The 144,179-nt window shown below is 42.2% G+C and overlaps 2 protein-coding genes across 5 annotated transcripts; both read right to left on the reverse strand.

Moving 5' to 3' along the window:
* Positions 1 to 51,001: 51,001 nt before the first annotated feature.
* Positions 51,002 to 92,412, reverse strand: LOC308145382 (supervillin-like). Of its 4 annotated transcripts, XM_080516795.1 has the most exons (30): positions 90,807 to 90,838; positions 90,431 to 90,498; positions 80,133 to 80,616; positions 76,358 to 76,392; positions 72,542 to 72,603; positions 68,996 to 69,093; positions 68,088 to 68,187; positions 65,914 to 66,470; positions 65,482 to 65,617; positions 60,640 to 60,787; positions 60,159 to 60,236; positions 59,871 to 59,957; positions 59,482 to 59,665; positions 59,192 to 59,364; positions 58,832 to 58,987; positions 58,574 to 58,710; positions 58,293 to 58,440; positions 58,016 to 58,161; positions 57,716 to 57,891; positions 57,302 to 57,437; positions 56,713 to 57,013; positions 56,287 to 56,441; positions 56,096 to 56,198; positions 55,050 to 55,257; positions 54,848 to 54,975; positions 54,599 to 54,754; positions 54,226 to 54,369; positions 53,101 to 53,213; positions 52,444 to 52,599; positions 51,002 to 52,286 (listed from the first exon to the last, which is right to left on the reverse strand). In XM_080516795.1, exons 3-30 carry the CDS (start codon positions 80,510 to 80,512, stop codon positions 52,200 to 52,202), a joined length of 4,488 nt encoding a protein of 1,495 aa, XP_080372921.1. In that variant the 5' UTR covers positions 80,513 to 80,616; positions 90,431 to 90,498; positions 90,807 to 90,838; the 3' UTR covers positions 51,002 to 52,199. The 4 variants fall into 4 exon arrangements, with proteins under 4 accessions (XP_080372921.1, XP_080372920.1, XP_080372922.1 ...); XM_080516794.1 differs by lacking the exons at positions 90,431 to 90,498; positions 90,807 to 90,838 and adding an exon at positions 92,316 to 92,412; XM_080516796.1 differs by lacking the exons at positions 90,431 to 90,498; positions 90,807 to 90,838 and adding an exon at positions 84,861 to 84,894.
* A 2,703-nt stretch (positions 92,413 to 95,115) lies between these two features.
* Positions 95,116 to 100,267, reverse strand: LOC308145898 (glycylpeptide N-tetradecanoyltransferase 1-like; the record flags this gene model as incomplete). The annotated part of the gene is made up of 12 exons (XM_080517489.1): positions 95,116 to 95,250; positions 95,458 to 95,595; positions 95,743 to 95,910; positions 96,042 to 96,212; positions 96,837 to 96,945; positions 97,175 to 97,345; positions 97,465 to 97,581; positions 98,803 to 98,894; positions 99,011 to 99,129; positions 99,743 to 99,887; positions 100,054 to 100,159; positions 100,251 to 100,267. 12 exons carry the CDS (start codon positions 100,265 to 100,267, stop codon positions 95,227 to 95,229), a joined length of 1,377 nt encoding a protein of 458 aa, XP_080373615.1. The 3' UTR covers positions 95,116 to 95,226.
* Between the last annotated feature and the right edge of the window lie 43,912 nt (positions 100,268 to 144,179).

Below are 144,179 nucleotides of genomic sequence, written 5' to 3' on the forward strand. Positions count from 1 at the left end.
TGTTGTCAGAAAGAATAAACCTGCTGAGCAATCAGATGCTGCTGATTGTAAAGCTGAGCTTCGCCTGGAAGCTGCTTCAGATCTGTCATGCTGAAGATCCACGTTGAGCCTTTCCTTTTAGTTTAATTCAATATGGTACATTTTAAATACTAATAAAAGCAATCGGTTCAATAATTGACCAAGCTTCAACTGAATCTGAAAAATTGATGATGTAGTATTATTTACTTGGGAAGAGGAGGTGGGATTTAATAGAGCGTTCTCATTATTATTCCTCTTCAGGCTTGTGAACTTTTTTTTCTCCTCTCACTTTATGTTGTTATGTAACCTTTGTTTTTATCCCACGTATGATAATTCTGTGTTTTTTAACGTGTTTGAAAGAAATCACTAAATGAACTACAGCTAAACTCGGTAGAGCTCAGGCTTTCGCTGACGCCACGCTTCTTTGCAGAACCGAGTTAGCATCGCAAGCGTGATAGCTGTTAGCACAAATTGATGCTAACGAGCCCGTCAGGTTTGAAACACTGAGCAGGGAGTGTCTCCATGGCAACAGACGCTGCTCTCATTTGATCTCCTCCATGAGGTACCTCTCCCATCCCCTTTGTGTGTTTTTTTTTTTTTTTTGCCGTTTTTGGGGATTTATTCAGAAACGCTTAGCTGTTAACTTTCAAAATGTCGCTTCAAGCCACTCGCTCTAACCACGGCCAGCGGCGGGACTACAAAGTGGGACTGGACATTATATCCTCAACTGGTCCTGGAGGGCTACTGTCCTGCATATTTTCAACATTTTGTCGCCACAACACGCATGAATGAATTTGATAGATCTGTCAACATGAAGCTCTGCAGGATGACATTTATTACTGTTGCCCTTTTGCACCAGCGTTACCTGCCTCAGTTCTATCGATCTAAGTCGGGGTCTATAGGAGCGCTGAAGGCCTCCCCAGCAGCCCTGCACAAGGTTACTAATAACTCACACATACAGTTCCTCTTCTAACATGTGTTTGCCTTGTGGAGGAAAGCCAGAGATAACTGTTTGCAGGCTATGGGAGAACATGCGAACTCAACAATAAAAGATCCCTTTGCTTTGCAGGTTTAAACCTGGAATACTCGTGTGGTTAATTCTGGTTATGATACAAGGCTGACTTGAGACACTTTGAATATTATAAAATAACACATTTAATTCTCATATAAATATTATAGAATAAATCACAATCTTTCAACTGAAATGTGGCACGTTCTACTATGGGCGCAAATTAGTTTCCACCGATGAATATCACTAACAATTCTCAAGGAGAATTATTCAAGGATAGAGTTTTCATTTGACGGAATAATAAGATTTATGTAAAAATACGCAGCTGTGTGAAAAGAAGGTTTCTATCACAGTTACGAGTCTCTGAACAGCAGCATGATTGATGTGACTATAAAAAAGTCTGTTTACCACTTGAAAGTCCTTTTCCTTTTCTCACATCTGTGTTTTACAGCAGCTTGACTCGGCGTCTCAACGGTCAAAACTTGTGTTTGCATGACACCGCGGAGGCCGGTGTGTGTGTGCAGAGCGTGACTCTGTATGTCTGCACGTCTGTCCTGTGCACAGGGACGCCCAGCAAGACGCCGCGAGGAGGAGAACGGCGTTCAGATCACACATCCACACTGACCAGATGCTCATGCATAGTCAATGACTGTGAAAATGTGTTGCTTCTCCCGCGCCGCCGTTGGCTTCAAGAGTGAATTGAGAGATCCTCTGTGAGGATTCGGCTCAGGAATACTTTGACCCGCTGATATGGGTGCAGTCATTTTTTTTTTTATACACGGCGTCTATGAAGAAATCCAGTGAAGAGACCATTATACTCTGAACCCGTGTGGAGTGGGACTTTCTCTAAATGTCGCTCGAGCTACAAAACACTTCAGCTCAACGAAAGTCCATTTGACCAACCAGGCTGCGATTTCTACCCCGGAAAAACTTGTTGCATCCATAAGCAACGTTTTAATAATGCAAAAATCCTTATAAATAAAGGGGCCACTTTTACCACATTGCACTAAATGAATAAATAAATAAATAACACACATAGTTACTGTATCTTCAGTTCATTTGTGACATTTCATAAATACAAAGTAAAACTGTTCATACATTTCAAGCTGTTTCAGCTTTTGTAGCCCTTTATGGCTGCTTTAGTGGTTCGACCATATTTAGACATTTCAAGTGGGTCCATCCGTTTTAGTAGCTGTTTTAGTCATTTTAAATGTTTGACTTCATTTAGATTTTTCATGACATTTCTTCAGTTTTTCGTTTTTATCTTCTTTACTCGTGTTTTAAGCTGTTTTCCACATTTCTAGCATTTTGTTCTCCAATCTCTCTCAACCCTCTAAACCTGGCCTCCAAAGCTTTATCTTCATACGGCTCCAGCTCAGCTAATCATGCTAATTCTGGTCATTCTTCGTGAAATTCCACTTCACCTTGACGACCTCAAGCTCATTTTTTGGTGTCTGTCTATATGAATGTCCATGTACTCCTCTTGTTAATGTTTGTATTGTATCATTCTCTGCATGCATGTGCATGTTGATTTCATGACAAAAACAAATCACAGCACCCACTAGTGGCCCAACATGAAAACGACATCATTTTCAGCATTTCTGCTGCCGTGGCAACGCAAATCTAGTTTCAAAACAGTACTGAAAACACAAAAACAAGGTGTTTTCACTTGAAAAGTTATATAAATGGGACCTGAGTTCAGGGTCGATGGGTAGAAGCTAGCAGCTCTGTTTCACTTTCAAACAAACAAAAAAAAAAGCAGCTTTGTTTGAACATAAAGAAAGGTCACAGATTATTCAACATTTTACATTCAAATTTGAAACTGTCTCACAGAGGACACTTGATGTTTTATTCATCAGAAACTGTCCACATGGTAATGAGAAAATCAACCACGTTTTAAAACATTTCCCTTCGATGGCCACGAGGCCTCATTTATTCGCGGTGGCATCTGTGTGTGTGCCCACGGGCTCGCTCAGGGCAGCACAGGTAAACAGTGCAGAGCGCTCTCCAATAGAATCTCAATTGGCTTTCTTTTTCTTTACTTTCTCCATGAGCCAATGTACATCACTTCAAGCACCTTTTATTGCTGTGGTTTCTTTTCAATTAAGATTCCACATGGAGGAATGTTCGATTTACTTCAAGTAACTCCATAAAGTCAACATCCTCATCTTGACAAATTACTAACTTCAAGATCTTTGACCTCCATTAGAAAAACTGTATATATTACAAGCTACAGAGGGGAAATCTGTGATCAAAGTTAAACTTGCTTTAAGGATGTATTTACAAGTGTAAATCATGCCCATTCATATCTTATAATGTACTAACTTTTATTTTGAAGTTTAATTTTGTATCCCTGTTTTGATACAATGTACTGAAAAAGGCAGAAATCTGATGATGAAAGGTGAATTGACAGACATTAACATTTAAAAACCTTGAGGACATGATGGGTTACCCTAGCAACAACAGCTACCTGAGCAACAGGTTACCCTAGTAACAACAAAGGTTATCTGAGTCACAGGTTACAGTAGCAACAACAGCCACCTCAGCAATATATTACGAATATTTCCCCCTCCATGTTAAAAAAAAAAAAAACCTTTGTTTCCACAGACCCACATATGAACATGGTTCACGTTACTATGAGCATCCAGACCTGTAGGGGGCAGTGTAACAAGAAGCATGAAGCCATGCAACCCAGTCGCACAGCAGTTAGGAAAATGGTCATGAAACTTAATCTATTGATTCGTGTTCAGTGACACGTTTTGACCCTTTTTTTTTTTTTCTTCATATCACACATAATGAGCGTGTTAACCATTACACGCCTGAGGCCACATTTACACATTACCCGGGTTTTTACAAAAACAGATATTTCCCCCTCTATGTAAAATAAATAAATAAATAAAAATCTTCATTGACACGGTCCACCTGGTTCAGCGCTACTGTGAGCATCCAAACCTGTAGGGGGCAGTGTAGCAAAAAGCATGACGCCATGGTAGCCAATCAGAATCCACAACAATGTGGAGACTGCAGCCGCATTTATGTGTAAATGCAAAACCCAAATGCAGAGAAATATCGTCACTTTTGTAAATACCCTGGTACTTGTGAACTGGGTGTCGTGGCACACGTTCTGTAGCTTGTCTTCTTTTGTGATTCTGACTCTGTCTCTTGTTTCAGGTCATGTCTGACCGCTGCTCCCTGCCCTGATGCCTTTCAGCTGTGGCTGAGTGTGTGATTGTCTTCACCTGGTGGCTGTGCTACAAATTGGGCGTCTCTTTGTGTGTTCAGGTTCTTGGTTTGTCTGTGTGCCTGGTCTTTTCGACCCACATTTACACAAGTGTTATCAAGTGATGACGCAGCAATTTTGTGTTCTTGTTTCAGAAAAGTTTCATGTTTTACACGTTGTGAAATTGTGTGTTTGCCAGGCTCCGAGTTGGTGCTGTTGGTTAGTTTTGGAATGAAAACAACACGCAGATACGTGCAGACACTATTAACAATTGGAGGACACTGACATTTGTATGGACAGACAACAAAGTTGAATTGTTATTACAGTGACTCTAAACTATAGAACAACCAAGTCACAGGAAAATGTGAACTGTGGATGAATTTATTTTTAATCCTGTTTGGGGTCATTGTGGCCAGAGGTTTAATGTTTTTATCCAAGCAATGAATGATCCTAACAGAACACACTTTGTCCTGATGAGAACAGACCAGCTGATCGAAGGCCTTCGCAGCATCTTAACACAAAACAACTGTTATTGTGGGTTTTTTTTCCCCTGATATGTTAATGAAACTAAAAAGTTAACACATATCATCTGAAGCTCATGTGTCACTTAAATGAATCCTGTCTGATCTTGGTGAATTATTGAGTGGCTGTTTCTAATCTAATGATTTTTAAATCAGTGTTGACAGTAGCCGGGGGGCTGAGTGGAGACTTTATTGGGTTTAATAGAAGGGCGATTGAGTCTGTATTCATGAGGGTGGGGATGAGGGAGGAATGTGGAAAAGTGGTGGTAAAATATTCCAGAATGTAAAAGATGGATGTGAAAGATGTGTCTGCTTGTTGTTTTGTCCATTGAGGATGTGAGTTTACCTCGCAATGCTGCTTGGACCTAAGAGCGATGGTGAGATTGTTTTCCAGGAAGGTTGCTCGCTCGCTTTCAATTAGGATTGAGTTGTAATCTTGATCTTCTGGAGTCCACGCATTCAACGGTTTCTCATCGATAGCAAGGTAGAAACCTGATGGTGGATTGTGTTTTCAAGGCTGAGGCAGGAGAGTGAAGAAAATAATCTGTCAGGAAGAAGATTGATGCATGGAAGAGAAATATCTCCCAACTCCAACTCAAACCATTCATCTGCTGTTTTATTATTTCCGCCAAGTTTGTTAGTTAAGAGTCGAGCTGGAGCTGCCCATTGTGGGGTTGATGACGTGTTGAAGTGTAAAGCTATTATCATCTTTGGAGAATGAAACGAATTTGTGGGGAAAAAAGCTGAATCGTCACTATTTGGACCACAGATGCCAACGAGAATGCTTACATATGTTGTTAATTGAAGCATTGCCTATAATAAATCCTCCATCTGGATGTATGGATGTATTACAGATAAGGGGAGGCATTCTATTAGAATTGAAACGCTTCTTAATTTCCTTACAATTTGTGAGATCATTAATTATTTTAGTCCGTTTAGTTTGCGTATGGAAGCCTGGAAGACTCCACATGGTCAGTTTGAGTGTTTGCATCAGGTCATGTTAGTTATATTTGTCCCGCTCTTTCTCTGTTGAACTGTCTGCTAGTATATGATGTAAATGCAGGATATGGAGTGGTACTTGATGGGATGGTAGTAGTAGTACAGGTAGCAATGTTACTGGAGTTGTACATTAAATGAAGCGAGGATGAAATGTGTGACAAATGGAACAAAACAAAAGTACAGAAAACAGAAAAACTATATCATAGAAAATCTGTCCATCGATATACGACTTGCTCAAGGATGCTTGTTTGTTGTTTTTCCATTTTTCTTTGAGGAATGGATACGGAATCCACTGACCTTTTATTTATTTCTTGAGGGAATTTACCATTAAATCCATATAGGATTGATTTAAACCCCCTTCCTTTGCTTCAGACCAGCTCCTCATGAGTGCTCAGATTCAGTGGTCATTGTTCTGTTTTCACAGAAACACAGACTGTCGTGCACATGTGCACTACAGTCACAGTCCGTAATAATAATCGACGATAATAATGTTGGTTTTTAGAGTGTTTGTTCTGCTCTCTCATTTGAAATGTACATTTACAACACGGTCTTACAAGTCATATTTTATTAACACACTGGGAGGGGAGCTGGCGTGTTCACGCTCTCTTGTTCTCTGCATGCATATATCAGTGATTGTTTTACACTAAAACACAGCACTAAATAGTGGCACGCAAGCTATATTTTTTTAGTTTTTTTGCTGGAGTTTCTATACAGCAGTCGTTCAGAGGGTTCAGAGAGTCATGAATTAACCTCAAATGCATGTTTTCCAAAGAAAACCCTTGCTCACACGAGGAGACAATGCAGAACAATCAGAGGATAATCTTACTGTGTGTAGATAAACCCATCATGGGGTTCACACCTGGCATTAACATGCGTTTCAGGTGATCAGATCACATGTAGCCCTAAAGATAATTGAACTCAGGCTCCAAAGTGCTTTCACTCAAAACCCTTCCAGAGGCAGTCAGAGACATCTCTGGCTTTATAGTGTAAAAAGTAATGCGTCCGGGAAAATGGCCCAGCAGCGAAATACGTCGTATATAAATATTGTTTTCCATTTCTGACGTCTTTTGTTCTTAGCTCGCTGCAATAAAACCAAGCCCAGTCTGTGTTTAGGGGCAGAATAACCCTTTGCCCTTTGACCTTTTAGCAGAAGTTGACTCAAAATGCACGATCGTACGCTCAGTCTGGGTTGAAACCCATGTTTCCAGGTGCAAACGGGCCCATTCATCAGCCGCTCAACTCGCCATGAACATCAGTCCATCTGCAGAATCTGTCAAGTAAACGATACACCGGGGAAAAGTGGGAATTTGCCTTCATGTATCAAAAGCAGCAGGTCTGTGCGTGTCGCAGGTCGAGCCTGATTGAAATGTGTTCAGGGGGGGGGGGGGCTCACCATGCGCCCACCTTATTACCCACCCTGTCACTCCATTACACAGCCACAGAATCTGATTACATCCCTTCCTGGCAGTTAATTGGGTTTCCCCACCAAGACTTTTTGGAACCCTTCTGAATTACAGTCCTCCCACTGTGAATACTAAATCGCTCAGCGCACATTAGCGGGTGCTGCAGCTCGGTGAGCGAGCGGGCCCTGCCTCGAATGAGTAATTGTCTTCGCCGTGGCTCTCTTGGCTTCAAACGGGAGGGACGTGGAAGACTTTCAAGTGGGGGAGTCGGCGAAGCAGACGGAATCATTTACTGTTATGGTCAAAATCGCGACAAGACAGAAAATTCATGAGCGTGTTTGACTCCCTCGTGAAAAGCGCGCCCGTCCAATAAATATTTGATTGATCTTTTTGAGAAGCGAGAGGCAAAGCTTTGGAGAAGTTCGTTCGTTTTCGGCTTGAATGTGCGACTCCCTCTGGTTTCCGATGAGCGCGAGACAAAAAAGGTGACCTGAATTTTTCACATGTGCCGCGATGCCCGAGAGCCATCTTCCAGGAGTTCAGACGTATGAGTTGCGGCTGCTTCCTCCGTGACTCGGGGATTCGGAGATGATCGTCCTTTTGTCTGCTTCTGATCTGCGCAAAGCTCGCCGACTCATTTTAATCACGCTTCATGTTGTTCTCCTCTCAATCAAGTAAAGCGGGACTCTATTCTCTTCAGTCCCGACGAGGCCGACGGTCGGTGACAATGGTTTCAATGCTCTTTTCACTGTTTGATATTTGAAAACAAATGAAGCTCCTCAGCCAAGAAACACTTAAACCTTTGATCTATCAAAAGGCCTTGCATTGCAGTCCTCATCACATTAATTGATCTTTTTCCCTCTGGATTACCTAAGTAACACATTCAGAAAATACCATGTGGGATAATTTAGTAATCTTCAAAGAGAGGCTTGAGAAGGAGGACTTGCTCATGTCCCAGAAAATTTGCATATTTTCAGACTATTTGCATATTTTCTGGGACACGAACGTGTCTCAGCTCCTCGTCTTTGATTTCCATCCTCCTCACAAGTTTTGGATAGGAGAGTTTTGTCTCGACTGTGACTCATTAGATAACGCTTAATCATTGTTTGGTTTTTTTTTCTATGGCTACTGTAAGACACACAAACATCCAAAGACCCAACAGAAGCACAGGCAGTCTCTTCTCAAACTCGTCTGAATTCCCCTCAGATCTCAAGGTTGACTTGCTCACAGCACGTTGCAGTAAACAATCTGTACACGGTCAGCTTTTGTTCAGGTGCATCCTATCAAATTATACTTCCTGCAACAAACAAACAAATGTGATTACTGGAGCCCACACTCTCTTCGGTGGCATTGCGCTGACGGCTGATTGAGCAGTGGATGTCTCATGTTTGACAAATGATCAAACTTTCATCATCCAGCTGCTGGGAAACATTCCCCATTAAAGATAAAACAAGACGGAGATGGTTGGAGATGTCACTAAGTGCTTCTTCAAGGAACGGAACTGCAACAAATAACATGTACGTCTCGACCTCCAGCGACTTCTTTATTTTTTTTAAAGCATCAAAAATTCATGTGAAGTAACAAAAAATAGTCTGTGGTTTTCATGTAATGTACATTCCTCCGCCGCAGGCATGTCAGGCATGTCGTTCTGAAGCGCCAAATGTCATGTTTCACATGCGTTCATTTTGAGTTCGTATTAATAAACCAACAGGGACAGTGAAGGACTGGCATTAAATCTCGAGCTCAGATTCAGCAACATTACAACTTTATTTAACTTTTCACAACAAAAGTACAGCTTCTCAGAAATACCTCATCACACAATCCTATTGAAAATTAGTTGCTGTGCATAAAAGAAAAAAATATATATAAAAGAAATTGGAACAAAAATGCTTCTCCCGCCTTATCTAAACGTAATCTGCACAAATTAAAATTAGACATTTCAAGAAAATAGGAATTTTAAATATTATAAGGTTAATAACTAAAATTTTGACAAATAAAACATATATAACATATAATACAAATAAATATTGCAACTTTATCTGCAAAAAATTGTCTTTTCAAACCATCCAGACACTTTAGTTGCCCCCTAGTGGCCAAAGTAAATATGACAGAAGCAACAAGGAAACGTTGGAAAGGTTGAGAACAGAACGTGAGAGCGCCACATTAGCAGGTGTTTTAAAGATGGTTGGATCTTTACTGTTCATATTCCAGTCAAGTAACTCTATCCCACAGCGAACCAAATAGTTTTAGTCAAATCACTGTAATGACGGAGGTCAATATCACTATGTTAACCCAGGAGGTCTGTTACTGCTCTCTTCTATCCATCCATCTTTTACTATCCTCTCCCACTTCCTCCTGTTCAGGCCCATCCTGGACAGGAACATGTATCTTAAAATGTGAACCATAGATCAATTAAAAAGAACTGGAAATAATCAGATATTCATAATTTGCAGAAGCATACAATGTCCATTTCATTCTGCTCAGTTGAAATGTCTTAAAATGTCAGAATAAATTGATTATATCTTGTAATGCTTGAATTTTTCCTTGATTTAATGCACATGGACACAGAAGGTGACCGACTGCATCTGACAGACGTTTAAAATGACGCACACTGTCTATGAAGGACGTTTGCATTCATGAATATGGAAAATCTGCTACGTGTACCAGATTGTGGGGAAAAAACTGGGAGGAATATGTGCGAACAGATTCATTTACAATGTGAAATGTGATATGGAATGTTTGAAAATATTTGCAGTGTTTATGATCATTTCCATTTGGATTATGTTTGAAACGGATGTGAAAAGTGGCTCAGCCTTCAGCTGCGATGTTTGTTATCAGTTATTTCCTCCCGACATCTATTCAACAAGTCCTAATATATATTCCATGTTGTGGTCTTGCAATCTTTTTAGAATCTCTTCTGTTGCTCCTCTTATCTGAAACTTAATTTTGGAGTTTATTAACATGAACCCAAACATATCATCCGACAATAAGTTATAACATAACCTGCACTGAGCAGGATAATAACAACAGGTGATCAAACAATAACAGGAACACAAAAGCTTCAGGCAGAGATTTAGAGAAACGGTCCCGGGAAACATCCCATAATCCTTTGCGCTGCCCTCCCCGACGGCATTTCCGGCATCACACAACAATCAACTGAACAGAAGAAATTAAATATAATGCAATAGTGTGTGGATCAACTAGCAAATATAAAATATGTACAACTATACAGTCAATAGGAAGTATGTATATATATATACTTGTAATGAAAGCTTTGAATAAAATATAAATATAAAACCTACCATTAAATATCCATGAAACTTAAACATGCAACAACTTACACAGGTGGTACTGCACTTCTTCAGTTAGATAATTTCCAAATATTGACTTTGTCCATTTGTAGGCGTTCACTTCTGACAGGATCCCGAAAGTTTTGGTCCCACATTTCAAAGACTTCAACCCCAAGTGGCCCTTGTTGTCACAGTATACATTTTGACTCGTGTGTTATTTTGAGATTCTAGTGCCGCTTCTCGTTTCAGGCGCCTTTGATTCTCGCCCATGTGTCTGATCGCTGCTACCTGCACTGATGTGTTTCACCTGAGTGCGAGTGTGTGAGTGTGTGATTCATATATATATATATATATAAGTTTTTCATCCAAGGTCAAATAATAAATTGAGCAGCTTGATAAGACATGTTTCCATAGCAGCTCAGTTAAGAGTTGCAGACATGATTTGCAATGACCAAATACGTTTTTTGAAGGTTGTATTTGAAACAACTGCAAATGTTTGACTGCCAAACTGGGAACAGATTTGCCATCAGTCCAACAGAGTAGAAAAAATATAAACAATGTTGTCTTGCACTTTGCCAGTTTGAAGAAGGAAAAAAAAAAAAAAAAAAAGGCAGCTGCGCAAACAGGCTCTCTATGTAGTCTGGCAAACACACACATTATGAAACATTTCCCAAACTAAACTGGCCACAATGTCGGCTTGTCTCACGGGGGAAAGCGATGCAGAGTGAGACGCGAGCCGTGCGAAAGCCGCACATATATCAGGCCCCGAGCTTCATCCATCATGCGACGCTTGCCTGGTTGATTCACAGCCGCCGGGCGAGGGTTAATCACTGTATGGTTTGGGGACAAATTGGTAAGGCAGGGAAGTGAGTCATTCGCAGCGCACACCCTGACCTCTTCTTCCTCCTCTTACTTGACAAGCAGACGATTTGCTTCACAGGGTGATAGCTGGTCGCAGAAATAAAAAAAAAATAATTATCAGATTTTGCTTTTGACTTGGTTGAGGATTCAAGTTAACAGGAGGGGGGGGGGGGTTGACTTAGAAATGTGTGAAAACCAAATATTTCATTATTGCTCTCAGTCAAGAATTTAATAGCTTCAACCTCGGGTCTCCCGCTCGCTCAGTAGTGGCACAGACTTTACTACTTGATTACACTGGCTCCACTATACCAATCAATTGAGAGTAGTTCCAATCAATTTTCTCTGCATTATTTACCCAGTGGGCCCCCGGGGGAATCGCTCAGACAACAGCAATTACAGCATCTCTCGTCCACTACCAGGAGCTACTGCGGGAAAACCGATCGCAAGCTAATATACTGTACGTCTACATGATTCCCACCAGGAATCTATTACTCACGTCTCTCGTTTTTTTTAAAACACATTTTTACAAACCGAATAATAAGCATTCGGAGTAATCATGATAACAAACACAAAAATTGAGTTAATCATATGGCTATTATTCACTATTCCTCCTGTGCAGTGTTGTGCAGTGACCATCTGTGGTTCAGCCGCCAGCTATGGCGGTAGCCAGGCCTGTACTTAAGGGAATGCTAATCGTCTCCAGCTAGTGAGGCAGCCGGCCATCTGTGGTTACAAAGCAGGTTTTAGTGTTTATGTTCCGTTTGCTGCTAATGTGGTTCAATATCCACTGTTAATAACTGTTTTCAATTTGCTATGGCCTGGCTTGGACCTGGCGTTCACATACGCGGACATCGTTTGGGGGGGGGGGGGGGGGGGTCTGGACCACAATAGAAAATTAGTTTGGGGTCTTAGAAAGTTGACTATGAAAGCAATTAAGCAAGGAGTTGAACATCTACAACGTATGGCCTTATATTTAGTCCATATCTGCCGCTGAGACTGTGCCAAGTCTATTACACTGGACTTAATCAAATTTAAAAAGGCATTAAAGCTGCGTCCTCGGGCCAGTTTAAGTGACCTTCTGGAAAAATGTGCCGTGTCTCAGAGCAGCAAGGAGAAGCTCAAGTCGTCTCCACACGTCACAAAATGAGAAAGGTGTATGCTTGATTTGAGAGAGAGAGAGAGAGAGAGAGAGAGAGAGAGAGAGAGAACCATATGTACTCATGTGAGCTTTTAACAAGACAGTTTGGCAGCTTTGATGTTGTTGGTTAAAAAATGTCTTTCTCGTGCATTTGCAGCGACTCCTCCTTCGCCATCTGGCTCTATCGGACTGTGAGGTAATTGTTTCGAAGAGGCAGCTCTGTGTAATTAGCAGAAGCAGACATTGGTTTGGATGAGTTGGATTGTGTAACCATGACCAACAAGGTACAACTTAAAAAAAAAACAACAAACATCTGTGCAATCATCCTGAATGCATGAAAGCAAAACTCGGATTGCGTGTTTGATTTAAGGCAACTGAGGTTATTTGATTTGGACTGAATTGTCTCTCAAAAGTCATGTTATGCATCTTCACAGCAGGCGCTGTATTGTGTTTATCTTTAATACAATCAGAGGCATAAAATGCAAAGAAACGTGCAGTACGGGGGCGTACCGAGTCAAAACTGACTGCATTTCTTTTGAATCGATTTTCTACATAGAGAGGATTTACTCTTTAATTGACTTGGCTCCGATTTTGGTCGGGAAAACTCGCACCTACCTCCTTCTCTCTCATCAGTATTCAAACTGGGTACTTTGTTGTGGAATGCACTCGATAAGACTTGCCACGCTCTAATCTACCATAGACTGGGGGGGGGGGGGCAGGCAGATGAAATTGCTCGTCAGAATTTCATTCCCATGACGAATCGATATCCCTCTAAAAAGTTGGTCGTGGGATTTTCTTCTTTTTTTTCCCTTTTGAACTCTACTGTTAAAAAAAAAAAAAATGCTTAAGAACTATTTTGTTAAAGCTATCGCGCAGGCTGCACAAAGAAAATGAAGTGCTTAATTGCATCAGCCCGAGAGCCAATTCATTCAGCTTACATGATCGCCACTGAAGGCTCCCGTCTGGAAATTCTGCTCAACGCCCAGATAAAGTGTGCAGCCGCTGAATTTACAGGAAGCGATGTGCTTTTAATAAATAATACTCCTCTGCAGAACGCATTATTTTGTGACAATCTAAGCCCCGGCAGTGGAAATGCGCACATTGACGCCACTGATGGGCGCACGAAAATATAACCGCCGGTTTTATAAGGAGGTGAGCGACGAGTGTCTCGCTTCCTATTGGCCTCTATTCTTACTCTATCTTCCTGCAGAGGTAATCCCTCATGTCAGAGCTCAGCGGGCGCGTCGAGGAAATCTGAGAGGGGCTTGGACCCGGGACGTCTGCTGACTGACTTCCTCCCGTGGAGCCGTTACCTATGATTGGCACGTGTGTCACCGACAATGTGACACGCGTGTCAGTCAGAGGCGCAGGAACGCCTCGCCTCGGCTGCATTTCACCTTCTGAGAATGAGTCTCGTGACAAGACGCTTTCATTCCTCGGGTGACGGCGGCGCGGCGCTCGAGCCCAAGGCCAAAAATGGAAACGAGACGATGTCGACGGTTCAACGCTTCAGTGAAAATAAGGTTACGTGATCGCATTCAAGCAAAAGTGATCGGACTTAACGACGCTGCCGTGGATCCTCGGTTTGCCTCGGACTGTAGGTTACATTCATTTTCATTAACGGCGGACAAATTGTGTTTACGGGGATTTAATCACATTGTGTGTACTGGGCAGGTCTGTGGTTTCTTCTTCAACCTTGTGCTCTATCAGTTGGGGGGGATTTTTTATTTTTTTTTCAGATTAGATTACTTCATTGATTTGATTATTCAGATTTAATCCACAGAGTAACCACGAAGAAAGCGTCACACTCGCTAAGCTCATTGAGAGCGTCCTTGATTTGGTCAGGTAACCCGCCTCACGCGCACAACATCAGCATGAACGTGACGGAAACCTCACCAGCACTTACTATACACAGCCCAGAATGAAAAGACACACAATATAGACTTTCCCCATCACATATTTATGACATTTACGTTTTCATAATTCATGCCAATTCTTTTTTTTTTTTTTTTAATTGTACTTGCCTGCCTTGAATTATATTTTAATAATTGATTACACCAAGAATCACCATCAAATATAAATCAGAGGAAGATTATTAAAACACACTAACAGTGAAGTGCTTGTTAAAAAGCTCAGACGCAGCAGCGAAGATCCGCGTACGTTTTCGTGAGTCGGATGATTGGATTGTTGTTTATTTCTTTGTCCTCAAAGGATTTTACCTTGAGTCTGTTCTTATTGTGGAAATGTTCTCAAATACAGCACAACGACAGGATTTTGTTTACGTCAAGAAGACCTTGTTCTTGTTCCTGGCATGACTATACCGTTGAACTATACATTTTAATCTCTCTGGTGCAGATTTTATGGGGTTGGATTTTGAAGAAATGTTCCCCGTGCTTCTCGAAGGTGAATGCAAATGCTGAACAGTCCGATTCATGCATACGTTTTGTAAAATTGCATACTCCAGAAAATGAATTGAGCTTTTGGTTTCCGTGGGTTTTGCATGTGAAGTCACAGGCAAACAAGAGAATTCAAATGGTGGACGATCTGTTTAAGGCTTGATCACTTGGAGTGATGGTACAAGATGAAATGTACCACGGGAGCTGTATGAGGAGGATATTCAGACACTGGGGCATTACAAGAAGCAATTCTGAATTTGAAAGAGACAAAAAAGAAAAATGCAGTATGGGTTTAGAGCCATGATGGAACAACACACAAAAAAACCTATCAGAGAATAAAGTTGTCTTGCAACATCTTAATAATAACCAACACAAGCATTTTCAGATGTAATAAATTAGTAATTGCATGTTTTACAATAATCAATAGTCAATAATCACGTGCAGTAAATGAATAGTGTGTGTTATCTTGCTGTCTCAGGCAACGTGCCTCAATAGTAGATCAGCTTGTAATACTACAAAATCAATATTTAATGTGAATTCACAAACTAAATACAGACCATAAGCTTGTATCATATCTATGTGTAACAAATGATTTTTTTTCATTTAAAAAAAGTATAATCACTTTACTAGACCAGATGTACAACATTTTGGATATAAAATACGACTATTATCTGGAATCTATAACTGTTCTCTTCATCTGCTACTTCAACCGATGCAAGAAAGTGGGTGAAACCGCGAGGAGTGAAACATTCCCATATTTCTGTTCAAATGTAGGAAGTAGACGTAAAGCAGTCCTGAAAACATTCGGGTGGAGTACAGATACCTGAAACATATTTTATTATTTACAGTAACTATGTACAAATGTTTGTTGATTTTTGCAGACTTTGTTTTAACATTAATAAAGAAAAAAACAAAACAAAACGTCATCGTCTTTCAGATTAATTGGTGAAGAAACTTGGACACATATTCTACGAACAGATAACCAGTGTTAGTCTTTAAATTTGTGTCTCTGCCACAGGTCCATCAAAACGTGATTTAAGTTAGACAAGAACAAGTATTCGATCTGATGGGCGTCGTGGAGGTCGGGATTTTGTCGTTGATAACGGCGAACAGGGACGACACACCGGCTACCTTTGCTAACTGTGCTGCACATGGAGCGAAACACAAAGGTGGCAATTTCCAAAGTTTCACAATCGCCACTGAGCTTTCAAGAGTAAAGAAATCAAACCTATTTTATAGGTATTCTTTGGTAAGTATTCAATACCAGTGTCCCATTTATGATGACAACTACTCTAATATGTACCACTCCAATATGTAGTGTGTCTCTTATTAGTACTGATGGACATATTATGCAATGCTGCTCTTTTAAATGGTTTAGAAGCAAAGTGGAGGCATGTCAGATATGAGCCACTGTGATGCGATTTGGAACCAGGTACTGGCTGCTGTGTATCTGCAGTGTGGAGGTCCTGCTGGCTTCTTCGCTCCTCGGAGCTGTCAATCATCACAACACTCTTCCATCTGTTTGAAAACCCGGTTCAGACCAAGCTGGTCGAAACAAAACACCGATTAACGTCATGCCCTAAGACAACCAAAGATGTTTGGGACATCTTTGAAGGGAGAAAGTATTTCAGAGACAAGAGGTCCTTTGACTCAAACTGCTGCAACTATTGTTGGCTTCACTTTCAGGCAGTTATCATGCTGCTCATCTTTAATGTAAATACGCTGTACGAAGACACATATTTGATTTGATAAAAACCGTAATAACAATCTGGAATGACGTACAACAATCCAACTTGGTCGTCTGTCCAGACGAAGCTCCGTGTACTGCCATTGTTCATGTTTACAGTGTGACGTTCTATTAAAACAAATGACAAATAACAAACAAACATGTGCTCTTATCTTATCATCGACTAGGAAAAAAGACGCTTGAAACGAACTACAAAACAACAAAGCAAACGAACCAAAACCTGCTTTCACTGGACTCTTCTAAAAAGTGGACAAGTGACTTGGAGACATCTGTCTGCAGATGTTTTGGATAGCGGACTTGATTTTAATTCATCGTTCATCATTTCTCCGTATTTTATAAACGTTGCCATGTAAACTAAAAAAACCTTTCCAAAAAAAAATCCGTAAAATTGATGCGTTTTCATTTGAAAAGTTGTCACGTAAATGGGCCCAAGTGAACTCCGGGCTTGATGTGGAGCTTTCTCCATCCTCTCAATGTGCATGTAATGGTTCTCTGAAAACTTTGTCTCTCGTCCACTGTCCAAAGACATACATATTACCGGTTCTCTGAACTCACTGTGACAGTAAATTACAACGTGTGTGATTGTCGGTCTCTCTCTGTGATGGATTGCTCACCGGCCCGAGGCGTACGGGTCAGGGATTAGTTTACCTACGACCCAAAATCTGAAAAATAGATGGTTGGACCAATAGGACTACACATTCAGGAACAACTAGACGTTAAACTAAACTGAAACAAACTTCACAGCTCTTTTTTTTTTTTTTTTTTAATGTGTGTGATTGAGAAAAGTTCTGCTTTAGTGCAAAGATGTAATAGCGGCTTGAAGGCGGGTCAAACAGAGTCGCAACCCGAGGAAAAAAAAATGGGAGTCTGAGGGACTAAATAAATGAAATGAGGTCAGCCTCTGAGGTCAGCCTGCAGCTACGTATCTCAAGAAATTCAAAGAGTTCCCCCACCGTCTGCAGGTACTTTATATCACGCTGACTTATTCAAGCTCTGATCTCCAAGGTCAACCCAGATCAACTGAGCACACGGGGTTTTAATGATGTCGCTCCGATCTTGGAGGCACCGAGGGAATCCAATCCGACTGAATTACAAACGCTTTCTTCTGGTTTGTGCCTCTTCTCAAATCCTCTGCTCTCACGTCTGCACGTTCTGCTGTGTCACTTATCTGCAAACTAAACTTTCATCGACTTTCAACGCCGTCATCCTATATTTCTATTATGTGCAGAAACAGAATCAGCCCAGTGGTTAACTTTCTTTTGTTTTTTTTTTTCCTGATTTCCCAGGGTGTTTCTCCGCCGTCTCATTTCCAAAACAGAACCTTTTTATTTATTTTTTTTTATAAATAAAACTGCAGCACTCATAGTGTCCGGGGACGTTTTATGAATATTGCCTGAGGCGATTTTGTGCCTCAGTTGACCTTCGAGAGGTGCTCGCGTAGCACATTTCTGTTATTGTTCCAAATAAATTCTCCTGGTTCAGCTAAAAGAATGAAAGGTCGCGCTTCTCAGCCCCCAGGCCTGCAGACAGTTGGTGGTTTTTGTCCACTATCCATTTACCCCAGAGCAACGCCGATACGCCGCAGCATGCTAATGGCTTAATCGCGGCGCCGGCGAGCACATAGGCCTCGTGTCACCCCTGAGAAAAACTCCTTCGACAGTGACTCAGAGGATGAGGTGACACGACAGGAGAGGAAAAAATTAATTCCAAAAGCAATTCGGAGAAGATGGAGCTCATATGAGATACACGCAGGCCGTTTACAATAATCCCTTTGTAAAGATTAAAATGTGAGGCATGTTTTCAGTGCATTTAACGGTATTTAAATACATTAATCAAGCAGAAGGAGGAAGATTTGCTCAACAGTTGCTGGACTTTGTCAAATTTACTTCTTGGAAGCCTTGATTATGTGTTATGCTTGAAAAGCAGCCTTCATTTTTTTCATTGTGTTGGTGACTTTTCATAGTAACTCAGACCCCGTTTACAACTTTTTTTTAAAAGTGAAATCTCATTGTTTTTGCATTGTTTCTGTGCACACGGCAAAGTTTTGAAAACAACACCAGTTTACATAGAAACAGCAGGGGGTCTATACTACGACCCGGGATAAACATAGCCAGGGTGTCTCTCTGTTACCTGGGTTGATTAATCCAGACACGCGCAATCCTGTTAAGTATTAGTCAGAAGCAGGTTATTAACTTGGTAGCTCAAAGTCGAAAAATGTCGACTTGTTATTGCGTAACTTCCTGAGGTTATGATATTAATTCAGCAGTTAGTTTCACTTTATTACGGCGCAATCATGAAAGGTGAGAACTTCCTTAGCACTTTTCTTTTAATTTTAATTTTCCATGCAGTTATTTCGAGGCTCGGTTTCCCCCGTGTGAGTGCGTTTTCGTGTTGGAATATTATTTAATCACCATGACGGCACAAGTAGTTGCGCGCTCCTTAAATTCATGCTTCTGCAGTTCTGTCAGGCGTGACCATTGACCTCATTGTTTCAGATCGACCCCCACGGAGCTAAACAGACTTCAAAAAGTTCTTATCTCCTCTCTCCTCTGAGTCGATGCACCAATCAGAATGGGCAGGTCATTTCCCCAGAGATCTGATTGGTCAGGAGGCGGAGCTTTTACACTCGCTGTGATGGTACCCGGAACACGGCCTGCTCTGGAGCGGGTTAAATATTCAGTGAAAGTTGTCGTGGTAATTCATCCCATTAAGGTTCCACCAAGGGAGCGCTTTTCAAAAAGTTTCAACAGAAGTTTAGCGTTTTCACCTGAAACTTTAAACGAGGCCTAGTGCAGCTGTCTCCACTAGTGCACAAGTCCACACCCATTCATTTGGCGAGTCGATGTGCTGTGATTTATTGACGACGTGTCTTCAAACGGACGCAAAGAGAACATGAATAGAAAGGGGGCCCAAGGTATGCAAGAAAGCGCAGCACTTCGAAACATGGCACATGAATATATAAACGCAAACGCATGTGCTTCTGACACAATACTTGGAGCGCAGGACTGAGAGCTCTGTGCTTTTCTGTCTCCCTTCGGGGCCCAAACGTCTGTCCTGAAGCGTCAGGACACAGATGGGTCTCGAGATCTGAAAAAGACAAATACATTTGGTGACTCTTGCACTTGCTGCGAGAGATGTTGTTTAAAAATGCATAAGCCATTAAAGTAAAACACGTTCTTTTGTGCCATTGCCGAGAGCTTACAGTCGCACTCCAGCCCTGCAGGAGATAAAAGAGGATCGCTGGAGCGAATCAGCAGCTGCAGGAGAATTTCAGCTGACAACGGTTTTGTCTCATTCTGTCAAATTGTGTTTGCGAGTCCAGAGTTGTGTTTCTGCAAGGTGGTAAAGTGAAACACAGGTTCAGATGCGTCAGTGCTTTCAGGGGAGAAACAGGTAGACGACAATAAATAGTCAACACAATGCAGTTTGATGAGGCCCGGAACCAAAGAGCTGTAACTTGAAGCTCCAGAAATATCAGCAGGATCGTACAAAAACGCAAAAACATGTTCACCTGAACACACGATCGCTTGTCAAGTTCAGCTTCAATTGAAAATAAAGACTAGATATGATTATTTTTTTGTGACCATCATGTCTGGGATGTACTCTGCCTTTACCTATTGTAACTCTGAAATAGAAGTAGATGACCAATACAATACGAAGAGTAACTAATTAATATATAATGTCAGATTTCTACTGATCTGCCCACCGGCGGCCCAGGCTGGTTTTCCGCCCTGAGAGAATATGATCCAGTTTCACGTCATTATGTAAACAACACGATGAAACACGTCATTTACTCGATAACGATTTCAAGTGAAAATGCAAAACGCGGTTTTGAGTGTCTGTGTTTTGAGTGTTTACGTGACAGTGGTCCTCATGGCCACAAAAAATGCACGTTTTTGAAAACATTTTTCAAAAACATTCTGAACTCACACCGTTTTTAGTGTTTCTGCTATTTCCATGGAAACGGACATTGGGTTTTTTTTAAATGTTGCCATATAAAAGCAAATCTATTCTGAAACAAACGCAAAAGCCATATGTATTCACTTGAAATGTCATGTAAAGGCGGCTCTAGATAATAAAATGTTCTTTTTGTAACTCATCTTGTCTATTTATGCTTGTTTTATTTTTGCTTGTTTTTGTTTTTTCAAAAAGAAGAAGAAATCAACACAGCCGACGCACTGCCATGCTTGATGAGACCGTGTCAGATGTTGCATAGTTAACGTAAAGTTGACATCCTACTTCATTATGTATATTCCCCTACAAAAATTGGATCATAGATTTTAATGTAAAAATGCTCACTGCTAATCAGTTCTATTGTGATTGTAATGCGTGAAGAACTGAGGCATTTACTTTGCTTCATATGAGAGGAAATCACACCAACAACTGCTCATTCTGTTTTGCCACCAGTTTGTTATTGAGCTGAAATCCGGGTGGTGCCCCTTCACATTTTCTTTTCATCTCTTCACTGAGTGTTACTTAATTCATATCAGTATACTGGAGAGGAATTCTGTCTGATGCTCACAGCAATGAAAATGACACTAAAATAAAACTGCAGAGCCGTAAATAATCCACACAGCACCATGCCAACAGTTCTTTGCTGAGGAGAAGCTTCCTGCAGAAATTGTTTACGATGACTCCGGAGGATTATGGAGAGGAACTAGGACACCATTTACAAAGATCCTTGAATGGAGGAGGGGAGCATCCAGTTTGATTTCCTTTCTTAGTTGTATTTCCTCTGCAGGTTGCAGGAATCACCAAAACAAAGCTCATCGGCTATGTGCAGGAGGATGTGACACTCCTTTCTCAGGTTCTTTTTTTAAGTTTTTTTTTTTTTTTAATGAGGCGTGAGAGATTCAGTAATTGCAGGAAATACTGATTGTTTTGGCAATCGCCGATAAAGCCAAGGATGGAAAACAAACAAAGCAATCATCCATATTGTTGTTATTACTGGAAACAAAACACTTTTGTTATTGCAAAGTGAATCTGACTTGAATTACACCTTATGTGCAAGAAAACAGATTTTAAAAGCCGGTATGACCACTGCTATTATTAATTCTTGTTAGTTTTTGCCCATTTATTTGATCTTGTTTTGAATTTGTTTAAAAAATATATGTTATTTGACCCTTTAATTTATTGGAATGACAAACTGCACATCCTGCAGGTCTCAAGCAGTTTACAGGACATTGGGAGTTTTTGGTTATAAAGATGTCAACGTAGTCAAAGTCTTTTCTTAATTGTTTTATTTTATTTCTTTTTTACTTTTGTTTCCCTCAGGGCAGAAACTTAGAATACGTACAGTTTTGGAAAAAAAAAAACAACCCTTGTCATTGAAACCAAGTTTCCTCCTCTTGTCACTTCCAATGATGCAGGTGTTTTTGTTCCGTTTACAAGGAACCGAAGTCGGAGCGTTTTTAAAAAGTTCCACCTTTCAGAGCCATTTTAGCATAAAGTTGCGTTTTCAGTCGCAGCGACCCTCCTTGTGTAAAAAAAAATTACTTGAGCCGCAACACGTGTTTTGTTGTTTATTATCATAACAGCAATAGTACAAAACTCAAAACAGGAACATTTAAACTTGAAGCTTATGGTCAAGTAAGTATTATCCGTCCAGTTCAATTAAATTATTAAATAACAGCAGGACGCTGCCTCTATTCTGCCTTCCCTGATAATAACAGCCATTATTCTTTCTACTCTTCCCTTTATTCATGAGAAGTAAACAGGTACTGCACCTTGTCCGGATGTACAGTATCTCCATGCCTTTTATATTGTTTTTATTTTTTCCCATTTATTTAGAGCACTATTCACATTCAGACTAATTGACTGAATGCTTACCAGTCAACTGAAAGTCATTTATCCAAGCCTTCAACTGTTGAAGTTTCTCAGGCTTCATGGCGCTCCAACATTAACCCCGCGCACCGCGGTCGGTCAAGTGATTCTTTTCCTTTGCCATCACTTCTGTAATTAACAAACGTGAGGGGGCATGCAAGCATTTTCATTGTTCATTCAACGTGCATAGCAGGCAGCATGCATCGTGCGAGAGAAATGCCCATTAAATGTATGTTTTATGCATGAATGTATACCCCGGTGTTATTGTTGGGTTTGACCATCAGCGAGTTTGGCTGCAATGTAACTCCAGCTAAAATCCCACCAGGGGCCATAAATTGGACAGGCTGTCTCTTCCTATGGCTTCATAATGAGGTGAGCGCTGCTAATCTGATTGCAGACAGTTACTCATGTCACTGAGATGAAACTGACACGCCTAAAGCAACCCAAGCTTCTTCTTTTTTGTAATTTTCAGCCTTTTCTTAACACCTTAACAAGGAATGGCACGAGGAAGGTAAATTATAAATTAACACAAGGTGGGGGGTTTTTTTGTTGGGGGGGGGGGGGGATCTTCACAACATGGAAATCTAAATTGTTAAACCTTCAGATTTTTAAGCCAGAAAGACTTCCGATGGAGCATCGCTGATTTTTGCTCTGAGGACATTGAGTCTCTGTGCCGGATGAATCCATCAGTAATTAATTACCGTAAACAGAAGAAGAATCGAGGCTTGTATCTTTCATAAGAGGAATAATCTGAGCGCTGGGCTCGGCCACTTGCACCGCGGGATCCTCAAGTCAGCATGGGTCTGTTCTCGCATGCTGCAATAGTAAACAAACGGCCTTCGTGCATGTATATTTGAGCATGGAGCTGTGCGCTGAAATGCTCATTCATGCAAAACACATACAGTACACACACACACACACACACACACACACACACACACACACACACACACACACACACACACACACACACACACACACACACACACACACACACACACACACACACACACACACACACACACACACACACACACACACACACACACAGGCCTTCCTCCCAGGGGTTGGTGCCTGTCGACCACTGCTCATTCATGTGCACATGAAACGGTACGTTTTCTCCAGGGCACGGTGCACATGCATCGGCTTAAACTCCAAACACATCCACTGCGCACAGACGTGCACCTGATCTCATGCCTCCTTCGAGCCAGAAGCAGTAATGAATGAAACATGAACGTTGCATTGTTCGAGTTAATTTTACTGACGGAATCCGTTCGCAGCTTCTTCCCTGGTTTTCACTGCACCGCTGTAACGTGAAATCCAGCATTTTCATTAATATACAGCCTTGCTGATGTACATTGGGGTTGGGGGGGGGGGGGGGGGGGGGTGGAGTTGGTGAGGAGAAGAGGAAGAAGTCAAGCTAACCTTCACATGCAAGTTCTTCATTCACTGCTGAAATTTGGCTGAAGGAGAGGTGAGGGCTGAAACTGGCACGTGTCGGAATCCCTCTTTCATCCCCTTTAATGTGTGGAACACACACACACACACACACACACACACACACACACACACACACACACACACACACACACACACACACACACACACACACACACACACACACACACACACACACACACACACACACACACACACACACACACACACACACACACACACACACACACACACACCAGATCATTAATAATGTAATGGGTGCCCGGTGTGTCATACATACTGATCGTAGCGGAAGCCTCATAGCATGTGCAGAATCGTTAATATTGCACAGATGAACTACTTCACTATTGTGTGTGTGTGTGGATTCATGGTCTTGTGAGGGTTTCCTTGCAACCTCTCCTCATAACCCCAACTTTAATGATAAAACACACGTCTCAACTCTAACCCGAAGCCAATTACCTCGCATCCTCAACCCTGTCAACACATTCGCAGTCTTTCAATGAGGGAGTTTACTTTAAATGTTTTAAATTCATGTTGGTCCTGACAAATATGGAAATACGAGAGCGCGTGCACACATGCTGAAGCGCACACATACTGATATTCCCTGACCTGTCAGCCAAGGCTACGCACGTCTTCCCTGGTCATGCTTGTCACAACTGCTTAACATTATTTTTCCACACACGTCGGGGCCATTATTGCATGTGTGTGTCATTACATGTTTGCTTTCTTTGTATATTAACAATCCGGAGTGGACATTTTTTTTTATGAACCAAAAAAAGATTAACATTTGCATTTAAAAAATGGTCAAATTTGTAGGTTGTCTCATATTTTCAGTTAAAAACAATGTGAAAATCATGAAAGAGAATTTAGTTAAAGTTTTACCAGCTTGTTATAATCTAATTATACATGTGATACCACTTTATACCACAAGACGGTGTATTGAGCGACTCCTGATTTCGTTCCTGATAGACTTAAAGAAAATTGCAATACATAAATTGTATAACTTGAAATAGTTATAAATTATAACATTTTCTATCATAGCTATGGTGAACAAAATCATCTGAGTTATCACCAATATTATACTTTAAGTAAAATATGATTGAAGGTTGATGATAGAATGAAAAGTCATGAACATTCAGAGTTCAGACTTCGGTCCTCACAAAACACAGGAACCTCTCTTCATCTTACATATTGTGAAGACTGTTGCCAACTTTAGTTCAAGCTGGATTTTATTATACCAGTTAATTCAGGGTGTAATAATGAGACACAGCTTGAAGTCAACGTGAGATCTGACACGGTAAATCACCTTGGATTCCATTAAACCAATGATCATATCATCCGCGATAAAGGGAGTTTTTCCTTTTCAGTCACTTCCTCAAAGCAACGGAACTGAATTGAATTAAAGACTGCGAAATACAAGTCTTGGTTCCCGAACACTGCATTTTGCAATTGTGTCCTTGTAATTAACGCTCTTCCCTCATCGCGAGAATGTCACGGTTGGTGCCGAGATTTTTTTTCTCCAGGAATAGGCCTTGGCGGTGGTTCCGTAGTGGGACAGGAAGCTTGTGTATTTCCCAGCATCCCACGGTATTTTCATGTTTTGTCTCATTCTGTTTCGTTTAGTGCGCGTTCTGTCACAGTTGTTTCACGGTTGCTTTGCATTTTATCACGTCGCACCGCGCTTCGTCGTGGTTCTCACGGCAAAGCTACAGTGTATTGTAGCCGTTTCATCACGTTTAATCACGGTCTGCCATGGCGCACACAGTCTGGGAGGAAGTATATAAAAGCTGGGGAGTTGCATTCGAGTCTGAGCAATCAACGACAGAACACGTTTGACAAATTATGCCACGGAAAGAGAAATCAAGAGGTTGAAGAAGTCGTACCTGCTGGGAGGAGGGCAGCCCCCAGGGGTGTCACCTCCTTTTCGGAGGATCAGAAAGAATTCCTCCGGCAGAATCCGACGCCTTTGTGGAATTCATCAATCTTCATTATTATTTGTGTTGGCAAGCAGGCGTCACTAAAAACCAAGTGGCGTTTCAGTCACTGAAAGATTGGTGCTGAACCCCGATTTCAGCACCAGGGACAGTTCCTGTGCGTTTTCCTTTTTTTTGGCTGCTGTTACTTTTTCCAGGATCTCATTGAAGAGCTCTGGAGGCATCCTCAGATAGCTCGTGACGGATTTGACGTCTTAGGTGCCCCAGCTTTTGCCTCCTGTCGTTTGCACCCCCACGTGGATCATGGATTCTCACCCGCTTTCTTCTTACCAGTTGTGCTCTGGCCTTCCCTCTCTCCAACGTGCTTTAATATGGCCCGGCGTCCGCATTTCATCTGTAGAGAACCTTGAGAGAATGTAAAAAAAAACGTGCCAGACCTTCCTGGTAGGAAAGTGAAGGGTCGTGCTTGCATCCGTGGTAAATGAACCGTAGTGCGCCTTGGAGCTCCGTGACTCAGCAGCCACTTTCCCCTTCACGGTCCATCATGGATGCCGTGACGGACCGTGAGGAAACTTGTCAAGACTTGTCGGGCAAACGGGGCTGCCGGGTCTGCCGGGAACATAATTTAAATCCAGCTTTAACAATTCCTCACAGCGCTCAAGTCAGCGGTTCGACACCTGCTCACCGGGGGGAGCTGTTCTCTGATGGCTCCCATGATGCCGGCATCACAACGCAGGACTGGCAGCCACTTCTGTTAATGCTGGAAGTGGAAGACTCTCGTTCACGCAAACTGTAAGTGGAAGAATAAATAACCTAATTATCTCTTCAAAGCCGGCGGCAACAATGCAGGAGCTGACACTGGAAACCCCCAAAACACAGAGGCAATAATATGGATTTCATATGATGGGATTAACGACAGGCATGGGGAGAACCAACACACACACACACACACGTGCATGCACACAGCTAATTTTCTCATCCCCCCCCCACATCCCCCCCACTGTCTACTTGTCGACATGCAATTAGATAAGCAAGTGGAGGAGGCACTTGACGCCCACGAGCTTCCATTTGGGAGCCGGTTTCATAACTCGACCCTTGCCGGCTCGCTCTGACCAACCTCCGCCGAACAGAGTCCCTCGTGGCTCTTCAACATCGGGAGCCACGTCCCGCACGCCCACTCCAATGTGGCTAATTTCCTCTGCAGTCACGCAAAGTCTAAACCTAATGGAGGTCCCCAGCAAACACCCCACCCACCAGCTCCTCCGTCCGAGCTCAATGAGATTTACTGGCACTCGGCCGAAACCACATTCTGGGGTGGGAGAGTTTAGAAATTGCTTTGAAAATCCAATTCGCTCTCTTCATTCTGTCACGGAGCCAAAAAGTCAGCAGCGTGATGATTTCACTGATGACATTTGGAAATGAGAATTTAATTGAAAACATGTTCTTTAATAAGGTTTTCTTGTAGTCCAGCGGAACAAGTGAAGGATGATTCAGGAGCTGAAAATGAAAAGGCCTTGAGCCTCCTGACCATTAAAAATGTACTCTACACTTCTTCTATTTCTTAAAGTGAAAGAAACAGCTTTTATCTGAGATATCGTTTCAGGATGTTGTTGGTCATTTGTAGGAAGATGTCAGGGCAGCTTCTGACTTTGTTTTCTAATCCATTCCAACCAAACAAAGTGAAGCTCTTTCAGGTGTGGGTGTGAAAAAACACACTTTGGATATAAGCAATGGGGTCCAATGGTGATCAAAAAGAGAGGCTTATGTGTGTAGATTGTTTTTTTGGAATGTGATGGACTGTGGCCCTCAGAATACATCAGAACATGATGACTTTTTTTCTACAGCTTGATGAATTTCTAGGTAATCAAGAGGATCCAAAAGAATCCATTAAAAAAAAACCTATTTGTGAAGCAGACACACCACATGGGTGCAGATTCCTTGAAAAGCTATAAACGAATACAAATAAAAATGACTTTTTTTTTCGTTTCATGAAATGCTTTATCATTTCTCCCCTCAGTCAAGAAATAAAACATCAAAATACCTCAAAATACATTTTTAAATAAGGTGCAAAGTATGTGCCGGCGTCCCCATTTGTTTGACTCGCCCCGCGTCGGCTTTTCTCCTCCTTCAGCGGTGACAGTTTTGCCTCGGGGTATTTAACATGGCACTTCACACAAATGGAGCTCAAGCAAACCCTCAAAACGTCTCAACAGCCGCTGCCGGCGTGACAGAAAGTTTACGGAAACAAGACTCTATTAATGTCGCAAAAATAGACGCTTTCATTCAGATGTGTTCGATATGTCGGTACCATCGGCATGACAACGATCCCAAATAAGCATCTTCAGTCTATAGAGGAACCCCCCCCCCCCCCCCCCCCCACACACACACACACACACACACACACACACACACACACACACTCCCAGGCCCTGATCTCCACATCATGGAGACAGAAGACACTGAGACGGCCTAAATCCACAGGCGATGTGTGACAAGCGCCTCAAGATGCTCAAAAACAACCCACCTGCCAAGCGCTTCGAGAAACGGCGGCGGCAAACTCCTGCTCTCTGCCGTCTATTTAGAATTCCAGCAAACAGATGGTGTTAAGGCGCTCGTCAGGCTGTAATCTCAAGATGTCGTCCCGCCAGGAGATACCGACGGTAGAATCGAAAGTTGAAATGGATTTGTGCCTTCGTTCCCCGACTAGAACTCGCCGCTGCGGTAAGTTAAGAGAGTTTCCTCCTCCTTGGGCGTATCGTTCTGACAAGGACTCTCTCGGTTCGGATCTTTTATGTTTGAAAGATAAAACTTTCTTTTTACTGATTGAAGATGACTTATGCTCGAGTACAGAAGATGTTGAAAGCTACAGCATTTTATTTCCTTTTCGTGTCAGTGGGTCAACAAAGTCGGGATTTTACCAAATATTTGAAGAGTTTTGGGCCACGCTGTACAAGAGGATAGAAAATCAGTGAAACAAACAAACCAAACAAAAAAGCTTGTTTTGGAGACTGTGATATGAAAAACACATATGATTGCGGACCGACTGTCCTGACGGAGCAGCAGGTGATGCTGCCAGCCTCTTCCACAGAGCACTTTACCGACGCAGTCAATTTCACCGTGGCCTCTGCAGCGGTGGAAAACCCACACCAGCACTCTGCCTGCTCACCGCTAATGGACTGCACACCTACAGAGCTGCAGCTGATCCCACCAAGTTTCAATGCGGATGTTTTTGGAGTTTTTTTGTTGTTGTTTTTTGTTCCCACTGCCACACTAAATAAAAAAAAACCCACAAAGTGATATTTTAAATATTCACAACACAGGACACAATTGACTGATTTAATGTGTCTATTAAGCTGCTCCTTTATTAGAAGGGGCCATAGCAAATCATTATGGAAGCATTAAAATCATTTTAACAATGATTGGCCTTTGTCAATTGTACAATTAACAGATTTAAAAAAAAAAAGACTCAGAAAAGTCCCGTGTTTACACGGTAAGAATTTGAAAATGATTTCTATTCACATGGAAACCCTGAAACCTTTAGGAGTTTGTAGTTTTCACGATGGCCCACTTGTGGGTGCTGTTTTTTGTTTGTTTGTTTGTTTTTGTAATGAAACCACACACAAGCAGAGAATGACACACTGTAAACAATAACAATGGTGAGTACGACAGATGTCGAAGTTGGATTAATGATGCGACTGCTTCGTCATTGACCGACGTCACAGATGGGTGCCGGAGGAAGCGGCTCCACGAAAATAAAAGCTGCTCTTTCTTCCTCTTTCTTCTCGTTCTTCTTTCCTTCGTCATGTATCATGTTCTCTCGATTTTATCGGCTCGTATTTAACAACCACTGGAAAATGACTCTACACTGGCTGACCAGCGTTGCCAGATATGGCGCTTATCCCCATAATAATTATATGCAAACAATCAATTATACAAATTCCGTGACGCCGTCTTTTCGGAGAGCCCAGAGCCTCCTTGCTTTCCTGTGCGTCTCTAATGTAAGAGGACTTCAGTGAGCTGTCATGTCTGTCTCACATTCTCATCTTGGTGAAACCCCCTTGACCTCATTGCTCCTCCGGTTTTCACCCGGATCGCGGCTCAAAGGTTTTTCATGCCACTGTCTATTTGCACACTTCATCAGTTGGGAGTCCCCCCCCCCCGCCCCTTCAATCTCATGACGCCATGGTCACGTCTAATCACTAAACCTTCCGTCACATATTTCTTCAGCTTTGCCTTATTGAGTGCGCCGTGTCAAATAAATCACTCAGCTTGTCTTCAAGCCTTCCTGTCATTTCAGCCTCACGTGATTGATGACCCCATAACATCCACCCGTGTATATGTACGTATCTAGCCAGGGATTTTACTGCTAATTAAAAAATGCTACTAACCCCCCCAAGTGGAAATACGGTCAAATGAAGGACACATCTGAAACAAAGCAATGTTGTTGGCGTTGAATCAAAAGCGTACTTTAGAAACACGAATAAGCGTTTTTGAGATTCCCTGCTTCTGCAGCCTTACGACTCATGTCGGTCAAATTCACCCGTTGGGTGATCGGAATCGTTCGACCAGCCGCAGTGTTGGAAAGTTGATCCTCTGCGCTGCGGGACGCGATGCAATGTCTTGACTCAGTTCCCCAAAGGCAAGCAGCTGCACAGTCGCTCCTGAAGTTTATTGCTCTGGCGGTTTAGATCCTTAGCGATGAAGCTGAGTGTGTGTCTGTGTGTGCGTGTGTGTGTGTGTGTGTGTGTGTGTGTGTGTGTGTAAGGGCACCTTGAGGGTCGATGGAGGGCCGCTGCCCTTCCAGAGGCTGACAGAGTCATTTGTCAAACGGGGAAGGCCATGAATTTACCGCACCCGCTGTCTTATCCGCATGTTTAACCCCCTGTGCTCCCCGAAACACACACACACACACACACACACACACACACACACACACACACACACACACACACACACACACACACACACACACACACACACACACACACACACACACACACACACACACACACACACACCACATTGCCTGCCCCCTGCAATATACACAACGGGATCCAGATCTGATGGAATTACAGTGAGACAGAGCGAGAGCGTGAGGTCGGCGGGATAGAGAGTTTATTTAATTACCGGGAGACAGGACGAGGACTGACTGACATCATCTCAATGTTGCCTGTCACCCCCCCCCCCTGAAACTGTTCACTGTCAAGAGCTCCATCTGGCACACACACACACACACACATACACACACACGCACGCACAAATCTGCTTGGACAAACACGTACACTGCACGCTCCCTCACTGAGTCAGTAGTTCAGACAAAAAAGAAAAGAAATGTTCTTTCCTTTCACACATCTCAGCGATTAATCAGCTGCTTCTCCGTCACCATATGGCTCAGTTCCACTGTTCCACGGTTTCACTGTTCATCCATCGAGCCCCAGCTCCTCGCCTCATGTGATCCACTCACATCACACACTGAACCATGAGAGCCCACGGCCTCCATAAACCAAAGGGAAATGCTGAGCAAAGTTTTTTTTTTTTTTGTTTGTTTTTTTTTTTTGGGGGGGGGGGGGGGGGTCCTGTTCCCACAATAAATCTTTATTCAATATTGTGTCTTTAAAAAAAAAAAAAAAATCACATTTTGCTGGCACACAGGTTTTTCTGAAATGACACAGCACACCACACATTGTGTACTCCACTAACTGCAAACCCATCATATTTTTAAAACACACATTTTACAACATAACAAATCCACCACGAACTGCGAAAGACAACAACAACAATTGTCTAAGTCTGTTTCCTTCGAATCCGCACAGACAGGGAGTGACAATCTTTCTCCCCTAGAAGAGAGAAAAGGATACACAGTGAGTTAGAAACCTACAAACCTTGAGAATGGATTAACACAGGAGTTTATTACATAAGATAGAAAAAGTACCGGCCTTTACAAGAATATTCCTGGGTTCTGAAGCATGGCACCACGAGTGGATTTTGCTCAGAACCATGTCAGCAGAGAGCGGCAGAGAGAAAGAGAGAGAGAGAGAGAGAGAGAGAGAGAGAAAGAGAGAGAGATAGAGAGTGTGAGGCTCTGAGAGAGAGTCTGAGAGAGAGAGCGTGCTCGCACCGGAAATGCTGCCTATATTCTTTCTCCCCCTAGTCTCCACCTTCCTGTGGGTAAACTCAGAAGGGGGGCTGTTTGAGGGCTGTTTGAGGGGGGCTATTTGAGGGGGGGGGGCTGTTTTCTTGCCAGTAAGCTTCACACAAACAAAGAGTCGCATTCAACCCCCATTGCATGTCCGCGGTCTTCCACCCCCCGAGGCTTATCTTTAGCTGGGTTTGGTCACTTTTAACACAATCAAAGGTTTACATGCGATAATTTCCATGATTGACATTGAAAAATATAGAAACAAATGAAAATCCCTTTGATTCTCGTATATTTTTCTGTTCCCTATATTATTACAGTGTGTATTATAATCCCAGTGTGTTCTACTGATGGAGCAACAGAGTGTCACAAAATTGTACCAACATTTATTGATCATCTCTATCAAAAACAATGGTTTTTAATGATTTCTTTTGTAGTTGCTGAGGATTAACTTTTGTATGAAACATATACATGCAAACTTAATTTTTTATGAAGAAGACAAAGCCTCAGCCCCCCCAGTGTTTCTGGAACTCCCCCAAATGGGTCATTGGTGTAATTTGAATGTGAAAATTGATATGTATAATGGTACCTCATCGTTTAGTGAATGTACTGTGATACAAAGCTAAAATTAGTGTGTATAACATTTGTCTACATTATGTAGTAGAACATACCTAACTTGTTACTGCTCGCGTCAGGTTACTTGGATAAAGTATTTCTCTTTTATTACAGGAATAATCTGCCTGACTAATGTTGTTTTGACTTGGATTATATCTGTTGCTTATAATCCCAAAATATAAAACACATTATGGAAATTGATGACTCTTATGATCAAACATGTTGTTCCAGCTGAATTCAGTTAATCACAATCTGCTTACCATGAAACAAGCATGTGTTCCATTTCATTCACTCTTGTTCTTTTCTTATCTTCATCATGGTAGTCACATAGGATTTCTCCGTTAAGGGTGTGTGTGAAAGCAGCATTTTAGTTATTAATCTGTAGCGTGGCGAATTTCTATGGATAATTAACATCTATAAAATATGTGACTGTGTAATGATTATATAAATCACCCACACGCTCCCGACAGAGTTCATATCTCTGAACCCCCCCGGCATACTAATTCACGGTACTTAATGGCAATACATGCTGAATTTTTTTTTTTTTAAATACTTTTTTTTTTTTTTTAATGCAGCTGTTAATGTAAAACGAGCGGAAGTGAAGCCCAGTAGGTTCCTGTCACCTGAGCTGCCATCAGCAGTCTGGACCTATGGAGAGAAAAGAAGTCATTAACAAAGACTAGAGAAATCACATGTGACATCGGGAGGGTTTTTTTTGTTTTTTGGGGGGAAAACCAAGCAGTCATTACACCTCTGCCAAACTATTAAATGTAGATATATAATATATATATCTTTTATCACACGTAGTGAATCTGTAGCTACTGTCATGCTCATACCTCAACGTCATTAGAATGAAACAGCGATAATGTTTCTCATGATAATTTATTATGTTATTTATCTAAAAATAGTCACTGGCACGCAGCCCGGCCTGACATTTGGTCACAAGCAGCAAACGGATGGAGAAATTTACATTTTGGCCTCGCGATGACACCGTCGCGAAATGGCACCATCAAAGTCGGTAGGCTTCGTCTCCATGGCAACTGTAAATGGTTACAGACCGCGATTTCTCACATAGTTGAGATGCGGCGAAGACGTCGACAAAGCAAGAATGTCTAAAAAGAACAAGCTCGGCTATGGGTGGGTGTGTGTGTGTGTGTGTGTGTGTACCTTGTTGTCGCCATGGCGTTGTGACTGTGGAGGAACAAATCAGAGTCTTGGAAGAGTAAAGTGAAGCGCATGTGAATTTTTAAAGTCTCTCTCAGTTTACGTGGAAGAAATGTACGTTTTACATGCGTGTGAGTGGACGTTCAATCGTGTGTGTTTGTGTGTGTTCATCTCAGCATATTGTACACCGGACGGGAAGAGAAAACACACACACACGTGTGTGTGTGTTTGTGTGAGAGTGTGTGATGTGTACAGCAAGAGGAGGAGTGACTCTCCCCTGACTGGATCGGTGGCTCACCGCAGGGGAGGAGGTGTCCATGCGAGCTGTCTAGTGAAATCCAGCAGCGAGAGCATTTCACGCATGAGCAGGTGACATTTAATGGACGGGCCTGTGTTTACGCAGATGGAAGATATTACACGTTAGTTAAAGAGCAACGCTGATCTGTATTTATTCTGCACGTGGATGAAATTTCCCCTTGATCGCAAAATGTGATCTGCTGCGCGGGGGTGGATTTCAATCCAGGTTTTGTTTTCGTCATATGTTTGTTGCACTTGAAGCAACACAAAAAACTTTTGTTAAAAGAAGTCAACATGCGTCCCTGATGACTGTTTCTCTTCTTCTTCTTCTTCTTCTTGAAGAAAGAAGCCCTCAGGGTTAATGTTTGCTGATTTGTTAATGCAACTATGTAACGTATACTATTTTGAAAACCGCCTCAACTTCAGCTTCCTGTATTGTCGACCGTCACCCTTCCGCTCTTTCCACTATTCTCTTCTCCACCTGCTTCCATCCTGCCATCACTCTTTTCCGTCACCTCTTTCTTTGTACTCCATCCTTCGCTCTGGATGGTTGAACCCAGGCAGTGGAACTCGTCCGTGCATATTCACCTTCCCATCTGCCGCCATCTCATTTCTACGCGTGTATTTTATTCTCCACAGGAATTCGCTCGTCTCCTCTCCGGTGCTGACCTTCACCCTCTCCAGGTTCTATTCCACCCGCTCTTGTTCTCTCACACACCCATAGAGCATATTAGCAGTATCCATCCAAGACAGTCATCAAACCTTTTTTTAAGTAAAAAATACATATATATGAAAGAATCAAATTAATATATTCTAAGAAGAACTGGAAAAATACTTCATCTGTCAAATGTGTGTCTTCAAAGGGCAAATCTATAAAGAATGACTTCAGGAGAGATAAATACAAAACTAGGGACTGCAGCCAGTGCGCTATATCTTAAGAGGAACAACTGGCAAAGTGATGCTCAGGCTGGATTAGAAATAATAGAGAAACCTTAACCAGCATTCAGTTTGACACAATAAAGACATTTGAAGTCGGTGTTGCTCCCAACATGAAGTTGTTTTTTTTGTCTCGTTACAGACAAATAATTGAGGACATACTTTCAAAATCCCACGCACGCCTTTTTTTTTTTTTTTGTTCTATTTTTATAATTAAGTGATGTCGCATGGGTTTTAATTTGTTTATCTGAGTTGCAGTTTATCTGCAGTTTAGTTGATTCTTCTATTTTTTTTTTTTTTTTTCCTTCTGTTTTTAAATCATATTAGTCATGCTTTGTGGGCCATGAAATGGAGCTCGGCCTGTGTCAAATAAGATGATATGAGATTGTAGATGCTAAAAGAGAAACCTTTTGCAAGATGCAGACGCTCTGTCTCTCGCTTAACACACACACACACACACACACACACACACACACACACACACACACACACACACACACACACACACACACACACACACACACACACACACACACACACACACACACACACACACACCGTGTGCAAACGTCAGAAAAATAATGAGACCAGAAATCCCATGTCTTTGTTACATGTAGAACGTGATGCAGAATTGTCTTCACGCAGGCTCCTGTCCAAAAGTTATTCAACATAAAAAAACAAAACAAAAAAAAACCTCACAAAGCTCAAAAACTAACAAGCTTTGTTCTGTCGTTTATTTTCTACAAAAACCAAAGGCCACACGCAACAAAGACAATGTCAATGTCAAGTTGTCATTTCGTTGTGTGGGGAATTGAAATGTTGTCATCATGTCGACGTTGCCTGGCAACCGGCAGACACTCTTCGCTTCTGGCCAAGAAATAATCTGGCATCTTATCCCCCACCCCCACTTTTTTTCTTGACTTGATTCATCAATACGATAGTCTTTTTTTTTTTTTTTTTGCCAAAAATGTTGGTTGAAATAATGCAATAATTTAGAAATGACTGCAAATGAAATGACTCAGCTGGAGCACAAGCGAGATATCTGAAGCCATAAGTTCCCTGAAGGCTGGACAAACGTTTTGTTCCACTACTTGACATGTTCTTGGAATAATACCAACCTCAATGAAGAACCCGCTAATTAATATGCTTCCAAAACTGAAAGTATGCACCCAATTAGTCAACAACGACACAAAGATACACCGCAAGGCCTTGGCAAAGAAGCTGAACGCTGCGCTTCCACATATCCAACGATCAAAATAGATTTGTTATTCACTGGAGAAAAATATCCAGCCCTTTCCTCAATCATCAGGAGTTGGGTTTATACATGTTTTGGATGTATCTGCATAGTTTGACACAACTTCAACCAAAAGATTAATCTGTTAGCCTTTAAATGAATTCATTACGATATGGACCCAGCATTGATATCTATAGATATCTATTTTCCTCATAATATATTAAACCGCCTGATTCACTTACCTATATTTAAACAATCACCTTGCACCACATCAAAAGGACTTATTTCCAAATTCATATGGAGCCAAAAGATAAGTGTCACGACCTCACAACTGAGAATGGAAATGTTCTATTATGTTTCCCACAGAAGGTGTTTCATCATGGTCGGACACCTCTATATAAAATCATCCAAAACATAATATCTAAGAAATCACACCCTTCTCACTGTGTTGGGATGCGATACATAAATAAATACATTTTCCAGAATCACCGTCACACTTGAGGACAGTCCAGGGACTTACAGGTGAATTGGATGCTGGATTTCGTGTGTGTCCAAGCACAGTGTGTCCTCTGCCTTCCTGATCCACAGCCACCTCCTGGCCTCTGAAGCGGCTTGTGAAGCGGATCTGATGGCCGTTCTCTTTGGCTCCCCGCTTGAGGCCCAGCAGCGTTGAGCTCTTTGCAGAGTGACCGCACTGCAAGTCCTTGGCATCCCACCTCAGGATGTCCACAGCGGGTCCTCCAGCCTGGCCTTTATAGGTGAAGAGCTTTCGCGTATCAATGCAAAAACACTTTGGTAATTAATGTAATTTCCACCTATATCAGAAATCATTGCAAAGTAATCTATAAGTAAGGGGGTAGTTGCATCAGTATATCAATGGCTGCCGTCCTTTTCTGAAAAAGAGGGTATGAATAAAATGTCTGGCATCTTTTCTGTGCTGCTTCCAGTAGATTTCAAGACGATTATACTTCAAACTGACCCTCCAAAATGAATCAGAAAAAATATATATATATATTGACTTTGCTATACTGCAGGCAAAATGTCCAATAGATTGTAATTGGAAGAAAGCTTATTTTTTTATCAAAAAAATTACAATATATGGCAATAAAGACAATGATATTTCTCTTGTAAAAACACATATTAGAGACTATGGAGTCACTGTGCAAAGAACATGAAATTAAAAGAATATTGGAGACAACATGTGAATTCAAGTCTGTAGAGAGGGACAATATATTCTAGCCCATGTATGTTTATATAGAATAGAATAGTAATTAATTGGAATTGCTTACAATTAAAAAACATTATTCACAAGGACTTGCTTCTATCTCCTTACAGCTAATATGTAGGACTTTAAATAAAAGTGAAGAGTTTTCATGCTCCACTTGTGAACGTCCACTTTGTTTTATTATAATTGATGTTTTGCAAATCAGATTCCAACGAGAAAAATTTCTTTTCCTTATTTTAATTTCAAAGATTCAGGCTGCTCATGGTAAAGACTCAGAGTTTTACTCTCGGCATTAAAGCGTTAGAGTACTTTTTTCTAAAATGTCGTCTTGTGAGGAACAACTCACCGTCTGTCACTGTGACGTCGGCCTCATTCACTGATGGCGAAGCTGCAAATGCACATTATACGTGCACGGAACTATAAACTGTGTTTCACCATTTGACGTGACAGACATCGCCATCCAAAACGTATATTTTACACAACTTTATAAGCCTTTCAGATCACAGCTGATCTACAGATTAGGCTTCTTCCCCGGCACATAGAAATGTTGCCGTGGCGACCTCGGGGTCATGCTGACATGGAGTGAGACCACGAGGGAGAAGAACTCATCTGGCTGTAAAAAAGGTTTTGTTCTTAATCCACAGTCGGCAGAGGTCATATTATTTCACAAACATGTCAAAGTATATATATATGTGCCATTGTGGGAAAAACACAGCAGCAGGTGGGAACAGTGGGATCATTTTAGGGGATTTTTTTTCTTCCGCCACTCGTAATGAAGCCTCTGGATAGAAGATGTCTGTAATGGGCTGCACTGAGGTGAGACATGGAAAAAGAAAAAAAAGAAAATGCAGCTGCAGTGAGAATCCTTTCTCCTGCTCCTGAAATTGAGTTTTTCAAAGAAGGAAAGAAAAAAAAAAAAAAGCCAAAGCGGTGGCTAGCAAATTTATTAGAGCAGTCTGAAACAACAGAGGACGCTGTCAAAACGAATGTCCCTGAACATTCGTAGATATTAAATAGCGAGCAAATAATGAAAAATCTCAATCATCCTTTCGACGTCTCACCTTTACATTTGCAACCTCGAAACACAGACAAAAGTGAAAGGTTGCTCACGGGGAGAACTGCACTGTGGAGGAGCAAATAAAAGGAGTTTGCGTTGTATCTGGCTGATAAAACACTTGACGGACACGAAAAGCGAGTCTTTACTTCCAGAACAGTGAGTTTGTGCTCACGAGGATCTGAGCGTCCGGCGGTGTGTCACGTACGCCACAGTACATAAATCCTGTGCGACGGCGCGCCGACACACACCAGGGGGGGGGGAATTGAGTCAAGTTGAGTTCAATACTTCCTGAGGGCCCGTGATCGCTCAGAGAGCTAATGTCAGTCGTGTCAGTTAACACAGTTCACACAACATTCGTCACAATTACAGAGTCCACATCGGTTTTTGGTTTTTTTTGTTTGTTGACAAAGCACAATCCTATTGTTGGGAATTAAATCTGTCGCCCAAGTGGCTTGAGACTTGTGCTTTGTGGAGAGAAATCAGACAGAAATCACAAACAAGGATAAACTATATTAAAGAAATTGTTGAATTAAAACTTAATATTTTAATTCTTAATTACAATGAATGTCATAAAAGTTTAAAAAAATGTGTGCAATCACATTTATTTATGCATTTATTTATGCATTTATATATTTATGTATGTATGCATGTATCTATCTATCTATCTATCTATCTATCTATCTCTCTCTCTCTCTCTCTCTCTCTCTCTCTCTCTCTCTCTATCTATCTATCTATCTATCTATCGCTCTCTCTCTCTCTCTCTCTCTCTCTCTCTCTCTCTCTCTCTCTCTCTCTCTCTCTCTCTCTCTCTCTCTCTCTCTCTCTATCTATCTATCTATCTATCTATCTATCTATCTATCTGGGACATTGCAATAAACACAGATAAAATCAGATGTGTTGCACATAGAGTATATAGCTTTACACTCATTTGCAACTCTCATCCCTGGAAGGGCTTTTCAGAGGAGAAAAGAGGAAACAACAGTACACACATACATAACTAATATCCCTACACACACACACACACAAAATATACACCATTTGATGATGATAAATAGTCACATTATAGCTTATGAAAATATAGTTATGCAACTTATATAATTCTATGTTAAAGTGTGCCCACGCATACTCATCAACATACACACACATACGGTACATACCTCATCGATAAAAAAAAAATGTAGTCTATGTATCGCCTATGTAGTCGGCTGTTGACAAAGGAATACAGGAAGGGTATCACATTTACCTCATACAAAAATGTACAACTAACGAGAGTGTGGCTTAAATGTGACCTCAGGGCTGTGATAAAAGACGACACTTAAAAAATCCTACTGTCTAAAACAGAGGTGTTGTAGTTCAGCGGCTACATACAGTTTCATCTTGAGACCAGTATTATAGCACCATAATGACTAAGAACACATGTACAATTGACATTTTCACAAAACCAAACAATTATTGCGGACAATTACTAAAATGTCAACATAAAGCCAATTTTAATGAAACCTTCTGGTGCCAAATACAGTGAAGTGCAAAAAAAAAAAAAACAAAAAAAAAATGTCTGCAGCTGTTGCATTATGCATTATTTTACAAAGTCACACTGGCAGCATGACTTTGAGGCGAGGTTTATATTTTTCATCTTTCATGGCAGCATCACTGAAATCTCAGTTCTGTCTTTGTTGTGTCTGCTACTCTTAACAAAAAATTGTTTTTAAAAAAGAAATCCATGTTTTCTTTGAAATGTTTACAAGTTGCCTGGTTACTTGATGAGATTGGAGTCGGTTCTCGCCCACAGGCTTTATGCTTGACACCCTGATCCAAAGCCTCCTACAGACTGTGTTTATTACCATATAGTCTATGGAACATATATTTGAAAAGCGGGCATGGTGTTGACATTGGCTGCACTCCACTTAATCAGGTGAAGACCACTGAGATGTTCATTGACCTGTAAGAATAACATGACATAACCCAGGAGTGAAGCAATTTTCCTCCTTTTACATTTAAATTTGTGGCTTGGAAAGACTTTGTATGTGCATAGAAGCAGTGTCTCATTGGGTTTTGTGTTATTACACTTGCCAGCGAAAGTTGGGGCAAAGCTTATGCTTTTATCCCCAAGTATTTATTGACTTATTCATGACCTCCGCCAACAAAAGTTGGGCTAAGAAGGTTACGTTTTCATCCGCATATATTTATTTATTGGTTTGTATGTATGTATTTTACCAGCGTTTCGCAAAAACTACGGATCCAAATTGCACGAAATTTTCAGGGATGGTTTGTCATCATCCAAGGGCTAAACGATTAGATTTTGGGACGTTAAAGGCTCACCGTTTCCGAATAGATCCCAGAAACCTGAGAAAAAAGTTCCCATACACAGCAGATGAGAGAGGCACCTCTTGGAGGAGACCAAAAGAGATCTGAGTCCATTGCCATGGAGACGCTCCCTGCTCAGTGTTTCACACAGTGGTGTTGCTACCTGATGGGCTAGTTAGCATCAATATGAGCTAATGGCTATTATACTAATGATGCTAATGCTTAAAAAATTGGCGAAGGTCTGCGCTCTACCGAGTGTAGCTCTAGTTTGCATTGTATTTTGATTGGTTGGTCATCGGGTTTCTTTTCCTTGTAGGTCTTATTTGTCCACAAATGTCTTTGTACACTTGGAGTAAAAGAAATAATAAAGACTGTTGCCGTGTCAACAATATCACCCCTGAGCTCGACCTACAAATCTTTTAGCTGGGCTGGAAAAAAATAACCTTTTCCACTGTTTGGAGGATTTGGACGTCTCAAGATTCAAACGATGGGACAGAAGAAGAGAGGAAGACGGAAGCTATAAAACAACTGAAGGGAAATCAGAGAAAACCATTGCTGACACTGAAACCCAGCTGAGAAGATGCTGATTGATTTATATTTGGGAATGTTTTCGGGGGATCATGTGTGTGTGTGTGTGTGTGTGTGTGTGTGTGTGTGTCTGTGCTACTGTACATTCAACTCTGTGACTGTAAGTGCTCATGCAGAGAGCAATCACAGGCGAAGGTAAACACAACTCCAAAGTCAATTTCACAGCATCTGTGTGGGAGAAAGAGTGCGTATAAAACCACAGGTGGCGTCAAAGAACTAGATTCCTTTGAAGACAGGGTTTTAGAAAATAAAATGCTATGAGGGAATCATGGAGGAATCTGAAATCTCGGCGATAACTACTGGAACACACACACACACATACACACACACACACACACCCCTCGGGTTCTTCTTTTCATTTACTTCACATTGGAAGCGTCCAGGCCGACCTTACCGTGTCCTTCATGGAGTCTCAGTGTGGTATGAACCCTCTGACCAACCCGTTAACCGCAGACTAATTCCAGAGCCAGTGGAGTGGATATCAGACTGCAGGCTGGTGGGAGGCGCCGCCGCCGCCCATCTTTCCTCAAGTGCTGATTGGATTTTTGAAGAGGTCCGCAGGTATTGAATTTGAAGGGTTTGGATTGAAATGAGACACTCATTTTCTATGTGTGAAAGGTGGTCGCGAAGAAAAAAAAAAAAGAACTGGAGAAACTTTTGCAACCTTTATGACCAAAAGCGATTTTTTTTTTCCCAAAGAGATTTCGCAATTATCCCGAGCCACAAAACACGGAAATTCTTTGAAATAAAAAAAAAAGAAGTAAAAAACAAAGCATTTTTTAAAAAGTTGCTATTCAAACTAAATTTTAGGTTGCATTCAAAAAGTGTGGCACACCAGAGGCAGCTTAGATGTATTTTGTATAAGTTTTTAGTTTTTGTAGGTTTTTATGGATTTTCACACTTGAGATATTTTTATGCAACTTGGCTATTTTAGCTGCTTTAGTTATTTAACTAGTTGCTGTAGAGCAGTTTTAGTTTTCTTCTTCCTTTCCTGCTTGTTTTTTCCTTCGTTCTCCCTTTTCCTATTTTTTCCTCCATTTATTTATTCTCTTTCCTTTTTTCTTTTTTCCTTTCTTTTATTATATTTTTAATTTTTCCTTTACCTATTTTTACAATACAAAAAAATGTATTTTCTGCTATTATATCTTTTTCGCTATTTCTTTCTTTATTTCTTTAGATATTCCAGCTTCCAATAAGATATTCTCTTATTTACCCATTTCTAGTCTAGATTTTGCTTACATTTTAAAATCGTATAATATCCAAAGATTTTATTTACAAATAATTTTGGGTAAATGTTGCAAGTTCCAGACCTCTGGTCTATCATGATGCTGATATTAAGAGAGAACATCTTGAAATACAATAATCAGGAAAATGAGCATAACAACTGGCAATGAGAAATATTTCTAACGTCTAACATCCAGTTACCAGAGATCATACCATAAGTTCACGATTCTCATCACAGTATTTGAGAAATCCTCTCATTTCCTCTGAAGGTCTGGACTTCCAATCGCAGCACATTTTGCACCTCCATTTTCTTTGTTTGTGTCCCTTTGTGCTTATTTCGGTTATTTCCAAAACTCACAGCTTCCATCAAACTCCCGCTCCTCTTCCAATACATCCACCGTTTATATGGCTTCAACACTCAAGACACTGACCAGCAAAGAAAAGTTCCACCAGCCAACAACCACGCGACACCAAAACACTGTAAATTCTGCTCCAATAATATGTATAGTTTATTATTTATTGTCTCTCATTGGGGAAAGTGTCTTTTTAATGTGCTCTTTCATTGATTTGTGGCACACAATTAATTTTGTGCATTTTTTTTTACTGTCTCATTATAGCAGTGGTTCTCAACTATTTTCTGTCATGCCCCCCCTAGAGGACCAAAAAATTTTCAGGCCCCCCCCCCCCGAATTGTACTACCATTGAGAACCTGATAATATTTATTTATTTATCTGTATAAACCACTGTATGAGTTGCTGCACCAGCATTCTGCATACAATCGCCTGATTATCAAAATAAATTAATAAAATGAGCTGGAGGCCCTTTTTTTATCGTTCAAGCATGAATAAAGACACTAATACTGAAAGTTGCGCCTGCCTCACGCCCCCCCTGACACCCCACCACGCCCCCCCAGGGGGGCTCGCCCCACCATTTGAGAAGCACTGCATTATAGTGATTCGGCAACTTTTTAAGGCGGTCATCTGTCCTCCTTTTGCTATTTTGGACAGATTCTCTCGTGATTAAAAAAAGGGAGAACAAAAAACAAGGACTACGGGAAATGTTGGATCCCCCGGGGCATTAAAATGTAATATAAGTTCAGTGATTTTCCAAGGTCTCAGAGTAGCTGCATAACAATTTCTTGGTTGAATTCGAAGATGGATCATTAATTAATAAGATCCAATAATTGGAAGGAGGAGACATTTTTAGAGATTGGGACAAAAATGAGCCGAAAGCGACGAGATGACACATATATAAAACACAAAATAGGCCAAGAAGTAGAGCAGAAGTGGACGTTGGTGAAAAGTGCCCCCTCCACTCTCCGAGAAGAAAAATGAATATGTTCCTGTTAAATTGCTCCCATTGTGTCGTCTTTATTTTGTGCAGAATTCACTGGGGTTGCTTCTTTCCCGTGTGCGAGGAGAGGACGACGGCGCTCACACGATGGCGGCGGTGTCATTTGGACCTTTATCAATTGACATCTTTAACAAGTGGCCATGGGACGGTGCAGTTAAAGCTCCGCCTCCAACCCTGTGGGAAGTATTTATATCTGACACGTTTTAATATCAGATTTTTACTATTATTTATTTACCCGGTGATGAAGAGTGTTGTTGCACTACGAATGTATTTGTTTATTTCTGACCTTCTTCATTGAAAATATGATTGTTAATGCTGAGATTCTTTGTATAATGCTTTTTGACAAAGACGGACATATGATATGGCCAATTAATAAATGTTTACATGTAGAAACAGAGAGAGAGAGTTACTGTTTCATCAAATTACCCCCTTTTTTTTTTTTTTTTACATTGAATCATAGTACTCAAGTTTACAATATATGGTTGTTGATTAGTGCCATTTTTTAAATGTATACATTTCTGGGCAACCACAACTGCAAAACAGATTCTCTATATTAATTGTTTTTCTCCAGTGGAGGGTTTGTGTATTCTGTCAGTCCTACTGCAGGATGCCCGGCTCGGGCTCTGCTGTCCGACGAAAGCTCCGTCGCAGATTTCCCACTGGTGAGGCAGGTGGCGCTAGAGAGCGCGGCCGTTCTCAGCCGCAGCATCGTTCTCTCCTCCTCCACCTGTCGGAGCCTCTCCATCACGGCTCTGTTCTCCACCCCACTGCTCCATTCTCTCTGCAGCTTCCTTTGCCGGCCAGCGAAAAGAAAACACCTGACAGCACGGCTCTGAGGCTCGTTTGAGAGCAGAGAAGCAGCTTTGATGGTGATTTTCTAAAAATAACACCGTGAGATGAAGCAGTAGTATCCAAATAAGGGCTTTGCAGTCATTAGTTGCTGACTCAGCACATGCACAAACGTGGTATTGTGGAGTCGGACGTGCTAATAGAGAAAATGATATATTATAGGTCAGTCAGTGTTAAAGAGGTCATATTATACAGCGATTCAACACTTTCACATGGTCCGAAAATGCTGCTTTCTAAGTTTATTGCTACAAAATCCAGCTTTTCCTTGATTTTCCTCCACTAGAATATTGGCTCATCGGAGCTGCATTCAGAATCTGCTGTGTCTGTGTGAGCTGGACTGGCTCCACCCACACATGCCCATCTATGGGAAGAGGAGGAAGTACTTCCTCTCGTGGTGCCATGTGCCAGAGCAGAGCTGCCTGATTGTGGGAGGAGTCAAAGTGGAGGAGCCTGCCTTGATTGTGATTGGCTAAACCCCTGATGACACTATATAGGGGTTGATTTCTGATTGGCTAGTTGGAGCAACACACTTTTTAAAACCTGGAACAAGCCAAGGAGAGAGAGGACACACTTTCTTCACTTCTGGGCCGTCGTTCCAGTTATGGGGACGATTATTACTGCTGGGAAATGAATTTCACTTAATATGGCCCCTTTGATTAAAAGGTGTTATTGACTCAAGGAAGGAAATGATTCAATAGGAAGCGTAGTACTTTTCTGTTATGGGGAAATAACTGAACATGTTGTTCCCTTTAGGAACAGGACATTTTAACTATTTCTGTGTGTTCATGATGATAAACTTTGCATGTGTCCGTCACAAAGCTCCTCAAGTGTCACACATGGTGAGATCAGGTAGATATAAGCACTGAGCGCAGACACAAACTAGGAAACAATCTATTTAGAAAAGGGAACAAATGAACACGCCTTCCCTCCGCTGAGTTACCGACAATAAGTTCCCTAGCAAACGCAACACGAACCGACAATAGAGTTTGTTTGTTTGTTTGTTTGTTTGCACACACCGTGGCTGTGTAGGTGTTTCATTTCCATCTCTGAAAGCCACTGGGTGTTTTTGATTACGTTTTTTTTTCTTTTCTTTATCCAGCAGAAGCCTCTTTGTTGAACAAATCCGAAAATGTTCCAGTTCTCTCTCACGCAGGGACGTTTTAATGGGCTCTCGTCTTCATTTGCCTTCTTTCTCGCAGTTTGAATGGCGAAGATGAACACGCACGTTTGAATATCCAAACTTGCCTCATTTTCAGAAACATCTTTCGGGAGCTTAAGTCTAATCCCTTCCTCTCCCCAGATTACATTTTTTTTTAGGTGTGCCTCGCCGTCGCCCAAGTACAAAACTTTTGGCATTAGAATATCAAAGCGGCTCACAGAGCGAGTGACGTTCAGTCGTCGTCAAAAGAGAAGCTGAGGCCTTTATGTTCGCAGAGGCGAGACCAAGAGATCCGTGTCCCTGTGACCGAGCCCCTGCTGGGCGCCGCCGTCTGAACCCCCTCCCCACCGGGCGCCGCCAATGATAAACAGGCCGAAATGATGGATGGGAGGGGGGGGGGGGGATCTTTCCATCAATCTGTCAGCCGCAGTTCCTGTCTCATCTGCGGGAAGCTGGACTGATTTTTATCACAGCGGCGGCGGGTCAGTGCAGTTACATGTATGAAGAGACGAAAGAGCGAGGGATGAACTGGTTCTCTCTCTCTCTCTCTCTGTGTGTGTGTGTGTGTGTGTGTGTGTGTGTGTGTGTGTGTGTGTGTGTGTGTGTGTGTGTGTGTGTGTGTGTGTGTGTGTGTGTGTGTGTGTGTGTGTGTGTGTGTGTGTGTGTGTAGTTTCAGAGTGTGCGTTAATGTGAGTTTGAAGATGTTGAGCCGTCCCCATGTGCAGCCTGGAAAACACCCGCTGACAGCAGGAGGAGCAGTAATCCTCATTCAAAATGTGTGTGTGTGTGTGTGTGTGTGTGTGTGTGTGTGTGTGTGTGTGTGTGTGTGTGTGTGTGTGTGTGTGTGTGTGTGTGTGTGTGTGTGTGTGTGTGTGTGTGTGTGTGTGTGTGTGTGTGTGTGTGTGTGTGTGTGTGTGTGTGTGTGTGTGTGTGTTCGCCTCTCGAAAGACTATGAAGATCCCATCTGCGCTCGTCTAACACTGGTCTTTTGCTCGGCACACTTCTTCTTCTTCGACAACAAAAAGGGAAAAGGGAAACAACATCAGTTAAAAAGTTGTTGTTTTACAACCTCCAACAGAGAAATGAACAAATACACACAAGAAACAGTCTCATTTTAAGCTTCTGTTAAATTCTGAAGTTTCGTTTTTAAATATAGCCTCTTCAATTCCCTGCTAATTTTCGGTCTATCAATAATTAGAAGCAAGTGACAGAAACTGAATTTCGACCTTGACAATTCAACAGTTGGCGCTTTTCACTGAGTTTTATCCTCATTGTCTTCAAAAGGGACGACGTGAAAAGTTTACTGATGTACAAAACCCACTGGCAATGTCGTCTTTCCTATTATAAGTAATTGAAGAGCAATGATTGCTAATATAATAACTTCAATAATGAATTTATTTCAAGCTCAGTCGCCTTGATAGTTTTCTTAAACTGTCACTAGAATACTGTCATTTAAGGGTTTGGCATATCTAAAATTAATCAATATAAACTTCAGCTTGCTGTCTAGACATTTTATTTAAGTTTGAGACATCAGAACAAGTTTGACCGACAGCATTTTACGTGAGAACGCATCATTTGTGTGTTTTTGTTTCAGAAAAGTTCCTCGTTGGTTTTGAAAACGAGGTCTGTTTCCATAGAAACACGGAAAATGATGTAGTTTTAATATTGGGCCACCAGAGGGAGGCGTTGTTTATTTGTTAACAATGAAACCACACACGCGAGACGTACACTAACAATGAGAGAAAAATGACATTATAGACAGAAGACTACTACTTCTTCTTCTTCTTCTTCTTCTTCTTCTTCTGGATGTAACTGCAGTTTGCAGCCATAAAGTTGCATTACCGCCATCTACTGGTTCCAGCAACTAAAGCAACTGTCATGTAGTTTTATTCTATTTTATTCTATTAAGTGTTGTTCATGGTTGTAGCGAGTTTCACAATTTTCTGTTGTTTTCATGTTAACAATTTTGCAGTTGAATCTTATTTTTTCTCAGCCAGTTTAAACAATTTATTTGCTGCTTTACCTTTTGAAGGTTTTAGCTACTTTAGCTGAAAAATATTTATTCAAATTACATGTTAGTAGTTTTAGCTACTTTTCAGTTGTTTTATCATTTTAAGCAGATTCGATTATTTCAACTGTTTTAAATCCGTTTTTTGTAGTTTTAGCTAAGTTTAAACTGTTTTTCACCACTTTTATTTCCATTAAACCCTAAATAATCTTTCCACCTTGAATGAAACCTTTTTATGTTATCTATTTAGTTTTTACCAAGGCAATTTCTCTTTGTGTATTTATTCAAGATGAACTTTCGGAGAGGTGCAGTTGTAGAAACGGAACATTTAATCACCTGCAGTGAAAAGCAGCGAGCAGGCGACACACTGCTGAACCTCCTAATTTATGTTTGGTTTGTCCTCGACCTGCCAGAAGAAAGTCCTTTCCATTGAGCGTTTGCTGGGGAACAAAAATCAAACTAAATGTTCCTTTACATGAACGCTGCAGGCAGCCTTCACGTCCAACACGTTTCATTCAAAGATGGGTTTTTTCTTTTAACGGCATTGATTCAAAGTGTGTTCAGTCCCAGATTTATGGGCTGTTGATTGCAAATGGCACAGAAACCTAATGATTCTTAAAGGCAAGCGCTGCAGCGGCTGTATCATGTCGCCCCAATGTATGAAACGTCTCTTTCCAAGGCGAAAGCAGACGATAATCGGAGCGGAGAGAAATGTAGCGAGCAGCAAACTTCCACAACGTGAACTTCGGTCGTTCAAGGTATTTTTATGTGAATCATCGCCGGCTGATCAATGCCCATTGAGATCTGCACATTGTGCAGCTCAGCCTTCTAATCCTGCTCAAGCTCTTTAAGCAGCCTGAGGAGAAATGGCTGAATTTTACCTGCCGGAGGGGGGAAGCAGCAACTGTATTGATCAGAAACATTATCGCCTTCATTTTTACTGTTCGACTTCACCACACACACACACACAAAGGTTATTGCGGGTTTGTTTTTCTTGTTTTTTCCAGTTCAATATTTGCGACTGTGCTTCTAGCGTAAAATGAAATTTTCAAGGCCTTAGATTTCTCACACAAAACAAGTGTTGTGGTTCTTTTCTCTCTACGAGACGAGAGCGAGCCGGGCAGCGCTACGATGTGATTTAGGAAAAACTTTGGAGGATTCGTGTGTCCTCCAACAAAATGAGTTCATCGTTGCTCAGCGCGGCCGTAATAAAGATCTTATCTGTATGAGGTAAGTGGGGCCTGTAAAACGCAGCGTGTTCGCATAAACCCCCGGCTCGAGAACTGGTTGGCTCTTTCTGAGGAAATCAATTCCCTGGGGAACGTTAGGATGTGATGTTTATTCAATCTATTTTTTTTTTTAATTCTTGTGTTATCCTGTTGTTTTTGCAGATTCTGCAAGTCACACAAACACATGATGTTGCTCTTCGTAAGTGTTTGAAAATCAGCTTATAGTAAAGGACTAGAAGGCTGATGAGGACAACTTTGGCACGGTGAAAGCTGAGATCGAAACAAAAGAAAAGATGGTCGACGCGTGCCTGCAATCAAAACGCAGGATAAGAATCTTAAAAACACAACATACAGCGAGCTGAAGTTTGATGGCGTCAGTGGCGGGTACAACTTGTTGACGGGAAGTAACGCCACCTGATTAAATACCACATTTTCCAGGTTATAAGTCAAACTTACACACATATATATGTATATATAAATATGATACATACCATCTGACACCACTAGATGGCAGTGCATGACAACAGTTTGTTTTGTTTCCTTCTTCAGACTGCTGAAACAGTTTGCTGCGTTTTTGTGCTTCCATTCACACGACAACAGCGTTTGTTACCTCTGACGTTCTGAGTTCAACAACGACCCCGACTCACGCAGTCTTTCGATCAGAATCGCAGTTGGAGACTCTCTCACATCCCGGAGACGCCATTCGGCCTCCATCGTGTCCCGTCCTGCAGCCGCCGCTCCTCCTCGGCCTGCATGTCGGCCTCGCAGCGAGCGGCGGCGGCACCTGAGCCTGGAGGCGAAGGGATGCAGCTGATTCATGCTGGCAGGACAGAGTTGATCATAAATAAACAAACCCGGCCGCCCGGTTGCTGTTCCGGGAAGAGGCGACTTTGCCTCCTGCCATCTGCTGTGGAAACTACCTGAGTGTTTTGTGTTCATCGGCTCGGGATACAGAGGAGCAGTGCAGAACTCCTCGCCTCTATCGTTCCATACCTCTGTGTTGATGTGTGAGAGGACAGCGATGAACAGCAGCTGCCGTTTCAAACAAAATCTCTGCACGACTCAGGTGGAACATAACGAGGAGTGAGAGTCGACTCAAGAATGTTTGAGAAACTTCCAACCCTCCCACCCCCCTGCCCTCCAACAAAACTTCCTGTTCACTCACAAGCTTATTGTTATTTGTGTTGAATGCTTCACCTTAAACCAGCTTTAGAGACGGTAAAGACTGGACAGGTGTCGCCCTCTGGCGGTGACACACGAGCATAGCCAACACTTGTATTAATCCACATTGAAACAGAATAATAATAAAAACAGGCTTGTTTCAGGGCTTCTATTCTTCCACCCTGCACTCTTTTATGTGAATATGTGGGGAATCTTACAATCCAAGTCAAGATTACAACTTCTAATCCATGGAGTATATTTAAAACACGATAATCTAAGAATGGTTTAAATAATGTTCCTGACACAGCTAATATTTCTTGAGCTTGATTGAATATTTTTATATTTTCCTCATGATGTATTCATCATGACGTAACAGAACAACCAACAGTGTTTTATCAGCATGCCGAGCCTGCAGACGTTGGCAGGATGGTAGTAAACGTGACATTGAGGGGCAGGGTTGCCAGATTAGACGGTTTACAGCATAAATGCATGACAGAACCAACCCGACTCAAAGACATCTCAACAAGCTTGTTGCTAAAACGATCAAAATACATCCAACCTGGCAACGCTGGAGGTCGTATCTGCTGGAGACATTAATGTGAGCTAATGAATCCCGAATAAAAACGACTCACATTCATCTTTTATTTTTTCTTATTTTATTTAAAAGAGAATACTGAGCATTATGGTCTCCATCCCACATGTGCCAAGAAATAAAAACCTGCTGGCTTCCTGCACTCATGATACAGATCGTATTCGTCACAGAAATGAATACACAATTGTTTACAATATTTTTTTTTTTTTGCTAACAAAACACAAGAGGATTTCTTTTTCCATATGAGTTCATTTCTGGCAGTTAACAGGGTGTTTTGTATGGGACAGGCTATGACAAGGCAGTTTGATACACCAACCATAATGTTTCTCTCTCACACACTTAATACTTTTAGCGTTTCACATTTACACACACACACACACGCACACACGCACACACACACACACACCAATTAGTTTTGGTCCCAAACAACCAGAAAGTGGCCATAACGAGCACACAGGTAAATAAAAACATGCAAACCAGGAAGTATTCAGTACCGAGGTGCACTTAGAAAACTTTTGGAGAGGAGTTTTGAGGGTATTTTGTCACACCAGCCTCTTTTTCACGCCGTCTCACACAACAAACAACAAACACGGTGTGTTTCTGAGATGCTGACAGGAGGAGTCCGACACATTTGTCCTCAAAAAAACCTTGTTGGACACAATCAAACAATCGGGAATTATGATTGAACGCTGCGTTTCGATTTGTTTTGCTTCGTCTTCTCTCGTTTGGCAGCTCCAACAATTTATCAAATTGATTTATTTTCTTTGCGCTTTTTCCATGAAACGCCCCCCCCTGGTCTGACAACCACAGGAGATTTTTGTTTCTTTTGTTTGTTTCTTTTGTCTTTTTTTTATACAGATATTTTTGCACAAGATAACAAAACAACACATTCATTTCAGGTATATTACATATTTATAACATGATGGTAACAAAGGTTTTTACTGTCGCCGGGGGGGGGGGGGGGGGGGTCTTCCCATCAAGGACTAAAACAATTGCACATAATGATTGGCTACAATATTTGAGACAAAGAGGAAATAGAAATAGTAAAAATGGCACTGTTATTAAAACAACAGAGCAACATTGAAACATAATTGTACATTTGCTTCTCCTAAATCCTTCACAGAACGAAGATAGATATTTTTTTTTCCTTGTGATTAAAAAAAAAATGTATAAAAGAAAAGCTACTGAAAATGTTATAAAAGAGCAGATCTGTGTAGAAAATGTATTTTTTTTTTTTTTTTAAACAATCTTTTAAAACAGACCCTTGCTTTTCTTCAAGTTCTTCTGCTTCCAGTTTGGCAGGGCGTTAAACTCCACTCGACTCATCTCCAAAAGTGTCTGCAAAACAATGAATCAACACAACAGACGGTCATTAAAGCAGCACACTGAAGTCTGCTTATCAGTCACACGCCGGATCTCTCAACAGCGATTATTGAAGATTATTGTACTGAAGTGTCGTCAGCTGTTCTGAAGGCTTCGGCTGCCGCCGCCCCACCTTGAAGTCTTTGTCGGAGAGATAATCCTCCAGACGCAGGGGGTCCACTCCTTCGGGCAGAGGCTTCCTGGTTAACTCCTCGATGGAATACTGCTGCTTGCTGAGGTTGGACAGCGCCTCCTTCACCAGCACCACTTTGTTCTTGAAGCCGTCGGCCTGCACAGAAAGTCAAACTTCAAACCTTACTTTAAACTCAAAACGTGCATATTGAATCGACATCTTGTTGGAATCGCCGAGGGAGGTGGTTTAAATGTTTCCAACCGAATCAAAAAGGGTCTCCGTTCTCAACTATTGTACTGAGAAACACCAGGAAGTTGAAAAACCTTCCATGGGAATAAACCAGGGATTTAATAAATTGGCGTTTGGCTCTTAATAGAGAAGTGAAACTATACATCCAGATTTCTTGCAGGTACAATTGAATGTCAATCCGCCATCACGCTGCACACATCTTACTGCAGGGCTGTTGAGGCCACGCCCCCCTGCACGCACTGTGCATTGATTCCTCCATCGCATGCACAGGTCACCTAGAATCATTTTTTGAGCCCAGAGCACAAGACTATGGAAGCTCTGTGCTGAAAGATGTGGGAATATATTTAACAGATTGAACAAATGTATCTAAAATTCCCCGTGGAAATTAAGCGGAAACTTTGGTCGCACCTTTGACGTGACGTTGGGGTCTTTTTCCCAGTACGGGAAAATGTTGGTGAAGGTCAGGGGTTCACAGCCCGCTACGACCAGATAGGCCAGAGGGGGGCGCCGAGGATTCTTCTCTGTAAATCAAATCACAACAAGTTGTGTCAAACATACAGTTTTGAATGGAAAAAAAATTACAAGGGGAAATATTCACATTATATCTTTAGATTGAACAAACTGCTGCTGCTGATCTAATTCCTGGCGGATCGCAGGGTGTCAGTCAGAGAAGCATCAATAAAAACACTGAGATCAATGAGTCGGACTGAAATGATGCCTTTGCTCACAAAGTGACTGTGTTTAAAAAAAAAAAAAAATCAAAGATGATCCCGCCCCTGTAAACAGCTCCTGATCTTGTGCTGTACAAATGTCAAACTTTATCTCACGCTCAGATACCACGGCCTGTTTATTCGCTTTTAATTTGTCCAGGGTGAATGTCGTCCATTACAAGGGTTATTATGCTCTAATTTCATCAGTGCAGCTCATTGTTGAATCAAAATGCGTTAAATGAATAAATAAATACCACGTGATTTATTTTTTTTCCCCCCATTTGGTTTGAGAATCAGTTGAGTCATCTTTTAATTGGGTTTGATTCCAGACCCACATTAATAACTGTGTACAGACTGAGGGTGTTGTAGTGATACATCCCCAGCATGATAAGCGCCAAGCTCTTTTTCTGTGCCCATTTCTTCCCCCCGTAATTCATGCACAAGTCCAAATCATTAGTTTTATGTGTGAAATAAATAAATAAAATGAAAGAAAAAATGTTTTATTTAAAAAAAACAAAAAACAAAAAGAACAACTGCTGGCCTGGCTGCATCACTCAGGCTTTTTACTGGTATTTTCTACTTGCAAAGATGATTTCTACCCCATGGGCACAGGAAGACAAAATAACTTCATATTAATTCACAGAAACTTTTCACTGAATTATTAGTGACTTTGTCACACTTTTAAATCCAATCGGATGATCTTCTGTAATGAACTGCACTCGTCATCCGTGTCTATTTAGTGGCGCAATTGTTTTTTTTCCCCACCCATCAACCACGAAAAACTGACATTTCTATGTGATCTAAACCTGCTGTGACCTCCGACCTTTGCAGTACTGCAGCACCGTCTCCATGGCGCACTTCCTCTCGCTGTCCCAGCGCATCTTCGCGGATCCGGTGCTCTGCGAGTCCTCCGGCTGCCAGCCCTGCCACAGATACACCTCCATACGGTTGTCCAGGAGAAACAGAGCTGGAGAACGAGAGGAGGAGGAGGAGGAGGAGGAGGAGGAGGAGGAGATAAGACAAAGTACAGTTAATGTTCACTGCTATAGCCTTATCATTATAACAATAATAATCTGGATGCGGCTTGTTTGAAGAAACTTTCTATTCTTCTTGTTGAGCGTCTGAGTCGCGTTCCAGACAAACGTTTCAGCAGCTTATTCATCAGAATCCACGCAGCCGTAAGAACAAAGAAACACCTGGCTGTTGAACTGAGTAGAGGTTCTCCTGCAGGAAAGGCATGGCCATCACTCCCTCCGTCACCCGGGCGGGATACAGCCGCTCCTCCCACTCAAACATCCCAGAGCTGGCGCTCAGTCGGAACAGCCGGGGGGTGTAGTTGTACTTCCCTGGATCTACACACACACACACATCATCATCATCATCATCATTCACCGCGTCCTGCAAATACCTTGCCGTGAGGCCTGAAGCATCCGAGGCATTCGCACCTTTCAGCATGCAGTCATAAGCCTTCTTGTCCTGTGGGCCCAGAGCCTTCACGAACTCCGCAGGTTCAGTTCCTTCCTCCACCTCCTCCACCTTCACGCTGCTGCTCAGGCCCAACTCCGAGGGACACCTGAGACACACACAGGAAGCTGTTGGTCGTCCCACACGTCCACCGCGTCCGTCAAGCCGAGCTGCTCCGCTCACCTCTGGCTCAGCTTGTCCACGGCTCGCTTGGCGACCTGCTTGGCGCCGGCCTGCGCTTTGCAGCCGTGCCACAGGTACAGTTGTCCCCTCTGGGCGTTGAGCAGCACCAGGCTGGCGCGAGAGCGCAGGCCGGCCCGCTGGCAGTCCACCTCCACCAGCGAGGCCTCCACCTCGGCCTCCCCGCGGACACAGAACAGCCTCCAGGCTTCTGGAGGGGCGGCGCAGAGTTTAACGTCGAGCGTTGATATAAAGAAATAATGCAGCATTCTGTATCCTGATACCAATTATTACTTCTAATAGTGCCTTCCAGACTTTAGTCATCCTGCATTAAAGGGCTGCAAACTTTATGACCAAGAGAGTCGTTTTAGCACTAAATTAAAATGTATTTTTATTGAATTATCTGGGATGAAGAAAAAAAAAACCAAGATTCATATAAACTTTATACAAAAACTGAGGTTGCATTCATGAAATGTTGCAATTTGGATACATTTTATTTAATATTTTGCTTTTGCATCCATTTTTCCTCTTTTAAAAAATAGATTTTATTCCCAATTTCTTTCATTTCTTTTTAGGTTTAACATATTTATTCGTATTTATTCTATTTGATATATTTCTTTGTAAAGCTTTTGTGTATTTTTCTTCAATTTCTTTGTGAAGCACTGTCTTTAAATGGTGCTCTATAACTACATTTCCTTTGCCTTGCTTTAGCCATTTCAGCAATTTGCATTACTGAGTTTTAGCAATTTATTTAGCACCTTTTTTTTTTTTTTATAACTATTTTCTCTGTTTTTCCTGAGTAGTTCTAGTTATTTGATCTGCTATCTGGATGTTTTTAGTCAGTAGATTAGACCGTTTTTGACAAATGAAAATAAATTGTTTAGTCCTGCAGCATTTTCGGAAAGTTCTATGGAGCCACTGCAGACGAGTGGCTCCAGAAAAGATTTTCTGTAGTAGTGAAGGTAATGACCTCACTCCAAATGGGGAATTCCCAGTTGTGACACAACTGGGAATGCAGAGGATCCCTGGAAACGGTGTCGTTCATTCACCTGTATTTTTGCTGCTGTCTTCTCTGCTGCCCTTATGGATGATCAAACAGCCTTTGAAGAGCTGCAGGAAGCATGGAGGCTCTTTCCCTTGACTCACCAACACCTGAGCGTAGATCAACATAGCAACAAAAATAAAAAACAAACTCACGATCCACAGTACCCAACGTGTTTGCCACGTGGTCGTTACTCACTTGTGAGCCTCTGTGGCTGCCCAGCTCCACCGTCATTAGAGCCGAGGTTCCCTTCTCGCTGACGCTGGAGTGACGGCCCTGCCAGAAGAAACAGGCGGTCCTCTCTCTCCCGGGAGCTCCGGCACTCAGTTCACCAGGTTTCTGCCGCTTGCCCACTGACACAACGCAACAGAACCACAACAGCCCAGAAATAAGTATCCGCTGTTCTTATTTCTCAAAAACACCAAAAGCTGAAGTCTTTCCCAACCTCAGTAAAATTGACCAATTATATTGTTTTTCAATGAAATAATGGGCCCGTCTCACATGTGGTTCAGGTCAATGCAGCACTCCATCACCAGCTCCATAAATCCCCTCTCAGTTTTTCACTCCATTTGAACCTCCCCCCCTCCACAGTTTGACCCTCCAGGCGCCGGAGAACTGCCTCACCCAGCGTGGTGATGGAGTACTTCCAGCGGATGATGTAGGCGTCGCCCTCGTGCAGCTGGCCCAGGCTCTCCTCGGGCAGCTCCTCCTCGCCGTGCTCTCTGATGTGCCAGGCCTCCACGGCGACGGTGGACAGCTCCGCCTGCCGCCTGTCCTCCGTCCGCACCACGCCGTAGCCCCGGTGGACGTCCACGCCCTCCAGGACCGTCTTCACCGGCTCCGGCTCGTTGTCCAGCAGGGCCTTGGCGTCGCACGCCTGCAGCTCCAGCTCCAGCGGCGAGCGTGGGGTGGAGTGGACCGGACTCTGGGCAAGAACAACAGCACTGGATGTGAGGTTTTAACGAGCGTGCTGAGAGATATAGCACATGTAAAAGTAAGGGTAGTTAGCTGGGGTTGGCTCCAGCAACCCTGCACAGGATAAAGCAGTGTAGAAGATGGATGGAGGGAAAACAAAGGGGCTACTGAAGGATCTACTTCAAAGCAAGTTCCCTATAATCCCTTAAAAAAAAAAATAAAAAAAACCCAGAAACGAGCCCCAACAGATTCGTAAAATCAGCAACTGCCAAAACACCATATGTCCGATTTGATTTACCTTAATTTCCTCCTCCTGAGCTGCTTCTTCTTTCTTCCTCTCGGCCCAATCCAGAAACTTCTCTCTGAACAGGGCCGTCTCGTTGTGCTCGGACAGACGGCCGAACAGAGCCCAGCTCGGACGACTCTCCCCCTGCCTGCGTTGCCACACAACAATCCATCAGCCGCAACGGGGAAAACGAAATCCCCAAAACAAGGGGGCGACTGTACAGCTGCACCGGCCCGCACACGCCACTAGAGGCTACAATAACATAGCTGTGATTCGCCCAAAAGCAGGTTGTAAAAAAAAACTAAACAAATACCACAGAAGATGTTCGACATTCAGCGAGAAAACAGCTGTGATATTTCATCTCCCTTTTATTCACACACATTCTTCCACTGTAATGTTGTGACGGAATCAGCGTGGGACACTCACTCAGGCACGTCTTTATTTGTGCAGGAGGCATCCAAAGGGTTAACTCTGCAGCTGCTGTAGTCGTAGCTGCCGCTGTAGAGCTGTTTGCCCAGTTTGACGGCGACTTTCCTGTCACTCAAGGACACGTCCTTCCCAGTCCACACGTACACCTCGCTGCCGAAGTCAAACACCAACACCTGGCGTGGAAGAAAAGACCGCCGATCGACCCCCCACCCGCCGTGAAGCGTGGACATTTAAAAAAAAAAAACAACAACATTTAAAATGGCGTTGGATTGTCTTTGATGCGGTTTCAAAACTTGCCTCTTTGGAGTCGAGCAGGGAAACGCTTGGAATGGACGCCCAGGCGTCTTCGTGTGGAACAAGTTTGTCCCCCTGGAGTCTGTACACGCCGTTGGAGTCCAACACGCCGGTTTCATAAAGCTCGTCCTCCTCGGGCTCCCCCGCCCCTGGAACACACACACACACACACACACACAGAAACGCATTGATAAAGTGGAAGCAGAGTGGAAAATATATCCTTCAGATTAGATAAATGTGTGTTTTTCACTGTATATAATAAAACGGGACGTGTATACACCTCTGTACTTGGCCTTCCCGCCCAGCAGGCTCCAAAACTCTTTGGCCCATCTGCTGTCAGTATTGATGCCCTCCTCCAGCACGGTCACCTGAGGGGCCTTACAGCCCAGGTCCCGCTTCGCCTGAACGAACGCCGCCATCTCCGACGCCTGCACGGGCAGAGAGGGGAGGACGTTTGCTAAATCACACAGCGGAGACGCTTTCAGGCTGCGAAATGACCTCCTCCACAAAGAAGGAATATTTCCTCCACTGGATGGAAGCTTTTTCGAACGCTGCACGCACCTTGGCTTTCTCGATGACGTTGGCGAATTCTCCGCTCCACATAAAGCAGTGCTTCGGTGTAATGAGGAGGAAGCAGTCGCCGCTATTCAGAGAGCGGACTGTGGGCTCCATCAGGCGAACCTGGACGTGCCTCCGACCTGCAGACCAGGACAAGAAGAAAAAAAAAAACCAGCAACAGATTTTTATTATTGGCAAAACATTAGAAATAGAGATTTATACGGAGATACAAACACGTTCAATCCTCCTTCGTGTGCTGACCTTTGATGCGAATGAGCATGAGCTTGTTGTAAGGCAGCGCACTGTTGTTGGTCACAACATCGGTGGATTTCACGCTGCGCAGGCTGACCTTGCGGAAGTTCTCCTTGCTGGCGAGGCCGGCGAGAGCCACGTCGGCCAGATTGGAGTGTTTGGCCACTGGACGGGAAAAGACGAGCACACGATCAGGGTCCCGACATCGAAGTTCGATCAGTGTTTGTATCTGTCGTAGTCTTAAACCTGAGAAGCTACCGACAAAACAAAGAGCCCCCAGTAGGTTCTCACACATGATTTGGTTATAATTTGTCTTTTGGGGGAGGTCTAAATGCCATCTTGATGCAGAATAAGCCTGAGAAGCCTTACTCCTCTCCACCTGGATCCTCTTGGTCTCCACCGTGGCCACGTTAAGCCGCTGTTCAGTGTAAACCTGCCGGATGTCATTGCGGGCAGCCAGAGCCCGCAGAGGGTTCCTGGAGCCTTGGTTCCTTCGGGCCGGGCGCACCGCTCGCTTGTGTTCGGCGACAGCCGACGTGAGCCTACAGACGAAACGATACATGAAGGTGGGATTCATTAGAGCAACCTGCAAAAGAAAAATATTCATTTGGAACATTTCAAACTGTTGCTATGAATTGCTAAAGATGTTTAAGGCTAACTTTGGCGTGTCGGCCTGGATCAGGCTCAGGTCTTCCTCAGTCACAACCACACTGGAGTCCAGCAGCACGGACGCCGGGACGGATTTGTAGAAGTTTCCGAAGGTCTCCTCGTCGTCCAGCGTCATCACTTCCTTCTCCGTCTCTGCCGTCACCTCGATGGTGGAGGTCTTGCTTTTGCTCACGCCTGACGACCCCGAACACGACCCCAGGAAGCAGGAAGGATGGAACAGGAAGTGACACATAGATTATTCTCTCGCTAATCTGACAGTGTTGTGCGTTTGCACCGGCACTACTCTTTGAACCAAGGGAACAAAGACGGATCACGTTAAAAGGTCATTTGGACATTGCGTTGTGTCGTTTCAGCTTTGACGTCGACGCGGACATTTTACCTTTATTGTGGAGTTTGTCAAGGAAGGACTCGAGCTTGTCGAGCCGCTTGTCGCCCTCGACTTTGACGTCAGACCTGCTGGAGATTTCTGACAAGAAGAAATAGATATTCAATTAGTTGTGACCTCCACTCAAGTGTGAGATACAGTTTTAGCATTAACGTAGCCACTGTCAGAACTAGTAAATGGTAGTATTTTAAAAATGAATGAAAATGAAAAACAAAAAAAGCTAAATAACAACTAACTGATATCATCAAGATCCCTGTTTGTTGATGTATCCAGGAACGATACCTTCATGTGGTTTCACAGGTGTGGCGTGAGACTTCTTGAGAGAGTGAATTGGCGATTCTTCCTTTCCGGTGACGAGCCCTGGTAGAGCACAAAAGATGAATGAGGACTGCAATCAAAAGAAATCTCTAAAATATTGAACAGCCTTTCAATTATTCAGAAGCCTGTGCACACCGAGTGCCTGCATACAGAGGATTGGATTTCTGTCTGTGCTGATAATGGGACGCAATTATTGTTTGTCTATATTACATCGAGATGGCTGTTTGATTGTTTTTTTTACTTTTAACTACTCTTAACAAAAATAACAGTGATACAAAGATCTCTCGGATTCCTCCCCTGCCTGCTAAATATGCCTATCTGCTCCAATGCACCTAATCGCCGAGCTCTGCAGGACATTCATAACAGCTGATTGATTCGACTCAGACGTGTCGAAGCAGACAAAGTTCCCGGGGGGGGAGCGGTGGTGGGAAAAGTATGAACTCACCTTTCTTGGCCATGCGTCCAGCCACAGTGAACTGGACGGAGTCATTGGCCGCCCCTTTGCCTTTGTTCTTCCACGTCTCCTCCTTCTCTTTAAGGATCTTCATCCTCTCCGACAGCGACATCTTGGGCTCCAGATCTACGGAGGACTTCTGTCGGGACGGAGAGTCGAGAACGATTCTGCTCAGGTGTTTTAAAAACACTCTCATGCACTATTTTATGTCACGCGGGCACCTGGAGTTCTGAGGACCGCGCAACAAACGGGTTACGATGAGAATAATAAACAGGTCGGGATATGGAACTTAAAGCCGAGTTGTGAAAATCCATGACTTTCTAATTATTTCTGCAGAAGCTTGACTCTTTCCAAAAGCAACAACTCTCATGCGGTTTTACAGTCTAATTCAAACTTTATTTTTTTCAAACACGAAACACAAAGAATGCTTGAGCTCTCGCACTAAAAACACACACAAAAAAAAATCCTTCTTTATTTTTTTTTCCTTCTACCTTCTGACTTCATCCATCAGCCATTATTTGCCTGTTCGTTATGTGATTTACTCCTGCTGCCACTCCTGCACCTGAACTGGATCATTAAAATGTATTGGCAGAGGTTTACTGGCCCCCCCTGTTCCCTGGGGGGGGGGGGAGAGTTCTGTGGAGTTCTGCAGCGAAGTCGCCATTCATGTTATATTATAAAGACGAACTTATCTTCATACTGACATCGAACAGGAGAAATAGACACACAAAGGAGGTTAGACTCAAACTGTTGCATTCAATAATGTCTGAGATGTAAATGACCGTGTGTGAAATCCAGCTGTTGGTTACATAACTCCACACTGCAGCAGAAAACGAGCGACAGGGCGAAACAGTTTGCTCCAGTCACAGGCTGGATGAAAGACGATCGGCGACATCTGCCGACCGTCACCCCGTAAGTCCTATCGTCGTCTCGACGGTAAAGCCCCCGAAGAGTCGGTTTAAGCAGTCACAGATGTCAGCAGCTTTTGAAGAGAAAAAGATGTGGGGCTGAAAATGCGAGGAGCAGCAGAGACACATTAGAAGTAACAAAAGTTTCCCTGGAAAGTATGGAGTCCAACATCTCATTTTTTCCCCCCCTTTTCATATCAAATAATTGTCAGCACAATAACATACAGCTGACAGATTTATAATGTTCTGACCAATGCGGCAGCTTAAACCTTTCTATAGAGCTACCTCCCAGTCTGCGCTGACGGTCTGCCAAGTACAACGTTGAGAATGAATAATACAGAGCGCGGCTAAATGTTTCCAAGGAATCAGATTATAAAGGGTGGGGAATTTGTTCCACGTGACAAAAAAATAAACCTTAATAAAATTTCACATTTGCTCAAATACTGGAAAACAGTTAATTCCCCATGCAGTTGTGTATGAGGTCTTCAAAACTGTTTTTCCCAGCCAAGGCTCCCTGAGCAGAACAATTAAATATGGTTTTGATTGTGGAATTAAGCACAGCGGAGAAACTTCATCATAACAAAACATCTCCAGGATGTAAATCAAATTGGTCACGTTGTGATATGATTAAGCGAACACCAGGGGGAAAAAAAAAAGACGTGTTGACACCATCAAACAACTGTAAACACTCGTTCCCTCTCATCTGTCTCTCACTTTGCACACACATTTTTTTCTTGTGTGTGTGTGTGTGTATCAGTGTCAAACATGTTGCCTCATGTGGTCAAATATTAGCCTGACATGAGACAAAGGTTCAAAGAAATACCTTTAAACAGGCCGGCCTGCCACATGGAAACCATCACGGACACAAAGACAACTTTTTTTTTTTTTTTTTGGTACCACGGGACCGTGTCAAACCTTCAAATACTAAAACATAGCAAATGCAGTACTTTGTAGATATTAGATAAGTACAGTAAACACAGCAATCCTTCGACAAACGCCGTATTTGTCTAATCACAAAGTCTCAAAACACAATGGGCAAAGCCGCTCCAGCTTACAGCCACATCTCTGGAGTCAATCAGTGAAGGGAAATACCTTGGCCTGACAGGACCCCAGAGAGGGGAGAGGAAAGCACAGGGCCTGGGGCCTCACCCCCCCCTCCCCCATGCGCCCTCGCCCCCCCCCCCCAAACACAGGAAACCATTTTTCTCAGGCCTGCTGTACTGTACGGTGAAGGCGGTTCTTCAGCATAACCACAAAACACGGATATCGACCACCTGCGGACCCGGAGAACCACATCCACGAAAGCAACAGACAGCGTGTCGACAGCTCCGAATTGTCGGAGGAGGAGAGGATTCACAAAGAACAACAAAAAAAAAAGAAGAAGAAGAAGAAGAAAGAAAGAAAGCCAGAGTAGAATATGAGTGATTTCATGCAAACAGGCACGGGCGCAACAAACGACCACTCACCTGGAGGGATGGGAAAAGCTGGGAGGAGGGTGTCAAAGGAAAGGGGAAGAGTCTGCAGGTGAGGGCAGAGGAAACTGGAAACGACAGGAGGGCAAACAGGAAGAGGAGAAGAAGAAAGGGGGGGGGGATTAGAATTAAAGAATGGAGGAGAAGCTACAGCAGCTATAGTTAGTGGGATTTAGCCCGGGAGGCTAAACGAGAGAAACGGGTGACTTGGTGGGAGTGTTTACACCATGAGAAGAGAGTCAATATTACAGAATACAATGTGCACATGCGAGTCCCTTCTACTTCTGAGAGCATAAAACCAGTGTCCAAGATTTAGCTGGAACTTAGTCAAACTGCATTTCCCCCTCCGGTGTCTCGGATGTGAACAAAGTGCATTAACTTTCCACAGACGACGCTATAATTACCCCACTTAGATCCCCGCACAGTCGCAATGCTCTGGAGATAATGATGTTAAGATGAGTCGATTATCTCTAATACGCTTTCTGGGAATCAACACACTGAAGGGAATATTTACAACTAATAATCAGTCCTAATGCACTTAAGTTTCTGTGTGGGAGCTGCAGCGTCAGTGCAGTTGTTGAGGGACTGCTGGATGAGGCCGAGTCATGACTGGAATACAAAAATAAATAAATAAATAAATAAAACAGGCATTTAGAAAACCCTGAGAGATGAGCGTATAATATAATATTCTGCAAATGCCTAAATGGATTTTGTGTAAAATCTGAAGCTTAATGTTGCGTCCAGACTGCATTTGAAGTCACAGAGGAGCTGTTTGTGTTTTAATGGACGCTATTAATCATCACCTGGGGACATCTCGCCATCCGTCACTGTAACTTATGGCTTCAGTCGTTCTCCGTGACGCGGCGGACTCTCTTTAAATGAAATTTACAACGAGGCGTCATTTTACAACAGCCCGGTGAAGAGGACAGCTCCGCAAGCGTAACAGGAAACATCTGGATCTGACCGTGGCCTGCACCATGTCTGTTGGCTTTTCTCTCTCCGGACAACCGGAGAGCGAGAAACATCTGATCCAACTCGGCGGCCAAGCCCAAACAGGAAAACCAAAGGCTTTTCCTCTGGATGAAAAGGTGGAAATGTAACAGGAATAGTCACATGTACTGTGACTAAACGGCGCAGAGCTAATGCAGACATGGCACGGATGCCACTGTGTTAGTCAAACCATCCATTATCTGGATCCGTGACATAAGTTTGTTTCTCCCGGCTCCACGGTAGCAACCGCAACACAAACGAGGATTTAAAACAACATCCACAAACTTACCAAACACAAGTTTGGACCCTTGATCATACCCGTGAGGGTTGATCAGGCAGATGTTGTGTCATGAGTACCGATACTCCAAACATCAGCCTTTTGTGCTGATTCATCATCTGTAAGGCAGACGGCTCTCATATAAAATGAGAGTATTTCTCAGTTCTTGACTGGGGCTTTGCTGAAATTTCAGCCCCTGGTAATTATTCACCAAGTGGCTTTTCCCCATTTATTCCACGGTTAGCTCATATTTGGATGAAGCAAGGAGTCAAACCAGAAATCCGGACGGCCAAAAGACGCTCTGGTTAATAAATAACCATGACATCACCTCAATGCCGGAGTCCAGTTGACTGTTGAGTTTGTGCATGTGGGGACGCCTGAGGTTCTCTCTCCGTGGAACGACTCCTTTTGTTCTTGGACCGTCGATGCAGTTGTCATACTGTGACCAGTCGTCCGTTCACTGCAACACACTCTTGTGAACGTGGTCTTGTTTAAAGAGAGGAGAGGAGTATGTAGAAACCTCATGAAACTTTCATCACGGCAAATTGAGCCATCGCATGCGTCCGCCTAAGCCGCCGCGCTGACCTGCGCAGGACTGTATAGACATCTGCGAGGAATCAAAGAACACTATAAAGAACGCAAAAGCCAGGTTTTTTTTTTTGGGGGGGGGGATTATTTTCTTAACGTTGCAAAGAAGCAAAGAGGGGAGAGTGCAAAGGGTCAGCTGAGGAAGGAAGCATTAGCTGAGAGGGTTTGCAGGTATTTAGTCATGGTGTAGGGTTTTATTTTGATAAAAGGGGCAGGATATGTGCCCTTCTATCTCCCTGGGAAGCCGTCTGAGCCTCGGATCGGTGGCTTTGGTATCGCCACACCCAATTCTGCAGCTCTCCGAATCCCTTATAACCTCACAACCTGCTGGCGGTCGCTCAAATAAATACGCTGACTCAGCGCGCGGCAGGAATGTATTTGCAGCCCATCCTTCTGTGCCTGCACACCAAGCCGAGGAGAAGCAGCGACATGTGCCGGATTGTTTTTCATTACCGCACGGAAACGTGATCCCTCTGTCGGTAACACCGACATACGAGCAAAGCCCTCCAAACAAAACGGCTTTTATCTAGAGAACGTGTCGAGGAGGTGCAGATTACAGCAACAGGCTCATGTGTTTACGCGGCGAGTGAAAGCTCACCTTTTTCTTCCAGGCATTTTCAGCATCGTGGAGCTGGCTGAAGCGATCAGACAGTTTACACTGGACCTTCTCAGATGGCTTCAGCTTTGTCACTCTTTCCCTCTTCTCGCCGTCTGTGGTACCTAACTCTGCCAGTCTAAAAAAAAAAAAGAAGAAAAAAAAAGAAGGGCAAAACAAGGCAATTTTTTTAAAGTGTTCATGTTGGCATCCACAGTCGACCTCGTATGGATGAGAAACATCCATACGAGGATGTTTCTGGAACGCAGGAAGAAATCTGAACACCTGGAGGAAACAAGGCCAACAGAGACTCAAACCAAGGTTGTACTACAAGTCCAGAGTCCTTACCGCCACCCAACCTTGTAATATTCCTATATGAGCAGACCCCCTCATCATATTGTGTGTGTGTGTGTGTGTGTGTGTGTTCTTACTGACCTCTGTTTGATTGACGAGCCCATGCTTCCATCCAAACTGCTCTCCAGCTCCTCCACGTCCTCGGACACGGTGGACGTCTGCTCCAGGCTGTCGTCAGGCGACGGGCTCCGCATCTCCTCGAAGCTGCCGCCGCTGCTGCTGCCGCCGCCGCTGCTGCCGCCGCTGCTGCCGCCGCTGCTGCTGCCGCCGCTGCTGCCGCCGCCGCTGCTGCCCTCCCTCTGGGACGTCTCCACGCTGAAGCTCCCTCCGTCCGTCACGTCTTCAGTTAATGATTCGTCCTCTCTGTCATTTTCCCCATTGAGATCTTCTTCCATCGCCCTCTCCTCGTCCTCCTCGTCGCTCTCCGGGTGACTGAGCGTGACGCTGCTCTGTCGGACCGGCGCGCGCTCAGGCATCGAGCTCTCGCTCTGGTCCGACTCCACGCTGGTGGAGCGGCTTTTCTTGAGGATTCCCTTGATGCCCTGCGGCCCCGAGTCTTGGCGCTGCAGCGACGAGGCAGAGAGGCAGGGCGGGCTGGGTGGGGGGGAGGCATCTCGGTCAGAGACGAGGCTGGAAAACTGAGGGGATAAAGAGGAGAGGAAAGGTTTCAACCAACTATTATGCTCATAATCTAAGGAAAAGGCTGTAAAATCATTTTATTATAGTATTTAACTCCGCTTGACAAGATCAGCACATTTCAAGTTCAGCATCTCCGATTTCCAACAAAACCAATTATGTGTCGCTCGTCTCCAATTGATGCATCACGAAAAAAAAACAAAAAAAAAACACTAAAACCCCCAAACCTGGACGAGCATGCAAACTGTGTATTACAATATAACCTGTGATTTATGAGCCAAGAATGACAATCACTACGTCGCTATGTGGCCGGAAATGAGACGACTGAACGTCTTTGCACTTCCTGTCCAGGGTGTGGAATTTCTAGTTTTAATGCTTTTAAGGCCTGATTTACGAAGATCCCAAATAAAGATGGATGAATCATGTGCTCACATAAGCATATTGCACTTTTGCTTGTGTTTTGCACACAAGATCCAAAACAACACGTGCTAACGTGTTATGCACTGTGGGTGATGGAAAATCCAGAAATAAAACTTCCACGAGCCAGCTGAGGAAAAGCCTTTTAAATAAAAGCAGTCATTTCTACTGCAGGTTTTTCTAAGTGTGTTAAATATCGATCCAGACAGTCACTTTAAATAGTGTGTTATTTTGGCCCCAAGTTAGTAGAGATCAACTTCCACATGTGCTTGTGTGCAACATCCAATTTGCACGTTTGTACACATACACAAGCTTTATCCAATCACACCCATAATGAGAAAGAACTGAAAAGGGTTTTGTCTTAGTCAGCAAATCGACTTTATTAGGAACTCTCCCACATTTCCTTTTTTCCAGCTTCAGAAAAAAAAAAAAAATAAAAAAAAATGTGGAGTGTCGAAGGCCGAGTTTCAAAACTGTAATCATGAAGTCAATTATTATTATTATCATCATTATTATTAATATATATTTTTGTAATATTACTTATCACAGCAGCAGCTGCAACAACAGCAGACACCCTGCCAGGAGGGTCAAAGGTCACGAAGGAGTGCTGATTTAAGAGGCGATGAAGGACGGAGCCGATTGTGAGGCCGGCCGGGTGTGAAAGTGCAGCGCTAACCTGGTGGTCCCGCGCTAATGAACACCAGAGAGCATGACGTGTGCAGCCTGTGTGTGTGTGTGTGTGTGTGTGTGTGTGTGTGTGTGTGTGTGTGTGTGTGTGTGTGTGTGTGTGTGTGTGTGTGTCTGTGTGTGTGTGTGTGTCTATAAAATGTCATTACTTGCGAGGATCGCTTTAACGTTCGGGTGATGTAATAACATTTTGTCCTGGGCAGTTAAAGAGTCTGAGTGTTTGTTGCGACGGCACAATGGTGACGTGAGTTATAGGCTACGTGTAACCTTGTAACACTAAACTGAACCAGACCGAGGGAAGAAAAAAAAAAAAAAAATGTAAAAAAATAAAACGCCAAGCCAGCGTTGAGGTGAGTCAGCGTTTTGGAACCGGCTTCAGATGTGCAGCAGCAGCGGTCAGAACAATTGACCTTTGCAAACCCCATCCACATGAATGGGTTTCTCATACGAGTCATTTATTTATTTTCCATCGTGTGAAATGTAACTGATCACTTTTCATACAAAAAGAAACTCACCTTCTTTTCCTCTGCAGCAGCAGCAGCAGTGTGTTTATGCTGAGCTTCGTCTGGAGACTGTCCCTCATCCATCGCCCTGCTTATGTCCGTTTTAAGGAGGCTGAGAAATCGGCAAAGACAAAAGAAAAAGAACAACAACAGAGGGAAAATCAGTCTGTATGGGCCACAGAGTGATAACAGACACTGAAAGTAGAAGTTGTTAAAAACCACGCTATGATCTGGCAGCCTGAGCGGCCAAGCTGCACGCTCACAATCATGTCGTCCTTTCGTTTGTAACCTCCGACAGGCCATCAGATCCAAATCATCTCACTTCTTTTTTAAGACATCCGTTTAAAATAAACACTTCACATTTATTTATTACTGTATGAGGAATCAAAACAACATAACGACATGACTTGGGGGACATTTTGTGGATCAAACGTCCAAACAAAGCGACGGGACCGTGTGGAGTATTGTTTTGAACCGACCCACACCCGAGCACACAAACGCAGAACCCAGCGGTCACAGTCTGGCGCTCACTTCTGCAACTATTAGGTTAATAGTTGAATCGCCATGGCGACCACAGACACCCGACTCATGGTTGTGTTTATGTATTTGTGTACGTGTGCAAGGGAGAGAGAGAGAGAAAGCATGGCAAGCTCTGCAGGTTTATCTGGTTTATCTCTACAGCTTTTTACAACATTAGCCGGCCCTGTAATTACGTCTGTGCAGAATACGGTCTGCCCGCGCCGAGTGCGAGCGAGTCAGCTGTTTTCAAAGTGCCTCCGTCTCACTGCTTAGTGCCGTGCAAACCACGCCGGAGCCCCCCCCCCTTCCAAGTTTATTACAGGGCAAACGAGGCTCGCAAAGTGTTCACGTTAGCTGCTCGGATTGAGTGTTGGCGTCGAAAAACCATAACAAAGATTCACCTGGTTGAGGCTTCTTCTTCATCGCCGCCGACTAGCCGGCGCTTCCCCCGGTCGTGGGCATGCCGGCTCCTGCTTTCATCCTCGATCCCCTCCGCTTCCTGAAAGAACCAAGACGCGGGAGCTTAAAGGTGAGGCTTAAGTCTGAGAGCAACACAGCTCCAGTCCATTCGCACAGCTGTAAAGATATCTGGAGAAGGGAAGCGAATGAATGGATCAGGCTCCTCCTCCCTTCAACTTGAGGAGGACTGTTAACTCTTGCCACGCTACGTCTGAGTGGCTCGGAGGTCATCGCCTTAATGGGGGACTGGTGGTGCCGCACGGGGGTAAGTATGAGACGTGGACCCTCCCCGAGTACGCACTGTTAGAATTCTAATAAAAAAAGGAGTGAGCAATGCTGCTACGGTTTCCACATTAAATCATTGTGGTTTGTTCTTAATTCTTGGGCCTTCTTCAAGATTTACTGCTTCAGTTGGTGAGAATCTGACTCGCTGTCAACTGTAAGATCTCACATAGAAGAAACCAGGAGGGACTCGTTTTAGGACAATTATTTTTGTCCCTTATAAATGCATGGGCATTAAATCAATTCGTGTCTCCTCCGCGATCACTGGCTTCCTTTCAGCTTGTCATTTGTGTGCCATTTACAGTTGACCTATAACGTCACCTCCAGCAACAGTTTCTTTTTCTCTCGCCGGCCAAAAAGAAACAGTTTTCACCACATTTACAGTTTTTCTGGCTTGACTTTCACTTTCATTCACTTAATGGGACTTGGAAAACTTTAATTTCAGTCAAGCTAACGTGCTTACCATGTACTTTTAAAGCCCAGTTTTAGGCGAACCATGGCAACATTTCCTTTTTTAACGTGTCATGTAAATGTACTGATTGATTTAATGTTACGCATTTCGACTTGATTTGACTGAAACTCTGAAAAGCAGCTGTTGGTGCAGAGGAAAAGACTGCAAAGCCGCACATGCATTTTGAGCAGCAGTGGATTTTACAGAGTCATCAGATATTCAATACCGTTTAACAGAAAATGAGCCAGTTTGATGGGAAAAAAAAAAAAATGAAAATAAAGATTATCTTCAACTCTTTGAGGAATGTGACACTATCTTGTATGACCTCAGCTGAATAGAAAATAAATGGGAAAAGGCTGAGACACAAATTCAATTCCTTATCTTAAAAACTATTCAGTCTCCGAGTCTGACTTTTTTTCCCCTTCTTTTTCTTTTTCCTACTCGTGTAGAACGCTGCAGTTGTGTGAGACCTTTGTCAGTAAACATGTTGCTCGGCTCCTGGGGTGACCTGGTTGAAGTTAAGTGGATCTCCTGCTGTGAGAAAAACATCGGAAATGGCGCTCCCTTGAATTACAGAATTAGAGGCTACTTACAAACTAAGTGATGCTCACTGACTATAAAGAAGGCGCTTTCTTTTTTTTTTGTTTCCCCCACCCGGCAGGACACATTGCCGTCTGCAAAACAGACTTTTATACATTCGGGAATTTAAACTCTAAATGAGCGACATCGCTTCCTCAAAGTCCCTGTGTACATGTTATACTGCCGCCATCCATGTCAGAGAGCAGCCGGAGTGTAACCTCACTCCCACTCCGTCTCTCCTGATGGAGACACTGACTCACCAGGAGTGTGGAGGAGAAATGACTGATAAGTGAAAAGTGAAGACAGAAAAAGGAGGCGGTGTGGGGGGGGGGGGGGGGGGGGGGGGGGGTCATCGGTCACTCCATGCGACCATTTAACTGGATAATTTAAAATAACAAAACAATGGCTTGAAGATAGCCTCTTTGTGGGAGCCTGCTTTCCCAGCAAGGTCTCCTGGTTGCGATGACTTGCTGCCATCTGGGTTCACTTGGTCAAATTTGGCACCGCTCCTGGTCTGGAAAGGCCAAGTGAGAACAGCCATTTGCATCAAACATCGTGAAAGCGAACCACTGCTGAAACAAAAGCGGCCTGGGAAAGCTTAATACTCGGCTCATTTTCGAATCCCCCACAAGGATCCGAGGACATTATCGAGTATTTGTTCTTGAGTGCGTCTTTCAGCCCTCTGGACCTTTAATTTCCCACCGCCTCCGAGGACTGGGGCGAGCCGAGAGTCACGGCTTTGGCCGGGTGTGCATTCCAGGTGCGGGACAGCTCAGTGCTGCACGGAACATCTCAATTGGTTATTAATGGAGCAAACTTCCAGAGGGGAGTTAAAGTGTACAGCAGCTGTACTGGGAAAGGTTGCGTGTAAATCAGTGAAGAAGTGAGGGAAACGGACGAGACAGTGCAGGAGAAAATGCAGGTATATCAACTGACATTACGAGGTATTTTTTTTTCTTTTTAATTTAAAGCCTGGATTCAATGTGTGCTGTCATCTTGTAGGCATTTGGAGTTACTGAAGTGACGCTTTGGCAAACAATTTGGACAGAGTAGAGACATTTCCAAGAAATGTCAGTTGCAGAGATTCCATGTCGCATGCTGAGATTACATCACTTTGGAGGACACATTCTTTTTCCTGGAGATCCACCAAACCCATCCAAGGGGTTCCCAACCTTTCTTTCCCCTGGAAAACTTCACAGATTGCCTTTAAGGCTGCGGACCCCCTTTTCGATCTCTTACTTGCCAAACCATTACAGTGAAGCCACTCTCCGGCAGTTTCCCCACCAGTGCCGGACCGCATTGAGGTCTGATTCTACCCGCAGGACCGAGTGAAGTGTAAAAGTCAAAAGGAAAATACTAATCATTCGGTTAAAGTCACCGCAAACCGACAAAACTGAACAGCAGATACAAGGTTTGCAGTTGAAATATGGAGCAGTAGAAACTAGCTGTCAAGCTGCGATGGTGAATTTGATAAACGTTGCTGAAATCATTTGTTCTGAGGAGCTTTTCTCCAACATCAGTTCAAGGAGAAAGACTTCGGCAGGCGGGTAGGAGTTCAGATTTCCCTTGAGGAAATAATTGGTCGTTTATAAAAGGGGTCCCTTTGACTCCTCCCACAATCAGGCAGCTCTGCTCTGGCACATGGCACCACGAGAGGAAGAACTTCCTCCTCTTCCCATAGATGGGCGTGTGTGGGCGGAGCCAGTCCAGCTCACACAGACACAGCAGATTCTGAATGCAGCTCCAATGATCCAATATTCTAATGGTGGAAAATCAAGGAAAAGCTGGATTTGGGGCAATAAAATTAGAATAAAAATGTTTTTGAACCAACAAGACCATGTGAAAGTGTTGAAAAGCTGGAAAATATGACCCCTTTAATAGAGTAATAAGAGGTGGGTTAAATGTCAATATTTTCAAGATATAACAGTATTTCTGTGCAGTAAAAACTCATAGAATTCATCGGTCTTATTTTACTGGCCTGGCTCCATTCGTAAAGTCGTTTAGCAATGGCTTCAAATTATCTTCGGTCTGAGCCTGAACTGACACAACAATTATCAAAGTCATGTGGGCCTTTGACAATTTCACCACGCAAACTGATTCACAATACTTTTCCAGAAAATGAGTAATACAGACATGCAAACGGGAAAAAAAACGTGCGAGTGGGAACCAACCGTACCTTGAACAGAGACATCTTAGAGGTCACACTCGTCCTGCCGGGACCTCTCGGCTTCTCGTCCGCTGAAAAGGAAACACACGTACGTCGACGTAAACAACAGCGCAACAATACAAATTCCTGCGTTCAAACGGCAACACTGAATGAGTCAGCGTCACCAAGGAATGAAGTCTTAACACAGACAGCGCATGTTTGCTATCCACAGCATTTAGAGACACACACAAGTCAAGTGTTGAAGGGCAATGAGCTGTGCAACACAGCAAAGCAATGCCAGGTCAAGTGGAAGTTGTCTGCACCGGGGGAAAACAGCTTGAAAACTGCAGACTGGAAAAATAATAATGTTATTGACTTCTCTTGTGTTTCTAAGATGTCTATGGACCAGAAGAAATTAATGACAAGACCAGCCTCCGAGTCGCTGGGCACCAGTGGATTCAGTACGTCTCTACCTCATGCCAAAGATTCAAAGAACGATAGTTTCAAGAGTGGAAAAGAAATGCTAAGGATTGGTGCATATATAAGAGAGAGAGAGAGAGAGAGAGAGAGTTACCGCTCATGCGAGTCGACTGATCAAAACCAGCCATGAGAGCATAATCGTCTAACCTGAACAAAAGGAAGACATTAAATTTAATGATATTCCAAAACAACGCAAATTTCTGAAGTTAGCAAACTTATAACTCCAGTTCTGAATGTTTTTATTGCCTTCCCAATGTGGCATGTCGAGCCAAAACAACTGCGCGTCGACAACAAGCTCACTCTTTCCAGTCGGGGAAGAAAAAATAAATAAATAACTGCACCGCTCCGGTTATGATTTAGTCTTCCAAGCTCCCCTGCCGTCCAGCACCGAGCATGATTTAGTGCAGATGATGATGAAACACTAAACATTGCACACGGGTGACTCCGCTCCAGACTCTACTCTTATAGTTTTGATTTCAGTTTGTTGGGTTTTTTTTGTGTTTTTTTTTTTTAACATCACCATCCATCCAACATCCAAGGAAAAGAGAGCGAGAGAGACAGAGAGAGAGAAGATAAAACCTTTAAAGAGACGGGAAGAAAAGAATCCACTTAGGTTTATGATCCATCTTGAACGACCATGGAAAGCTTATTGAAGAGGCTTTTATAACCCCAGACGGGCCGATGCTACTTCTAACAGGCAGGATCGGAGGATTTGCGTCACATGACTTGTTGCCACGCTGCATCCAGAGTGGGCAGGGTCACCTGTACTCAGCGTGGGTACGAATATCAACACGCCTACAGCTTTGTGAGAAACAGCGTCTGACAGGCGTGTGGTTGGGGGGAAACCCTCGATGTCGCCACGAGCGGCGTTCTGGCTCAGAGGAGGATCTCCTTCATCTCTGCAGCGCTCTCACACGCTCACATTCCTCATCTCGCGACAAAATATACGGGGGCTATTCTTTATTCCGCCTAATTGGTTTATCCACAAGCCGCTATAAAAATGACTGAGAATCCAAGGGGAATATTTATTGTTCATTTCCCTGATATAAATCTGCATGAATCATGGTGAGGGAATTGTACACTGTCATGTATCATCCTTAAATAAAACAATTCAAATACTGTTTTATTTATTATATCTATTATAATAAACAAAAAGTGGATTCACGTCAGGAAAATCATGTCGTCTTGCCGAGTTTGCTTTTGTACTCACAGACTTGCAAACTTCTTGAAATCAGTAAAAGAGTATTTGTGCAAACTGCAAAAGAGTTTTATCCTAAATAGCTAATCGACATAAATAAGTGTGTGACACAAAGTCAGACCCGAACTTTCCAACTTGATTCACAGACTGTCCACAATTTATTGCTCTCGCAGCACGAATTATTCGGACTATTTTCAGGGAGTTTAGCGGTTTAGCGTGGAGTCTGACGGAGTTGTGAATCGCCTGCTACCGCGGAGGAGCTGCTGTTTTGTTGCCGCGGTCAGCGTCGTTCTCCTCGGCGAGCTGGCGTGTTAAAACGGTGGCTTCTGGCGGCAGAGCGCCTCGCCGTACAACGGCTTTGCAGACATCCACGTTGATGTGTTGCTTTACGGTGTTTTGAGCAAAAAATACGCTCAAACAGCGGACATGCCATGAAAAGTTTGTTAGCCGCAATGCTACTCCCCTCGCAGTGCAGCCGGCAGAGAAACACTTGTATCGTCATTTCAGTAACAGTGAAGCACAGACGAGGCTTCATGGATCGGAAATCTCCGAAGGTTGGATTATAAATTTCTAATTTAGCGCTAGTCCCACGGACTCGCCATCGGAAACGTGTAATAGTCCGTAGATATATGTAAACGGAAATGCCCTGCTTGGCGTGAAGTAAATTGTACGCATCATCATGACTGTGTTACTTTTGGTTTTTAAATACATTTATGTTATTTTTCTAATCTTGTCAGTAGGTGAAGTTGTACCAATCAATATGAAGGCGCTATGACCTTCATCATACCGGCGAAACAAAACTTCTGCAGAAGTGGGATTTTTTATTTTCAAAAATGCTTTTGGCCTTTTGGCTGATAAAACTACATCATTTCTTTAACTTTCTGTTGTGCCTCATATTACCGTCGATCTCAATGGATGAGACAGCTCAACAGTATCATTCATGACGTTCTTTAAAAAACAAATTGAACACACTCTGCTGAGAAACCGAATGAAGTTTTTACTGCCCAGGCCTTGGAAATATATTGAATCACATGCGTTTACTGTCAGCAGGTTATCGACTTTTCATTTCTGCGTCGGAAATTGCAGACCCTCTCATCACGGTTCAGGTTCAGCGAGAGGACGACGCAGCCGGTGGCGCTAGAGCTGAAAAAACAAGACTAGCACGACAGCCAGCGAGTAAGCGCCTCTGTCAAACACGCCGCGTGTTTGGTTAAGGGCTGAGATTTACTTACAGGTGGATACACCGGCTCTGACCTTTGTGATTCATGCTTAGGCTGCTACATGGAGAACGTCGGGGGGGGGGGCTGCAGGATTAGACAACCAGCATGTCATGTAACCCCAGCATTATCGATGCAACTGCTTGAGTTCTAGGATACACGGCGACCTTATGATTCACTGCTGATTCAGCTTCATTGTCTTGTTTTGAATACATCTGTGTTGTGAGGATGAAAGTGTAGTTAGTACACTCACTCACAAAAAATGTGCCCAGTTTGAACTTACAATGTTGAGTCTCCATGAGCTCCTTATATGTAATTAATTAGTGACTCTAAAATAGCCCGTGGATGTGAAAGACTGTGTGTGATCCTGCAAGCCGAAGTGGGAGCGGTGCAAAACATGCACTACCGAGCATGACCACACGCACCATCCTGACACCTCTCCGTCTCTGCCTTTATTTATCCGGTGCAGTCCGGCTCCGCCACACATCAGCGACTGACAAAGTACACAAGTCAGGGGGCATAATGTAAGCAGAGACGCATAAAGGCCGGCCAAGCCGAGTGGAAAGAGCGCCACGGACAAGGATCTCAGGCGGTGGGGCTCAGGTGGCAGACAGGAAGTCATTTTCATTTGTTTTCTGCAGCAGAAATGATTCGTAAAAAGACTTGAACGAGATATAAGTGGAACGAAAGGCAAGTACACTCACTAAAAGCTGCAACACAGGTGCCAGACATCTCCAATGAAAACCTCACCAGGGGGTCGGCCTGTTTATTTTCTTTTCACTTCTCAGTAGAAGACTATTAAAATGCCAATATGTTTAAAGCAGGTCGGGTAATCTAACATCAACACTGAGCTCAGTATTCCTTTCACGGCGGGTAACAGAATTTGAACGAGTGTGGGGATGAAGTGAAACAAAAGAGGAGAGTGCGGTGAAAGTGGAGAGTTCGTCTTACCCTTTGGCTCCTCTGTGTCACCGCTTCCCATCAGCCTGAGAGAGAGAGAGAGAGAGAGAGAGAGAGAAAGAGAGAGAGAAACAAATGAGGTCACTCTCAAACATAATGGAGTGATGACAGATTTCACATGTCTGTTACAAACCGACGCTGGAGAAGAAAAATACCATAGAAATCTCATACGTCCAGTGAAATAAAAAATAAACACAAACATAGCACTCTGGAGGGCAGAGCGGCAGTCGACCACTTACTGTGTGTCACTTGATATGAATCCTACAACATGTCCTCCCGCTGCTCTCGCAGTCCCATGTTGGCAGTGATATAACCGCAGCGCTCGCGGAGCATCTGAAGGCGGCCATTCATGTCTAAGTAATGGGCGTTAAAAATGGATGGGGACAGCAGCTGCCCCGTGGGGTAGCGGCGATGATGTAACGGGAGGAGGGGAGACGGCCGCTTTTAACACAATGGGGAATCATGCCGGACATCTGGGAGGGGTCAGGGGTCACCAGGGGAAGGGGAGACGGACCCAAGCTGCGTGATGGACGCCGGCCTAATATTGGCTAAACGGAGCCAGACAATTTTGAGTGCCTTGCATTTTGTTTTGCTTCGAGTGCGCCCCACTGTGCTTCATTAAAATGCTTGTAATCTCACACCGAGGCCGGCTTCAGAGTGCGCGCCATAAACAAACAGCAGCCCGCATTTTGGATTCATCATCGAGCGTGACATCTTTTGAGCAAAAGCAGAGACACTTGTGGTCATTTACCCCTGACAGATAAACAACTGAAGGAAAATGAACGCTGGAATCACCGGGGAACTGAGAGCACAGACATATTCCATGCCTAGCATTAAACAAACTACCACAGCACTCGATATCAATATTCTCGCAAACATATATGAAAAGTTTGATTTATTGACAGAGAAGCGTTTATAGCAGTCTGGCCCACAAAGAGATGGACTGGAAAAACATTGTTAATAAAACCGTGGCTCGTATATGACGGTGTAAAACACAATCGTCACAGTAAGTGCGGCAAGTCTATTCTGGCGATAAAGATCAGTTTTTAACAAACTGTAAAAAGAACAGGCGAGCCATGAAATAAATTCACGTAAGTGGTTTCTATTCAATTTTTCTTACTACAATGGCTACTTTTATTGAATAAAATATATTCCGTTTACGTGAAACCTGAGAATTTCACATGCAACCGTCGGCCCTCTCAAAGCTATGGCCGTCATATAACACGCTCAGCTGTATGCTTCAGGTTGGACAATGTAAATGTACTAAGCTGGAAATATTCAAATACACGCTTCGATAACAGATCAGACTCTGCACTGTTTGGATGTCTTATCAGATGTTAATGCACTGCCTGGGTTCAACTTTGGTCAGTTTGAAGCTGGCATGTCTACCCATTGCTTTGTAATGTAGGGAAAAACGAAGCTCTACCAGACTGAGGGATTCCTTGTTTGACATCGATTTGAATTTACCAACAAAACAAAAAAAAAGGGATGCAACAGTCAATATCATTGCTGGCGGTGATGATGGGTTAGAGGGCTGCAGTTATGTAAGGTTGCCCTTTTAAGGCAATTACTAACAAGCTCACAGTTCGATGCCACCTCGCTCTCCGACTCTCCCCCCCGACTCCTCCTTCAATAACAGTGTTTAGTGACGCTGCCTCTACCCCACCCACACTCTGACAGTCAGCTGGAGGGGAGGAGGGGGATCTGCCCCGTGCTGCCAAAACAAAACAAGGGAGGAGGAACAGAGTGGGGAGAGAAGATGAGCTCCAGCCATCAAACACTGTCAACTTCCTCACTGTTGCTTTTATAAATCGCACAGAATGAGAGGGAAGCAAAAAGGGAGAAAAGACTTGTAATTATCACCCGGTTTGATGTTTGCAGGTACATTACCTCTGTAATGACTCCGTAATGTCAACAATAATCAGCTTGAGTCCTTCTCTGTCCCGTTTCTAATCCCAGAGGATTGAATAAACCTTTGAGCCAACAGCACAATTAGTTGTATTTACGCCACACGCTTAATAACACACAGACAAACCCACAAAATCACCATAACACAGTCAAACAGGAGGAAGCTCCCTGACACAGTTAAGTACACACTATGAAACTTACATAATACACACATACACACACACACACACACTGGCAGGAGCTTCAACAGGTCATGTATAGAAATCAAATTAGAGATATCGAACGAAAAAAAGTTAGACGAAGCGCACGAGACAATGCTTAAGCTGTATGGGTGAATTTTATACGTTTTGGAATGTCGCCCTTCAACAAGCAAAAATTCCTGCCCGTGGCAGATAAAAGTTGTTGACAGCAGTCTTCATTATCTCCGAGCCAGCTGAGCTCCGGTTTCCTTGATGCTATTCTGGTAGCCGATAAAAAAAACATGCAAAACAAGCTTCTCCTGCAGGTTCTGTGAATATATGCGACACTCTTGTCATAAAGCGCGACTAACGTCAACCCGGTATCATTTGTGTAAAAGCTACAATCACGTGAAAGCAACTGTAGCAATGCACCAATTGTGTATGACTCTGCTGGTGAGTATGCGGCTGATAACAGCGTGAACACAAGGGTCTACATTTCGGATTGCGGCATTCAAAAGGCAGCGCAGCTGGACTGTGCCACGCAGCGCGCATCAGAAGTGAACAGACAAGATGAGTGGCTGGCGTGACAAAACACATCACACATCTTTTCTGCTCTCTGTAATTAAAAAAAAAAGCAAGTATGCGTTTGTCATGCTACCCTGTCTTTTGACAAATACTCTCTGCGCTGCGTTAAAGCACTGCTCAAATATTCACAAATAATACAGGGATTAAAAAAAAAAAAAAGATGTATATCTCTCAAAAAAGATCAGATTTTGATAGCTGAGATCTGTAGACGTCCTTCATCCACCTCCTTTTTTGCCCTTTTTCTTGCATGTTCCAACACAAGACATGCAATCTTGTTCATAACATCCAACAGTCAAACAAACAGAGGAATTAGTATTATGCTTCATGAGGCAAAAGGTTGATTTAGCACAACTAATTAACTTCACCAGCACACATTTTGACGTTATCGCAACACGGTGTCAATCTCCACACGTCTCTTTCACATCTTTCCCCCCAGGCAGTTTTTTTTGTTGTTTTTCCATCTCCCTGTCAGGAACAGACAAGTTCGGCTATGTGCACAACGCACAATCCTCAGCTTGATTAGAGCCCATGTATCCCCAGACCCATGACTGGACATGTTTGACTCCATCTATGTACAACTCTCAGAGGGGAATTCCTGCCAGCCAATGAGAAATCTCCCCAAGTCTTGCAAGTCGCCCTGACAACGCCGCTTTGTTATTACCAGACTAGTTAAATGTGTGCGATCCCCCCCCTCACGACTGGAGAGCGAAGCAAAACAAGCAGCTGGTAGTTCATCACAGCCAAAGCATATAACGGCAAAATAAATGTGGCCGTCCTCCGCCTCGCGCACAAGGCCAATTTTGGAAATACATGCAGTCGTGTTGATATCAAACAGGAGATACAGCACAAAGTGTTCTCTAAATGTGCCAAATTGTTGCCTCTTCTTCCCGCGCTGAGTGCCAACAGGCCCTCCGACAGTCATCCGGCGAGTGTTTTTACTGGCTACGCAGCAAAGGTTCTCGACACACTTAAAGGAAAGCCACTGGCATTAGTCTTCTGACACTGTGGTTGGGCATTGTGTCTGCTCTCGCGCCAACAACAGGAACCAGCAGGGTGCGTTTGCCGTAACGTTGTGACAACATGGACGAGCTCACCTGACATTAGAAGACATCTTGAAGGAAGACGTGATCTCCGTTGTGTCTGTCCTGAGGTGACTGGTAGCCTCCTGTCCCCGGGCGGGCTCCTCGTGGCCATATCTCCCGGCGTCTGCGGCTTTATTCCTGAGGCCCCTCTTTGTGAACGTCTGCTCGGCTCCATTATCCTCATGTTTTTCCTTCTCCTTCTCCTTGACTGCAGACGCTATCGTCTCGGCCGGGTCGCCAGCTTTCTTGTCCCTCCGGACATATTTGGAGGTGAATTCCTCGGTATTGCCGTAGCGCTCGGCCAGCTCCCTCCTCCTCTCTGCCTTGTAGCGAGCGATTCGCTCGGCCTTGGTCTCCGGGGCCGAGTTCTGCAAGGTGTCTAAGCCATCCATACTGCAACTGACTGTAGCTTCAGTTCTGTGGTTCAAAGTTGGGACTTTGTTTTGCAGGTATGCTCTTAACAGCAGTCGCTCACTCCATTAAAACTGCCCCGGTGCTGCAAAAGAAAAAAAAAAAGAAAGAAAGAGGACATCATTAGTACAGCAGGATCACAGAGAACAATGGAAGAAGACTGGCTCCCAGGGAGTTGTGCAAGACTGGATGTCGCAAGACATACGCTTTAATGGCTGAAGCTGATTTTACTGGCACGGCTACAGATCTCTAAGCCCAGCCTTATCCTGACCTTCCCTGTCCACCCCTCATGGACATGATGTCAGCCAAGCACAAAAGGAAAGCAGTCACCACAGTGAGCCGCTCATATAGCCTCTATTGCATGGGCTCATTATGGGCGAGCTGGAAAGAAGAAGGGGTCATAAAGACAAAGACATCACATAACATCTTCATCCGGTTTTATTCCTGACTTAGCTGAAGCTTTGTACACAGGCTGTTCAGCTCTTAAAAGCCATCCCACCTCATATTGACTGCATTAACTGCACAAAACGATCCATGATAAACTTGCTGTTGCCCGTAAATTTGAATCGGAGAGTGAATGTGTTTTCCTGTCCGAACTTGCAGTGTTACCAGTAAGTAGAGGGTCTCCAGAACGATGCCTTGTGGAACAGCATTAAGAATCATCTGTTAATGGAAAATGTTCATATTTAATGTGGCCAAAGTGCCGAGTAATGACGTTATCTGTATTCTTAAGTAAGTCGACAGAAGAGAAAGCTCAAACTGCAGTGAACGCGCCAATTAAACAAGGACTGCACAAGTTGACACCAGCAGGATTTCATATTCTGGTCATCAGCCCCAGACACAGCATGAAGCATTAATGCAATGTCGCTGGTGTCAAATTACAAACAAATGATGCTGTTGTGATAAAAGCTTTCTGAAAGCAGGAACGGAACTTCTTAGATAAGCAACTTAAAAGAAAAAAAAAAAGGTGAAATAACCTTAAGCAAGGGTCAAGTGGAGGACAGCCAAAATGAGAGATGACTTAAAACTTCTGAAAATGTGGAAAATCCACTTGAAAAAGTTGTCATGTAAACTGGATCTAAAGCTGCCACATTTTTAGCACGGTGAAACTGCGACGTTTTGACCATTAGTAACAGCTGGAAGGTAGCAAATTGGGAGTTTATTTTCTCATTTTGAAGTATTCACACAGCAGGAAACCACACATGGTTCAAATGCAGAGGTTTGAGCAAATTAAATGCATCGTCAGCAATAATCATTATGTGCCGCTCCTGCCCACAACACACTGATCACAGGAGCTTTTCCAGACATATTTCTCATGGCACAAGTATGCTCGTGAAGCAATTGGACGGTGAAGAGGACAAAAGAATGGAGAGAATAATTTAAGGAAGCAAAGTTTATCTTATCCTCCCGGTTTCAAGAGTTAATTTAGCACATACATTTTCACATTTGTGAAACACAGAGGCATGAGAGGGCTGCATTTGCTCAAAGTATGTCATGGGAGTGGAAAGAAGAAAGTAGAAAAGTGAAGAATGGGTCAAAGCACAGGGGGAAATGGTCTGGTCACAGAGGTGGAATAAACGAGTCGACTCCAACAGTCTATCCTGTAATGATGACAAATCTCAAGAGCGCCTCTTATGACCCTCCACCACCTGCTGCTTTATGAACGCTGACCCAGAATCAAGTCCCCCGACTCCCTTCAGATACAGCCTTGAAATATTACACAGGAAATCGGTGTATACATTGAGGAGGAGGTGTCGGTATGTCAGTCTTCATCTTAACCTTTCCCACCGCTCCTTCTCCTAACAAAGCACTGCTCCGCTAAACACTGGGAAAAGCACAGTGACTCCCTTGTGTACATTTAAATGCAGTTAAACCATAAACTGCGCCTTTGCCGGATGATTACACGGCGTCTGCTCATGCCTGTAATGCCGACCGTGTCCGAGACTCGGCGAAATAGATGCGCTTTGCAGAAAGACACCCTCCATCTGTTTGTAAATCCACAAATCGGCACAGTTCACTTCCAACGTAGCTTGTTGAAAAGCATCTCTAACTGATTCTACGCCGGCAGAACAAAAGTAGAACAGATCTCTGGTATGTACCCATGCTCACATGGGGATAGAACTTGGATCTGGAGTTTTATACATGACATGAAAAACAAAAGCCCTGCCGGTGATGCAGGCCTAATCGATTGGCAGCAGTAAACCCACTACAATGTAGCCTGAAGCGCTCCAGAGCTCCACAGTGAAACAGAGAGAGGATGTTATACGAGCAGTATTCCCTTTCAGCTCGAGGGTTAAAGAGTTACGACTTAAGATCAGGTTTGTTTTGATTAGTGTGATTGGTGTAGTAAAGAAGGTCTGATGGCAATACTGGCAAAACATACTCAATTAGATGAGCAGTGAAGTTTGTAAATCCCTCACCCCTCGTATACACAAAGCCTTGATTTTTGTCGTCAACAACCAGCGCTCATATCTTTAAGCATACCTTCAAGGAAAGCCTGAGAATTGCCTTATGAAGGCAAAGCGATCTTGAGTTTGGATGTTGATTTCAGGACGAAGGCACACGCTTACATAATTCACCTAGGTCACTACCTATAAAAGGAGTGCTCCACAGTACACTAAAGCTTGTCCGTGGAGACCCGGAACATGGAGGTTGCTTTGTTTGGAAGCTGCCTCTGTTATTTCAAAGCGGCGATGTGGGGGGACTGAGCACACAGCTGTGAGTCATGCATTAAAAATCATCTCCGCTATCAGCAAACTGTGGCACCACCCTGACTATTGGTATTGTTCTGGGGTTTGATTGACACAATCATGAATAGCTTTTGGTGTCTGCTCCCATTTGCGGAGGTTTCTTCACACAAGTAGAGCAACCAGGAACATGCAGGATCAATCAACATCAGGACAGATTTGGCACTTTGTCTGAACAATAGTTCCAAATACACGACGATAGCTAAACTAACAATGTGGTTCTGGCAATGGTGCAGCTGCCTTGCTCAGTATGCAGCTCGACCTGTCCTACCTGTTAGCACATTCAAGTAACATCATTTCTGCTCCTCTAGGGCATGTAAACAAAATGAATGCCTCGTTCTCCAATCCCCGACCCGTTCCTTCCCACTGGGAGCGTTTACTGACCAGGACAGGAAGGTCCGTCTCCACACAGGTCAAGTCAGTCACTTCCTGACTGCGCCCCACATCTTCCCTCATAATGGCTCGATGAAATGGGAAAAAAAAAAAAAAAAAAAAACACCTGGCAGATAGCCAAACTCCCTTCAGAAATGGGATGGGTAAAGTCAGTGGGAAAACTCGGAAATGCTTCAACAGTCAGACATTTGTTTCTCAAACTCTTTGGGGGGGAAAAACTGCTTCAGATTTAGAGTCATTATTTCCTCTTCTGCACCAAGATTGCCCCAGATTTAAATGTTTGCCTCTCTGCAAAGACCTCCAGTGATTATCAGCAGTTACTTTAGATTGCATAATACCTGTTTAGTCCAAACGACTGCAAATTACCACAAATGCAGAAGTTACAACACCCAGCAGTTATAAACCCATTTGAAATTTGTGAGAACGGTTTGTTGAGGTCGAGTAGGTTTTTTCTTTTTTTTTTTGCACGTCTGGGAATCGCACAATACAAAGAGTTTCTGGTTGGTTTGAACTCTGGAAAGGTTTTGTCACTAACTATACTGGTGAAGCACTGGGGAATTTGGGCTGTATATGCAGTTAATTAAAGAACTTCACCGATTGTCTCCAGGAAAAAAAGGCCAAACATAAAGCTGCCACAAAGACTGAGGACGGTCTGGAGGCTACCTGACTGTGTATTCTTTCAGAAAATCCCATGTTCCCTTGAAAGGACAGCCCAGGAATGCAGCCAACACCCCTTTTCATAACCAGTAGACTTGCATTGGAAAGGTGGTTTAAAAAAAACAAACAAAAAAAACCAACTCATAAGGTTTGAAATCTTTAAATAACAACCACTAAATTAGATCAGAACTAAGCGATGTGCATGCTGACAATGTAGAGCAAACATTTAGAGCATGATGACAGACAGTCAGTCTATCACCACAAAACCCACGGCTGTCTATAAGTCATCAGTCTGATGGCAGCAGTCGCAGTATGTTTGAGCGAGCAACCAAAACACAGCTCTCGGCACAGTTTTATCACGTCACAACAGTTCTCACAAATCCACGTGAAAAATAAAAAAAAATCTTTCCCCCCCCCCAACCTTTAGCTGCTTTTACAGTTAGAACTTTCTTCACTTTTCTGCACAAGCACAAGATTGTAGCACTATACTATGACGTTTTGCCATCGGAAAGCCAAGAAGGAAACCACATACATTTACCACAAGTATCAGCGAGACATCAAGACATCACTTTCCTTCCTGCTGCAAAAATAGTGGAGGCAGCTCAGGACATAGCCAGCTGCTGACACACTTTCTAGCTGAGGGAAGAGGGTGGAGAGTGGAAAAAGTTTGCTGTGCTGAGAAAACCAGGTGCGAAAAACCGAAGGGATGTCCATTTTTGTTGTTTTTTTTGGGTTTGGGAGACTTCGGGTGAGCTGCGAGATTTTCTTCCAGCTTCAGGAGCAAAACAAAAGATGGAAGTACCACATAAAACTCTTTGATGGCACAGGATATCTGAGTTACGTCCAAAAGGCCCAGTTTCCTCAATTTGAGGTTTGTTACGTCAATTCCCATACACCCCAAATATAGAAGTACCACTGCACTGAGGAGAAAGTGACGATGAACTGTTATGTGATTCAATATGCAGCAAAAAGGGAAAACAGATTTTCGAAAACAAAACTGTTTCACGTCAGTCTGTTTCTGCAACATAATTGGGCTCGATTTCTTCCCATATGGGAGATCCCCTGCTGGTTGCGACTGTAATAAGAGCCATGAAGTCACCAAAATTGTCGGTCCCGTGCCAACATAAATACCGTCGTAAAATATAATGATGTTCTTTAAAAAAAAAAAAATTAAAAATTAGACAAATTTAGACGCAGTGGTCAAAAAGGCAAAAAAAAGTGGTGTTTGCTCTGGGGGTTTATTCCGACCATATGCAACCAAATGGAGAGCAGGTGTGGGTACGTCGAGCAAACGGAGGGCCGCGGTGTTTTTGCACCTCACTTCTCAGAAGGAGGCCCTTTTAACAACCGGCGCAGAGTTTAGTCATCTGCAGCAGATTTGTTTCTAATGAGGGAAAGAAAACAGGACTTTTGCAAGGTGCAGATCTTTTCTCCTGGCCGATATGAAAATGGGACACGAGATGCTGTTTGGCTGGTCGAACCAGATACGGACTGTGCCAGGTCCTGTAATTCATTCGGCATATGTTGCATGTACTGGTGTGTTCGGCCACCCCCATGCGACAATCAACCACATACCGAGTGGCCGACGTGTTTCTCATTAAAAAGCGATCCCTAGGCACTTATGGTGTTTTAAGCGCTCTGAACGAAACAGCTGGCGGAACGAGGTTTTTAATTTTGGAGGAGCCTGAAAACACTTCATCCCGTTTAAACCGGCGTCCTCATATAGAAACGTCCTCAAAAACATGAGCGTGACAGAAGGGCGTGTGGTTTTCTACCAATGGCGCAGACTCTTCACTCACATGACTCAACTGGAAGACGGGGGGGGGGGGGGGGGGGGGGGGGTAAAGAGGGGGAGACAGGAAGGAAGTGTGGCTGAAGGAGGAAGAAGAGTCTGGGAGGGGTTGACAAAAAAATGGGAGAATGAAAAGGGCGATTGCAAGAGGAAAGAAGATGGCAAGAAAGATGGGAGAAAGGGGCTTTTGTGGGGGGTGATGGCTTTGTGGGGCATGGGTTTTCAGGGTGGCAAGAGGCCTCCGTCTGGTGATGTGGGGGCAGGGAGGTGGAGGAGGAGGAGGAGGAGGAGGAGGAGGAGGAGGATGGGGCAAAAGCAGGGCCTGAGAATAATCCATCGCTCCCTCTCCCTCCCTCTCTGTCTCACAAAGACAAACTCCCCTAAATCCCTTTTACCAGAAGTCCTGCTGACTGCAGCCAGTCACCCGAAAGCCAGTTGACATAACAACCCCCTGGGTGCTCATGCCTGCCCTCTGCTCTGCCTTGGTAATTGAGACTGTACAAATGTACTAACCCCGCTGGAGGTGGAGCTACTTTTTTGGTGAAAGAAATATTTAAACAAGTGGTGCTCCTTGACTTTAAACCTTTATAATAGTGAACAACTTGTTCCACTCAAACACAGTAAATAGTAACAGAAAAGCTCGTGTGTGCTTTACTCTATTTGACTTTTTTTTTTTTGTTGTTGTTGCTGTGAAGCTCTTTGTCCCAGGTTTCCGGCTTTCTATTTGCTGCCCGTTAAAAGTGACATATGGAAAAGCAAACACAGAGCACGCTGACATGCAAACGAGTAAAAAAAAAAAAAAAAAAAAACTCCAGGCCAAAAGAAATACACACACTAGGTCAACAGCAAGGCTGCAATCATGGAGGCCAGAGTGGTGAGTAGGAAGGGCGGGGTTTATGGTGTTTTATCTGGCCAGGGGATCATACACATGCATACACACAGAACACACAATGTGCTTAGTTGGACCCCTTTCAAAGACTTCATGGAAGCAAAACACCCACTCAGTTTTTTTTGTTTTTTTTTTACTATAGTAGCTCCAGTTAAAGCATCTACCCCCACACCGGCACACACCAAGAGCAGCTACGCTCCAGCAACACCTCAAGGGCAGGTTTAAAAAAAAATGTCTGCCAAGTTTGGATGGAAAAATGTGCAAATCATCTGAGGCGTTCATCAAGCAACTGAATCAGTTACGCCAATGCATCAGGGCCGTTCTCAGGAGAGCTGTTGTTTTGATTCATTTTTACACTTTCATGAAACTCTTTCAATATCTGCTTTGCTATTTCCCGACACCGCATTCCAACAACATGCAGAGATGAGCGTCGTTATACTTGGAATCTGACTTGGGGTCAATTTAATAAATGTATTACTTTGACTGGATGACTTCCACGTGCACAACACGAGTGGAAGATTTCTTCTGAAGACACCGTTTGACAAGCGCTCGAGGAAAAACCACTGACAGACTTCAGTCGTCCCTTCCTTCAAGCCATCCGGAGATTTTTCCACTTGCCAAAGACTCATCAACAAGGACTTCATCTCCCGGGAATAGTGGCCTGTAAGATATGGAGCACGGCTGACGAGAGAAGAAAAGGCAGCACGCGAAGGGCGGGGGCACAGAGATCAGTGGGGTGGAATGTCTCATCCGGAGAATCCTGCTGGTGGGGTTTCTCCCTCTCCGCTCTCTGGTGTCCACTGTGCAGAGCAGACACCATCTGGCCAGCTGGAATGCTCCCGAGCAGGGGGTGGAGGAGTTCAGGGGTCTCCTGTCTTGCAGGGGGATGGGTCATGGCTGAGAGATGAGAGCATTAACAGTAGTGGTATTAACCGTGTAGTGCCAGACTCCCTAAACCCTTCAACGAGGGGCCAAACACCACAAGACCAGTGTCAAATGAATTATCTTAGCGCTATACAACAATGCAGATAAGTGCTTTTATTAAACCCCGAGAACTAACTGATTCTGCATTTCTATCAATCCAACATTTCTTATACGACTATTACGGGGAAACTGTTGTACAATATACCGATTCTAGTGCTTGGAATAAGGTCTGCATTGATCTTACTTCATTAATAAACTAGGTCTAACATAAATAAGCCTGATATATATATATATATACATATATACAGACATAAAACTTCTGGTTTTTTCTCAGAATATCATAAAGAAAGTGGTTGCCAAATTGGCATTATGTCCTCAATCGGCCTGCACGTCGCCCATGCAACACTGCACATTATTGTTTTGAAGAGCGGAAGTCAATTCCCTTCTCTGATTCGCCCCCAAATTATTACAATGATGCCAAACGCCACTCTCAAAAAACATCACACAGGAGCCTTCAATGAGTCTTCCAGGCCCGCTCTAAATTTGGAGAAAGTGTCTGATCGTGGTTTTCTTTGACATGTGTGAAAAAGGACGAGTCATCCACAAACTTTCTGCTATACAGTTGACGTGCACCAAAAGTGCCGCTGTCTTGAGACACGACTCCACAACTAATGATACATTTGATTGTGAACATTTTATTCATGATGGTTTGTGGCTACATCTGCCACTCACATGGGTGTAAAAAAAAGAAAAAGGAAAAAGAAAACCCTCAAAAAAAACAATAAAACCCGGTCTGACGGACAAGCTGAGCACATAAAGTCACTCGTACTGGGAGCAAGTTCAAAGCATTCTCGTGATATTTTCCTCGCGGGCCTTTGTTTTCAATCGATGGCGGTGTCGGATGAAAATCCGCCCCGGGACTCAGCTTAAAACAAAGTGAAAGGCAGCGTGGAGAGAAAGGCCTCACGCTGCCCCGACGCATGGAAACTATTACGAGCGAGTGCAAATGAAATGAGACTCTTCAGCACAACCATATGTTTCAAGTGCCGTGCAAATATCAAACTGGTCGAAAGACGAGACTGAAGTGGTCGTCGCTGACCAAATACAGTTAAGCATGTTGGTGTTGAAGCTGGAAGCAGTCCACTGACGGCGAGCTCGGTTTATAAATATGTCGTAAGGGGATTAGTTGGAGGGTAACCCCACGCACTCATCCCTGTGGAGTCCCGCTGCTCACACTGTCACATCCTTTCTGCTTTGTGTAAATATTTGTACTTTGGACCTCCTTGGCCGTGCTGCTGACATTGAACCGTAGAAAGAGGGGAGAGATACAGTTGAGAGGGTGATTCTTGACTCCAGCGTGTCAGTTAACTGATAAGTAAGTCAAATATCCTCCAGCTCCCCATGTAGAGGAATGACTGGAAGTGAAACGACTATCGTTAATAACCAGACACTGTTGATCAGCTTTTCACTGTGTATTAAGGGAAAATATGAAGAGATATGCTAAAAACTGATTTGACATTACATTTAGTATACTGGGTAATTAATCAGCGATTGCACTTTATTGGCTCAAGGTTAAACATGTGCAAAATGTCTTAAAGACGGTTATATTTAAATCCTATCAATAATTCAGAAAAAAAAAACCCCTATAATGTATGTCTTAGTATTTATAGGCATGTTGTTTCTTTATGCGTCAGCTTTTGGGCATTTAAATTGGAAGTATAATACATTTCATGTTCCTATTTTGCCGTTCAAGCTTGAGTCTTTCTCTTCAGAGTTTTCTCTGGGTCTCAGTGTTGTGTGTGTTTCTGTGTTTGCTGTGACAGATTGGCGACGTGTCTAGGTGATACGTTTTTTCACCCAGGGTGCAGCTGGGATCATGTCCAGCACCCCGGGACTTTAAGCTATAAATTAGTCACGATATCAGTGATATGGGACTTCAGTGAAACGTTTTCAATTTAAGGTCCGTCGTGATCGTTATGGCTTCGTTATACAGTTAAACACAATTTGGCCAAAAACATAATAAAACGATCTTTAGAAGATTTAATTAAACACCACATCAAGGGTCAACATAAGGAAAAGTAGTATGTCGCTTATTTAAACTGAATGAAAGGCAGTCGGGGAAAACTTAATGTGGGCCTTTCTCTTTTAGAGTCTTGTTAAGAACCTTAATTGCCCACATAAAGCCATTTCCCAATGTGACAGAAGGGTGTTTCATCGTCCCTTCAACTACATTTGAGCAGTGCAATGTCGGAGGCAGACTCGATCAGTGCAGTATTTTCACAGCATGCTGGTCAAACTGGAGCACAATGCAAGACATAAAAGTCCAACGAAGGCACTTCTGCCCATCTGCTGCTTGAAGAAACACTAAAATCCTTTGACAGTAGCCAAAAGTGTGTAGAACAAACTGTTACACGATCACCAAATAAGAGCGGCGGCCTTCGATCTGCAGAGGAACTGCAAGTGCAGAGGACTCTGATTTCGACGAAGTCATGCAGACCTTGTTTTTCTTTTCTTTGTGCTGCAGGAATCGAAATTGTTTCACGGTGGCACTGACGACAGCTTGCCCTGGCAAAAACAAAAAAAGGCAATGAATAACAAGCCGATAACCCCAGCGCAGAGCAAAACAAGTCTCTGCAGCGGGAGCCCTCATCCCACCCAGCCCCTCTGCCAGTGTTGCGCAACACTAATCTCTGATGCAGCGAGACGCCGCCGCCTCCAGCCAGAAACCCACACACACACACACACACACACACACACACAGCGCTCAGGTGAGGGTTAATACGCAACACATAGCACTCACGTTTGATTTACAACAATGGAGCGTCTGTTTGTTTGACGTCTTTACACAGGTCAAAGAAAAGGCATGTACAGACCTGCGGGATTCTGTGGGTCGGTGGGACACGGAGAGGAGGCAAGCACAACGTGGGCCGCTCCCTGCTTGGACCCTTCACCTCCAGCTGATCACATCTCCACACCCACCAGTTATTACTCAGAGGCGATAGCACGCCGCCCACAATCTTTCTGTTGTTCCCCAACCTAATGCGGCCAGCGCTCTTATTAATGAACTTAAGAGCAACGTCAACATGTACGGTCCTGTCACAGAGCGTGGCTTATCAAGGCACGCATCAGCTCTCTTTTTACTGTATTGCACAACAGCCTGCTGGCTTGGGAGGATCTTGGGAGGCCTGTTGTGACAGAGACAAACAGGAAAATTACAGCCTGGTAAGGCTAAATTAAAAAAAAAAAACCATAGCCCTTAGATATGACGCTTCAATGAGTTTAATTTTTATTAAGCATTTACGAAAGTGTAACAACTACTAAAAGACTGAAAGCAAAATTTCGTAACACTGATTTTACGCAATTGGATTTCAAGGAGAGAAGTTAGGACACCGATTCAGTCAAATCTCAAAGTGACAGCTTAAAACAAAATAGAGAAAAAGACAAAAGTATTTCATAAGATACCAAAGGACACCTGTGCAAAGGAAAAGAGAACTCTGTTTCTTCCTGCAGAACATTACTGTATGGGATTCTTGCAGCTTTTTTTCTTTTTCTTTTTTCTTTATCACATTGTTTTCACAGGTGGTTTTTGCAGGGTGTATTCTCAAATGCTCACTCCTCTGTCACTATTTGCAAAAGGGCTGCTGGAGGGGGGGCAAGAGAACTCCACATACACAACACATCTCTGTTGACCAACCTTCAGTGGGTGAAAGGATCCTACCAACTGGGTCACTTGATATGTCACACGGGGGGGGCAGCTTCAACAAACACACGTCTGACCGATGCCTTGTGCAAAAAAGCCACGGCAATCAGCAAGTGCAATGTCAGATTCAAAGCAAAAATATCCTCTTGTATTTACTTGTTGTGGTGAGAGGAAGGAAGCAGCACTGACTTATTCATGCACTGACAGCTGCTGGCTGTATGTCCGTGTGTATGTGTGTGTGTGTGTCTGTGTAAGACAGCTTCCACGCAAAACAATACATCATATAACTGTAGGTAACACGTAGTAGCAATAAATATGACTGCCACAGTTTAGTAGTTCCCCAAACAGCCGCCGCACAGCCCGAGTTCGTTCACAGGAAGTGCAAAAGTTTGTGCAAACGCCTCAAAACAGCCGCAGCAACAGGAGTTCGGCTCCCGTGCGTCACAAAGACTTTACGCGGCGCTTTACACGCGGACCTGCCGGCTCTTAATGGAGGTAAAGCATCTGCAAGCACGAGACACGCAGAGATATGAATGAGATTGTCGTTAAAAGAAAAAAATAATAATCGTGCTAACGTGAACCTGAGCACGTCGCTGTCAGTGGGCAGCTCACTGGCAGGACACAAGGTTAAAAACAAGAGGGGGGGGTGGAAACAACAGCCCGGGAATGAATCGACACTTGCCTTCTTCAGAGGACGAGGCTGGATTTCCAATAGTCATCCTCCGCTGAACCTGAGCCGAGGCCAGTGGACGCCGAGTCCCGTCCGGGCTGAGAGAGCAGATGTGTCTGTCGAGAGCTGCGCTCAGCGCCAGTCCCCGTCTCCCAACTCAAAATCAATCCTCGCTCCTGATTGGTCAGAACTCGGCGCGGTGCTGCGTTCACGTGTCTCACGGAAACGCCCACTTTCTCTCGCTGGGCGAACGTGAGTCGGAACTCGCTGGTGTTGCGTTTACATGCAAGCGAGTCGAAAGTCACGCATAAACAGCTGGATCCAGATGTGCGCATTTCATGTTTTGTAGAATTATGGACATGTTACCTGGTAGAATAGAATAGAATAGAATAGAATCATTGTCATTATGTCACATATAACGAAATAACCGGTCCTGCTCCCTTTATGCATTAATATTCAACCATGGACAAATTGTACACGTAATACAAATTATAATATAAGATGGCCTAATATAAGATGGCCTAATATAATATAATATAATATAATATAATATAATATAATATAATATAATATAATATAATATAATATAATATAACATAACATAACATAACATAACATAACATAACATAACATAACATAACATAACATAACATAACATAATATAATATAATATAATATAATATAATATAATATAATGTAATATAATATAATATAATATAATGTTCAGATAAATAAGGGCAAAAACCGGTTACACACAAAACACATTCCTAGTCCATCACATGAGACACGCATTCACACCCATACACAATTAGAGGAAACCAGAGAAAAAACCCAGAGAGGACATGGACACGTCACATAGAACCATGGCCTTCTCACTGTGAAGCAAGCCTAACCACCATTTCACCATATGACTCAAACTATACATCCGTCAGATGAAACACAACTGATCTAATACATCTAGATTTCTGGTTATCAGTTGCAAAACATACGTGAAAGCAAGTTTTGATCTACACTGCTTTTTAAGTCATTGATTTCACTTTGCAGATATTTCTATTACGGACTCAGAAAGAAACCAAGGTAATGTGTTACACTATGTGGTAATAGACAATGCTGAAATGGTGTTTTCATTTTAAGTTATGGTACTTAACATTGTGATGTATCGCTCAGAACCTCAGTGAAAAGCCATATATTGAAGAGAATAGTGTAACCATGATATAGTATTATTGCTGACTGTATAAATAATATTAAAAAAAACCACAACACAGTTTCTCTAAAAGTGAGGAATTCACATAATCCAGTGGATGTCAACCTTTTTTATTGACCCAAATTTTTATCACTGTAAACTAAGACAACCCTTTTCTTTTCTCTGAGGATAAACTTTGGGTTTATACACGTCTCGGTGGTCTGGTGCTTCTTCAGCTTACACGGTTTCAACAAACAATTGCACCAAATTAACAATTTAAACTAACAATTTCAATATTTCTCTCCCCTCACAGTAGTCTAAATGTTAAAAAGAGACGTGACTTAAGGCCTTTATTGTTTTATTTTCATTCATTTATCATATTTATTTATTCTTGGTGACCCTTGCCCCGCCCCCCGGCCCCGCCCCCCGGCCCTGCCCCTAATGCGTACGTCATCACGTTGAGACACCTGGCGGAGCTCCAAGCACACGTGATATTAATTTGTACTTTTCAAACTTTGTCACAATGAATGGCTGAGGATGCAGTATTAATTGGAAATGCAATAAGGTAAACGAATCAAGTGTTTGCAGCTTTTCTCGAGATACAAACATTGCGTGTTGTTTATTGTTTAACCTGTGACACATGTGCGAGAGGCAGTAAATGAGGACCTTCTGCTGCAGCTACACAAGGACACAGCTATTGTTTATTGTTCCACCAACTTCATGCTCATGCTGAACACATATTGGATGATAAATGTATTGGGCTGTCCAATCTTTGAAGTGCTGATTTAATATTCTAAAAAGTGTTTTATGTATGTGTACACACATACACACACACACACACACACACAGTAATTCAAAGCAGGTGATACTCGTGCTTAAGTGGTTTATATGTCAAACGGTGTTAATGTTATTGTGCAGCGTCCCCTACTGGTCATATCACCTAAATGCATCGATCGTTTTATTGTATTATTCTAAGAGTGAGATTATAGTAAAAATCTGCTACAGATTGTTGACTTGTTTAATTTAAAAATAATTTTTATTGTCTTTCAAACCTAAAGCACTTCAGCTTTTAATTTAGTGTGGCATTTTTCCAATTGTGATTATTTGCACATGATTTATAAAGCACCTATGGAAACAGATCAATATATTTTAATGAGCTGTTTAAGAGTTTCTTCATTCATTTTTGCACATTATTTATACTATTTCACAGCGGTTGCATGCTGGGAGATGAGACAGAATTAGTCCTATTGCATGGTGTCAACCGCTGTTTATCTGCTGTGCACATGACAAACAACTTGCATGAATGGTGAGTGGGAGATAATGTGATGACATTCACGCCTGTCATTGTGAATTGGCTCCATGTGCACAGCAAATGCATTAGTCTGAGTGAGGGTGACGGACTAATGGTCTCAGAATCTTCAGTGGTCACCCCAAATCTTTGTGTCGTGTCACCGGAAGTTATGTGAACTGCCTTTTACGATACTTCCCTCGAATGTGTGTGCGTGTGCACACGTGCACTGGCACCAATCGAATGTGTTCATTCAGTCACAGACACCGGAAAACTCGCCGACTCATGTCTTTATAAATACAAATTTCCTTTATTTCCTTTCATGGTTTGAATATATGTGTGTTCTGCAGCTTGTCAGTCTTTTCTGACCCCAGATTCACGTTTAATAATGTTGATGCAACTTGACACCCGCTGTTCTGTCTCATCAGACTCGCTTTCTTCCTTCTTCCTCGCTAGTTGGGGAACACCAAGCCCACCTGTAAAACACACAGACAATTACTTGAAACACTGGTGACCAGCGCGTATATGAAGCAACAACTTCCTCCACTGAATCTCCCAAAAATGTGTGAAATCCAAAGTGTTAAGTCTGACGGGTCAATAATGTTACCAGCTGTCGGTTTAGGGACCAATGACAAGATGAGTTTCAACATACAGAAGGAGATTGATTTATTTTGACATGTTACCTTGTTGGGACTCATATTGGGACACATCCAGTTATACAAGTAGTAATGGACGTCGGTAGGACTGACGTTGAACTTCAACTTGTCCAGGAAACTGGTGTTGTTCATCACGTCCAGAGCAGTGAAGACGTCAAACCCTTTCTGTTGGCGAGGAAAAAGGAGATTTATGTTGTCTTCATGTACACAAAGTCAGTATTCAAACGCTTTTACAAGTAGTAAACAGTGTTAAATTACTTTGTATGTCCTCGCTCTATGCCGTAATACCGTGTTTTATTCTCACACACTTACAGATTTGGCCAGAACCAGAGCATCCTCCACGAGGTCGACCTGGCCGGTGGCCGTCGAGGCGGCGTAAAGGAGGTGAGCCGCTCTGAGCTCCGTGTGGACCGGATGATTCAGCACTCTGAAGGAGACGCTGTAGAAACTAACCACATCTGTCAGTGCGCCATCATCGCCCTGCACGTGAGGAGAAAAGGTAAAGCAGAGTTTAGATTTGGGCTTTTTTTGTTGGGGGGTTTTTCCCCCAACGTAGTGAGTGAAGAGGGTAAGGGGAATACATTTAAAGCGGAGAAACGGAAAAGTCCAACCTCCACCACATATGTGTCAACCACGTTGTCCCTCGGGAGCAGCCAGTGTTCGACGTCCTGCAGGGACAAGAGCGGCCCGAGGTGGAACTGGCTGAGGTTTTCCTGGAGCAGCGAGTGAATCCCCGGGGTGTCGTCTTTGGTCATCTGACGTAGACCTTGAATCTTTGTCTTCTGGGGGGGCGAAGCAAACAGAGGAAGGACATATCAGGAGAGGCAAGAACATGCTAAATAATTCAGAATGAATAATTGTAAAAATAAATGAATGAATGAATGGTTTATTTCGGTTACAGTTTCAGTATAACTGCAGTTGATGAATTTTTGTGCAGTTCATGGTTCACACACCTGTGATTTTTCACTGTTTCCACAATATACTTGTGACCGAAATGGGTATAGGCTGAAGCCAAGGCTTATTTTAGCCTATCCCTTAAAAACCCGTGCGGTTACCCCAGACACCAGTGATGCAAAAAATATAATAACATTTTAAAAAAGCAACTGGAGAAAGAAAAAATTAATAAATAAACATAGCAGTCGTGATACGGGAGAAAAAATTAATATGGAACATAACAGAAGTAATACATACACAAACCCAACCAGACACAAAGAAGTAACAGAAATTATTGTTCATTGTAACCATTAATAAATAATTTGTTAAAATTTTTATTTTTTCATATTATAATAAAATTATTAATTAAAAACATGTATTTGTTTATTTGAAGTCCAGCCTCTGAAGTTTGTGACGAGAGACGCAGACGCGTTTTAACACCTTGTTGACACCAGATGGCAGCACAGACTAACCTCAGGCAAGCGGTTGAACTTGAGCGCTCTCTGCAGGGTCATGTTCCGTTTCAGACCTGGGTAGTCGACCTCCATCAGCTTTCGGGGATTCAGCGGGCGATGCCACTGTCTGAAAGCATTTTTAATTTGTGTTGTTTTTTTGAATGTTTATTTGGCTGTGTCAGTGTGGAAACACTCGAGGGGTAACGCAGTGACATTTATGCACCAAAACAAACCCTGCGTGATCAGAAGAAGAAAAAATAAAAGTGTTTTGTTTTTTTTCTCCCTAAAAATTAAAAGATGCATTGCTTTGTTTTCGGTCAAATTAGTGTGACTCAGCTGTGAAATGTGAATAGTACCTGCAGGAGCTTAGCGGCGTAGGCAGCAATATTCCAGCTGTGTAGACAGCCTGGCGGAGGCCCTGCTGGTTGACCCGTCTGGTGAGCTCCCGGATCAAAACGGGAGTCATCCGCTTCAGGCGCAGCTTCTTATGAACGCACAGGAACTTGACCTGGGCCGCCCGCTTCTCCCTGCTCGACGCGTTTCCAGCCTTAGCTTTTTAGTCTTCAGAAAATTGCGTTCAAGCTGTGCTCCGACTACTCAAAATATTACTCATCAGATGTCACGCGTGTATTTATGAGCTACTTACGCCTCGTATATGCGCACATCGGCGGGGACGGCGGCGATGAAGCCCACTAACTTCTTGTTGGCGTCGACTCTCACGCCGCAGTGCCAGAGGGCCTGCCAGCTGGGAGGCTGCAAAGCCCTGAAGAGGAAATGAGTGACGTCTTTAGTATGACTCTCAATGAATGGTGGATTTAATGGAATGTGATTACTTACACTTCCTGAGTAACAAGAAGAAAGGGAAAAAAAAAAGAGTAGGATTGACAAGACTAGGCTCAATGAATAATGCTGTTTCCCTTAACCTCGGGGCCCATTCCTGGAAAGTGAAAGTCATTTCTTTTTGTTTTGAAAGGAAAAATCGTCACATTTTTATGGTGTCGCTTAAGGTGGTGATCAGTTATATAGATGAGGAAAAGGCCGAAGTGAAGAGTTTATAGTTGAAAATGATGTCCTCCTTTTAAGTGTAATACAAAGGTATCAATGCAAACTGCATGGACATTAAACAGAAATGTAGAAGTAGCTGTACAAGCATCAGGCCTTGCTGAAGGACCCAGACTGGGGTTCAAACCAACACACTTCTGGCTACAAGCTTGACCCTCCTGAACCTGAGGTCTGCAACCTGTTCTGGAGCCTCACGTGGCTCTTAAAGCCAATCTGCACTGGCTCCCTGAAACTTTCAGAAAATTCAATCCAAGTGTCTTATTTCATGTGCACACCATATTCAAATGTGGTCTGGGAAAAACAGCTCAAATGGTCACGGTAAAATCACTAAAAGCAGTCCGAAAAGGCTGGAATTGTTAATATGCATAAAGCTGTTCTAACCATTAAGAAATTGACAGTGACTTCAAATAGCTACAATTACTGATATACTTAAAAATGCTAAAGAGGGGAAAATCTGTGGAAGAAAAAAAGTGTTAAAATTGGCTACAAAAGCCCCAAAAAAGAAAAAAGTAATAAAATACAATAGAATCCAACATCATGTTTTAGTATGTAACATTTCTTTTTTGTTGGTAGAGCGGTCGTCTTCCAATTGGAAGGTTGCAGGTTCAATTCTAATTTCGACCTGTCCACTTGTTGAAGTCTCCTTGAGCAAGACACTCAACCCCCAAACTGCCCCCCGGTGGATGGAAGAGCATGACAACTGCCTCCATGTGGCGTGTGAATGTGAATGGGTGAATGTGATTACCATAAAGTGCGTTTGGATTGCTCAAGCAGGTGATAAGTGAAATCTATTTACCATTTGGTTGAAAATCAGAAAAAATGGTACATTTGGCCATAAATGTCGCAGATCCCCGCTCTAAACTCTGGGCAAATAATTGGTTCTACAACATGTTCGTATTTGAAAACTGTACTTGGAGCCTACCATTGCAGATACTCCTCGGAGAATTCAGATCTCATGGTGTTGTCGTCATCGTCTGTGTAGTTCTCGTTTAATAGATTGCTGAGCTCCTTCAGCTGAAATGACGGAAAAACATTCAACCCGATGACCTTCAAAAGCCTCCCACTATGAAACTTGTTCAGTTCTCCACACTGGCTGAGTGACACGTCTCTTCTCAGTGAGAGTAAGTTACCACTGGAGGGCTGCTGAGGTCCAGAGTGTCCCAGGAGAAGCCCTGCGGGAGCGAGTAAGGCTCCTCTCTGAATCCTGCTTCACCCTCAGTTATCGGGCCATGAGTGGTAACGCTGTCGCCTGAAGACACAAGTATAAAAGCGAAACGATTCGGTGCCAGATGAGGCCCACAGAAGAAGATAAATATTTCAATCGCAGTGGATATTTGAAGTAATAAGCATATTTCCGTTTTATACCTTTAATTGATGTTTTTTTGCATCAACACCGGATGAGACCCTGTACTTTCCATTTTGGATACAAGCTTCTCTCGAAAGTGAATTAAACATAAAAGCCTGAACAAATATTAGCAAAATTCATATCTGTTCATTTAGAAAACCCAGAAAATCACTCTGTGACGCCATAGAGATGCTGGAAACGTGGGAATTAAAGTATAATATTGACCATTTCTTAGCAGTGGATAGTAGATGTTCCATTACAAGGGTATTTTTTTTTGCATTTTGCTCAGTAATGATTTAATATTCTGCAGATAGAATAGACTTGATGATTCATGTTCTCATTTCATTTGATTAAAAATAAATTGCAGCCAGAAAGTAGCCTGCCAGAAAATCTCCATCTTGCTATATATTTTCTGTTTATGAAACCAAAGAGTTGAAATGTTAAGTCACCTTCAGACAGAGTAAGGCTTCTTACTACGGGCACGACATAGACCAATGAAAGCATTTTTTTCCGTTACCCAGTTTGGGGACAGGTTGTGTTTCCCAGAAGTGGTAAATGCGATTCTTTGCCTGCTGCAGGGTTCTGGGCAGAGCTGTGCCGAAGGAGAAAAGGTGGAGGGCTTTTTGAAACTCTTGCTGCTCTTTCTCTGGCAGCGAGTCCAGCTGGAAAAGATCAGGGTGGAGGAAACGACAGGTTACGCTGCGTGTCGATGTCAATGAAACTGAGCAACATGAAACACAAAATCCAGATAATTTGCTTATATTTATTACGTGAAGACAAAATGTGCACCAGACTCTCTCTCAAAAAAAAAGAAAGTAAGCCACAGACCAATTCAAATGGGTCTCTCCGCCCCTGTGGTCTCCAGGCCTCCTTCTTTTGCTTCTGTTTTCCCTTTTTAATGCTCCCACTTTCCTCCTCCGTCAGCTTCTTATCTCTGAAAGACAATTTTTGCTCTGACGTTCCAGCGTATCTCCATATATTCATTTCAGTCCATTCCTGTGAAAACAGAGCAGCGGTGTACTTACGTCTGCGAGTCGGCCATCGTAAATAAGTGCAGCTTCATGCGGCTGGGTTGAACTGAGGGTGTTTTTTTTTTTTTTTTTTTTGACACATTTGCAGTTTTTCATCCCTTATCTCGACAAGCAGCGAGGGGAGGAGAGAGCAGCCGCCTCCGCCGCCCAGCCCCACTCCCACCCAGTCGATAGATAACCCAGAACAATGGTTAACAGTTAAATATAACTTCTCGTGGTCTTTATGTGTCAGGCGGCTGCTGAATGCAGCTTTCTGACAGATTAAAGCTTGCAGCAGCGTCATCCAGGTATCGAGTTCAATTAGCTGTGGGTTTGTAATAGCAGGGTTCCTGGTCCTCCATTGCTTCGCGGCTTCGTTTAAGGCAGCTCACACGCTGGTTTGAAGAACTAATTTGATTACGCAACGGATGAGATATTTTTGCTCAACAAAGATGTTTCATGTATTATTATTATCTGGTATTTCCTTAAATTAATTTTTTTGTTAAATGTAGTGAAAACATAAGCAGAGGTTGCTAAATATCACCTCAAACACAGACTGTGCCGTCAGCATTCTGTTGACGACGCGGAGGCGTCATTAAAGCAGCCTTAAGGAAATATTTCTTCAATATAAATGGCGGCATTTTAACAGTTTCTCAGATGATATAACCAACTTTTCAACAGCTCGCCGTGCACTTGCTGGATTTAAGGTCAGAGATCGGAGCTCGGTGTCAACCTGCTGACCACTGAGTCATTGTGTTCCGGGGGAAGAAAAATATATTTTCTTTGTTGCAGAGAGAAGCGTTATACTTTATGTGAGAGGTAGAAAAAACTAAGCATTCATGAGAATTAAAAAAAAAAAAGATGTATACAAAAGGTAAATCCATAAAGGTGTTTGCAGCTTCAGACGTTTCGCCTGGTTGTAATAGCACTGAAAACAGAGTGGCTGGAATACCGTTTGCCATATCTGCAATATGTAGCCTAATTAAATGTATAATATATATTTTTTCCAGTTATTAAGAGGGTTCAGAAAATGTAAAAACATTTTTTTTTTTTAATTCGATAAAATTTTAACTGCCTCCCGTCCCTATACCTCTTAAGGGGAAATGACATCAATCATCAATCACATGGACGTTCTGGATCGTTTGGCCACACAAAACCGTCCACATTCACTCCCTGTCAATAGTCTTAATAGCAACATCTCTCACATTGCACACGCCGCTGTCTCCCCTCCGGGAGGTTGAGTGCCGTCCCTGTGGAGTCTGTTGCGCCGTGCTTGGATTCGTCTGGTGACGATTCTCGCGAGTACCCAGCTCAGTTCATTCGTGCTATAAATGGTCCACTCCGCTTTGATCCGAGTGTTTTAAACCGAAATGTAAAATAGATGCAGCCTACATCTGTCTTTTTTTTTTTTTTTTTTTAAAGTGTTGCCTTGAGCTCTTTTTTTTTTTTTTTTGTCCATGCTTCACGCGTCTACTGTGTTATTATCCTGCCACTCAAAACTAAATGCTAACAGGATGCTACAAACACCTGCCATCCTGCAGGGTGACTGGCGGTGCAGAGTTCATGACCAGCTGCTGATTGGATGTTGACGAGGCCCGCGGATCAGAGAAAACACGAGACTTGGGATGTTAAGATATTCCAACATCATGCCGGGCATAATATCATTTGTTGTAATGAAGACCGGCTCCAACCACACTTTTTCTTGAAGTGTTGCTAAAGACTATGAGAACTTTGGTTTGGTATTCCGGCTGGATAGAAGAAGGTGGCGGCACAGCTGGCTCATCTGCACATCCTGGAGGCGACGGCAGCGGCACGGGAGGAAAGACCAACTGAGCAGCAGTCAACAGATCTCCCGCGAGCGCCGAGTACGCACTACATCTGTGCTCATCTCTTTCTCTACCAATCCATTTGCTTTCGTTTGAGCAGTGTCAACGTTTCAAAGGTTCCCTCTCTTCCAGCAAAACGTCGTGTCAGTTTGGTCCCATAGCTAAACCAGCTCCAGAGACAAAAGCAGCCTCAAGCTGCTCGTCACCTGGAAAATGTTTTAGTTTGATTTGTCAAGAAACTTTTCAGATGATCAAGTGTCTTCATGTACAAATATCGGAGGAAATGATTCACAGTGTAAACAGACACTCGTCATGCATTTAAAAAAAAAAAAAAAAAAGGTGCTTCATATGCATATGTCTTGATATTTACAAACTAGTGCTTTATGTTCCAATTCATTCATTCACTCATGTTTAATATCCAATTAATTTAAGGTCACAGGAAGCAGGGAGCGCATACCAGCTGGCTTTGGACAAGAGGCAGGATACAACAACCAAAGGTCACCGGCCTATCATAGGACCACTGCAGACACACACACACACACACACACACACACACACACACACACACACACACACACACACACACACACACACACACACACACACACACACACACACACACACACACACACACACACACACACCTATTCACCATTGCAGGGCCGTCGGAGTCGCCAATTAAGCTAACAAGCACGTGTGTACCAACGTCCCTCAGTGAGGGCTGAACTCTGCATTCGATTGGGGTCTTGTGAGTTGAGAGTAATCACTAGTTATCACTTCACCACAGCGACGCCATCCACCTATCCCATTACTATTCAGCTTTATCCAGTTCAGGGTTGTACGGCCTTGAAGCAAAACCAACCGTTTTCAGATTTCGCATAAATTGGGCCGAAGGCTGAAGGTGGCGTCAATTCGAGACGGTGCACCGACACTCGTCCACAAAACTGCAACTCTGGACAACTCCGCCATGAGATTCCGGACAACCTGTCCATGACAAATTTGTTCAGCTTCGTTGATTTCAAGGATTTCAGAGTATATTTGACACATTTGGCAGGATTATTGATTGTAATAGTTTGACACAAAAACATACGAGTGTATTATGTATTGACAATATTGTGTATTTTTAAACGTCTTTGATTTGGCAAACAGAGGATTTGTTGGAGCTTAATAATAATCAGCTTGGTTTATGAGTCAAATTCTTCTGAAATAAAAAAATAGGATCAGTGTTTGTTTTATAATTATTTCCCCATATGGTCACACCGTAACTGACATATGGAAGAATGAGGGAGTTATATAATAAGTTGAGTGAATTTTGATCTAACACAGATTTGCTACATTATTCCAATAGTTTTTATTTTGACTTCAGGATATTGATATGTGGCTTCCAACTAAGCTTTTCCTACATTCCTAAAAATGTATTTACATGGCACTTGTTGACTTTGTTGACCATTAAGAGAATGGTAAACAAAGGCATATGATGCTAAACTAAATACATATGGACATATACTAGATGTATGAAATATATATACAATGTTGTTTATAAATGACAGGATTTATTTTGTCAAAAATATTTTTTTAACTCTCATCCATTGACGAGTCGTCCATTAACCTTTTTCGTGTTCTTCCAACTTCCTCCCACTCTCCAAAACAAATCTTTTGATGCAACTCCTCACTCCAAGTTATGTGTGTGTGTGATTTTCTCTTTTATATACTTCCTGTTTGTCCTGTCTGGACACTGGCACTAAACTCTAATAGATGCTTTGCAGCGACATTGGCAAAACGGAGGATTTCTGTCCAAACACAGGGGCGAGGCTCCGTTCATGTTTCGCTCGTTTCTTCTTCGTGAGTTGACGCGTATTGACGTTCTATTCTTGCGCAATCACGTCGGCTGCCATTCGCCTTGCGCTTCATGTCGGCAAGCCGTGAACTTATAAGATTGTTGGAATTGCACAGTGTGTTGCGCACGTTTTGGTAAGAGGTTTGCAGTGTGCATTTTCAAGATATTTGTCAGCCTGCCGTCATACTGCGACTATTCGTAAGACGTTCCCTCCCTACCTGAGAGAGACTTGCCGGGGTCATCAGCTGGTCTTCATCTTCAAAGCTGCTCCCAGTCTTTCCACGGCGGCTCTTATTTTTAAAAATCTTGTATCACTTTGTTTGTTTCAATGTTGGTAAATCTCTGTGTGCTTAGCGATTTACTGACTACAAACTAAAAACCAAACGGGAGTTTAAAGATCTTACGTGGTGAAACAGGTGAGAGGCAGTTTTAAGTGGAGAGAAAACGCACAAATTGAATGTAATGACTAGTAAGAACCAGTGGCAGAAAGTCAGTCTGATACCCAGACATCTCTGAAAACGCAGCACATTCCCCATCCACGACCTTATTTAAGAGAAATGTTTGAAGTTGTCGGCTCAAAGAAACAGCCAGAAGAAATCTCCTCTGTACCCTTCAGAACCTGTCGTCTTCTTTTTTATTAAACTTATGCTTGAATCACTACTTTTACCCATTTTTTCTGCAAGTGAGTGAAAGTTTGTACTTTTGCCGACATATTAGCAGAGATGACTGTTCAAGCCTTCCAGAACCCTGCTGTTATTGCAGTATATCTAATCTTACGTACCTTAATATCTCACTTATGTTCATTTCTAAGCCTCTAGGTGGTGCAGGAACACCTACAGTCAATCAGCAGCTCCCTGCAGTGTGTGGATGTGAAGTATTTCACTCGGGGGATATGAGGATAACTAGGCAAAGGTCTGTATGTGTGTCTACACGCACGCACGCACACACGCACGCACACACACACACACACACACACACACACACACAGAGTCAGAACCATTACTAATCTGTAAATAGATCTGTATTGCTGTGATCTCTCCACCGAACAAGATCCTCCTCGCTTTACCTCGCCCTCTCTTCTTCTTCTTCTCCTTCTCCATCTCCCTCATCTGTCTCTGTGTCTGTGACTCTGTTGTTTGTGAGATTGGATGAATGAGCAACACTCTTTGCATCCCACTTTCTCTCTGCTGACTCTTGTCTTTCACTCTCTGACTCACTGTCTCTAAGATTTCTTTTTCCGCTTGTTGTGCCCTCATGTCTCTCTCTCTCTCTCGCTCTCTCCCTCCTTCTTCTTGACAGCCATGACTGTCATGTAAGTCATTACGTTTTGCATTCAGCCACAGTACCTTCTGCATGGGATTGCGAATTTCAAGAGTCTCGCCTTCCACATTTCCTTTCGCTGCTCTCCACCTGTTTCTGTCTGTTATTTTAATTGGATAAAGATTCATTTTTGCCTGCATGGTAGTTTTATAGTTGAGTCAGTCATTATGGCAATCCAGCTTTTGTTTCTGTCCATACAAATGTCAGTGTCCTTGCCATTGTTAGTGTTTATAGCATATTGATCTCTTTGTTTTTGTGGTTTCACTACAAAAACAAACGGCAGCACCTACTACTGGCTCAGCACACAAACTACCTCCTCTTTAACATTTATGACTTTTCCATTGTTTTTAAAATGTTGCTGTGCAAATGCAAAATGCTTTTTGCAAAAACTGCGTTTTTTTCATTGGCCTAAGAATTTTAATATAATATACAGTATATAATACAGTCAGCTGTACTACCAGTCAACCATAAAACAATATGCACCAAGCTGATTGCTAACACTAGATTTAAAGCATTTAAATGTACTGATAATGCAATTTCATTCTCTCTAATGCTTGTACATCTTTCCACCAAGGAGGACCGCTGTAACTCCAATACAAAAAGAGTCTAAACTCTCTATTTCACACTTTTTAATAGTCTTATTACTTGTGATAGCAAACTGTTGAGCTTGTAAAGAAAACTGAGAACTCAAAAAGGTTTTCATGACCTAAAAAACCCCCCCGTGAGAATTTTTAAATGAGCAGACACTCTGAACAGATGAATAATATATATTTTTGTGCCGTTTGTTGTTTTGACATCAGAAACAACCCCACAGGTGAGATCAAATCCCCAGAAAGTGGAAACCTTGGCAAAATTAGCCACTAAACAAAACCTGTGGGTCAAATCGTCCGGCTAAATTGGAGAAGGCAGCGGCCGTCTCTTCCCTGCCTCTGGATTAGTGCCGGCCTGGCTTCTGGGCTCTAATCAGCATCGTTTCATCAAAGAGTTATGGAAACTACTTTGATGTTTCTAACAACTCAGAAAATGAACAGCCGGGGTTTTGTTCTGATTGGAGGATCCTCCCTCTTAAGTCGAGCAATCACACGATGTTGTTTGTTGATATTATTTGGCTGTGTCGCTCGGCCTTCACGACTGAACCCAACAGTATTTGCTTTCACCTTGAGCTCTCAGCTGAATATTGTTGGCTCTCCTGTTTGTTTGAGAGAAGTTAAACTAAAGTCTCTTGACAATTTGTTGTTTTTGTACAGCATCTTGCATTCAAAGCCTGTTTGTCAAGGGGACTCGTATTGAAACTGGTTGATTGAGGGTGAAGTTGATAGCTGAAGGTGGAAGTGGAACTATTGACTTTACAATAATGGCTACTGTATCCATAACTGACTTAAGTTTAATCTTATTATTTGTGGTTTTAGGATGACACACAGGTGAAATACATTTACAAAACTGATGATGATTGATATTAAACCCAAAATATATAGTTAAACTTGTGAGTTTGTTTTATTCTCAAAATTTCTGAGTCTATTGTTTTACTACAGGATCCATCAGCCTTTTGACATTCACTCTTAAAACATATGTTTCAGCCACTGATGCCTTGTATCAGTGGCTAATTACCTTTTCTGGACGGACACACATTTTTACCATTTAACATTTTTAATCCCCACTTCACGCAGTACAATTCCCAAAAAGTTTAAAGGAACCTTGTTAACACACTATGAATCTAGTTTCTTTGTTATATTATGTAACGTTGACTTCTTTTTCACTCTGTGGTTTAATTCAATGCCTCATTGTATTTGTTGGACAGTTTCAAACTTTCATTTTCCATTTTTTTGACAACAAAAGATGATTTCAGCTCTCGTTTTGTTCATTGCTTCATTGAAGCCAGAAACAGTTAAGTCTCTTGGTTGACTTTCTTTTTCCCCTGTTAGGATAATCTTATTTTTTGTCTTGTGAAGAAAAATGTGCAAGTTCACAGTCTGAGTTTCAAGGATGACCTGTGTCAGCACTTTTAGGACTTCTCTGCTATTTTATGTAACCTTGAGAGTCGACTGCACAGGATGCATGTGTATCTTTCTCAAGACAATTCAGCCTTTAAGAAGGAGCTGTTTGACTTCATAGTTTGACCAACTCCTAGACAATCACGAATAGGTTCTACTGTGACATTGTCTCTTCTTGCAAGAATAATGTAATAAAATTGTCCATTTCAGTCTACAATTTTTTAATAAGAAATTCATCTGACATTTCATGTTTGACCAATTTTTCTTTCTCTTTAGCTTTACGTTAAGTTTAGGTTCAACATGACCACATGCTCACAATACTTTAAAACTTTTCAGTAGTAATTCTTTAAAAGTTTTTTTAATAAACGATGAATCTTCTGGAGTCGGCCCCCCAGGTTTGGATTCACTGCCTTATAGGATTTTGTTTTATTTATTTTACACGGTTGTTTTCCTTACTTTCCTTTCATTTGAGACAAATATCCAGACCTCCTTAATAAGTTATCAACATTTGATTCGAATGGTAGAAATGGAGATTTCACAAAGGTTATGTGGATGGATATTGTAATAGTTCCACCTTTCCTCAGTGTTTCTGGGCATGGCTCATGTTTATAGCGCTTTAAAGCAGTGAATAACCAGCTGTTGAGTCCCCGCTCTTCAAACGAAGATAAAACCACAACGAGCGGCAGTTGGCTTGACCCCAGAGACTTTTAATGTTGGAGGTGGATCTCATTGTTTCTTATGGGTGACTCATAAAAGGAGATGACTTTCTGTCTAAATTTGAGAGGGGTAAATGAAATGGGGTAAGCTTTAGGCTTCAGGTGACTTCTTCTCTTTTAGTCAAATAAAATTGGGCTTTTATTGATTTCTTTTCTTTTCTGGGAGCCTTGTATTCATATTCCCGTAAATGACATTTCACTTTAAACCTGCTGGCTCGACCTGCCAGGAATTGTGACTACAATAAATCAAAATGCAGTACATCACAGTGTCTGTATCATAAACAAATGTTTTTCTTTTGCTATTTCTAGTTCTAAGTGTGTCAAGTAGAAAAGGAGAAGACAGTCGAGTACAGTGTGAATATAAACCTTTTGGTTCAGATGCAGCAATATTTAAGAAAACTGTCACACACGGCAGGTTATGTAGTTGTTGAGACGTTAAGTGTAAAGTCTTTGTTGCTTTCGCATCATTTTCGTCCTCAGCCAAGACACTAAAAATAATGAGGTATCCTTCTCTCTTTTCTCATATGATTACAAAGAATATTTCATATACATTTGATTTGATTTGATTTACAACTACTGATGAGAAATGTCAGTTTAATTAAGAATAAAAACTTTTCTTCTGAAAGTTAGTCACTGGCAATGGATATAAATACTTTTGATTATAATGGATGTCATCTATAGCACATGTTATGCCTTCTATTCTGAATTCTCCTTTGATTCCCAACTTTTAATCATTTTTTTTTTATGTATTGTTTTATTTCTTAGTTTTCATTGAACAAAACTTGAAGAAAAAATGTCTTGTGCTACAAAACCGGAGCGAGAAATATCTGCTCACAGCTCCAAATAGGGACTACTGATAAGATCACTCGTATAAAACCAATCCTTTCACCCCACAACTTAAACTTTGGCATTACTGTACTTGAAGATGTGGAGTCTGAATAAAAAACGAATGGAGAATAATTTTGTTGGCCTATAACCCTGGAGGCAGAAGCTCTCCAGCCGGTCAAAATCTTTGCCCTTATTCATTATTACTGGGTTAAAACATCAGGGTGAAAGGTGAGAGGGTTGAAACTGTTAATAAAACAAGTTGTGTCTCGGTGACGAGTCTGAGTTTGTCAGAGTTAAGGCAGTTCAACTAGAATAGAAATACTTTATTAATCCCAGAAGGAAATTCTTTGTAGTGAAACTCCACACAAAAAAAGAACACAATGTAAATAGAATGGTAGTTAAGATATCAGTAAGACAGACTAGAATTTAAATAGGTAATATTAAATATTTCTTATTTGGGGGGGGGGTGTTTGCTTAGCCAAATATGCATGCCTAAGCAGTGACTCATAAGCACCATGGAGTCCTTTGGGAGAAATCGAAGCTCATTGATTGGCTCGTTAATTACCTATAGGAGGTAATGAGAAGTAATCATTTTAATTGATCAAATGAGAAAAAAAATTGTTGTTTGTGAAACAGGAAGTGTCCTCTCAAATATCTATATAGTAAAATATTTACTAATCTCAATCTTTCCAGTAAACTCTTTCTTAACTAACCTGTTTTTGGTCCAATTTCCTCAAAACCTTCATTTTAGATTTATACCTTTAGCTTTACTATAATAAAAGGCAAAGGTTTCTCAAGCATGAATTATTTTCTCCATTGAGTAAAATTCCTTTAACTACTGACTGCTGTGCCATCGGCTGGAGGTGAATTTAATTTACTCACAGTTGCTTTCTCAGCTTCAATAAAAAGTGGAAAGTAAAATAATGTGGAAAGAATACCTTCTTATCTGGTGTGGCCTCGAGAATGGACAGCAAAAGGACTTCTGGGAGCTCTACATTTGATCTAGTAAACCAAAATCATTCTGAAAAGAGTGTGAGTGGTTCAGTCTGTTTGATATTCTGCTCTTATAATACAAGTTCATTAAGACATAATCTACCGAACCATTATTACTGATTTTTAATGAGGGCTTCTCATCCTCAGAGGTGATATCTTTTCTCACTACATTGGTTGTTTGGGTGCTTTCTGTCTGGAATCTTTATTCCACGCTGCACAAAGATGATATTAGCAGCACTCATTCAAGTGAGCTAATAGTTTTTACATTCTTTATCCCGTACGTACTTAAGACTTTTGGCATAAATTGAATCAAGACATTAGACTTTAAGACTTTTGTAAACTCAGCTACAAAACAGGTTTTTTTTTTTCAGTTACTTCTGCCTCTGTTGGCTTCATGTAATGATTCTGGCCTCTGATTTCGCCTCGACTGCAACGCCAGATACATCAAATCCTGTAAACTGTGACCTGCAGCTGCTGTGGATCAGACCTGCTCCAGCACGTCCCTCGGCACCCTGTTGCCCGTAAGTGTTTTGTCCCTCCTTGCTGCTGCTTGGCACTTTTGCACAATTGCTGACCCCCCCCCAGCGTACAGGCACTTTAGCATTTCACAGATGCTATGAGGTTAAAGTCCTTCTTTATCAAGGTCACTTCGTTCTTTACATCTTTCCTCTTCATTGCTGCATTCAACACCGCCACTTCAAGAAGTGAAGACGTAGTCTAATTTTATACTCAAATCTTTATTCGGTTACATGAGTTACATGGGTATGCAACAAAATCAATCCATACGATGGTTTGCAAAAGAAACTTGGGCTGTTACATCCCAACCATAAATGTGTTATATTTGGGATTTTATGCGATAGATCAAGACAACATAATTGTGAAGCGGAATAAATGACACAAACTGAACAGTGTGGCTCGCAGCAGTATTCATGTCCCTTTACTCTGATACCTCAAAATAAAATCCGGATCCACAAAATGCCTTCAGACACCATGTCATCGGTAAATAAGAGTCCACCAGAGCGCGATGTAATCTGAGTATAAATCCAGCTGTTCTGTGAAGGCCTCAGGCATTCATTAGAGATCATTTGTGAACAAACGTCATCATGAAGACTGAGGAACACAGACGGGTCAGGGGTGAAGTTGTGGAGAAGTTTAAAGCAGGATTAAGTTATTAAAAAAAGTTATCTCAAGCTTTGAACATCTAATGGAACACCATGTAAAAAAAAGCCCACCAAGAAATGATTTGAAAATTGCTGTTCAGAATCATTCCACTCTCAATATCATCAGTTTCACTTTTTTTATTTTGAACAGCTTGATTAAATGGGATATTTTTAATCCACCAGGCTCATTCCTAATCTCCGGCCCAATTCTAAAAGTGATGCATTTCCACCTTAATTTTTTCCCCGTAGTATTTAGATTTTTATTGCTGAAGTTGTTGATATCCATAGGAAGATGGATTGGAATGAGCTCACACAGTTTATACTGGACCTTGTCCACAGTGGGAATGTATTTGTACGTGGGAGTCATTGTGGGATCATAATCAGGCGGGTGCAACTCTTTTTTTTTTTTTCCAACTCTTTATTTAGGTGTCGCAGTATAGAAGACACTGTAGAAAACACAGTTTTCTTATAGTGACAAGAGCAGAGACTTGAAAATACAAGGCAGCATGTTTAAACATTTTATCTTATGGAACGACTAATATGACGTTTGAGATTTGAGAAAGTTATCAATGAGAAAGTTATAACCTGAGAAACTTTGTAAAACCGATTCTTGTAATACTGTTTGTTTTAGGACAGATTTGTTCAAATTTGTTCAGAAAATTGTGAACAGACACACACCAGGTGTGTATTCATGTATAAAATGAAGACAAGTGCTCCTTAAATTGAACCCTGAGGGACCCCACGATTGATCATGAACATGAACATAGTGTGGATTTCCAATCAGATAACTACTGGACTAGTGTAGCTTTAAAGCTCTGATGTCCGTTTACAAAGAGAGAGTAGGAAAAGCTGAAAATGATGTAGTTTTCCTGGGAGGCCACTAAGAGGTGCTGTTCGTTTTTGGAATAATACCACACACACACGCACATACACATACAACAGTAAACTATAAACATCAACAATGGTAAGTACACAGACATTTGTGTGGACGACAAAGTTGGATTGCTATTCCAGGTGACTCAACTATACCACTCTCAAGTACCAGGAGAAGATATGGACAGTCTGGATGCTGCCGTCATTGTTATTGCCCATCTACTTGCTCATGTGCAGAAGAACTATTGAATGCAGTGCATGTGCAGTAGCAGCGCCTCAGATAAGTTGCATTTTCCCCTGTTTCCATGGAAAAGGAGTATTTTAACCAAGTAGAATTTTCAGTGGCTCCGAGCACCGCCGTCGTGTGAACGGACGCCCAACCCGTTTTTACTTTAAAACGTTGTCTAGTAAAGGTTCAGTTCCTTTTTATAAGCCACCTGTCAGATGGCTTTTGTCACACCGGTCGACATTATTTGTTTGTAATTTGACACCAGCTATATTGTATTGCTGCCGTCATGTAAACGGAGCCTAATTGTCTTAATGTAATCTGTTCTCTGATAGCAAGGGGATAAAAAAAAAAGACAGGATGTGTTATTTTTGGACATTTCAGGTGCATTATGGATGAACTGAACTTCGTTTGACCTTTGCAGGAAAAGTACAACATCTCTTCACCGCGTTGTCTGTAACTAGGGTGAAACATCCACCAGCGTGTTTCTGCATCTTCTGTTCATGTAACTACACCGCAAACTTTCCATCCTTCTCTATTATACTCTGAGCAGAAAACAAATCTCCTTCTGGACTTGAGCCACAACTGTTTTTGCCTTCCAGAATTCATCAGTCTCTTCTATTATTGTAGCAGCCAACCTAATTTTAAGTTTTAAGTGAAACCCCATATGCTATTTTGGGTACCTGCCACAGTGGCGAAGTGCAGCTTAACAACAGTAAAGGCTGACGAGAATCTATTGGCTGTTGGCTCATATTACTTTTCCCACGCTGATTGTATGTGATATCCCTTATGCGGGATAGAGTTGGAAAGTGTATGAGAACAGACACTTCATACAGCATCAGTATGCAAAGGAACAGCAACCAGCAGCACCCTGTCATCGTTTTGTGTGTTTTGTTCTCATCTGATCTTGTTTTGTCTCCTTTTCTTACCTGCATTTGTAATCCTTTGTTCTTTGCAAAAGACTGCCGTGACAAGCGAGTTCTATTAAAAAGCGATTTTATAAATACATTTGCCTGGCGTCAGTACCTCCACAATAATTTTGGAACTCATTTAAAGCAGCAACTGACCTAACTTTGAACGCTGCAGTTTTTCTTTCTTTTTTTGACGTGTGCAAAAGCTGAAAAGTTGAAGCTTGAAGGGAAACAATTCTTCCTGTGACAGCTGCACCAGTAGTCGCCTTAGGGTCAAACACATGGGCTCTGCATAAGTTCAGGCAACAGTTTGGCTCCATTTGGGACCGCATTTCAACCCAGTTTCATCACAAATCATCACCACAGAAGTTGCAACACTCGGGGATAACCTCCTTTTACCTATTATTATCATATTTCCTGCTACAGTGAGAAGCTCACACCGTCCCACGGATCATCACAATCAATCACCGCTATTCAGAGGTTCGCTGGAATCCCGTCAATGCATTACTGGACAAAATGTGTTATTACATCAACCCTCAAAGTCAATTTAAAAGCTGCACAGGGTAATATCCCTATAGAAAACTTCAGGGTCAGTCTGTTTCAGATGACTGTCTGGGTTTTATTTTGCTTTTTTTGCCATTCCATTCATCTCCCCGACTTTTACCACAAATCATCATGACAGAAGGCAGAATAAACAGATGAAGCGGGTGAATAGAAGAAATGAATGGGGGATTTAATAAAGCTGGAGCCATGTTATTGGGAGTGTCATGCTGGGAGTGAGTCATCTTGGGGTGCTCCCAAATCACTCGGTTCTGAAAATACGACGTTTGCAAGCAGATGTCATAATGCGCATGTTGGTGTAGATGCAGGCCCGGACTGGGACTCTTAATGTGTTAGTTTTTACTATTTACCCCACAAAAATAAAACATGATTAATGCATATAATCCTGCTTTAGTTTTTTAACATTTACTGTTTCTCTGCACCTGAGAAAGTTCCTTTCACATTCAGCAAAACGATCGTGCTGATGCTCCATGTCGACGCCTAAAGGAATCTAAGGCCCCAATTATGTGGCAATGTTTCAAGTGAAACTGTATCATTTTTGTGTTTTCGTTTTAGAAACGCATTTAACGGTGTTGTTTTCATGTTGTGCCACAAGCTGGTGCTGTTTGCTTTCATAGTGAAACCACACGCACATCCAGCAGAGAGCAATTTGCTATAAACATTAACAATGGCGAGTACACAGACATTTGGACAGACGGTTGACGAAGTTGGAATGCTGTTACATTCACTCTTAACTATAAAACTACCAAGTCCCAGGAGAATATGGACTGGGAGTCATGACTCTCTGGAAGCCGCCATTGTTGTTTTTGTCCATCTACTCTCACACATGCATAGGGAGGTTTTACTCCAGCCATAGTGCACATGCACACTAACAGCATTTCCGCCATGTACATGAAGATGGAGCCTGAGCGTTTTTAGAAAGTTCTATATTTTGGATTTAAAACTAATAAGAGTAAAGGTAAGAGGCTAACAAATGTCACGTATGAAACAAATTCAATTTATGCATGCAACCAATCAAGGATCCAGAGCCAATGATAATATTATTGCTAATGTAACTTTTAAATGGGAAATTAACTCCATTTTGTGCATTTTCATTGAGCAGTCTCAAAGTACTTTACAGTCAGTTACAATCACATACACTGCAACATTAGAAACAATACACCATTTTTGACATAAAACTTGAAAAAGAGTCAGCATAAACACTATCTTTTCAGAAATATTGTGCTTTTTGTATCAGACAAAAACAAAATGAATTACAAAACCCCTAATTAGATACACTTTAACTAGTTTTTACACTTAACATTGATTTTCTGCTTCACCAGATGTGGAATGTAATGCAACTGGTTCATAGTTCAAAACATGTCTCTGCTGTCCCAAAGTGTCTGATGTGAATGTGATATATCATATGAAGTGATGAAACTGATTACCACTGACTATGATGAATACTAGTAATTAAAGGCGTCATGTTATAAAGCTTTTCATCACTTTCAAATGTCTTGTTGGTCCAAAAACCTTGTTTTCAACAAACCTTGTTGCCCCAAATCCAACCTCTCTTTGATTTTTTTTTTTTTTTTTTTTAATATTGGATCATAGGAGCTGCATTCAGAATCTGCTGTGTCTGTGTGAGCTGGACTGGCTCCGCCCACACATACCCATCTTGGGAAGAGGATTGGCTGGTTGGAGCAACACACTCTTTAAACTGAAAAAAACCTGAAACAAGCCAGGGAGAGAGAGGACACGCTTTCTTCACTGCTGGGTTGTCATTCCAGGTATGGAGACGATTATTACCGTTGGAAAACCAATTAGAAAGTGAATTTTGCATAATATGAGCCCTTTATTGCATTTATCTATTAATCGTCTCTATGGAAGGAGTGGAGTCTGTCCAACCCAATACTGACACACAGAGCGAACACCAAGACGGACATCTTCTTACACATTTACAATCAATACAATCAATTAAGTCGGTTACCAAAAAGGGTTGCTACAATATTGTGACGAGCCAGTAAATTCATGAATGGTTTCGAAGAGAAGACTTTTAACAGTATTGTTGTCAGGTTGGTCATCTCACTTTTTTTCCACTGCAATTACAACTTGAATCGAACTCCCCTCCAGTGTGTACATGTGCGGACGCCAGTATTTCTCTGTCAAAGTGAAAGTCAAGATTCACTCCAAAACAACTCTGAACCTGAACCGTTGTTTATTCCTGGCACTTACTGTAGTAGTGGGAGAACATTTGCCACTGAGCATACAGCCGCTGTGCATGCGCCACTTCCTGCGTGCGCGCCATACAGATTAGGCTTTTTTGATCCCTTCGCAAACCAGAAATCAATAGGTCTCGGCCCGCATTCAGACGGCGGGAGAGACAGTTCTGCTTCAAAACATCCAAACATCACCTCCACATTCAAAGCACACAAATGTGTTCCTGACATCCATGAAAGACGGAGGAGCAGGGAGAGCAACAAAAAAAAAAAAGGGGGAGGAGGTAACAGGAGGGAACTCTGTCTATTTTTGACATTTGGTGAAAGATGCAGAGCAGCACAGAAAGAGACAGACTGAAGGGAAGTGATGGAGCAGGAGGCAGCAGTTCTGTTTTCTTCATTGGATAATAGAAACAGCGAGGAAGAAATGGAAGGGATGGAAAAAAAAAAGATAGAAAAACAGAAGCTCAGGGTCGGCCGTCTTGAAATGTACGAAGTTGAAAAGCCTTCCAAGCTGTAACTCGTGTTGTCAGGGACAGAGACGGAACAACAGAGGGGTCGGAGTGAAGACAACTTGGCAAACTCGGAGAATAAGCATTTTTTTTTTAGTCTTTGTCGCTCGAGTCAACTATGAATTATAGTTGTGTAGTTTTGCGTCAGGTGTCTCTGCAGTCCATAAAATGAAGATCTTTATCAGCTTGGAGGTGTTGAACATTCATTAAAACTTGTTTTGATTAATCCTGCCATGTGGCATGATGGAAGGTTTGGCAAGAGTTTCTTTTTCAAGCAATGGTTGTTTTTGACAATATTGCACACTCACTCATATTTGACCCTATCGAACACTGGTGCTATCAGCTTCGGCCTGGTTTTGGTGGAAGTGACCAACACAATCCTCAATGAATTGTTTGTTGATTGTAAGTCTTGTTTGTTGACACTTTAATCATTCGATCCATCAAACAACACCAAACAATAGCAAGGAGTAGAGCGCAGTACGATTGTGGGATTCCAGCGGTGCAAACTAACAGATATTTTCAATCAAGAAGCCATCCTTCCTCACAAGACGGGTGATGGTTTTTGCTTTCTGGCTTTCGACTCAGACTTCCTTGTATGAAGGGAAACTTGTACAAGCACTCCTTTTGAATTCAGGACAGGGTAAGAGGAGTCATTCCTAATTAGATATAATGTAGCTTCTCACAGGAAGCAGGAACTTATGATTTGCACTGTTATGTTATGTTTTGTCATGTTATGATATGTTGTGTTTTCGCTGCAACACTAGTTAATCCTACAGGGACAAAAACAAAAACTGAACTGAAACAATAGTCAACATGCTGGCCAAAACTGTCATGGGCGAACATTCCCATTCTCAGTCCTGCTGGTCATATTCTTTACAAAATGTAGCACCTTTCAAAAGTGGAATAAGCCTTTCCAACAGCAAGAGATTTTTTGCTCGAAAGCTTTTTTACTGCTTCTACCCAAACCAATCTGCGTTCACTTTGCTGCGGTATATTTACTTCAGTTTCACCAAGGTAACAACCTGCCCGTGGGCAGATAAACTGCCCAATTTGACATTACTTTGTTCTAAAAGCTTGTGTGTACGCACCAATGACTGTTTCCTCGGGCACGGAATGATAGTTGATCCACCTACGAGATGCATTATGTTCATTTGGTCATTTCTTACTTGAGGAAAGCATCATTTATTTATTTTTTTTAACTTTCCATTTTCATAAATGACAAAAAACAATCCTCTATACCAGTGGCGGGCTGTGCATTTTTAACCGAGGTCTTCACTAGTGCTGGGTCAGTCCACCCCCCCAATAACTATTTTATGGCTACAAAAACCATGTTATGCAGAAATGCAGTATAAAGAGCCATTGCATCACAGGTAGATACTCATGGAGCCAGAATAAATACCTTTACTGATGAAAAAATATCTGGAGTCCACAACTCCGCTTCAGCTCCGTTCAAAAATTGGCTGCAATTCCTGAAGCTTCTGGGGGTCGAGGAGGAAGACAAACGTAAGCTTTTCGTGGTCTTGAAAATAATATGATGGCAAATATAATTCTGAATCTTGCCATGGAGTTTGTAGTAAATTGTATAGTGTGCTGCGGTGCGTTCAATGACCTTGAACGCACCGCACCAACGCACCAATCTTGCAAAAATTATTTCTTGAAAATTGTTTTGACAATAAATCTGCAACCAAATGTCTTTATCTTCTTCTTTAGTCCTTGTAGGTTGACAAAACTGCTATTAACTAAACTAACTATATTTTGTTCATGCAGGTCGTTACAGATGCAGCTAGCTAGCTAGCGCTGGAGAGTGACTCTGACTGTCTGACCATCCAATCAGAGGGCTTGAAAACGCCGATGTCACGCGAGGCCTTCTAGAAGGCTCTGAGTCGCCAATATCAAAACCTGATTGTTTGAAGCAGCAGCGTGACGACGCTAGTTTTACACTGCAGATACCTGCAGAACTGAAAGTGAAGGCCTAAGGCAGATTTCTTTACCCGGCAACAGGTGATCGCTGAAGTATGATTGGTTAAAAATTTTAACACGGAAATACACGTCTGGAAGCAGCACAGGAGAAGCTCTGAGAAGAAGCGGACAGACCATTTGGAATTATTTAAAAAAGTATTCATGGATATAGTATAATCAATATCAATCTGTGCTTCAGATATTTTTCTTAGGCCTGCAGAGAAGCTTTGAAGGCCCTGACGGCCCGCCCCTGCCCTATACACACATACAATCAAACGATGTATATTAAACAAACATGGATATGTTGGGGACAGTCCCAAAAGATATGTGCATGATCACCAATCTCTCCACAATTCCTCCAACACATGTCACTTAAATGTGTCATAACAAACAAATAAATATTAATAGGAATATTGAAATATCTCATTCTTCATTTCTAATCAGATTGTTTTCATAGTTGGCTCTATGTCTGTGATACATGTTTTTGATTGAGAATACTCTTCTCTGCTATAGAAATGAAATATTCTTTTTTCAATTGTATTTAGGTTTTTACTAACTGTCTCTAATGGATTTGACGTAATGACTCGATTGGAAGTATAGATCATTTGATTCAGGTCTGAATTGTTCCCGAAGTTGCCTAGTTGATTACTGTTCCATCAAATAGTTGTTGTATATTGTGGAATGTCCCCTATTAGCCCATATTCAGAATCCACTTTCTCGATAGCATTACCCGTCAAGTGACAAATGAGTAAGGGAAAATGGTTTTTACTCTGCCGACTCATTTCCTCCACGTCTGCAGTCTTTCTCGAAACGTAAAAAATGCAACACGGCGGTAAAGGTAATAAATTGTACCTCATATGTGGAATCAGTGCAAATCATTCGAGAAAACAGACATTGGAGAAACAGGCAGATCTTTCAACACAGGGAAAAAGGAACATCAGACAGATTTCAAAAAAGAAACAGTAGGACGCCTCACAAGTAAAAAACAAGACAAAGCCGAACAAGAAAAGTCAAAATCAGCCGTCACACATTGAGGAAGACTGCAGACGCAGTCAAAACATGTCTGCAAGGTAAAAAAAACAAAAAAACGAACACTATCCTGATCCACTTTCTGTTTAAGCTTCTGTGATGAGGGGATGCGCCTCCGCCTTGAATCGATAGAGCTTCAATTATGTCAGTAATGTATCACTACACACTGTCACAGTATTGATCCCACTGTATCAATAACTTATGAAGAGAGTCGCTGCACGTCAAAAAATGTGAAGTGTAAATGATGCACCCACTGCAGTGTTGTTGGTGAAGGTCAGAGGATTGTCAATATCAAAATGTAGTTTTTTTTTTTCTCCAAGCATGAAATTGCCTATCGCAATTTGTCCTTTAGAACGGTGCCTCCTAACATTTTCTTTTCTTCCCCACAGCCCCCCCCCCCAAAGAAACACGTGTCTCCATTTATTGTTAAAACTCAACATTTGCATTCAACTCTCTTTTTTTCTTCTTTTTTTTAAATAAGCTGACATTTCTTAAGGATTTAAAACAAAGTCGCATTTCACATTTGCGAAAAACATTGCAGCTCAAGTGCATACATTGGTTTGGACGCCCACGTTAACAGACAGAACAACTTCGACATTTAACAAAACCGGCATTTAAATAGATTTTCAATAGATTTCCCCTCCAATGTTGCTGGAGACAGTTTGTCTGGTTAATATAATTTTAAGCAATAATTCATTCAAAGAAGGCCATGGTGATCCGGCTTGGTCAGTTTGCGGTTTCATGTTAACCATGAAATATTTAATTTTAATCAATTAATGAAACATTTAATGACAATTTTAATTAATTGACATTTCATTATTTAATGGTGCATTTTATTATTTAATTTTGACACATTTAGACCAGAAATGATTAAATAGAAAAATAATTATCTTTTTTTTTTTTTTTTTACAGAAAATCAATTGGTGTTTTAATTAATTATATTTAAAGACACATTTCTGTATTTAATTCACATTTTTTATTAATGACACATTTAATTAATCATTTAGGGATTTCATGACACATTTATGTATTTAATTCAAATTTTAATAAATTAATGACACATTCAATTATTTAATGGTATATTTATTTGATTTTGGCACATTGAGTCATCCATAATGTTTCACTTGCAGATCTTTCATGTTGTTTTCACTCTGGACTGATGGCATATGGTTTCAAAAACCCCCACAAAAGAGCAATTCTCCAGACCAAATTTTGCCGTCACACCTTCACAAATACAAATGATTGGAAATCTCAGGCAAACAGGGAGATGGCAGTCACTCGTGCATGTGCACACAGATTCGTCTGTGCACGTGAAGTGGTGCATTTGTATGCATATGCATGGGAACAGGTACCGCACCTCAATCTGCTCACATACACGGGCTGTACAGTAGATGTGAGGCTCTTGTATGCTCAGCCAGCTCTGACCCACAGGGACCGGCGACGCTCGGCTGACTCGCTGGCAGAGACAGAGGGACGGGCGCAAAGTGATTCCATCTACTGGAGGAACAATGAGAAAGTGATTTTTCGCTCATTATTTAAGGGCGAATGGGGAAATATGCATAATACAATGAACTGGGTTTAACTTCCGAACCCTGGCTGAACCGCGCTCAAACCTCAGGGCTGAGCCGAGCCGGAAACAGTCAAATGAAAAAAACACATTTTGGCACATAAATTCCACAGAATGAGTCGACTTCACATTACTGTCAGGTTTTCCAGTCTTTTGAATATCCAATTCTTTTTCATTTCCAGTTTGTCATCCGAGCCTCAGAACGGTCGTTGGGATCAGTTTTCTCTTGACGGTAACAATCCAGTCATTCTACATGTCGTCATTCAAGAAACATAAAAAAATAAAAAATAAAAAATTGTATGCCAACGGTGTGGATACAATGAATATTTCTGTTTCTTTCAATGGAAGCGCGCTCACTGTTGCTCTTTTGTTCAGGTTTGATCCATTCAGCTTCGTCCTTTAACTCACCATGTCTGATTCATCACCATCCATCACTCGAGAGGTTAAATAAGCACGTTTTGTGCTAATAATAATGAGCCATTTCTGGTTTGGTCTTGTAACGTAAGGCCAATGAGTTGTATTGTGGTGTGAATTTTTGGCTTTATTATTGTCTGCAAAACTTCTGATCACAATCTCTCCCCTCAAACCTCTGCTTCTGAGGACCCTGCATGTCCTTGCAATCCTGCGATGGATGGATTGCTATATGAGACGGATGAGGCCCGGTTTATCGAATGCCATACAGACTTAATGGATAAAATGGGAAAGTTTGCAGTACGGTACAATACTTGCTTTTGAATCGGTTTAATAGATCCTAAGGGAAAAGATTTGGGACCTTGTGACGTTTGAACGGAAGCATTGACATGAAAACTCGACCTTTTTAACAGCTTTTGTGAGATATAATGTGGATCCTTGAATTTACAGAAGCTTTCCTCTGCTCTGAGCTGCTTTATTCAGTGCCAACATTATCAGAGCTCCAATGGGACGAGGCAGCCTGCAATTGAGTGTCGCATACACACTCACACAGGCACTATCCACACTGGCATGTTAAAGAATATACAGTGCATGAGCACCTGACGTTCTGTGATGCAGGCGAAGTAGAGATGCTTCCACACATATTGCCTCTGGCCATAAAAAAGAAAAAAAATCAATAATTCATATTAGGTTGAATAGACAGCACAAAAATGGAGAAAACATCAACGGACTCTTTACTTTTGAAGCAATGCCAATCACTTCAGCTCCACTGGATATTTTTTTGTCTTGACTTGACACCGTTTTAGTGGCTTAAGCTTTCTCAAGATGAACCTGTGGCTCAGTTGGTGGAGCGTTTCGTCCTGCAATCCAAACATTCTAGGTTTGATAATTGTCATCCGGTTGAATCTTTTCTTTAGCAAGAGACTGAACCAAAGTTGCTTTTGATGGAAGCCGTGCACTTTGCTTTTGTGTTTGTGAATACAACTAACAATGTGAAGTGCTTTTAGACTGTTGAGGAGGTGAAAATGTTCCATATTAGGCAAGGCAGCATTATTTGTTAAAGTGCTTTTCATTAATAGATATGTACAGTTAATGACATTTGTCCTGCATTTTTCATGCAGATCGTTTCAATATACTATATTTGGTGCATTAATACTAAAATTCAGCTTCTACATATTAGATATGTAGAAGCTTCAGAGCTTTGTTGACCTATCGTCACATTTTTAAAATGTAGTTGTCGTTTAAACAGGGTCAGAACATTCCACTCTTTTAAAAGTTCTTGCATGGTCCTAAAACAAACCAAATTTGCAATTCCAAAAAATAAATCCATGAATGTTTACATTAGAAACTTGCATTAGAACATCTCCAGTACAATCTAAAAAAAAAGAAAGAAAAAGCAGCGCGTCGCCTCTTGTTTCAGACAGTGGTACAGATGGGGAGATTAAATGTAGCTGATCTGGCCTTTCTTCCACTTGTGTTCACTCTTGTGTTCACCCTGCTGATGAGACAGAACACAGACTACAGACATTTTCAAACAGCTTCACATAATAGCACTGTGTTTTAATACCGTTTCACAAGAGCATTAGGGATGACAAAACGGGCATATATATATATATATATATATATATATATATATATATATATTCAATTAACAATTGCATATTTCTTCACGCCAATATAATTTACGATGAACCCTAAAGAAAGTAATCAAACTGCTGATCTCTATTACACTTAGAAGCTGCTGAATCAGATGCTGTAGAAGTATATCTGCGCGAGACCCTGTCGACCCTGCCTTGTGTCAGTTCCTGTAACATTACGCTGGATAAGGTATTCAGGATTGCCTGTAGAGAGAGACGAAGAATCTTAAGCATGGAGGAGAGAAAGTGTTGACGTTGTAGGTGTGTAGGTGTGTTGTGTCCATCGCCATTCTGCGTTTGAAGGACCCTTTTTCATTTCAATGCGCAGACCTCATGCTCAGCCTTCTTTAAGATTCAGCTTGGTAGATAATCAACCTGTAGAGGGCAGTTCAGCGTGTGCACGCACAAGTAGTTACTGGGCCGGCAGCCACATTATTCACATCATTTTATAGGGACTTTCTGAACCATCACAACTCTGTGGAAGAGCACCCAGGGTGGTTTTAGTCACAGTGATCCTGCATTCATGGGCTATTACGCTACTCCGTTTAAATGAATATTGCTGTAATCGGAACCGTAGTGAGTATTTGGTTAATCCTGACCCTTAATCCACCCCTAGTTTAATAAAGTCCTCATCTTAAATACCTTAGATACATGTCCTAAAAAAAACATTCTTTGTAATGTAATCACACATCGACGGAGAATGAATTAATTCACAGATGTATTTCTCAAAGTCTAATAAAGACATTGAGTCAGAGGGAAATATATCATACAGAATATGAATATTTGACAGTATACGTTTTTTAGACCAACGCTGAGGGATTTCAAACAGATTTTTCTCCTTCTTCAAGAATAAAATATCCTCCTTGAAATGTCTGGATTCCAGCCTCCATTGTGAATCCAGGTCATGGCTTTAGTCTCCAATTAGCTTTGCCCGGACATCCTCCGTCCATTGCGTTTTTGACGGAGACATGCAGATGAGACTGACAGGAACTTGTTGCAGTAAGATTCTTAACACCTCCAGGTATGTTCGTAGCAAATTGAGATGAAATTCGCAAAATGTCTTTTGCATCTGAAGTAGAAAGAGAATGTGAACAACACAGAGGTTTTTCTCAAGGTGCCACAAAGTGAGTCAGCACGCTGCTGTACAGTATTCGTATATTAATAAGTACAGTAATTTCTATAGAGAAACATTTAGAGAAAACATTTCTACTTTATGATATCTAGTATATTATTCTGTACGCCTGCCGCCCAGTCATAACTGTGTAGCTACAACAGTTCTTGTAGAGTGGAGACATTTATTATTGTTTTTTTTAATTATTATTATTATTATTAACCTTTATTTAACGAAAATAAAACCCATTGAGATCAAGATCTCTTTTACAAGGGTGACCTGGACAAGAGGTCCGCAGCACAAATCACACCATGTAAAACATAAGAAAAAAGGATTTGACACAATTAACAGAATAGAATAAAGTGAGAGAGTGCAGATGTCCATAGACACAATTTAAACGATAAAATGCAGAATTTAAGGCAAATTAGAATAAAGTGCAATAAAGTTTTAAGGCGTACTCATTATATGTAAAAACCTCGATCTTTGGTCTTTGAAGAGCAATAAAGAAGGGAAGTGATATAACGATACCAGTTGGGATATTTTAGTGTCTTTTTAAAACATGGTGAGTGCGCACACAAAAGAAAAAGCACATTATACTCACAAATTTGAGAAGCGATGGATTCAAATGGAGCAAGTGTGATTTCACACAGGGCCGGCCTGTAACTGGTGTGGAAAAATAAGTGTAGAAAATCCTGCAAAGGATGAAAACACTGTAAATGCTAACATTTGGTTAAATACCAGTCAGGGTGTGAAGGGAGGAAACCCCCCCGGAAGCAGAGCCGTCATACAATTGACGGTGAAAATTATGCTCACGCTATGTAAGCAAATTTCACTTAATGTCCACCTTCATAAGTGCACACTCGGCAAGTTTTCCCCCATTTCCATGGAGATAGAGAGGTTTTCAAAAAGTGGTATTTTAAGTGGCTCTGAGCACTAAGGCGCAAAAGAAAATGTTCCTTTTCACTTGAAAACATTGTGGTGTAAACGTGGCCTCAGTGTCCGTCAGGATGCCCCCGTCATTGACAACCACATCAAAACAAAACAACACAAGTCAGAGACATAAATTAAATAGACTTGATTCCCAATCGCAACTTAATTTTGTCCTGAAAAAGCCCCATCAGAAACATTTTGCTCCCTGATCTCTACAATTTTTATAACAACTAATTGAGTGTGGACTTAAACCCTTACTGCATTAGGAGACTTTGCAAAGTTATAAACTTGTATCTGGATATAGTTTGTCTACTTTTTGTAGGTTGGTGGAGGGATGACGTAACACCCTGTGACTTGTTCACTTCTTGTTCCTTTGGGCTATAAAAACATGACGAAGGCTGCATCTTTCAGCGATTCTGAAGCAAAACACAGCGAGTTACAGAGGGATGTGGTCATTCTGGTGTCATGCGGAGGTCAGGTGTTGGTTGCTGACATTGACATTGTTTCTGTTGGAGCCTCGAATGAGCATGCATGATTCAATCCAGACCGCCTGACACCGCATGGCTGAGGTGAGACGGACAGACCCGCTGTAAGGAGGACTCCTATATTCTTCTTCAAATGCTTGAATAAAGCGCTTGGCTTGAGGCCGATGGAAGTCTCTGTGGAGGTTGTTCACCGTGTGGCTCCGACTCTGGGGGACGCTCTTCCAGCACGTCGTGTCCAGAAATAGAATAAGTGCAGGGGAGAACTAATATTTGTTTTTTTATTTAAATCTGCTGTTGGAACTGAATGTAATCAAGGCAGATTAACTCACCTTATGTGTAACAAGTTTCCACGGATCCCACGAGCCAGTATCTCCTGTGTATTTTAATGTGTAAAACGGTACCTCTGGCATCGAAAACTAACTTGTTGGCATGATGCAAAGCATGTGTGGCTTGAGAGTGGGATCACAGTTAATTTTGAGAGTTTCTAAATTGGCAGCCCTGCTTCACTTAATTGATACATAAACTATTTCTGTTTTGCCCGTTCTGCTGGAGAAGTAAGTTTAATCATGTTGTTGATCTGTATATATTCTGTTTTACTCGTGAAGCAGTTGGTACTTGTACTTGGTGTCGCTGCTTTCCCAATACTCTCGTCTCTCATCACCCGTTTGTAGGAAGTTGATGCATTTTGCTCTCGACACCACTTTCCTCTTGTGTGTGTTGTCCATAATTTGGAAGTGCACATGTTGAAGGTGGAAAAGCAAACATATCACAGACAGTCACTTTCATATTGTTTTTTTGTCACCAGCTGAAGCCTCGGTATTATTTTAAATGCAGCTGAAGATTGAAGCACTTTGCCGAGTGCAAAACTCCGGCGGTTAGGATTTTACATGCTGGCACACAATTTAGGCTCAACATATAAAAGTGTTAACACAAACTGTCTGTGTGTGTGTGTGGGGGGGGGGGGGGGGGTGAGATAGTAATGCACATGATGACAAGGTAAAGTAAAATACAATACCAAAGAAACATTGTGCAGTAAAAGTTTTGTGATGTTCAGCAACAAGACAATCTGTTGGTTTACAGTAATAACAATTAAATAAGCAGCATTAGTGAAACTTGTAGAAAAGCATAAAAGCACACTTGTGGAGTTTCTCTGAGCATCATTACAGTCTGTAATTATGTTGTTCCTGCTGGTATTCAGCACAACAGAAGCCACTGTTATGTGACGGCTTAAATGAGAACATGCAATGCTTTGTTCACACTGTGAGTAAGAGCACACACACATACATGCTGTGTATGTGTGTTAATGTGTAATGTGTTTACACATTCACACACACACACACACACACACACACACACACAGACACACACACACACACACACACACACACACACACACAATCGCACGGTGACAGTTGCCATGCAACCTGGAGTTCAGTGTCTTGTCCAAGGACACATTGAAACATGGACAGGGGGACATGTGAGTACGGATGTATAATATAATGTATGCTAAAGGGATACAGTTGTATAACTGCTCATACATCTTGTTGCCACGTCCTGTACTCTGTGCGCAGCTGTCCGATCATACATGATGAGATCGGTTTAACATCCTCAGGCCCCGTTCACGCGACGTTTCAAGTGAAAACACACAGTTTTTGCATTTTCATTTCAGAAAAGTTGCATTTTTTCCCCCCGTTCAAAAAGTTCCACCCATATTAAAAAAAAGAAATAACATTTCAGTGGCTCCAAGCACCATTGTCATGTAAACAGACGCCCAATTACATATTTCCATTTTCAATTGTAAGCGTTGTCATGTAAACTGAGCCTTTATGTACATTAATTATCCCTAATAGGACTGAGTAGAAGTTTTAGTCAGCATGTGACTGCCGTTGACGTACTGCTGTCAGTTCCAAATAATTGCGAAAGTATTCAGATATGGCCACAAAAGTGTCAATAAGGGAATCATGAGAAGTTGGAACCTCCCCGGGTCTGAAGAGCTGAAGTGATGCGAGCCACTGAAGACCGACTGAGTGCATGCTGAGCCTCCCACAGCGAGTCTGTTCATTTGCCAGGAGGAGAATAGGTGCTGATGGCTTGGCGCGACGAGTCGGGGACGTCCAACAGATGGCTGCACATGACAGATGAGCAGGGCAACGTTGGTGGCTATCGACTGGCTGGGGACAAGCCTGGCTGTTGACCAGTTGTTGGACACGACTGGTTTTCTCACCACAGTGTTTTAAATTGGTTTGGTAAGTTCCTTTTAAAGCACACTCTGCTTTGGTGGCGGAAACGACTGTGAATTGTCTCTTCCAAGTTATGGTCATGAATGACAAAGGCCCTTTACAGTGTGTGTGTGTGTGTGTGTGTGTGTGTGTGTGTGTGTGTGTGTGTGTGTGTGTGTGTGTGTGTGTGTGTGTGTGAAGTTGTTTATTTCAGTGGGAGAAAGCTCCTTCTCTCTCTGCTCCCTGTCACCCGTCACCCGTCCCTCTCGAGACCTTGCTCACAGAAGCACTCAGTCAAACACTCATGCACAAAATGTCCTCTCAGTACCATAATTTCATTGGCACTTGCACAAAGGATTCACTCATTACATCCACTCACTCACTCCATTTCCTCCGAGGTGATCAAAAAAAAAAAAAAAAAAGAACCCCCGTACCCAATTGAGGCTGTCACAGACTCCAGATCCTGTCACTCCTGCATCATGTGGCAGTTTGAACATTCCACTAACAATGATGAAGCTCCGAGATGCCCTCAGCACATGTGCCAATTTCCAGGTTGACCTCGAGCTTGTAAATGATGTTGGCTGTTAAATTACAAATTATATGCTAATGAAACATGTTTGAAAGGATCTAACATGAGCTGAGCTCCGAGGTCGGAGCCAGGCCTGCTCACAAAACATGCCTGATGGCCTTTTTGTGATGCCAATCCAGAGAGGGTGAAAATATTACAAAACGCAGAATGCATATTTTAAAATGATGTGCAAAAAGATATTCCTTTCAACAGCCAGTGTTGCCACAGTTACTTTAAAAAGCTAATCCGATTACTGATTACTTGTTACTCCTTTAAAAAGTACATTGGTTACTTCACTGATTACTTGTTTTTAAAAGTAACTACGTTAGATTACAATTCAGCAGCTGCCAACAAACCCCCCCATCTGAACATAAAAATTACAACCGGTTTTGCTAAAAACCGCTGATCCCTGCCTCCTGCACCTGCTGATACATATTTAACCTTTGACCTTCATTCTTTGTTGTATTTATATCTGACTCACGCTTTTAATATCCCATTTTTACTATTACTGGTATTTCTTTACCCAGAGATGTAGTTGTCGTCTGTTGTTGCACTATTTATTTAATAATTTTTGCACTGCCTGCTCTATGCGACTCCCGTGGATAAAGTCTTTCATTGAATGATTGATTGATTGATTGATTGATTGATTGATTGATTGATTGATTTAAAAAGAGGGGGCTTATTGCAATGTTAAGGCTTGTTGATGACAATGATTGGTTCCAATTCTTCCAACGCACAGTTAGAGCAGGTTGGCCTGTGATTGGCTGAGAGTGGAGAAGGGGGCGTGTCAGGTGAGCCTGCAGTGTCTGTGTTGTTTTGAAGGAAATGGAGGAGCGGCTGGTTCTGTTTCATAATAAAGTGGCTTTGCAGACAAGAAACTCGTCTTATTGGACACTATAATAGTAACACACAGTGACTTGGACAAGTAGCTTTAACCTGATTGCTGGTTTGGAAATAGTAACGCCTTAGATTACTAGTTACTGAAAAAAGTGGTCATATGAGAGTAACGCATTACTAATCAATGTGTTACTGACATCACTGTCCACGGAGGAGCGAAAGCTTTCCTTAACTGACACTTTTACAGTTCACTTTAGTTGATTGAACGTTGAGTTGCAAAAACATGCTTAGTGAACAGTGAAGCTGGAGCGTTTTTTTTTCTTCTTCTTTTGGGGGTGGGAAGTCACTATTTTGCACCTGAACATTTTTTATGATAAAGTTTATATATATTTCTGTACTCCTGATATTGTTTTTGAACTCACGGGGAGTTGGATTGCACGACAGGTGCAAAGTGTAACTCCTCTAATAGCTGCAATTCTGTGCCAAATATCTGTTGTTTGTTTGTTTTTTTTCTCTCTCCCCATTTGATGCCTTCTTACTGCTGTCACCAGTGTCCCCCATAATCCTTTTGTCACTGTCGAGATTGATGAGAGGAGAGGAAGCCGAGAATCGGGTAGCTCTCTCTGTCAAAGATCAAGTTCATATAACGGCAAAGTCCATCTCAAGTCTTCATCAAAGAACTCTGACAGAAGGAGTTCAAGCTCACTCGTCCGTTTCCAAACAGTCGGCAACCTGCGCTACTTTTCTCTTCAGGCAACAGAACCTTGTTTACCTGTTAAAGAGCAAATGTGGTTTGTGGTTTTCACCAGAGACCTTCAAAATACACAACATTGCGGGGTTGGACTGCATGCAGTGTGCATGTTCTCCATCTGCATTTCCAGATTTTTACTTGTTAGAAACTGCATGGATATGAATGTGCATGTGTTTTTGTGTTTGCCCTGCAATAGTCTGGGGAGCCGCTCAGGTTGCACCCTTTTCATTTGGCTTGGGGAAGCCGCTCAGGTGAAGTAGAGCCAGGAGATGAAACGGAACTTTAATTAATTTTGAAGGTAAGCAATTTGAAATGGTTTCTAAGGAATATTCTCTGTGCAAACTTGCAGGTAATAGAGAAGATATGGTATCTACGGTACAATGAAGATGCTCTGCCAGGTGTGTTGGGGGGATTTTTGGCTCATGGCTGCATTCCAAACCTGTTGGAGTGATTTATTTACTGTCTTCTGAAACCTGCACGCTTTTGTTTGGATCTATTGTTTATTGTTCTAAGTCCTGACTTCATATTCCATCTGTGGCTCTCGCTAATGTATTTTTGTGTCCTCTCTTACCTGTTTATTAGACACACTCAACCCGAACTAATGCGTTTATTGCATCGGTGCCGCAGTAACGTTTTTACACATTTTCAGGACCTGGTGTCCACATATGTGGACATAATTTTGATTTGTCTCGATCTGGATTGAAGCGAAGAGGTGCAGATTGAGTTGAATGGAGACTTTTTGGAGACTGTGAATTGTGGCGCAGTTGCGAAGGCGGGTTTAATTAGCGGGGGATGGAAACCTCTCTTTTGTTAAAAACCTCCTACAATTATAACAAAATAATGCTGATGAATATACTGTACTTAAATTTTACGAACCGTCATAATGAATCTGAAGCTGAATACAATCAGATTGTGTATTTTTATTTTTAAGACCATAAACTGAATGATACCCTTATCCGTCATTATACCATAAATAAAAAAGGGACATTCGTGAGACTTTACGGGATGGACGAACCATCAGTCAGTTTTAACAGGCTGATGAATGGATAGCAGGTGTTGCTGAAAAGTAGCAGGTGCTGCTGATTTCTTTAGTTTGTTGCTATCAATAAAGTTTAACAAAGCTGAAGAAGCACTGGAGACTAAACAAAAGTAATCAATTGAACGTATTTTTAAGATCTGCGGCCAACGATCCCTGGCTGGGCAGCGTGACTAATCGATCCACGGAATTTGTGTCGTCTGTATCGCCTCCCGTGCTTCTTCCAACGTTGTGGACATGGAGTGTGAATCACTGCCAGAATAATTCATGGGTTCACTTCAGCCTCAGGGGGGAAAAAAAAAAAAGAGAGAATGCAGCCCTTTTAGCGGCACACAAAAACCCTCTGTGGGAGAATGAGGCTGCGTTTTCCTGTGTTGGAGATCAGCGGCACAATGAACTCAGCCGGCAGAGGATTGAGGAGAAAAAAGAAAAAAAAAAACCAGTGCGATACACTGATCACAGGAAACCGCAAAATTAAATGCTTAATTCAAAAAGTGCTTGGGATTGTGGAAAGTAACAGGATGGCATACTGTATGAGGGAGCGCGGATTTATCCTGACTAGAAAAGATTTACACCTTGATCCTTGTTCCTCCGCAAGTTTCAATCACATCATTCCCACTCTGTGTGAAATCCCTGTTTTTATCTTCTTCTTCTAATCCTGTCTGGAAACACGACCTGTCATGAAGTGATTAGACGTGATGCATGCGCCCTTTTTACTGTGCAATCCATCCATCCCTCTCTTTTATCCACTTTATTGGGCAACATCTAAAATCTACAACTTCACCATCGGTCCAAAATGACGAAACTCTTCCTCTCTTTAGTTTTGGATCTTATTCTTCTTTGCTGCCGCATTTTTTTCTTCTTTTCCCTGAAGATCAATAAAGTTCATCTTGTCTTATCATTATGGGTTGGGGACACTTAAGTGGAACAGAGTGAAATGAATATAAAGTGGAGTGGAACTGCGGAGGCGTCCACATTTTTTTTTTAACCAGTTTTGGCCTGAATAAAGTAGCTACACACACACACACACACACACACACACACACACACACACACACACACACACACACACACACACACACACACACACACTGCAGACTAAAATGGCGGCTGTGAGAATGGTTTATTGATTTGTGATCATGCCTGCAGTGGCATTTCAATCCTTTTTAACCAACAGAGGAAATTTCACTCAGACATGTATTATAAATGACAGGGACATTGGTGTGTATGTGTCTGTGTGTGTGTGTGTGTGTGCGTGTGTGTGTGTGTGTGTGTGTGTGTGTTTCACTCTGTATGGGTCCTTACATTACACGTCCACGACAGGGCAGGGCAGTTCATGCATGGTGTTGGGAGCAGGCCCCCACATGGGGATTCACCAGAGAGCCTTTTTGAATTCCCTATTCCTTTCTGAGAATAAATCTTTATAAAGAAATGAAGAGAGCTGTCAAAATTAATGCGTTATCGATGATTAATCCATATAGAAATCCCTGAAACTTCTCTTGAAATGGATTTTGGGCAGCTTGTCCAAGTACACCCACCGTAGCACACGCGCAAATGGGGACTTGTTCAGGTAATCACAGAACCAACACAATAATGAAGACGTAAGCAGTACGTTGGCCATCTCAATGGGAAGTTTGCTCACAAAAACCCCCAAAATGAAACAGTCGACCGACTTAAAGTATTATGTACACGCTGCAGGGCGGAGTTTTCAAATTGAAATGCAATTAATATAGATACACAATGAATATTTAATCAAGATTAAGCTAAAGGAAGCCACAGCAGCCCTGTGATTAATTTGATCAAAAGTTGTAATCGTTTGACAGCACTCATTTTAACTTAAACAAGTTTTTATAGCCTTTGGAGCGCCACGGCCGCCAATATAAACATTATCAATATAAACATAATGTGACTAAGATGAGAAAATCAGCCGTTCGGCTTCCAAAGTGTGGACTGGGGAGGAGGAATCATGCTCGGTTCTGTGAGAGGGGCAGTTCAGACTCTTTGAGAACCCTTTGGTTCATGTTAGTGCCATGGCACGCAGGTTTGAAGGTTAATGGTGACATGTGAGTGTGAGTGTGTGTGATCTGTTTTTCTATGCAGTATTTGTGTGTGTAGGTGTATGTGTGTGTCTGTGTGTGTGTACCCACCGCCCATCCTGCAGGGAGTTTCACAGAAGGTTCAGACAGGCGTACAACAATAAACGCAGAGACCGCAGAGAGTGCAGGAAGGGGGATGAGCGATCTCAGTTGGAACACAGATGGAGAGAAAAAAAAAACTAAGTTAGAGGAAAAGAGGAGAGGACAGAGAGCCGGAGAGAAATCATGAAATTGAGAGATGTAAGGAATAGAAAAACTGCATGCGAGTCAGACGAGAGGGAACCAGAGTCTGCAACGGACACAAGACGAGACGATCAGTAGGGGACATTGGGAAGGAACATTCTCTTTACATTACAGTGATGGTTTGTATTTTATATACAGTACATTCAGTTATCTACTGGTTCTAATTATAGGGATGTTGTTTGTTGGAGAAAAATGTCTTGTGAAGTGACACACTCTGATTTACTGATTTAAATATATCTCGAATACACCAACAAGTTCAAAGATGGTGTATTTTCATGACACAATTGCTAGGTTTAGCTTTTGCTTTTATTTCTTAACAATCAATTTGTCTATATTTGAAGCTTTCTGGTACCCCGCCCCCCCCGCCCCCGCACTCTCGAATAGAAAAGCCCATTACTGTTGTACCAGCACTGTGTGTGTGTGTGTGTGTGTGTGTGTGTGTAGCAGCTTCAGTTTGCTGAAAATTTAAATTCGACCGGAAACACCTCAGCTACGCAGAGACACATGGTTAATTTCAGAAATAACACACGCTGTTGCTGCACTGACATTCAAGATATTTACCGTTGGTGAGCCACTTATTAGCTCAAGGTTCCCTCAACCCTATAAACGATGTTCTTTCACGACCTGCATGCTTTAGATGTTTTCCCTCTCTGCTGTGCCACACATGATTCAAACAAATGAGTCACCATCAGGCTCGGCAGTCGCCAGATAATGAGCCATTTATTTCAATCCAGCGCGTTTAAGCAGAGACACGTTTGATGAGTCCAGGTCATTGGCTGCAGGGCACCAAGGCTGATAATAACACCACTGTGTTTCTTAAATATGCTGAAGTTTGTGTGTGTTGTTGTGTGTGTGTGTGTGTGTGTGTGCGTGTATTTAATTTGGATACACTGTAACGGTCCAGGCTTTGCAGCTATAACAGCTTCAACTCTGTGTTTATGGGATTTTTTTTTTTTTTCTAACCGTTCTTCCAGAAGGGCATTTGTGAGGCGAGACACTGATGTGGGATGAGAAGGCCGGGCTCACAGTCTCCGCTCTAATTCATCCCAAAGATCTTGTATTGGGTTGAAGTCGGGCCGGTCAAGTTCTTCAACACCAAACTGGCTCATCAATCTTTATGTTCTAGAGTCCAGTGGCGGTGTGCTTTACAACACTGCATACGGCGCTTTGCATTGCTCTTGGTAGGCCTTGGGCGATAAACCGAAAATTTACCGATACTGAAAATTACCGACGTCATTTTGCCCATGTCGGTGTATTCGGTGTTTAAAAAGAAAAGAAAAGAAAAGATAGGTTGGTTTTAAGTGTGTGTGTGTGTCGGTAGCCTGTCCCTTTAAGATGCTGTACTGCTTGAGAGACGTGACTCAACCCATCCAGTCTGTAACAAAAATGGAGAGAGGAGGCGATGGAGGAGGTTCAGAAGAAGGAGGTTCAAATCATATGTATGAAGAATCAGCGGGCAGAGTGACGCGAGCTGCGGGAATATGACCCTTCCATCACGGGCAAAGTGCTGTGTGGTGACGCGTTGCCACACGGCGCGTCATCCATCAGGCTGGACGTGAAAAGTCATTTTACACACAGAATATGTAAGTTCTTTCAGGAGAGTTAGGTTAGAGGGTCTTTTTTCATATTACTGTGGAGAAATCCAGTGTTCTCAGGTGTAATACAAACACATTTACGGTATAATTCCGCTCTCACTCCTTCTCATTTCAAGTCATCTGTGCTGATCAACTCTTCAATAAATCTTAACACCTAAAAGTACTTAATTTGTATTTTCTTCATTTATTTTCAGACAGTGTCGTTTTACAGTGATTTAAAGTGGCAATAAATAAGTCCAGGGGAGTCGTACTATCAATATAACTGCTACATCCAGTGGACAAACATTGTTTTTGTGCACAGTGGAGTAGTTATCCTCTATTTATCGTTATCGAGGTGAACTGATCAATATATCCTTATATTGATTTTAGGTCATATCGCACAGCCCTCGCTCTTTGGTGAGGTTCTGCTGCGGCTGCTCGGCCATGGAAACCGTCCATGAAGCTCTATATGCACTGTTGTGGAGCTGATCTGAGGATCACAGGACGTTTGGAGGTCTGTAGCTGTTGACTGCAGAAAGTTGTCCAGCTCTGCGCCTCAGCGTCAGGAAGTGACCCGCCTCCCGCTGAGTGGCTGCTGTTCCCAATAGTGTCCGCTTTGTTATAGTACCACTAACAGCCGATTGTGGCGTATTTAGTAGTGAGGAACACTCTACGCCTAAAACTGATCAGAAATCCTTTGAAAATGTCACTTTGAACCTCATGTCTCAGACTTTTTCTATAATGTAATACTGAGTTCAGATAGTCATTATAGCGGGTGACATTAGCATTCATGTAGAGGTTTACAATGATGGCCTCTCTCTCTCTCTCTCTCTCTCTCTATATATATATATATATATATATATATATATATATATATATATATATATATATATATATATATATATATATATATATATATATATATATATATATATATATATATATATATATATATTCAATCAATTTCTTTTACTTGATTAATCATGTTATATTCTTATATTCTAATGTTTCAGCTTTTAAATGTTGAATATGTTACCAGCCAAAACCGAGTACCATTTTGCGAGTGGTGCTAAAATTTTCCAGGTGTCCAGCTTGTGTCATAATTCTTTTTAACTGTTGAATACAAATCTCCCTTATTTTCCCACTTATACTGTTTATGAATTAATTAAACTTTGATTGCACAACACTGTCGACGGAAAGAAGCTTGTTGACCCATGCAAGAGAATCCAAAAAATGGCGTGACACATTTGGTTATTCTCCCCCTACAAAAAAAAGAAAATCACAGCTCGAATTTTAAGGTCCTGTCCTCAAATCCACCCGATTCAGCGATGCCACATCAATGTCTCTTTTATTTGGCCTTTTTCTTGTTCTCTCCTAATTTAATGTCTCTTAACTGTCTGATATTTGAATAACATTTCCTGTTGCCTACTTTCTCCCATAAGCCATTAAATGTCTCTGTCCAATGTTCCTTAAAGGGACATTTCTCGGCTGTAATCACACGATTAAAGCAGAAAGTAGTGACTGAGGCATTCATGATGCCGTGCATGAAGCCTTTAACATTTTGAAGTTACATCTGAGAAAAGCCCTGGTGTACGGTATGGTGCAACAGACACAACATTTGAGAAATAAAGAAGGAAAAAAAAAAATGTTGTTCGGTGGTTTGTTTCTCACAGAAATACACAGAAACCTGGACGTGGATGGAGGGCAAGGAATGCACATAAAAGAGACGGGCTGTCAGATGAACAGAGACATTTCTGGTTTTCTATACATTTCAAATGACTTCACTGCTGCAGCATGAGAAAACTAATCATGTATTAAAGCGCACGTTCAAATATTCTGTTATTTAAAGTGAAAGATTTACAGCAAGTGCCGCTTGTTTTTTAATCAAGTGAACTCAAATAACACATCATTTAGATTAGGTGTTGACAATTTGTTTGCCGCCCCTTCATCTTCTCCTAAGAGTGACTCTCCCTCTCTCTCTCTCTATCCCTCTCTCGCGCCTTCCTGTTCTAACATAAATCATACCCGACAGTCAATAAGCCCCCTTGTCTAAAAGTTTTAAGCGGTCACTGAAAGGTCAGACCCTCTGGAATACCTCAGAGGGAGCCATGGGAGACCCGGACCAGGATATCAGCTGCCTGAGCAGGCAGAGCGATGACAGTGATCCGGCCTCCACAGACTGCGTCCGCGTACACAAGGTATCTGGATCAAAACCTCAGACAACAAGTGACGGCATCAAAAAGTCTTCCAACCATCTGAAGCGAGACGGTGCTTTGACCCAAAGTAAATCACTTTCAATGTTTTTTTTTTAATACGTACAATCAGCCACACACACACACACACACACACACACACACACACACACACACACACACACACACACACACACACACACACACACACACACACACACACACACACACGGGTAGAGTAAAAATACTCAAGTATAATCGTTGTGCGTGCCTGTCTCTTTAAGAGGTGAGGCTCAAGGATCGCCATTCCAGGCGCCCGTTCTTTTTTTCTTCTTCGTAACTAGTCTGGCACTGTTGGCAACGCAACACAACGAAAGCACAGCAAAATGTGTGAAATACTCTGGATTACTGTTCAGTGACTTTTATTAACGATTCGGGAAGCTGTTTCTGCAAAAATGGCCGAATAATTTGCCAGGCAAAGAGGTTGGAAAAACACAAAATGGTGGAGAAACTAGCCAGCAGCGAGCGGCAGCCACATACAAAATTTCATCTGAATATTTCTACTTATCAGTTTCTTATCATATTCTGCAAATACATGTAAAATCTAGGAATCTGAAGAAAATAAAAGTGAATGAAACCTACTGAGGTGGTGAGTAACTGCTGAATAACCTTGTGTCTGTTTGCATGAGAGCTCGTAGCCGCGGAAAATGGAAGTTTGTGAAAACGGCTCCCATCACTAACGCTAGCAGTGTATTGTTCTTTATTTTCCATTTTCTATTTGGAATTCTTCTCTTAAAAGCAATTCTTTTCATTAACTTTTATTGTGGCTGAGCTGCTGACAATACCACAGAAACGTTCGTAAGGTTTGTAAAGATTGAGTGATTCAACACACTGGATGTGGATGTATTGTATTTTAGTTTTTCCCATTTCAAATAATAAAAAAAAGAGAGACTAATTTAATAATCTGCCAACTTTGTCCATCACAAAAAAACATGTCTGTTAATAGCCTTACGATCTTTTTCGTGGTGAATTTCTGAACGTTTCAAATTCCACTTGTGCATTCTTCCTGCTTCAACTCGGATTTCCTGCCACAGTCCAAAACATGCACTTGAGATTCACTGGTGATCTGGAATTGTCTGTAGCGCCCAAGATGTAATCGGTTTCTGTTTTTCAAAACAGAATACACATTGATTTGTGTGTATGTGTGTGTGTGTGTGTGTGTGTGTGTGTGTGTGTGACAAATTTAACACTTTCAAATAACAATGACAATGAACCGAACAGAGAAGGTCGCACTGTTGTTTATGAAATTGCGTCGGCGATGGAGAAGACTGGAAATGGTGGAGTGATTGTGTCAGAGACACCTTGGATCACCTTGTTATGCGTCACACTTGACACAATAATTGGTACGAGTGGGTGAGCTTTGTTCCATGAATGAGGTGTATTTGATGAATTTGGTATTGGTGCACATGCATTGTTGATGCTGGTGAACTATAGGATGTGAAGGATAGAGGAGAGGCTGAGCTTTTTCCATTCCCCTACTTTTCAGATGCAGGCAAGATAAGGATTGCATAGGAAGACCGAAGCAATTAGTGTCCCTCTATTAGTTTAAATTACCACTGAGAACACAACACCCGGGGCCAAGAAGAGTTTGATTGAAATGCAGTGACTTCACAAGTAAATGCAATCACAGATTTCACACAGACGACTTACCATTTCACTTTAAACTAATATAAACAAAGAGTAACAGCCATATAATTACTTTACTAATAATACAATCTGGAGCAATGTGTTGCTTTATGCGCCGGTAAAAATCTGACATACTGTCCTGGGTTGACAAAAATGATTAGGTTTCCTGTTCTACAACTGTTGCCGTATTCAACACGTAATAATAAAAAAACCCAAAGATCCGATAACCTCGTAGTGGTCATTTTACAGGACAACGTTACAAGTTGGGTTTTTGTAATGAAACTACACATGTATGCACAGAGAACAATGTGTTAAAAGCATTAACAATGGAAGTACACGGACATTTGTATGGACAGACGGTAAAGGTAGATGTCTCATATGGGTGACTTGTTTCCATGGAGAAACTAAGCCTTGGAAGCTGTTTTCATAATGTAGTGTTTTCAGTGACTCCCGGAACCGTTGTCATGGAAACGGACATCCAAAACACAACAAGATTTTGTAGCTATCTGTCTCACATGACGAAACTCATTTCTTTCAACTCAGCAGATTTAAATTCAGTTAGCATGCAGTTTAAATGTAATGCCAGGTGCTGCGCTGTGTTGTAGTGGTTAGTGTTCCCGCCTCACGGTGAGATTATCCTCGGTGTAAGTCTGGGTTTGGGGGTTCTCTCCATGCAGGATTCGTAAGAGAGACAGTCCATAAACACTGCGTTGTCCCTGGAAGGACTGTCTCTTCCTCTTTTCAGTTAGAATCGGCTTCAGTCCCCGTAAATAAACCTGTATGGACTGATAATGTGTGATCACGGAACACTTTCTGGTATGTCTGCGGCCCTACAAACTTTGTATTTTGTGTCAACGCCGTGTAGGTTTGTTGGAGCTATTTAGTGGAAAATCTATCATTTCCTTTTTAATGACGTGACTTTACGAAGGAAACATTTTCGTGGTGAAACTGTAGACGAATGTAATGCCAGATAGCAGAAATGGCTTTAAATCGGATAATAGCAACAAGTTTCACACTTCCAGTTTAACCGCAGCCAAAGAAAATTTAATCCATTTGCCTTGACTGCTTGAAGTTTCTCTGGCATGATCATTTGTATCTGCTGCCCTTTATTATGACATGATTTATTTATTTATTTTTTAAATTTCTGATGTAAAATATGTGAAACTAATCAAAGAGGACATTGAAGTGGAGACAAACCAAGAGAGAGGTCATTACATTATGTGTTTTAAATGACATTTAGAAACTGGACTGTTGACGCTGGAGTTCACGTATTATGGTAATGAATGAGGATCTATGCGTGTGTGTTGGTTGTTCAAGGGAAAATGTTTTCCTGCAAATGATGAATTGCGGTATGTGAATGAACGCACGCTGACATGATGACGGGTTTATTTATTTTTTTGTCGGAAAAATGAGAACAGGAAGTTCCGGTTGAATAGATTCATGTTCAAACTTAGGATACGACTGAACCAGGTAATGGAGCAGATATAGCAGATTCAGGGCAGCACTTTCCTCATCCATGGCCTCATTCAGGACAAACCTTGATGATTTTTCATGGATAATCACAACATTAATGAGAGGATACTACTATTAGTCAGTATAAATACAGGACAGCTGAGGTGTTGATGCTGCTGCTCCTGCCAGGCGTGTTGGAGGTTGTTTTATCGCTGCTCTCCCAACCTGTTAGGAGATTTATCCACCATCTTCCTAATAAGCCTGCATGCTTGTTTGTGTTTTCTCTGGTCACTTCTTCTTCCTCTAAAGACATTTGTGTTAGGTGATTTGTTGTTCCGAAATTGACTATAGGTCTGTGTGTGTGTGTGTGCGTGTTCTCAAACTCGGTCGTCTGTAACACTGGTTAATGAATATTTCAGGACAAAGCAGGGTGAATTAAACCACGTCCAGGCCCATTACTGGCTCGGTTGCAGAGGCAATATTTCCCTGTATCCCCTGATTCTTATTTATGTGAGTGTCTTTGGACTCGCACAAGACTTTTTCACTTTCGCTCACATCAATGAGTGCAGTTGGTAATGTATTTAAATGGTAATAAGGCTTTCAAAATATTAACGTCTGCTTGAAAAAGAAAATTGTTGCCTCCGTCTGTCAAGAGAACTGTTGACATGTCACTTTAGGCGTGTGAGTTAAGGCTGCAAGCGTAAAACGTTCCAGTCGTCTTGTCAATTCACTTTTCTTTATATGGCAGCAGTAACAACAGAGCCATCTGACAAACAATCCCACTTGACCAAGCATAGGTCACACTGGAGATGGAAAAATGTTTCCAAAAGATAATTCAGAACTGGGACGTGTTGGGGTAAGAGGATAGTAGGAAAGAAACGAATAGTATTGACATGGGAAGGAACAAACAAAGTGAGATCAGAGAAGCCAATTCACTCACTGCAGATATGATCCCGTTCCACAGTCAAGGAAGGTACAGAGGAACAGGAGAGTGAATTGAATGTTTAAAGTGCGAAAAGCCGAGAATCTCCGAGTTCCCAGCAACCTCAACCTATAGCAGCTTAACTGGAAAATGAAAATGGCACTCCGGGGCCCCAGTTAAGTGAAAACCTGCCATGTTTTCTTGGGATGAGCGAGTACACCACTATCTGTATCTGTTCAACCATCTAAATGATCTGTATCTATAGCCATACTCACCGTGGGCGGGGCCTAAACCGGAAGTGGGCGTGGCTAAATTGAAACTGGGTGAGGCTCAAATTGGTACATAATTTTAAGTCTGAAATTGATATGGATCGATCAGAAGTTACTTTATTTATTGTTTAATTTGGAAACTATTTACAGAACAACCTCAGAATTGAGATTCAATGTTTATATTTAAAAAAAACTATACAACTATATACAGTATAAATAGCAAAATTTGTAACATTTAGAATATATTTATTTTATGAATATACAATAAACACATTAATGTAGGCTACTTTGTGTGTTCAGCTATATGTGTGTATGTGTGTAAGTGGTCTGTGAGACTGTTTATTTGTTTAATGATCTGTGTGAACCTGGTGATTCATGTAAACATCCAGTTGTGGCAAACAGGGAAATAATGATCAGCCTTGTTCACTGTATTCTTCGCAAAAGCACCGCGTTCAGTACGTGCAAAGTTTTCCAACTGATTTTACACCACCAGCCAAACTAAGAGCAAGCAGACGGTCAAAAAACCCCAAAACAAAACCCGACTGGAGTGGAGGCAGTGACCGACACAAGCCGTTTTCAGCTCTGTCTTGTCAAATGCACCGCGTACATTACAAGTTCACCAAGTAACTTTAAATATCATACAAACCGAAATAGAGGCAAGTTGAAGAAAGCAACTTGAGCTTGAGTCAAACCAAGCACAGAGAGTTCAGTCGCTGTCTGAGTGTGTGCAACAGTGGAGCAGATGTGTGTGTGTGTCGGGAGGGGTAGGCTCTGTGTGTGACTGGCCAATCACAGAGCGTGAAGACAATCGGTTACCAAATGAGATTTTCCGTCAGCACGAGCACGGATATTTACAAGTTTTCCTTGTATTATGCTCGGACTCGTAAAAAAATGCATTAACCCTACTGTTTACACGAGACTCGTAGAAAAGTTAGAAAAGTTCGCCGTGTAAACGCAAAACCTTTCTTAAACAGAAATGCAAAAACAAAGCATTTTCACTTGAAATGTTATGTAAATGAGATCCAAATGTCCTGGTGTGACAGTATGGGACTAATCGCTGATATGATGGGTGTACACACAATCAAAACCTTAAGACCAATTACAAAATTGCAAGAATTTGCATTTTGAACTGTTGGATCTTAAAAGGGTTTCATGTAGAGTTTAAATACGCAAAAAGAAGAAATGGGAACAGGAGACAAACATTTCTGAGCAGGCAATTTATTGTAAACAACAATTCATCAAACGTTTAAGACCACAGCTGCAAAACCCCTGAAAGCCCCCTCACAACAGAAATTAAAGTGTCATATATACTTTAACCCTCTTTTTAACATAACAAATATAAGTATTCAGTAAAATAAAATGTTTAGCATTGGCCAACACGGGATGCTTTTAGTTGGCAAATGCAGAGTTGGTTTGAATTAAATATACATAAATAAATGGGAGACTTTTCTGGAATTGCTGAAGTGAGATTAGACGTAGGGCGTGAAGCCAGGAGGACAGCGTACATTATATACAAAGTTGGCATCACAGAAAAGCTCCTGATGAGGGTCTATTGATATCGGTGCATCATCTGTGTGTTTATGCGATAATGCTATCGTCATCAAACACATTAAGCAACTTTTCTTTTAGTTTTTATTCTCCTTTCTATAGTTTGTTATTGCCTCCCAAACTTCTGGCTCCAAGCCCTCAAAGCACTCTCAAACTACCAGGGGCAAATATAGGTGATGATAAATGACATACAATTAAAGGAGGAATGATTTTGATATGGCCTTTCTGGAGGAGCAACATCAGTGAGCGCAAACGTCAGTCTTCAGAGAAACCACACCTTTCAGGGCGATACCATGTTTTCATTGGGGAACTGATGGTCCATATGTACAAACTCACAATTATTATTTAGTATACTTGAAATATGCTTTCATTCTGGCCGTTTTTCCGCCTCGTTTCACATATACAGACACATAAAACTTCCACCACTCCCTCATATACACATGAGGATCTTTGTTTCCATTGTGTCATGTGGACTCGTGACTCTCCATCAGAACATTGCGCAGGCTGCCATCAATCAAAAAGAGACACGGTGTAAGTACACGACGGCATTCATTTATGCTTTGGAGAAGCAGATTGGCCAGGATAAAGACATAAAGAGCTCATTCTGGGGTAACAGGAACAACAATTTGGACTTGAAGGTAATTATTGACTATTGCAGACTCCTGTCCAACTGTTATCTATAGTTGCTTTATCCTGTGGAGGGACTCGGTGTGCTGCAGCTTAATTGAGCCGACATTGGGAAAAGGATGTGTACACTCTGGGCAAATCATCAAGGTGATGTTGGAATGGATCCAAATGCAGAACTCTATGACAGGCAAAAATAGATCTATATCCAAAATGACAAACACCTAAAGAAATAAGGAGGGCAGGGACCCGATTCAGATCCATATTTGAACCACTCTTTAAATTACCTTCTTGACCAGGAACCATAAATCTGAGTTGAACAGAAGTGGCTGTTAATGCAGATGAACTGGCAAAGACAACAATAAAGATCCAAGTCGAAACTGAAGTAAAGTAACCCAGATTGACACTGATCATTCATGGCCTGACGACTGACGGGTGAATTGATTATGAATGGTTATCGCCTGGTAATCAGTGTGATATTTAATGCAACAAGAGAACATCTTATCACCCAAGTTAATGTGAGAAGTTTAAAAAATGGATTCCCGTAAAGAGGAAGTGTGAGAAAGGCCAAACTCTGATGGCGATACAACTGGATAAGAGTATTTATAAAATCATGATCCCAGTCTAAAGTAGTAAGTATTTATCTAAAGTAAGTTTCAAACAGCAGCAAGTGATCTTGAATCCACGTCACAACATCTGGAATCTTAAGCAATGGAGTCTGAACATCTGTCTTGTGATTCATAAATCAGGTTGATGGTGTTTTGGCTTCACATGGGTGGTGCTATCATGTTCGGGCTCATTGGTGTATATACAGCTATTTTTAGTCACTCCACCCTAACCCTATTA

This window comes from Blennius ocellaris, assembly GCF_963422515.1.
Source record: "Blennius ocellaris genome assembly, chromosome: 21".
NCBI lineage: Eukaryota > Metazoa > Chordata > Actinopteri > Blenniiformes > Blenniidae > Blennius > Blennius ocellaris.

Coding starts and splice junctions, on each gene's coding strand:
- LOC308145382 (XM_080516794.1), bottom strand. CDS start 80,512: ATGGATGGCTTAGACACCTTGCAGAACTCGGCCCCGGAGACCAAGGCC. Junction 56,442..56,712: donor GTACTCCATCACCACGCTGG/GTGAGGCAGTTC, acceptor GCGTTGTGTCAG/TGGGCAAGCGGCAGAAACCT. Junction 54,755..54,847: donor TTATGACTGCATGCTGAAAG/GTGCGAATGCCT, acceptor GTGTGTGTGTAG/ATCCAGGGAAGTACAACTAC.